Raw genomic sequence first — 144,179 nt, forward strand, 5'->3', positions numbered from 1 at the left:
CACGGACTTATAGGTGATTTAAAAAACAAACAAACCGTGAGCCCACTGCACGAGGAATCTGCTGAGCGTGCATGGCTCTTCAATTGGCACTTTATGTGAAAACTTTGTGTCTCTATAACCCTATTTCTCACAAGGAGGTTAAGTCATATCTTAAAGTTCTCAGTCACATGCTGTACTTTCGTAATAAGTTATTCTTGAAATATATTTTTTGTGTGTGATTCAGACCGACGACATACAAGAACAATTGTCGTTAACTACAATAACATTGAAGTGCTTTATTTATTTACGTAGGTTGCTGGCAGATCTTCCCTCTTATGGTCGGAGAGGAAGCCATCATGTTGAAATGCTTTAAGCTTCCAAATGAATTATTTATATATTTTGTCATGGAGACGCGCGTATGATTTTGGTATGTTCTTAAGAATCATAGCCAGTTGTCGAATCAGTTTTTGTCCACATATTGGCTAATAATTATAGAAAATTATTAATTATAGAAATCTGAAAGTCATGGACATCTCCATTTGCATACAAAAACATCTCGGTTGGGCTGGTAGTCAGGTCGCCATCTTATTTCTAAGCGCTCCATAGTTGATACCTTTAGCAGGCAGATCTTAACCGTCTCGGAAATAAACCAGAAGTTAGATGGAAACCGTCATATGAACGAGAAAGCCAGCTGCGTGAATCAAAGAAAATGTTTGAGACCGTAAAAATTGGTTTTATTGATTGGTTGGTTGATGTAATGATTTTGTTTTGATTTGGTTTGATTGGTCAATTTATTTACTCATCGATTGAATGGATAGATCAATTGAGTCAATGATTTATTAATTGAACGCCATAAATCAAGATTTTTCCACTTATACCGTGGCGGCCAATTTTGTGGCTGGAGGAAAACGGAGTGTTTGGAGGAAAACCAGAGACCTTTGGCAAGTTACTGAAGGGACTATCCCACATGTGGGGTACAAACATGCACGCTATAAATTGCTTTAAGACAAGTTGCTTTCAGCCAAACATATGATCAGGGAGAAGAACAGTTAGATCAGCTATATTGCCACAAAGGCTCCTACAGGAACAAAGAAAAAATGAGAATACACTTACTTAGAAGTTACACAAACAATTTTCACAGTGTGGGAAAATGACACGAAATTGACTATATTTGTGTGTTTATTAATTCATTGATCGGTGTCTATTTTGTTTATTTATTTCATTGGTACTTTACGCCGCACTGAAGAATATGATATTATTCACCTGGGGGAAACCCACAGATATCTTCAGGTTGTTGGCAGACCTTCCAACGTACGATCGCAGAGGAAGCCCGCTTGAGCTTTTTTTTCTTATTAAAACATGAACTGATACGTGCATTGAGGCCTGTATGCAACTCTCTAGCACACATTAATTTATTATTTCAAGCAGACGATAGGTCAAGGTTATATTCTGTTCAGTTCCAAGTCTACAACCCATCACATTTATTTATGTTGATGGTTATTGAGAAGTTTAAGTCCCTTATATACCTGTATGTACGTATAGAGACCTAATATGTAAATATATATCTAATTTTTGTCTGTTATATGTACATTAGGTCCACTGTATTGGAAAATACAAGAAACACAATCAGTTGCGACAAGGGAGGTAACTGAGTGTTTAGGTAGCGTATTTACGTTTACGATGTTAACCAGAGATCCAGTAGTTCCCCTTGATTTTTAGAACTGAGTCGAATTTTCATCTCCTGTTACGTCGTACATTTAATAATGTCTCTGATTTATCTGATTGGTAATTTGCAGTTTTCAGGTTTTACGTGTATGGCGAGGAAAAATCGCAAAATTATGCAGCAGGCTTCACCAGATAGAAAGAGAAATGTTCTCTTCTCAGCTTATAGTGTCATTTTTTAAAAAGCTTTCTTCTCCTTATAAATAGAATCTGTGAGGCGAGTGGGTCAAGTTGAACATATGTATTAATATAAATTCTGAAGTCAAGCTGGTCAATATGTATAGAATGAATAACTGGCCACAATAGAGCTAGTGCCATGTACTTAGGGTTATATTACGGATATGTTAGGTATTTGGTGACGGGGGTCTCTGTAATTAAAGACATAATACAGTAAGCTGGGAAATTAGATTCATCGGGCCTGAGTTTATTACAGTTTATGCATAGGCATCTTAAAATACAACTACAAGTGTAACTACAAACTGGCATGCAATACGACATCAACCACACGTGTAAATACAAACTGGCATGCAATACGACATCAACCACACGTGTAAATACAAACTGGCATGCAATACGACAGTAACTACACGTGTAAATTAAAACTGGCATGCAATACGACAGCAATTAAACGTGTAAATAATTCGATTTAAATTAAATTAAATATTCGAAAGGAAAACTGTAGAACTGAAATGGAATTTGAATCAACATATGAATTGAACAATGGTTTTTGTACGCTATTGTTTCTGTGGAAATTTGGAGTAATGCACATAACGCAGAAGGTCTACATGGGGAACCGTGCATATATTAACCGTTCTGTTCTTGCTTACCAACATCGGCTAATAATATGACAGACTTGTGGATAATTTGTGTTACCATGGCGACAGATTGATACAATATCAAAATAGAATCACTGGCGTGCAATACGACAGCAAGTACACGTGTAAATACAAAGTGCCATGCAATACGACATCAACCACACGTGTAAATACAAACTGGCATGCAATACGACAGTAACTACACGTGTAAATTAAAACTGGCATGCAATACGACAGCAATTACGGTCATCCAAATAAATGTACATAAATGGAATAAACGGTACACATTTGTATTTTGAGAGTAGTCCCGTTTTGACACCCACCACTTCTGTTTTGACGCCTTTATCCACCACGTGGTAAAGCGCGTTTTCTGTACACCTTGAAAGCTAAGCGACGACTTCCACCAGTGATTATTGGCAACCAGCATAGTGAACATATGATGTTCTCAGTGTGGTTGTTGTGACGAGATGACAAGGGAGAGAATCCCTTTAGTAAACCTGGAATACCCAACCCAGTTTCTTCCCTTTATCAGTGGTTACCTAATGTCCTTGTTCCTTAACACCCAGGAAAACGACTGGGCAGACGTACATGTAGGTAATGTTAGCCAGTCTCTATTAGGGATATGTCTACGGCTGGTAAAGCAGAGTACTGACGTAATGAATTAGTGTTAGTGTGGAATAGGGGAGTAGCAGATACCGTGTGTTAAGGTTACTCTAGTTATACTGTTTTGTATAACATCCAAGGGAGGCATTCGTGGCTCAGTTGGTTAGCGTACTAGTGCAGAGTAATGACCCAGAAGTCTCTCACTAATGCGGTCGCTGTGATATCAAGTCCAGCTCATGGTAGCCTCCTCTCTCCGGCCGTACGTGGGAAGTTCTGGCAACAACCTGCGGATGGTCGTGGGCACTGCCCGGTTTCCTCCCACCACAATGCTGGCCGCCGTCGTATAGGTGAAATATTCTTCATTACGACGTAAAACACCAATCAAATAAATAAATAAATATAACATCCAACACATTTTGTGTTCAGTTCTTTCAACACCAGACCTTCCGTTAATTCAACACAAGATAGAGTTGTAGAAATATGATACAAGACCTTTGTTGGAAAGAACACAATTTGTGTTCATGCAACACAAGTTTTTCTTTTGTGTGTATCAAAAGCGTTTCACTGCATAACTAATTAATCCCGTCCTCTAAGTATTAATTACAGAAATACTGTTGCTGAATTCGCGCACAATCCTACGTCGAGCTCCTCAGTTTGAGGCTTGCAACAGTTTCATTCACAAACGACTCCATGTCCCAGTACGAGTAATTGTTTCATGGCGGTCCCATGTAAACCTCCAGACTTCACCGGCCATACATTTACACACGCTCACAAGCCGTCCTTCAAATTAAAATAACCCACTGATGACGAAGACTGAAGAGCGTCCGCCTCGAAGTTGGTAGTCGTTTAGATCAAGCCCATTACCGGTCATACCCAAAGACTTTAAAAGTGATGTATACTTGGTGCTTCTCCAGTTGGTGCTCAGCACTCAGAGGTTATATCATGCAAGGAAACACCACTGACTGACCTGGTGTCAGTACACTGTGACTTGGTGGGCGTGTCATCAAATTCTTCTTATTCTTATGGTAAATCGTGTTATACATTTGAGTATAATGTGCCGTCTAGTAGGCTCGCCCGTGGCTTGGGCAGAATCTGTGAATAACTGTGCGCCTTTTTTTCTGATGTCCGGCCCTTGCGTATGGATAATAGTCTTAGGTATAACACATTTCCGAACCACTAGTCTTAACTGTGAAAACATTACTGCACTTCATTTTTTGCGACACATGTTTACCTTACCTGCACTGTTTACGTGTACAGTTAATGAACCTAGCGATGGCTTACTACGTCATTTAGGCGTGCGTAGGGAAATTACCCAGGACAAGCAGGTCTTATGGTAAAACCACAAACTGACAGAAAACAGCTATAACATCATCAAAATAAAACCAGACCCCATTTTAAAGCTATTCACGTTGCTAACCATATTTCTCACTTTCATTTTTTTACTACATCTAAATTCGCTGGAGAAGGACTTTAAGTAATCCTGCGTGGAGGACAAGTGCGCATGCTCGCTGTCTACATAAGGATGAGTGCTTGGACGGTGAAATCATACATTTGCTTTCTTTTAAAAACGCTAACTCTGTGTACGAAGGATCTGACATCTCCCTTTTTCCATTGTCGCATAAGAACTTCAAAACCTGACCAGAGAATAACGTACTACGACATACATGTCTAACACATTTTTATCACACGTTGTTGTTAGCATAAATACACTCAACCCCTCCGCTCAGCAATTCAAGGTGACATGTGTTGAACGCACTCCGCCAGACACATGCGTGCCGATGTGAAGCTTAGCGAAGCTGCAGCAAGATTTATGAATGATTTTAACAGGAACATAGCCGAGTCACAAACATGCCGAGACGCCGAGACAATCTGAACTTTTGTGTCTTCCATGTCGGCAGGAAACTCGGCAATATGTTTTAGTCAACAATTTTCTGGGATTTATGTACTTGCGCATGCGATCTTTTCGCAGAACTGATAATTCACGATGAATTATGACGGTCATAGAATGCGGATAAACATGCTATCACTACATTTACTGATTCTGTGATCTGTGATGTAACAGTGATGCGATATCATATTTACAGAAAATGTTTGCAAAAAATGAACTGTAATCATCTGTTTCTTATAAACTCTCGCCTATATTCTGGTATCTGTAAAATTAGTCGTACTCACTAAGAAAATTGCCTTTTGTCAGCATGCCATTGGTTTGTGAATAGTTATGATGTCACTTGAGGCAATGTGTTCTTGGTGTCGAAACCAAACGTATAGAGTTTAACATAATGAATAAGAAAATGTGTAGAGCTTATGGGGTTACGTGTCACTGAGAGAAGTAACATTTTGATAGTGAATTGCAACTGGTTTTGTAGTGCTGAATATAGGCGACAATTTAATAAATTATAGGTACAAGCAACATATTAAATGAAGTGTGAGGGAACAATTCAGGTAGTCAATGTGTGGAACTAGACACTAAAAGGGTTAACTTCCATAGAACTTCGTTAGGTCGATTCCGAGTGTTTTGTTGGTAAATAACATTGTATAGTTTAAGAAGGAAGCGCAAATCCTTAACGAAAATACTCAATTTTCTCTTGCACTCAAGCCCACCATTAAGTGAATGGTTCATGTTAAATTATATACGAGAATTGTATTTTATACTATACATTTATATAAAAAAATCGACCAGTAATTGTTTTAACCGACGCACCGACGAACAAGCTGATCGACATGCAGAAGAATTCGTAGAGCAGCTTTTTGTCGCAGCTAAACTGTTTGAAACACTTTTGTGGAAGTGGAATTATTGATGGTTTATTTATATATTAATAAGGATCAGTGAATTAGTGTATAAAATCTGATGTTCGGAACATCTAAGCTGTCATCAATCTTTGGCCTTGTCAAAAGTAATGTTACTCCTCACAGGTAGTGTATACACTGGCAAAAACTCAAACGTGTTAAATGTAACAGGAAGTCTGTTATCTGAGTAATGATATGCAAGATTATTCTGTTAAATATAACACACGTATTCTATTAATTCCACGTAAATATTGTATTACAATAACACGGTATTATGTAGAATATGACAGAATATTATGTTATAATAACAGAATACATTCTAGCACCACTCAGACAACAGACTTTCTGTTAAACCCAACAGATTATTGTGAGTACAACGTAACATCAGTCCATGTTTATCGACTGCAAATTGACACTGCTGAAGATTGCCAACGGTAGACAAATTTATGTTCGGTGTCACGGTAATTGATAAATGGGGATATTCACTCACTAGTCAGCCGTATTTAGCATCAAGGTTTCCAGGTTGGATTCTTGTATTTTCTTCAGGGAATAGTTGCTGATTTCCTGTCAACCTCTAGTTACTACTATATATTCACTGTTAATGGTGGGGAAGGTATTAAGGAATCTGAGAAGGCTCAGCTTTGTTTTCCAGGGTCAATAATTGTTTTATATAACATAGGAGTGACTGGTCTTGTAAGATCTGAGAAGGTTCAGCTTTGTTTTGTATTGTTAATAAGTATTCTATGTAACATAGGAGTTACTGGTATTGCGGGATGTGAGAAAGCTCAGCTTTGTTTTCCAGTGTAAATAATTGTTTTATATAACATAGGAGTGATTGGTATTGTGAGATCTGAGAAGGTTCAGCTTTGTTTTCCAGTGTTAATACTTGTTTTATATAACACAGGAGTGATTGGTATTGCGGGATCTGAGAAGGTTCAGCTTTGTTTTCCAGTGTAATTAATTGTTTTATATAACATAGGAGTGATTGGTATTACGGGATCTGAGAAGGCTCAGCTTTGTTTTCCAGTGTAAATAATTGTTTTATATAACATAGGAGTGATTGGTATTGCGGGATCTGAGAAAGCTCAGCTTTGTTTTCTAGTGTCAATAATTGTTTTATATAACACAGAAGTGATTGGTATTACGGGAAATGAAAAGGCTCAGCTTTGTTTTCCAGTGTAAATAATTGTTTTATATAACGCAGGAGTGATTGGTATTGCGGGATCTGAGAAAGCTCAGCTTTGTTTTCTAGTGTCAATAATTGTTTTATACAACACAGAAGTGATTGGTATTACGGGATCTGAGAAGGTTCAGCTTTGTTTTCCACTGTTGATAATTGTTTTATATAACATAGGAGTGATTGGTATTGCGTGATCTGAGAAAGCTCAGCTTTGTTTTCCAGTGTAAATAATTGTTTTATATAACGCAGGAGTGATTGGTATTACGGGATCTGAGAAGGTTCAGCTTTGTTTTCCAGTGTCAATAATTGTTTTATATAACGCTGGAGTGATTGGTATTGCGGCGTCTGAGAAAGCTCATCTTTGTTTTCCAGTGTAAATAATTGTTTTATATAACACAGAAGTAATTGGTATTACGGGATCTGAGAAGGTTCAGCTTTGTTTTCCAGTGTAAATAATTGTTTTATATAACACAGGAGTGATTGGTATTGCGGGATCTAAGAATGCTCAGCTTTGTTTTCCAATGTAAATAATTGTTTTATATAACGCAGGAGTGATTGGTATTGCGGGATCTGAGAAGGTTCAGCTTTGTTTTCCAGTGTCAATAATTATTTTATATAACACAGAAGTGATTGGTATTACGGGATCTGAGAAGGCTCAGCTTTGTTTTCCAGTGTAAATAATTGTTTTATATAACATAGAAGTGATTGGTATTACGGGATCTGAGAAGGTTCAGCTTTGTTTTCCAGTGTAGATAATTGTTTTATATAACGCAGGAGTGATTGGTATTGCAAGATCTGAGAAGGTTCAGCTTTGTTTTCCAGTGTAAATAATTGTTTTATATAACGCAGGAGTGATTGGTATTGCGGGATCTGAGAAGGCCCTGCTTTGTTTTCCAGTGTAAATAATTGTTTTATATAACATAGGAGTGATTGGTATTGCGGGATCTGAGAAGGCACAGCTTTGTTTTCCAGTGTAAATAATTGTTTTATATAACATAGGAGTGATTGGTATTGCGGGATCTGAGAATATCAGGTTTGTTTTCCAGTGTCAATAATTGTTTTATATAACACAGAAGTGATTGGTATTACGGGATCTGAGAAGGCTCAGCTTTGTTTTCCAGTGTAAATAATTGTTTTATATAACGCAGGAGTGATTGGTATTGCGGGATCTTAGAAGGTTCAGCTTTGTTTTCCAGTGTAAATAATTGTTTTATATAACATAGGAGTGATTGGTATTGCGGGATCTGAGAAGGTTCAGCTTTGTTTTCCAGTGTAAATAATTGTTTTATATAACATAGGAGTGATTGGTATTGCGTTATCTGAGAAGGCCCAGCTTTGTTTTCCAGTGTAAATAATTGTTTTATATAACATAGGAGTGATTGGTATTGCGGGATCTGAGAAGGTTCAGCTTTGTTTTCCAGTGTAAATAATTGTTTTATATAACGCAGGAGTGATTGGTATTGCGGGATCTTAGAAGGCTCAGCTTTGTTTTCCAGTGTAAATAATTGTTTTATATAACATAGGAGTAATTGGTATTGCTGGATCTGAGAAGGTTCAGCTTTGTTTTCCAGTGTAAATAATTGTTTTATATAACATAGGAGTGATTGGTATTGCGTTATCTGAGAAGGCCCAGCTTTGTTTTCCAGTGTAAATAATTGTTTTATATAACATAGGAGTGATTGGTATTGCGGGATCTGAGAAGGCTCAGGTTTGTTTTCCAGTGTAAATAATTGTTTTATATAAGGCAGGAGTGATTGGTATTGCGGGATCTGAGAAGGCTCAGGTTTGTTTTCCAGTGTAAATAATTGTTTTATATAACGCAGGAGTGATTGGTATTGCGGGATCTGAGAAGGTTCAGCTTTGTTTTCCAGTGTTAATACTTGTTTTATATAACATAGGAGTGACTGGTATTGCGGGATCTGAGAATATCAACTTTGTTTTCCAGTGTAAATAATTGTTTTATATAACATAGGAGTGATTGGTATTGTGGGATCTGAGAAGGTTCAGCTTTGTTTTCCAGTGTTAATAATTTTTTTATATAACGCAGGAGTGATTGGTATTGCGGGATCTGAGAAGGTTCAGCTTTGATTTGCAGTGTAAATAATTGCTTTATATAACATAGGAGTGATTGGTATTGCGGGATCTGAGAATATCAGGTTTGTTTTCCAGTGTTAATAATTGTTTTATATAACGCAGGAGTGATTGGTATTGCGAGATCTGAGAAGTCTCAGCTTTGTTTTTTCAGTGTAAATAATTGTTTTATATAAGGCAGGAGTGATTGGTATTACGGGATCTGAGAAGGCTCAGCTTTGTTTTCCAGTGTAAATAATGGTTTTATATAACATAGGAGTGATTGGTATTGCGGGATCTGAGAAGGTTCAGCTTTGTTTTCCAGTGTAAATAATTGTTTTATATAACGCAGGAGTGATTGGTATTACGGGATCTGAGAAGGTTCAGCTTTGTTTTCCAGTGTAAATAATTGTTTTATATAACGCAGGAGTGATTGGTATTGTGGGATCTGAGAATATCAGCTTTGTTTTCCAGTGTAAATAATTGTTTTGTATAACATAGGAGTGATTGGTATTGCGGGATCTGCGAAGATTCAGCTTCGTTTTCCAGTGTAAATAATTGTTTTATAAAACCCAGGAGTGATTGGTATTGCGGGATCTGAGAAGGCTTAAGTTTGTCTTCCAGTGTAAATAATTGTTTAATATAACGCAGGAGTGATTGGTATTGTGAGATCTGAGAAGGTTCAGCTTTGTTTTCCAGTGTTAATACTTGTTTTATATAACATAGGAGTGATTGGTATTACGGGATCTGAGAAGGTTCAGCTTTGTTTTCCAGTGTAAATAATTGTTTTATATAACATAGGAGTGATTGGTTTTGTGGGATCTGAGAAAGCTCAGCTTAGTTTTCCAGTGTTAATAATTGTTTTATGTAACACAAAAGTGATTGGGATTGCGGGATCTGAGAAATATCAGGTTTGTTTTACAGTGTAAATAATTGTTTTATATAACGCAGGAGTGATTGGTATTGCGAGATTTGAGAAGTCTCAGCTTTGTTTTTTCAGTGTAAATAATTGCTTTATATAAGGCAGGAGTGATTGGTATTGCGGGATCTGAGAAGGCTCAGCTTTGTTTTCCAGTGTAATTAATTGTTTTATATAACACAGGAGTGATTGGTATTGCGGGATCTGAGAAGGCTCAGCTTTGTTTTCCAGTGTAAATAATTGTTTTATATAACGCAGGAGTGATTGGTATTGCGGGATCTGAGAATATCAGCTTTGTTTTCCAGTGTAAATAATTGTTTTATATAACGCAGGAGTGATTGTTATTGCGGGATCTGCGAAGATTCAGCTTCGTTTTCCAGTGTAAATATTTGTTTTATATAACGCAGGAGTGATTGGTATTGCGGGATCTGAGAAGGCTCAAGTTTGTCTTCCAGTGTAAATAATTGTTTAATATAACGCTGGAGTGATTGGTATTGTGAGATCTGAGAAGGTTCAGCTTTGTTTTCGAGTGTTAATACTTGTTTTATTTAACATAGGAGTGATTGGTATTACGGGATCTGAGAAGGTTCAGCTTTGTTTTCCAGTGTCAATAATTGTTTTATATAACATGGGAGTGATTGGTATTGCGGGATCTGAGAAGGTTCAGCTTTGTTTTCCAGTGTTAATAATTGTTTTATACAACGCAGGAGTGATTGGTTTTGCGGGATCTGAGAAAGCTCAGCTTAGTTTTCCAGTGTTAATAATTGTTTTATGTAACACAAAAGTGATTGGTATTACGATATCTGAGAAGGTTCAGCTTTGTTTCCCAGTGTAAATAATTGTTTTATATAACATAGGACTGATTAGTATTGCGGGATCTGAGAAGGTTCAGCTTTGTTTTCCAGTGTTAATAATTGTTTTTAATAACATAGGAGTGATTGGGATTGCGGGATCTGAGAAATATCAGGTTTGTTTTACAGTGTTAATATTTGTTGTATATAACGCAGGAGTGATTGGTATTGCGGGATCTGAGAAGGTTCAGCTTTGTTTTCCAATGTTAATAATTGTTTTATATAAGGCAGGAGTGATTGGTATTGCGGGATCTAAGAATGCTCAGCTTTGTTTTCCAGTGTAAATAATTGTTTTATATAACGCAGGAGTGATTGGTATTGCGTTATCTGAGAAGGTTCAGCTTTGGTTTCCAGTGTTAATAATTGTTTTATATAACATAGGAGTTATTGGTATTGCGGGATCTGAGAAGTCTCAGCTTTGTTTTTCAGTGTAAATAATTGTTTAATATAACGCAGGAGTGATTGGTATTGCGTGATCTGAGAAGGTTTAAATTTGTTTTCCAGTGTAAATAATTGTTTTATATAACGCACGAGTGATTGGTATTGCGGGATCTGAGAAGGTTCAGCTTTGTTTTCCAGTGTTAATAATTGTTTTATACAACGCAGGAGTGATTTTTTTTGCGGGATCTGAGAAAGCTCAGCTTAGTTTTCCAGTGTTAATAATTGTTTTATGTAACACAAAAGTGATTGGTATTACGATATCTGAGAAGGTTCAGCTTTGTTTCCCAGTGTAAATAATTGTTTTATATAACATAGGACTGATTAGTATTGCGGGATCTGAGAAGGTTCAGCTTTGTTTTCCAGTGTTAATAATTGTTTTTAATAACATAGGAGTGATTGGGATTGCGGGATCTGAGAAATATCAGGTTTGTTTTACAGTGTTAATATTTGTTGTATATAACGCAGGAGTGATTGGTATTGCGGGATCTAAGAATGCTCAGCTTTGTTTTCCAGTGTAAATAATTGTTTTATATAACGCAGGAGTGATTGGTATTGCGTTATCTGAGAAGGTTCAGCTTTGGTTTCCAGTGTTAATAATTGTTTTATATAACATAGGAGTTATTGGTATTGCGGGATCTGAGAAGTCTCAGCTTTGTTTTTCAGTGTAAATAATTGTTTAATATAACGCAGGAGTGATTGGTATTGCGTGATCTGAGAAGGTTTAAATTTGTTTTCCAGTGTAAATAATTGTTTTATATAACGCACGAGTGATTGGTATTGCGGGATCTGAGAAGGTTCAGCTTTGTTTTCCAGTGTTAATAATTGTTTTATATAACATAGGAGTGATTGGTATTGCGGGATCTGAGAAAGCTTAGCTTTGTTTTCCAGTGTAAATAATTGTTTTATATAACGCAGGAGTGATTGGTATTGCGGGATCTGAGAAGGCTCAAATTTGTTTTCCAGTGTAAATAATTGTTTTATATAACACAGGAGTGATTGGTATTGTGGGATCTGAGAAGGCTCAGCTTTTTTTCCTGTGTTAATACTTGTTTTATATAACACAGGAGTGATTGGTATGGCGGGATCTGAGAAGGTTCAGCTTTGTTTTCCAGTGTAATTAATTGTTTTATATAACATAGGAGTGATTGGTATTGCGGGATCTGAGAAGGTTCAGCTTTGTTTTCCAGTGTTAATAATTGTTTTATATAACGCACGAGTGATTGGTATTGCGGGATCTGAGAAGGTTCAGCTTTGTTTTCCAGTGTAAATAATTGTTTTATATAACGCTGGAGTTATTGGTATTGCGGGATCTGAGAAGGCTCAGCTTTGTTTTACAGTGTAATTAATTGTTTTATATAACATAGGCGTGAATGGTATTGTGAGATCTGAGAAGGTTCAGCTTTGTTTTCCAGTGTAAATAATTGTTTTATATAACATGGGCGTGATTGGTATTGTGGGATCTGAGAAGTCTCAGCTTTGATTTCCAGTGTAAATATTTGTTTTATATAACGCAGGAGTGATTGGTATTGCGGGATCTAAGAAGTCTCAGATTTGCTTTCCAGTGTTAATTATTGTTTTATATAACACAGGAGTGATTGGTATTGCGGTATCTTAGAAGGCTCAGCTTTGTTTCTCGTGCTAATAATTTTTTTTCATGTAACATAGGAGTGATTGGTATTGCGGAATCTGAGAATGATTTGAATGATTGATGATTGGTATCGCAGAGAATGAGAACGCTCAGCTTTGCTTTCAAGTGTTAATAATTGTTTTGCATAACATAGGAGTGATTAGTATTGCGGGATCTGAGAAGGTTCAGCTTTGTTTTCCAGTGTAAATAATGGTTTTATATAACGCAGGAGTGATTGGTATTGCGGGATCTGAGAAGGTTCAGCTTTGTTTTCCAGTGTAAATAATTGTTTTATATAACGCAGGAGTGATTGGGATTGCGGGATCTGAAAAGGTTCAGATTTGTTTTCCAGTGTAAATAATTGTTTTATATAACATAGGAGTGATTGGTTTTGCGGGATCTGAGAAGATTCAGCTCTGTTTTCCAGTGCTAGTAATTGTTTTATATAACATAGGAGGGATTGGTATTGCGGGATCTGAGAAGGCTCAGCTCTGTTTTCCAGTGCTAGTAATTGTTTTATATAACATAGGAGGGATTGGTATTGCGGGATCTGAGAAGGCTCAGCTCTGTTTTCCAGTGCTAGTAATTGTTTTATATAACATAGGAGTGATTGGTATTGCCGGATCTGAGAAGGCTCAGCTTTGTTTTCCAGTGCTAATAATTTTTTTTCGTGTAACATAAAAGTGATTGGTATTGCGGAATCTGAGAATGATTTGAATGATGGATGTTTGGTATCGCGGAGTATGAGAACGCTCAGCTTTGCTTTCCAGTGTTAATAATTGTTTTATATAACATAGGAGGGATTGGTATTGCGGGATCTGAGAAGGCTCAGCTTTGTTTTGAAGTGTTAATATTTTTATTGTATAAAACAGGAGTTTTTGGTATTTTGGGATCTGGAAAGTCCCAGCTTTGCTTTCCAGTGTAAATAATTGTATAATATAACGTAGGAGTGATTTGTCTTCTGAGATCCGAGAAGTCTCAGGTTTGTTTTCCAGTGTTAATACTTGTTTATATAGCGTAGGACTGATAGCCGTCAGTGAGAAGTGCTCGGCGCTCTCATTCCGTCCCCTATCGTACACCTGTTCTTAACCATTATTTCTTCTTAAATAATTGCATTCCAAACTAAAAAATGAACTTTTCTTCTGTATTGAATCGTAGGTTACGACCTTAAGCATTGTGAACGAATGCGAGACAAAGTCGATGAAAACTAAACGCTGTTTTATTTAGTTTTGAAGGGTCTTGCCAGGGTGAATGAAGTACATGCAATGATTGTGAATATCATCTTCAGACTGGAGAGTTGCTGAGAAGAATTGTCATTTGGATCGATTGTCTTTTTCTTTGATGTAAAGTGATGTTTATCAACAATGACACCCATTCGGACATGGACGTTTATTGAGCTCAAACTCTAGCCAGAAATTCAGAGGCGAACGGTGAGTGAGTGCTGAACTGGATGCTTTTAGCCATGCCCTCCATGTTAAAATAATCTTAATTCTAGAAAAAAATATCCGCAAAAAATTTAGTTATTTATTTGACTGGTGTTGGAATTTTTCAGTTATACCATGCTGACCAGCATTAAGGTGGTTGGAGGAGGAGCATAGCCCGGGGGAAGCCAACGGCCGTCCGCAGGTGGTTAGAAGATCATCCAGCGTACCACCGGAGAGGAAGCGGGCGGGAGTTGGACTTGACCTCATAAGTTGTCTTATAAGACAAAAAATGACCACAAGCAAAGAAAACAACTGACAATGAATTGGCAGTTTAAATAACCCTTATGGAATTAAGGGTTATTTTAAAAATAAATTAATACTTTGAAATAGTAGTTGATTCCAGCGCCAATGTGGAAAAAAATAAACAAAGCACATGTGATGAGACAGATGGGGCAATCTCACTCTTGATGTACGCTAATATTATCCTTCTCATAGACATACATGTGAAAACAAACTAATCAAACAGAGAAAATGTGTGAATATATCTAGCTATTAATGTCATTAACAGTGGTGAGCTGGAATACCAAATCTGTTAAATTGAGCGACACCTTTTTGCCCTTAATATCGAATTACACGTTGTTTGGTCGAACTAAAATCGTCATTGTTCTCTCACTGCACACATTTTTGTGTTTTAACGACCGTTAAAACGTCTAATTAAATTTGTTTTGAAGCAGGATGTTATTAGCCGCTGTATCTGACTTTGTGCCTAGATGATAACCTTCCATACGACCTTAAATGTTTGCTCTCCCATTTGCTGGCTGTTTTTTGGCATGCGGTTTTCGCGGATCAATGGCATATCTGAGATTCTGACGATTTTCAGGATGCATGCATTAGATGTTGAGTTTATCTATCAGCCAGCCAGTTGGGTTTAGAAGTCAGAGTTGATTTTGCGAGGGCTAAGCTGGACGCAGCGCTGGCAGTCACACTCCTTATACAAATCAGGTCTCCTCTGTGCCAGGGCTTCAGACGGCATTTACTCACGACAGTGTTCACTCGCTCTACATCTTGTCATTGTGAGTAGAATAAGACTAAGGCCTACATCGGACGAGAATTACAATATCTTCGTATCTATACTGGATCTGGTTTTGGAGATTAACCTGATAGAGGCGCGCACTATCTAGCAAGCTGTACATTTCTCTGGAGGGAACTTTTTCATCTCTATTAAATTTCTTACTTTGACATTGTAAGTGGACCTCTAAGTGGATGATGACTTCATCACCGCACTGTTATGTGGCGGTGTGCTGTGTTTAGGGCAAGGTGAATTGGTCAGCCTCCTTTGTTGAAAGACACTGACGAGCTGTAAGCGAGCCCACAAGCAGCAGTTTGACTCAGGCCAGCCTGGGGGAGGGCTAATATTTGCGATATTACTAACTCGTCCACCCTCATCAAGCTCTCTGGTTATAGGCCTACGTTCAACAATTAGATTTGCACCCCAGGCTTATTGAACTGCCTTCGTTTCAGGTGCAAATCTGAGTCTTGATTGCAAGTCTAAACTTGGAGATAAGAACAAGGTGATACGGACACAATGTAATGGGGAAATTCATACAGACATAACCGGTCGTAAGTTCAGTTTTGGTGGGGTTTTCACGACAGAAGTTAGCAGACATACGTGTTCTGCTTTTAATCATACATCTCACTGACAGGAAGTGCTGTACATTCCATCGCGTTAAAGATGATCAGCAGAATGGGGATTTGTGCAAAATTAATAGCTGCATCTTTACTGTTTATGGCTTCTCAAGCAAACGGACTTGGTTGGTTTTTCCCAGTGCCAAATAACTACTCGACCACACCTGAACCGTTTCGCCCATACCCAGTGTTACGGCCATTTGTGGGTTTACCTGCCGCTTCAGTTACCTCCAAACCGAGGGGATCCCGTCCCAAGAAAACACGTAAGTACTCAGTGCACATCCGTTCAAATTAAACCCTCTCTGACATTAACCTCATGAGCCACGCATGTACAGGTGATGTCGTATTGTTAACGGGTCCAAGCATATAAACCATAAATAACTATATTATGTAAAACCAGGATCGTTGAATTATGAAACAAAAGTAATATGGGTGATATACAAAGGATACACCTGCGTAATATTTTTATAAAATTAATTGTTTAAAATTGTTTTAATTGTTTCTACCATCGTAGAAATCCACCTCTTATGTGTTTTGTCAACATGTCATAAATTTGACTAATATGGCTGAGTTAAAAGGCGTCACAAAAATTCTCGGTGACAAGGGATATCTTTGTAGCTTTGTAACATAATCTCATTTTCATGACTCATCCAGATATCCCAAGAAATTGATTACATGTGCTTTAAGGCGAGGGATTTTTGCCCAATATTGACGTTTTAGACTCAAATATAAATCATAACGATTGTTACGAACCTCGTCTTTAAACATTGTATTATGTGTTTCTTTGTTTTATCTTATGTAAGGCCTATCGCTGATCTGGGAGTTAAACAAGCCAGTTGTTTCTCATCTTTCATCCCGATAGTGGTACTCTTACACACTTAACATGTCATCTACATTTGTTATAATGTAGCTCTCCTCCTAGGATTATGGACCTCTTTTAGATGCGTTTAAATTATATCCTTCTGTCGGCGTTTGGCCAATCAGATGACTTTCACACTGCAATATATTCGATAATGGGGTCTGTGTTCTCTAAATAAAGCCCCTGTCTAGTAAAACAATCTGTCAGTGTTACAGAATATTTCAGCAAGCTTTCAGCTGCTGAGGTTGTTGACTCATGACTGTGGTCTGTGGATGTAGTCACTGTCTAATAGAACAATCTATCAGTGTTACAGAATATTTCAGCAAGCTTTCAGCTGCTGAGGTTGTTGACTCATGACTGTGGTCTGTGGATGTAGTCACTGTCTAATAGAACAATCTATCAGTGTTACAGAATATTTCAGCAAGCTTTCAGCTGCTGAGGTTGATGACTCATGACTGTGGTCTGTGGATATAGTCGCTGTCTAATAGAACAATCTGTCTGTGTTACAGAATATTTCAGCAAGCTTTCAGCTGCTGAGGTTGATGACTCATGACTGTGGTCTGTGGATGTAGTCAATGTCTAATAGAACAATCTGTCTGTGTTACAGAATATTTCAGCAAGCTTTCAGCTGCTGAGGTTGATGACTCATGACTGTGGTCTGTGGATGTAGTCACTGTCTAATAGAACAATCTGTCTGTGTTACAGAATATTTCAGCTGCTGAGGTTGATGACTCATGACTGTGGTCTGTGGATGTAGTCACTGTCTAATAGAACAATCTGTCTGTGTTACAGAATATTTCAGCAAGCTTTCAGCTGCTGAGGTTGATGACTCATGACTGTGGTCTGTGGATGTAGTCACTGTCTAATAGAACAATCTGTCAGTGTTACAGAATATTTCAGCTGTTGAGGTTGTTGACTCATGACTGTGGTCTGTGGATGTAGTCACTGTCTAATAGAACAATTTGTCAGTGTTACAGAATAATTCAGCAAGCTTTCAGCTGCTGATGTTGTTGGCTTATGACTGTGGTCTGTGGATATAGTCACTGTCTAATAGAGCAATCTGTCAGTGTTACACAATCATTAAGTAAGCTTTCAATATTCTACAAGTGTTCAACAATTATTCCACAGGTGTGCCGCAATCAGTTTATGGGATTGCCTAGTGGCTGCCGTTTTCTTGAACTCACCATGGCCGCATTAGGAAGAGGCTCATGAGTTACTGTGCTGCACTGGCATGATAACCACCTCAGCCACCGAGGCCCCCTTTTCTTTATATTTAAGTTCACCTTTTCGAGTTCGAGAATGAATGGAGTTGGCAAAAATATAGAATTGGCTGCACTGGTCCAGACGTTTAATATATCGTTTCACAGCTATGTTGCTTGTCAGTTGCTTTCTAAAGCAGGTGGTTCTCGCCGGGTTTTCGGGTCCACTCCCACCTGCGTCATACAAAATCAGTTAAAAACATATTATAACACCTTGACTGCTCAAAGTAGAGAACATATTGGCAACGCTCAGCATTTACTGTTGAAAGCCTATCTCTTAATTTAGTGAGATAGAGGCGCATATGACAAAAACTGGCCTTGTATATTGACCTTGACAAATGTGATCAAACAAAATATTATTCCAAGTGAAAAAAAGACAAATTCGCAAGTGTTTGATTTATTATTTGCTTGAAATTCTTACGCTGTCCTTAAGAAACGTCTAACAAACCTGCAGGCGTAAAGCTGTATCTGAACGAGTGAGAGTATGGTGCAAGCCCTTTAAGACCAGACACTAATCAAATCTTATATATTAATATATATTTTAATTTATTTCGGTGATAAATAGTCTTGAAATTGACAGACCCTGTATGTTAAACGTCTTGATGCATTTGGACATACGACACTTATTCATTATTGTACCTATATTGTAAACTTTTTAAGCCACATTTTAATAATACAAAACACATATAGCATGTGTTGTCTTCGTGAAGTTAGGCAGTGTCTTGCTTATGGAGTTCCTTGATTTAAGTAAGACTTTCCAAAGTTGCAATGGAGACAAAAGACTTTCTTTTTCAGTCATTGCGAGATAACATGAACTTAATTTCTTCTAAATGTAATTCACAGCCTCACAGATACGCGAGGTAGAAAATGTATAAGACATTGTTTCCGAAACTGTTCCACAGATTGACAGTTCAAGACTGACAGGTAAAACTTGGACGGCTTGCAGAAAGTACTGTATTTAATAAGTTTGAAAGGAAACGTATTGTTTGTTTAGGTGTTGATACGGAACTCATAAGGACATAACAAAAGCGGGAAAGCAGCGTAGTCGCCATTTCGTAAATCGTATAGGCCTACCATTGGTCCTCGCTTCCCTTGTTGACATGATAACATCCTGGAAAGAATACTATGTTAAATATAGATGGGGAAGTAAAGCCCTCCAAAGAAAACTCCAAAATCTATTTTATCGCCAAATCGCAAATAATTCAATGTGCATAGCATTAACATCAGGGTAGTCAAGAAAAATTGCTAGGAAACGTACGTATGTATGGCCTACGTATACATGTATATAGGATCTTTTCGTTGAATGTTTTGACATTTTTTTCCTTCGTTTCATTCTCTTTTATAATTTGTCTCCCTAGCCTTCCGACCCATTACCATCTTTCATAATGCTCAGCTGTGTATGTTACATGCAGCTCTTGCCGAATAACCTTTGGATTCCCTTCAACACAGTTGTATATAACTAGCTAAAACTTTTACTTGTTTGCAAAGTAAAACGTATGTGCTGGAGGTCCATTTATATTACTGTCGAACGCCTCTTGCTAACTTTCTCTTTGCACCGCACAGTAGGCCTCGGTATAATCATGCCCTATGTAGGCACGCGTTCCAACGCTTGCTTACATCGACACGTGATAACTTTTCTGAGGTGAATTACCTAACTGTAACATAGAACTGAAAAAAAGTGCATTCTCCATATCAAACAAAGCCCTACCAACAATGTATATGCATATTTAAATGGAGATATTTTAAATTTTTATGCCCAGTTCCAAAAATTGCCTCCCCGTTATGTTTTAGGATTTTCATGATATTCATTTGTATTATCAGAGCCCAAGCTTATTGAATAACCTTTGTAGCAATCTGCTTGTTCGTTGTCCATACATTTTACAAAGGTAACCTAGTGTTGAATAATCTGGATCATAAAGTAAACGACATATCCACCTAGTCCATGCCGTATATAGCGGAAGCACAAGAGGATGTCCTTTTCCGGTAGGAAATCCACAAGAACTGAACCGTTCACTGCCTTCCGAATAGCGGCTGTGGTGTATTGGTGCCGAGAGTTTAGTGGTTTGTAGTAAGGAAATCGGGGACAGCTTTACACGTGACCCCCAAGGTGAAGTTTTTCGTTATGGTTATACTGGAGGAGAAAACAAAAAATAGGAAACAAAAAAAATAGTTATATAGGAGGCCATAGGAAACTGTATAGAAATATCTGTTCATTCGAGTTTGTTTTCTACCGTGGACATTTAAATTCCTAGAGTAAGAGGTGGGTTTTATGGGTCATATCATCCTGGGGTGGGTCTCCGCCGCCGAGTGGCTGTAGCGGGCTGGTGGAGCACAATGACTCAAGAGCCTCTGACCAACGCGGTCGCCTGAGGTTCAAGTCCAGCTCATGCTGGCTTCCTTCCTAGGAAGGTCTGCCAGCTACCTGCTAATGGTCGTGAGTTTGGCTTTGCCCTGTTTCACATCATAACATACATAATTCTAAGCTATCCTTGAGCCCGGTGGAAAAAAAAAATAAACGACCATTAGCAGAATGCAGTATCTCGAATTTATGCGAGATGTAACTTTGACAGACATAACAAGAGGCATTTAAACCTAGATTTTCATGTCAAGGTGACTTCCATCCAGCTCTTCCAAGGGTAATTATACTGGTCTATTGTTTAAACTAGGAAAAAATTGGTATTCCTTATTGGTGAGCCATCTTAATTCGTGAATGTGTTCATCTAGCTTACATCCCAGGAGCCGGATGGCTTTTCTGAGCAGGCAGACGACGTTTAAGCAAACAGAGACCGAGATAAAAAATTGTATTTGCATAAGTTTCTATTTTAGATCTAGAACAATCGTCAAACGGACTCGAGGTCAAATGAAATGTTGCGGGTTTAGATGTGATATTCTCTTGTTGGTGGTTTATTTCCATAAGGCCCTCTGACCTCACTTCTGGTGAAAGTTACATATACCCAAGGCGGTCTTTGTCTGTTCAGCCTTGAAAAACAGTGCCATATAGATTTCACAATGACTACAAACAGAAGCTCGGTTAAAGCGGATGGGAGGATCTTGTTTTTGGCTTCAACACCCCGGGCGTTAAGGTCCTGTAAGTGGGTTTACTAACTTCCACGATCGACGAGGAAAATATCCGTTCATCTGGTTCAAATCTGGTTTACCCAAAATCCCTCAGTTTTTTTTGTCCGGATAAAAGCTTGTAAATTGACATAGATAAATGTTAGGCATACTCTAAATCCCTTTGGCACAATAAATATTTGACAAAGAAAATATACTGTGCAATTATTACACGGGTTGGAAAGTTCTAGAGGGTTTCGTTGCCATCGTTGATATGTTTGATATGTTATGCATTCCTGACAACAACAACAAGAAAAAACAATCTCGACACTTTATTTGCATTTTGATTTAAAACCCAAATGTTTCTTTCTGTGATGGAAACTAGCATTCTTTTTTATGAAGCGTCAACAGGAACTATTATTGTGTCTTTGTTGATCGAGAATTTGTAAGGAAAACGTTTATATTTTGAGTTAGTGTATTCGGTACAGTAAGACAACGCGCGAGAAATCATTGTAGCCACAAGTAGGCAAGTGCCACTGGACAATTACTTTATATTTATCTCAGAAAGAGATTTAAATCACGCTTGTCTTATCAATATCTATAGTTAACCATCGAAAGCACTTACCACCCTGGCCAGGACGATTTAATGTGTCAAATTTAGCGTCAACAAAAAGCCCAAATGAATTTGTCATACACAAGAAGATATACTTATAGCCTTTCTTGTAAGGCAATTATTGTGGGTTTGGTACACATGTAGGCTGGTTCTGTATTAACACCATGCTGGTTTTGGACCACAACAATATTGCTATAGTTTCGTATGCTTGTGTTCCGGCTTTGGACCAGAACAATATTGCTATAGTTTGGCATACATGTATTCCGACTTTGGATAATAACGATATTACTATAGTTTGGCATACATGTATCCCGGCTTTAGGCAATAACAATATTGCTATAGTCTTGAATACATGTATTCCAGCTTTGGGCAACAACAATATAGCTGTTGTTTGGCATATATTTATTCCGGCCTTGGACAACAATAATACTGCTATTGTCTGGCATACGTGTATTCCGGCTTTGGGCAACAACAATATTACCATAGTTTTGCTGTACATGTATTCCGGCTTTGGACCACAACAATATTGCAATAGTTTGACACACATGTGTTCCGGCCTTGGACAACAACAATATTGCTATAGTTTGGCATACATGTATTCCGGCCTTGGTCAACAACAATATTGCTATAGTTTGGCATACATGTATTCCAGCTTTGGACCACAACAATATTGCTAACGTTTGGCATACATGTATTCCGGTCTTGGACAACAACAATATTGCCATAGTTTGGCATACATGTATTCCGGTTTTAGACAACAACAATATTGCTATAGTTTGGCATACATGTATTCCGGTTTTAGACAACAACAGTATTGCTATGGTTTGGCATACATGTATTCCGGCCTTGGACAACAACAATATTGCTATAGTTTGGCATACATGTGTTCCGGCCTTGAACCACAACAATATTGCTATAGTTTGGCATACATGTATTCCGGCCTTTCACAACAACAGTATTGCTATAGTTTGGCATACATATATGCCGCTTTTAGACAACTACAATATTGCTATAGTTTGTTATACATGTATTCCGGTTTTAAGCAACAACAATATTGCTATAGTTTGGCATACATGTATTCCAGCCTTGGACAACAACAATATTGCTATAGGTTGGCATACATGTATTCCGGCTTTGGACAAGAACACTATTGCTATTGCTATTATTACCACGGGGGCCATATTAATAATTTGGGATATATATATTCTTGTCTTGGGCAACATTTTTTGGGGTATTATAAATAGTTGTAGGTACATAAATGCTAGTTTTGGACAACAACGGATGTCATCTTGCTTTCGACAAGGTTTGATTTAATTTGATTGGTGTTTTACGCCGTACTCAAGAATATTTCACTTATACGACGGCGGCCAGCATTATGGTGGGTGTAAACCGGGCATCCTCAGGTTGCTGACAGACCTTTCCACTTACGGCCGACTTTCGACAAGGTAACTGTACTGCACCCTGTATCATCGTTAATAATAATAATAATAATAACAACAACAACAACAATAATAATAATCTCCTTAATGTCAAACGAGTTAATAATCTTAGAGGAGTTTTGCCAAAAATTAGCAGTATTTGAGGTATCGCCTTATACAGTCTTTAATTTTTTTAAACTACAACAAGTATGGAATTAAGCTTAAAAGTAATAAATATATTACTGAATAATTATAATATACTTTTTGTATTATTTTCTCATGTACATACATGCTAGTTTTGGACAACAACGGTTGATGCATTAAAATAGTTATATGTAGTCGTAAGCTGGTTTAGGACATTCCTAATGTATGCATTTAACAAAGACCTGAGGTTTGTTCAGCCTGGGAAATGGGTCAGGCTACAGAACGTGATAGGGTTGTGTGTGAAAACGTTCCATTGTGTATATCGATGGGAGTACTTTATGTAGGCCTCTGTTAAAAACTGGTGGTTGTTGACGTATGTCAAAACCAGGGAAAACGTTCTCCTATGTGCAGTTTGTGTGCAATCAGTTCTGATTACTTGTACAACATTTGTTCACCCTGTAAGAGTTTATAACGTGTGCTTTTCAAACTCAAGCTTGGCCTTATTGTCGTTAAGGTGTAAGACAGTGAACAACACCTATGGAGGTATACACCTTTAATTTAGGTGTAAGTTTAAGTGTGGGACTTTAACGGACAGTGGAAATCTTGATGCACCCACTTGTTTGAACTAAAGGATACATTTTAAGGAAACAATAGTAAACTCTAAATTAAATAACAATTTTCTTCTCAGTCACGCAATTTGAATAGACCCCGTGTCGGGTCAGTTTCTGAGGATGGTATAATGTACTATATTGCTAGTTTAAACCTGTGTGTAAGCATGCTAGCGATCTTTGTTGATATCTGGGTAGGGTGTCCAGTCATTCATTCCAGGAAAAGCCTGGTATAAGACATCGAAGCTGGTTGCGCACGAATGAATTATATGCAGAACTTCAGAATATCTAGAAAATTATCTATGAATTCATCTATAATTTTTGAGCAAATTAATGTCGAACAGGTCAAAGGTTGATAATCAAGAAAGGAAGTTTTCAGGAAATACGTCTGTTTTATTACTGATAAGGTCGATCCGTGCACAACTCACCGAAATGACCGTTTTTCAGTCACAAGGCGGGGCCTCCGTGAGCTGGTGGTTAGCTTTCTAGAGCAGAACAATGACCCATGCAGGAGCTTATCACCAATGTGGTCACCCGATTTTGGCTGTCGTCGTATCAGTGAAATAGTCTTGAGTTCGGCTCACCAGTCAAATAAAAAGTAAATAAATAATCAATCAAAAGGACACATGAGGTGTTGGTTCATTCATCATACATACATACATTACCCGCAGTCACTTTCATATAAGTGAGAATTTCTTGATTATGGCGTTCATAGCCAAATTTATTACTGTTTCTGCAATAAACGAAGATGCTGTTTCACGTTTTTTGTTTGACATCACCATGGCCTGACGTTAAAAGGATGGATACACGGGATGTGGGTCGAGAAATATGCCCATACCCGTTGTCTAACTTCAACACGTTTTATTATGTACATAAAAATGAAATAGTTAAGTTGTGACTGTGTCTTATGCTGAGATAAAACGGAACACCAAGGGCAGATGAAAACCAGCTATTTGTTTCAGCAGACTAGTCACGGCTAAAGCCCGATTTAACAATACAATCTCTAGGTATTGACAAACTTTTTTGTATGTATTTGCTCATACGCAACTTTACCTTATCAAACGTTCAAATATGTCCACAGTCGTACATTCCCTATAGGGCCTCTTATTGAACACCGGCTAAGGATAAATATGTCACCTGTAGTTTGGATAAATACTCCCGGCTTTGTAAAGTTTGTATAGATATCTTCAGCTGAGCTGTGCCTTGTTTGAATAAAACACACTGAGCAATAGATGCTTTTTGTGGGTTATATGAGGGTGCATACTTGTGATAAATGGCGATAAGCTCGATTATTAAGTATGAGATAAAAAAAGACAACACCAAACCAAATGTGTGCCCGCATTGATAAGGTATCCCAATATGGAAGTTTAAAAAGAACATTTTTTTTAATTTTGTGATTTTGCTCAATTGAGATATCGCAGTTCAAAGTAAGTAAAATCACGTAAATTGGGACAATCGGAAGCGTCGTCACGTTATCAGTTTTGATCAGTGAGGCGCGAGTTATTTCTATAACCCGAGGAAACAGTTATTTCTGCTTACATCACCCGAATACTGTTTGCCTTTTAATCATAAGTTTTTGGGGTACGAGTGACGCGACATCGTGTTTCCGGTTGCTCTAACATGGCGCATCCCATGGTCTCGTAAGAATTCTTAATGAGAAGTTCATTTAGACAGTTAGCACGCACGAGAGATAAACAATTTCTGTGGCCATTGAAGTCTTTCAACCGATCTTTCTATATAACTCCGGCTCTATTATTTGCTGTCTTTTCTTTAACTGTTCACGCAGTATATTTGTAGCTATATGTGCATACATACATTTATACACTCTATGCCTTTTGTAGTATAATTTATTGGCACACTTCATATATTTGTAGTAATATAAATCTGAAAAATCTGACTATGATTTATAATCATATTTCTGCACACCTTACAATTGTAGCCATTTTGTACATACTATTATATATATATATATATATATTTCTAGTCAAATGTATTTCTAGTCAAATCTCAGCAAAACCTCCGAATAGTAGACAAGTACGATTTTAGCTGCAATTATACAAATCCTGTCTTTGTAGAACATTTGTATACACCGTACAATTATAGCCACATTTATACAAAGCCTGTCTTTGTAGACACATTTGTATACACCGTACGATTTTATCCACATTTGTACACATAATGTTTAGCTTTGGCTTTCAGCATGTGTTTATGTATAAGACAAGGACACTCCAACTATTTTCATTGTCAGGCGACAAATGAGGTATTTATCGCACTATTTATGAACAGCTTGGTGCTTTTGGACTTGGTAATGCCTGCAGGAGAAATCCTTAATATCCTCACTTAATAATGTCTTGTCCTTAGTCAACATCACTGAATCTATTTTTTTTTTTTGCTGAAATTTGTAGGAGCATCAAAGTACGACTACGAGGAACTGTTGGATAAGTCGATCATGTTTTACGAGGCACAGCGGTCAGGGCGCCTTCCTCCAGGTCGCCGTGTAAAGTGGCGGAGGGACTCCGCCTTGAGAGACCGGGGTTTGTTTGGAGAGGACTTAACAGGGGGCTGGTACGACGGTACGTTAGCCTCAGTTCTCATATCACTTCACGCTTTGATCAGGATGTTGTAATGCTCATAGTCTGTTTGCTAAGGATATGATGTAACACAAATAAAAGTAAACAAGCAATTTTATTGCTATTTCAAACAGATTGAACAGTCTAACATTCATTGAATTCCATGAATTCCACAGTCTGCCTATTCAATTTATAAACACTGGTAAGCATTATGTGGTGATTTGTGTTATCAGAACAATGATTTTCCATAAAACGCTTTCATTCCATATTCATTCCCACGTCGAATGTGTTTTTTGAGAAATTGTTGAATGTTTTTGGAATATCAGTTTTAATTTACTGTAATCTAAAATCGACAGCATGTCTTCATACCCAAGTGTCATCTGTTTTTGGCTTTTAGCTGGCGACCACGTTAAATTTGGTCTTCCGATGGCGTCGGCTACAACCGTCCTCCTCTGGGGTTTCATCGACTACTTCGAAAGTTACAAAGACTCTGGGTTGGAAGATGCCATGTATGATTGTGTGAAATGGCCTTTGAATTACTTTATGAAGGCTCATACAAAAAAGTTCGAGTTTTATGCTCAGGTAAAACATCATTTGTTTTATGCGGTTATATATTAATCTAATAAATGGGAACTTTGTGATATATGGAGATATGCCAGATTACCATGTCTTTGCCTCTGTTGTTGATATTCCAAGATAATAAAAATGGGATCTCCCTGGTTCGCGTTGTCGCAGCACCCGATCAGCTGCAGATCACGGAGGTTGCAAGTTCGAATCCGGCGTTCGGCAGGTCAAGAGTTGACGAAGGTCGATGGTGAAAGTTACCTATTGACTACCGCCTGTACAAGGGAAACCTTCTTGTGTATGACTTTAAACAATGATCAAATAGAGTTATGCACTACTCTTGCTTTAAATGTTTGAAAACTGTTAACATTTCGCTTGCTGTTCCAGGTTGGAGATCCCAAAGTGGACCACACAGTATGGTGTCGTCCGGAAGACATGAAAATGTCCAGACCGGCCTACAGGGTGACAAAAACGTCCCCAGGAAGTGATGTGGCCGGAGAAACTGCGGCTGCGCTCGCTGCTGGAGCGATCGCTTTCAACAAAACAGGCATGGACTTTTGTGAATTATCCAAGACGTTATTTGTACATTTTACAATTTGTGCAAGTTGCAGAGGTTAACATCGTGATTTGTCTGATTGATACAATTCACGATGTTCCGCTCAACAACATTCAATAATTGTATAATGTATAATGCAACATGCAATAGTTGCTTTGTTTAGAAAGATGACAAGTTATGATCTTAGATGTGATACCGGGCGATTTACTCTCTGCTTCTGTATGAAACCCACAGAATGTACCTATGAAATTGACTGAAGCAGACGACGTGCAAAATGAATAACGAGGGGACACAACTCAGTAGGCGCCCACAATTAAATGTGATGTAGCACGGTTTTGCGTGGTACATTGCAGTTGTCACTCAACATGAATTGGTAAATTCCACGTGACGTGGCTTTATCCAGTGAGTGGAAGAGAAACATACATGAGGTATGATAAAACAAATTATTTCTCTCAGATTTGGAATATGCATATTGAGTGACATGCGCTGTGGGGTTACGAAATTACGAGTATTTTTGTGTTTTCTGTTTCATTATCAGCACCAAAATCAAATCTTACCAATGAAGTCATTTGCCTGAAATAAGAAGCTGCTAGTTACTGAAAATATTATATCACACATGCAGGCCATCTGCTCAAAGTAATGCATTTCCTTGGCATATATCTTGTTGTTATTAGATACTGTAACGATGAGAGGAGCACAGTGTGTATGCCGTAGACGATTATTTCCTGCGTGATATAGGAATATTTAAATCATTTGATATATTAAGCATCTATGGCTGAGACGATAGCTTGAGAATAATGGGCTATAAATTCCTAGGTACACTTTCCCACAAACTACATGTACCTCTTCCCTGTAACTAGAACATTTACCTAAAGCCAGTGCCAAATCTGCCCAATATGTTCAGACAGTTGACAACGTATCTCCACAGTGACCCGATCAGCATACATGTACACGAAAGCTTCCTTAGTCTTGACATTCTGGCACCAATCCAACATTATTGATCGTAGCTGGGTAACCAAAAGAAGCAAACTTTTGCCTTTTTTATATTGAACTAAGGCTGTAGGAAACTAGAAGCATTCCGATCCCCGGTCGATTATGTTGTAAACGCTTCAGGGCAAGTGAAGTGGGATACGTCTCACTAAGATCCTTGCATTCCTCATACATTCTTGTCTTTGCCACAACTTCCCTTTGTCTGGTGAGTGCAGTTAAATCGCTAGCGCAACACAGCCATGGGACATTTGTCCTTACCTCACCACGTTGAGTGCCACACGTGCGACGCCATCCAGGCAAAAGTATGACTTCGTGGAAAAAACCTTGTTTACTGTTGGCTGATGTAAACACACTCCCATGCACACTGCTTTGCTTTTACATAGGCCCCAAAGTGGGAAGAGTATGTGTAATATCCACTGGACACAAAATTCTTAAATTGTGGAAAAAATCCAAATCACAAACAAAGAACAAAAAGAACAAATAATAATAAAAGAATACTAAGGTGATTTGGAGTCCGTGGGCTTAGACATTATCAGTTTTAAGAAGAACGAAAAAATGACAATATAGACGATGTAGTTCTGCACGTTTCACTAAAATTGTGACTCAATACTTTGTTAAAATCGGTAGATGAAGCTCTTGTTTTGAGCCAGTAAATGTCGGGAGATTTGACCACTGGCTGACCAGTCGCGGTGGGTTCATATCGCACCTGGCCGGGCTGGTTAATAAACCATACACGTCTCTCTATAGAATATGAGACAGTATTAACGTATATGCATTCTTTGTATTTTACACCTTATTCAAAGTCATAACACCTGTACAAAAAACCTTGATATACGGGTGAAATACTAGTAATCAAAACTCGTCAAGGCTGAGAAGAAAAGAAAAAATGAGGCAAGGGTCATCATGACCAAGGAAAGCTGTATACAAAACACGGATTTTTTGTCGAAAAAAGTACAGGTATATATTCAGATTAGATATTTTGGCATATATATTGAGATACCAGTATTTTTTTACCGCAATCAAAAATTTTGTGAAATCTATTTATATACATACATGCTAATAAGTATGAGGCAGTCAAAATATAAAACATAAAGCTCTATGTGCTATGACACTAGTTGATAGGAAAACGAGTTTGTGCTCAAAAATGCCTTCACGTCTGGAGAATCCATCTTTGAAATAAATGTAAGTTTTGAAAGAAAATAAGAAATGACAATTTTGAGATAATTTTTCCCGTTTTGAAATAAAAAAATGTCGAGATTTACCATAACAGCGAGGACTATTTTTTGTTCCAAAAAATGTAGCAATGTTTGAACAAAAGGGAGCTCTTTTTCAAAACTTGCTAATTTTAGTTTTTCAGCTTACGTCAGAAATGATTTTCAAAACTAACACTTTATGTAAAAAATAATATCTACACAATATACCAAAAATATTTTCTCATATACAAGCTCAACATTTAGGTGTGCTTTTATCTCTATAATCCTCTTGATACACATATTATTAGTGTACATATTATTAGATACTGTCTTCCACGATAATCCCGATTATTCTTACCATATTCCTTCTTTTTTGTAACTTGTAAACCACGTTTTCCCAACGATAAAGGTCTACATATTGCTTATGGATGGTAATGTATGCTCTAGTAAGCGCGAAAGCACCAGTAAATGCAGACTATCATTGCTAAACTCCCTCCCTCCAGGTTGTATTCCGTGATGGCAATGATTTTTGTTTCAGGAAAGACCTAGTGCTTATATAAAGTCTGGCTGTCGCGAAACCTCTACCTGTCGCGAAACCTCTACAGTAACTTTACAACACAACGCTTCAGTATTAGTTTGATCCTTTCACTCATTCATTCCATCGTCCCATCGCTTAGCGCTAACTTGCCATCGCGTCGTTCCTTCGTCGGGCGGTGGATTGATAGAACGATTGGTACGATGATGGCCTTAGTCGGCTTCCATTTGAAAACATAAAAAATTGTTTTCATACTTTTATTTTTGTGTGTTTTTATCTTTTCTCAGACAAGTTTTACTCCAAGAAGTTGCTGCGTCATGCCATCGATTTATTTGAGTTTGCTGACCGATACCGGGGTAAATACAGCGACCACATACCAGCTTCCGACTCATATCCGTAAGTTCTTGTTTAAATGAACTCGTTTATTTTATGCACACAGAATGATTACGTACTGAATGTATTTTTATTTCACTGGTAACTTTGGCTGGTACTAAGACAGTTCAACTTTTATCAGTAAGAGACTGTGGGTCCCATCCTTGTTCATTTTATATGCATATCCTCTGTTAATGTATTACTACTTGTAATATATCATACGTTACAAAGGAATCAAAACATGAACTTTCGTTTGTGTTTTTGGGTTTAGTTTCTGAACCAAATTCTACAAAACTGGTTGCTAATAGTATCCATTCGTTTTGCGTATTCCAATCTCCCTTTTATAGAAATCTTTCATGCTCACATCCCAAATCTTGAATTCCAAAGGTTGTTTTTATTTGCTTTATACAAAAGATGAACCACTACCTATTTATCACATGGGAAGCTTACAAAGATATATGGAAGCCGGAAAATGACATCTCGCTCCGCGCCTCGCAAGATGTCCTCATCCGTTTTCCATAAAGAGGCTATTTTCTTGAAGAAAGTTAAGACGCCAACTGTAGTTGGGGTTTGTTAATATAAAGCGCGTCTAATGTTTGCTCTACATTTAACCTGTAGGTCGTCCGATTATAAAGACGAGCTTGTCTGGGCTGCTGTCTGGCTCTACAAAGCCACGGGTAACAGGGATTATTTGGAATATGCTGAGAAAAACTACCGAGAAGGACCTGCGTGGGCCTTTTGCTGGGATGAGAAATGGGCCGGAGCTCAGGTGGGTCTTGCCTCAAACGATACAATATCTCACCAATGGCCCAAATCAACTCTAGTTAGAAACCCGCCTTGAGTACGGCGTAAAACACCAATTAAAAAAATATAAGTATATGATGATCGGAAGAAAAATACGTGGTTTGGGATTCAACGTATTTCCTGACCCAACGAGGTGGTGTGTTTGAATCAAGTCAGGTATAAGGTCATATGTGACGAAAAGCACGCTTGCCGAATGCCTGTATGGGAAAACCCATTAGGCATACTTTAAATCAGACATATTTTAAATCAGGTGACGGTACAAGTTTTAATAGCAATTCGTTACTTCCTATCTGAGCTAGTCTGCGTTTACTCCGGACAAAGCTGGACAGAGCATCAACACACTGCACTGGTCAGATCTATACTGTAAAGGAAGTTGCCTCTGTGGGGTTGTTGGTCGTTCAAGCAGGTGCATGCGGACAGCAGTGCAGACCTCCGACCTCTTTTTCCGCTGACCAGTGGTCAAACGTCGAAAAAATAAGCCCTGTTGTATTCCGCTTTCTGCCACAAATATTTATCAACGTGCTAAAGTAAGCTTGTCCAAGATTAATTGGCCTCGGTTTTGCACGAAAGTGCACGAAAAGAACGCGCAGAAGATTATCCAAGTAATAGGGACAATGGGGTGTGTAGGATGTTTGAATAATGAGGTATCAACATTTGACACGTGTGCCTCAGTTAAGGACTGGGAGGCTAAAAAGCCGGAGGCTGGCATTTAATTCCATAAAAGTAATTTAAATCCAAGTTCGAAACTTAGAAATACTTTGGGTCCTACTTTGCCAGATATCTAAGAAAAATTCAGTTGATTTTATCAACTCTGTTAATATCTTTCACCGTGCTTAAAACTTCGTTTGTTTGGAAAAAATCCAAAATAAACCCGAACACACAAAAATGGATTTATTACATAATCAAGAATTGTTTTGTGGACATTCATTTGATAAATATTTATATTGTTAATTAACTCAAAACAATTAAACTTTTATATTTGGCATCTTTGCTTGACACTGTTAGCCTGAAGCATGATGATGTAGCATGGTGTGGAGTTGTTGTGAAATTTGGGGGTCAACGGCGTTGTTACTGTCTGCATATTGGTTTTTTACAAACTAAATATGATCGTAATGAGGATTTACACAAGAATATAGTTATATTTGTTAAGAATGAGGTTATGTTCCCGCAATATTTGACCTTCCACGCATTATAGAATTTTTAGTCCACTTCTAGAATGTGGTGAGTAGAATGAATATTGTATCTTAGGACCAGCAAATAGCTGTGTGGGTAAACATCAGGAAGCTTACATAGCTTGTGTACAAGAGAAAGTGTTATGCAAGCTAAGTCAGACACGTTTCTCATGTATAAGTTACACAGAAACCAGGCAATCCGACTCGCAGCTTTTGGCGTCCACAGCAACTTTTTGTCAGCCTGTGATATGTTACACATTTGTCTGAAATACATCACCTGGGTACGAATACGGGAATGGATTCACACGCGGGATAAACACGTCTGCTGTTAAATATGTCAATATACTCGTAACTATTTCACCAGGTAATAGAAATATAATTCCAGCTGGAAAGCAAGCTGCAAAAAAAAAAGAAAAAATGGTAAGCAGCTCTCAAAATATCACAGGTCTTCCATCTTCTCTCTCGTTCCTGTTCTCATGTCAGAAGGAGAAATCGTTAGCATACCTGGCTTTACATGATATTAAAGCTGTTTTTTGAAATTTTTATACCACCGCTTAAATTTGGATTTATAACCAAAATGTATTTATTTCCGTAGCGTAATTGCTTAAGTTTGCACAAATCTCGTTTTTCCTGGCTTAGATTTTTCTGTGTATTAAATTCGGACCAAGTTTATTTTTCTTTAAGCTGTATGCAGAAGAGTTATGTTATGTAATCATTGGGAAAGCAGTGCAGTTTTGCTCAGAAGACATTTATAACGTGCTTGTGGAATCAGTCTATGCGCGTTTTATAAAATACAGCTTACATTCACTGAATTCCTCCTACAGTAAAGTTACGATATAACGTTGGAGAGAATAATTCGACTTAATTAATAATGCCACTTACTATTTTTAGTTCAGGACAAAAGTAAGTGTATGCTAAAAGCTAAAGTATGGATGTAGTGCTCGTTAGTTCAAGTTATCTTCACTTTTCCGTATTACAAGTTAACTATATATGTCATTTTAGATCATGCTCTACAAACTCACCCGGAAAAGAAGATATCGCACGGACATTATCAGGACATTACAAGCCTGGCAGCCGGGAGGATCAGTGAAGTACACGCCCAAAGGCCTGGCTATACGATATGAATGGGGACCGTTAAGATACTCAGGTCAGTTCCGGGAGTTCGCTCAGCTTTTGGATGAGGTGAAAGAGTTTAGCAAATAAATGAAGTAATGCGATTTTATCTTGGCGTTCTTTCATTGTGTACACGAGTGTTTTTGCTAACACCACCGCTACCATTGATTGTCTGTTACTCGATATCATCTGGAGATTTGCATTCATGTAAAGGAAAGACACTGTCAGACAGTAAAATTTGGAAACGGATTGGTGTCCGTAGAATAGGAAAGAAATTTCAGATTTACAAGGGAAATGTTTACGGTGGGAATTATGTATTTCCATCTTTTAAACCATTTGCATACTTGTATTCACAAATTAAAATATAGTCAATATATGTGTAAAATATTTGACCATTTTTGACAAATCATCCAGTATTTACCTGTGCCGCTTCATTGTTTTTTGCATAATACTTAACTCTGTTAATCGAGTGTTTCTGAAATCGTGTAGCTATTTGTTTATGTAACTATTTATTTTGTTGGTGTTTTACCCCGTACTCAAGAATATTTCACTTATACGACGGCCAGCATTATGGCCAGAGCCCGGAGAAACCTACGACTATTCGCAGTTTGCTGCAAGACAACGTAAGCGTCCCGGTATTTGTTTGCAGGCTGGTGTACTATATGATCTTAGTTATTTGCTCCTGTTTCCACTGCCTATTATATATTTAATATATTTTCAATATTTCAGCAAACATGGCTTTCATTGCCTTAGAGGCCGCAGACTTGGGCATATTTAGATGGTGGTACCGGAAATGGGCAACAAGACAGATTCACTATGCTCTTGGGGACACTGGAAGGAGCTTTGTTGTTGGTTACGGTGAGAACCCCCCTCAGAGGCCTCATCATGCTGCCAGGTAACAATGTGTAAAACCGTCTTGCATGCTTCTGAAACAACGTTATAAACGTTACATTGTATCATCTTGTTAATTCAACACCGAACGTGCACTCATATGCTACATGAACAATTCATGAGCACGGCATTGAAAGATACATGGAAACCTGGAACACTGAAGCGAAAAGTATGGTTTAAGGGATAATGGTGTAAGTCCCTTCCTGTTGGTCCCCAGCAGAGTTTTGACGGCTATCACCTTTGACGTCACGACTGCAAATTGCTTGCGATGGCCTCAGGAAAACTGTAAATTGTAAAGTCATTCCTTAAATACCTCCCAAGAAGAAACTTAAGAGGCAAGCTTTCATTTGTATATTTATAAGTGAGGACATATGCTGAACTGCATGGTGAAAGAAAAAAAACCCCAAAATTTCATCTATTCTTTAAATAACAAGGGAATAAATATATCATATGGTAAGGAGATGTTCACATGATGACGTGTCGCTTTTCAGTCAAGATACAGGGTGTTGTATTTAGCGTTATGTACCAAACTGCAGTTTTAACAAGCAAGTTTCAGGGTGCTAACTGAGATAGAGCACGTCAGATCGTAAGCAACGAAACATAACCCCAAGCTGAATCTTAAGCAAGACACGTCTCTTCCGCAAACATTTTGTATTGTTGGACTGAAATGATGTGACATGTAGACTAGAGTTCGTCAACACCTGCAACGCCTTAGCGCAGAATTTCCGTATGAAGATATACGCATGTATCCATCATTCACGACAAATGATTTGTTAATTATATTACCGTCACCCTGTAATCTGTATCATTATACATGTTCATCAGACAGTGATTCATGATTTCCATGATCAACACAAGGTCACATGATATTCCACAAAACATGATGTACAACGATCTCGCTCCCACGCAGTGCAACCTCACGCTCACAAAGTAATATCTCGTGCTCACGAGGCACTAGCCAATGATCGTTTTTGAATATCACTTTTCTCGAGCTGCCAATTCCTGATAGCCAATCATTCAACACGCACTGTCATTACAATATTGAATATAAATGACCGGAAAACCCATTGTACTTGAGTTATCTTCTTATGTACACTCACAACGGAATTAGCAGTCGTTATGAGAAATTTTGTCGATGACTTTTTATTTATTCCCTTAAAGGGATATACCCACTTATTCAGCTTAAAGAGTATCATGAATTGCAATAAACTACGTCAAAATTTAAAATATCAGTCAAAATAAAACCTTGACTAAAACAAAATATCCGATGGCGCTGCTCCTGTATTAAAACGATATGATATACAAATTCTGTTAAACTAATGTTGAACTTAGCTAAAAGCTTGGAAAGCTTATTGTTCTCGTACGGATTCTTCTTCCTCTTCTTTGTTTTTTCTTGCTCACCGGTTTTTGTAACTGCATGAAAACCGTAACCGCTACACAGATAGCGATTCTAGGTCTTAGAGGATATGTATGGGAAAACTGTTTGGCACTGTTTTGAACTTTTTGTGCGTGATGTACTTTTGCTGTGTGTAAAGACAGATTTGGAAGCCGTAAAACTGCACGCAGTTCTTGTTTAATTAATTGGTGTATTCAAGAATATTTCACTTATACGACGGAGGCCAGCGTCATGGCGAGGAAGAAACCGGGAATAGCTCAGGGGAAACTTGCAACCATCCGCAAGTTGCTGTAAGACCTTCCCTTCCAAACACACGTACGACTAGAGAGAAAAATAATGGCTTCAAAATACAAGTGTGTAAGCACTGACAATGCTCAAATGTTTCACGTAGACAATAGCGTCTTACTTAAATCTCTATTTCTATCTTCACAAGCTCGTGCAGACCGTTTCCGTGGCCATGTACCTGGGACGACTACCTTAATGAAGGACCCAATCCTATTATCCTATACGGCGCGTTAGTGGGTGGTCCAGATATCAATGACCGTTACACAGATAATAGGACGGATTATCTACACAACGAAGTCACTTGTGACTACAACGCTGGGTTTCAGTCCAGTATAGCAGGTAAGAGGAAGGAAGATAAGATATGTAAAGATCAAACACTATACTTACACGTCATATTCTCAAACTTTATTTCTTGAAAAGAATGGGAAGTGAGAATGAAATCCATCGACATCAACGAGATTGGCATTATTTCCATTCCAAATACCGTTTTCGCACGTTTTCATTGGAACAGATATGCCATTTTGTCCTTGTATTTAATACTGATATAAACTGAAAAGCGCTTTGTTATTTACAATAATCACAGACATAGAAATTATAGTCTAAAACTAACGAATAGCTAAAAATTAATCAATAACTCGGCTTCTAACTTCCCATTCAACTTTCAGTAATTCGTTAACTGTTGTTTCTATGTCTTTCGTCGTTGTAAATAACAGATCGTTTTTCAGTTTGTATCAGTATTGAATACATGGACAAAATGGTATCTCTGGCAATTCTATTCCAATGAAAAGATACGAAACGGTATTTGTATTGGAAATAATGCCGACCTTGTAGATGCCGAGATGCAAATAGTCATACTTATGCTTAGATCTAAGGGAGATAACTTTTATCACTTCGCATTAAGCTCATATTCTCTACCTGGATATACTAGGAGTAGGGTTTCATACTGGTGCCTGGGTGAGATTTTCCACATGTGCTTTCCACGAGGCGATACAATTGATACATATAGATCTTCAATATGTTCTCAAGGGGCCTCCATGGCCGAGGTGATTAGCGTGCCAGCGCGGCACAATGGCCCTGGAGCCTCTCATCAATGCGTGGCTGTGAGACCAAGTCCAGCACATGCTCGCTTCCTCTCTGGCCATATGTGGGAAGGGTTTGCAGCAGCCTGCGGATACCATTGGGCCTCCCCCGTGCTCTGTCTGGTTTCCTCGCACATAATGCTGGCCGCCGTATATGTGAAATATTCTTGAGTATGGCGTAAAACGCCAATTAATCAAATAAATAAATAAACAAATCAATAGATCTTGAGCTATGGTATTGTTGATCATTTTGTTTCATTTTTCAGTTCTCCGTAATATATACAAAAAGGACTATTCATGAAATCTACAGAGTGTCCAAGGCGATCGCCATTGGGTGTGTGACGTCATTCACGACATCGGGTTGTTCCTGTAGAATATCACATGACCTCAAATGACGTTCAACTATAAAGATTTTAAGCCCTCTCATGGATTTACGGTCACAGCTGATTTGACAAAATACTTTTTTAGTTTCACACTTTGTGGATAAATGTCTCCTTATCACACTGCTCAGAGTGTGTGGGCATATCGAAGTGTGATATCACAAACTCAAGTCATCCGTTGAAGGCCAACAAGTTTGTCTCCTGACGTTTGGGATGAAAAAAAAGGTATGTGACAGGCGGTAAACATGTGTGGGTTTGAATGAATTATACATAAGGAAACGTACAAGAGAGCAGCTCTTGTCATCAGGATATACCCGCCCGTAATACGTGTAACATACATTTATAAGAATTACATGTACGAGTTTAATCAGACACATGGATGACTGATGAGATACGTGGAAAATCCGTGTGTTTGACTATATATGTAGGAGCTGGATGATTTATATGGATAATTTGAACCATTCGTGTGTTTGACTATATATGTAGGAGCTGGATGATTTACATGGATAATTTGAACCATCCGTGTGTTTGACTATATATGTAGGAGCTGGCTGATTTACATGGATAATTTGAACCATCCGTGTGTTTGACTATATATGTAGGAGCTGGATGATTTACATGGATAATTTGAACCATTCGTGTGTTTGACTATATATGTAGGAGCTGGATGATTTACATGGATAATTTGAACCAGGCACATTTTTGAGATGAATCAAATACTTGCTTAGGTTGGATCAGGTATGTGTATTATTTGGATCAAGCACTTAGATAACTTCCATCAGGTAGGTGGGCGAAATTGATCAGAAGCTTGGACGGCTGGGTTCAAGTTTTTGGAACTGAAACTGAAAGAATGCAAGTAGAGGAGTTGGATCAGGAACCTGAATGAATGGGATCTGTCGCATGCTGCACTTGGATCAGGCAAGTCGATGAACTGTATCTGATGCACGGTTGACATGGGCCAGGCACTGCGACGAATTGTATCTAGCGCAAGGTTGACATGGGCCAGACACGTCGATGAATTGTATCTGACGCACGGTTGACATAGGTTAGGCGCTTTGACGAATTGTATCTGGCGCACTATCAACATGGACCAGGCACTTCGACGAATTGTTTGTGGCGCATGGTTGACTTGAATAAGGCACTTTTATGTGGTGAAGCAGGATTGCAGAAGATTGTAAAATGTGAAATCGATCATCAACATCAAGATGATACTTTATTGCATGGTCAACCACTGGTCAGCCGTGCACTTGACTTGGGCCAGATACAGGCAGTGGACGGCATGGACCAGTAATATATCGATGACTTGGATCAGCCACGAGGATGACTTGGATCATATGGTCTCAGGTACAGATATATAGAACACTTATGTAGAGACGAATGGGGTGAATTCTTCAATCGCATCAGGTATAGGATACTTCCGAGAGACAAATCAGGCCATTCCTAGAATCCGATCAGGTACAGGAAAACCCACGTAAATTCTCGAAACTGATCAGGTATGCGGATAGGTCTATCTGTCTTTAATGATACGTCAGATGAAGATCGCGTTCCCCCAAAAAACTCACATTGTAAGTCATTTATCGTAAATGAAGAATAATCATTATACGTGTATTTTTTTTCTAAAACCCTTGACAAAACTGTATCCCTAATAACGTCACTAAGTACTAAATGTAACCCGTTTATCTACGAGAATAATTATTATCTCGCTCATTGTTTAGAATAAGGGTCTTTTAGCACAATATTTACATCATATGGGTGTATGCACAGTCATTCCGCTTTTTTGTAAGTTGCTGGACCACTTTTACTTTCTTTCATTATTGCAAAATACCCAAAGCTGCGCATGTCGACTAGGACAATACTTCTTGCAAGCTGGCTTATACAATTAACGCTGGCTTTAACATTTCAAGTCCGTTCTCTCTGTGCCAAAATGGAAGATCGTTGGCTGGATTTAGGACACAAGAAGGCAGAGAGTACGAGGACAAGAGATTTCATGATATATCCCACATCAAACAAAATACTTCGCTTTTCACTGAACAGCAGCGGACACATGGGGGATATGTGCTTCCATGTTTCCCGCAGCCGACGTATCCCTTTGTTTGGTTGTGAAAATAATGATCACGTCTTTTGTGGCCAATAACATACCATGGCCGTGTACCAAGCACCTTAGAGTAATTCACACCAGATGTGAGTAATTCACACCAGATGTGAGCCATTGTAGACCGCTATCGCTAAATGAGCCTACTGATGTGATAATTTCTGTTAAAAATAATAACATGTTGTACGCATTAAACTGATCTTATTGGTGTAAAATTGACTGAGTGATAATCTCGAAGCCTGCAACAGGAAGGAACACTCAATCATGGCGCATAACCAAGGTAGATATAGCGCCAATTGGATGTTGCCCAAGGAAGGATAACTCAGTTGTGTAATCCAATGGACAGTATCAGTGAGTATTCACTTGCGAGATTACGTGCCTTAATACGTGATCATACGTTACCGAGACAAGTCTCGTGTATAGATGGGCGCCATCAGCGCAGAGATTTCCCCGAAAATTTCGGGATAATTGTTGGCAGAGGAGTATCAGATATTTAGTAAGTATTTTTAGATTCCTTGAGTCTATATTTCTACTAATTGCATAAAATCAAGCACCTACCTGTATCTGAATTGATCAAAAACATCCAAAATAAAAATGAACTATTTACTCACGTATTAGCTAATGAATATTAAGTTGTTCAACATGGCAGTGTCCACGAAAGGCAGCATGAAAAGCACGAAGAAGTAATCGCGTATGCCAAGGGACGGGGTGGCGTTTCTGTACAGTTAAAGGCAAAACAGATCACCGCTCTTCGTGCGGCATATGAGAAAAAAGGCTTGTATATCAGCTTATGCCTTGGGTCGAGAACACAGTGAAGAACCTACGTTAACTCTTGTTGCAAAACCTAGTGGTAAGTCTGTAAGTATATTTAAATTGCTGTGGTTCAGCTTGAGCACGAACGGAGATGATAACAATACCCACGAACGCCTCTAAATAGCGCACTGCTCAACATTTCGGTACGTTCGCCATCACGAGCAGTTGTGTAGATATAAAGGCCAAAGTAGTCATCTAAGATCAGGTAACGTAATGCGCGCGCCTCGCTTTCGACGTCGCTGTTGTAAAAAGAATGGCGCTCAAGTATCTTAGAGATGTAATCTCAACGGAGGCATTTGGTACATTTCTATTTCAGAATGTGAGTAATCCCTGAGTTATCTTCCCCTAGACAACATCCAGATGGCGCTAAGCGTATCTTGGTAATAGGCTATAAGTTAACATCGTTTCCAATTACATGACGTACATACTGACTTTCAGTTTTAACGGGAACCAGATTGTTGCTTTCAGCGAACGAAATGGAATGAAAATGAAATTAACAATATATGAACTGAGGCCACGGTGAGTTGTCTTATACTGTAATGTGGCAAAGTAAATAACAGCTGACTAGTGTCTACTTTAGATTTTATATATTGTCCTCTTTTTACTTGAGAAGGCACGCTGGAGAGAAGATGGAACACAAAAATGTTCCCTATTGTGATATCCACAATTTCAGCATTACTACCTCTTATCTCCTCCTTCCAGTTCCTTATTAAATATGCAGACTGCCAATCGATGGGACAGGAATAAACATATATGTATATCTATGTATCTAGTTCATCGAGTGTATACTATCATTTTTCATGTACAGCTTTCGTCCTAGTTGAAATATTTTGTTTTATGTGTACACAAGAGATATTTTGGGACCATCTTATATTTGGCATGTTTGATGAACAAGTATATTTCTTATTCGAACACGCCCCAAGTTTTGCATATACGGCTCGGATACCGCACGGGGAGCAGATAGCCCCCCGCACCGTGCAGAGCAGAAAATTCCCCGCACGGTGCAGAGCAGAAAGCTCCCCGCACAGTGCAGAGCAGGGAGCTCCCTGCACGGTGCGGAGCAGAAAGTTCCCCGCAAAGTGCAGAGCCGAAAGCTCCCGCACAGTGCAGATCAGAAAGTTCTCGGCAAAGTGTAGAGCAGAAAGCTCCCCGCACATTGCAGAGCAGAAAGCTTCCCGTGGATGCTGTGAAGGATCGTAAGGTTCCTGTCTCTTTTGTACCGTGCGGTCACTGGCCGTGGGGTTCCGATTAATAAAATTGCAACTTTGTCGTAGCAGGGCCTGGTGACCGTTTTTTTTTTAAATCTTTCTAGAGAATACCCCGCAGTACAGAACCGTTCAGTATTGTGAAGTTACAACTTTGTTGTGTAGAACGTGGCGTATTCAGAATCACGAACACGAATAAGGCGTAATTACGATCACAAAATTGAAACCATACGCAAATCAGAGGTATACTTCCTCGTCTCTATAAGTGGTATGGGATTCGTAAAATCAGGTAAAAAAAAAAAGAAAAAAAAACAAAAAAAAAAACATTTTTTTTGTGTTTGTGATTAAATTTGCAAATCCTCTATATGCAAATGATTTATCTAATCTATATTTGTCTTATTGATCCGTGTGCATCACACATACATACATACATATCCATATTCAGTAGCCTTCATTTGCTTTTTCTGTTATCAACGCTGTAAATAAACCTTTTGGATCTATTTATAAAATGTCTCCGCCTTGCTTATTTTTATATGCCATCCAACCCATGACCATAAAGCCCTTAGTGTGACTCAATACAAGAACATGTATACGATTCTTAGAGTGTCTCAATCCAAGACTATATAAGGGACAACCTGCGGATAGTCCTGGTTTTTTTTTCCGCAAACCGCTGTATAAGTGAAATATTCCTCAATGCGGCTCATAGCGTGACTCACTCCTAGATCATATATGAGAGTCCTAGCGTGACTCATTACAAAATCATACATGAGAATTCTAGGGTGACTCCTAGATCATGCAAGAGGTTACTAATATGAATCAAGACCATGCATGGAACTCCCAGTGCGACTCAATCCACATTCATACTCCTGGCTCCCAGTGTGACTCAATCCAAGTTCACACTTCGGGTTCATACTACGGGCTCCCAGTGTGACTTAATCCAAGTTCATACTCCGGGCTCCCAGTGTGACTTAATCCAAGATCATACTCCGGGCTCCTAATGTGACTCAACCCAAGTTCATACTACGGGCTCCCAGTGTGACTCAATCCAAGTTCATACTCCGGACTCCCAGTGTGACTCAATCCAAGTTCATACTCCGGGCTCCCAGTGTGACTTAATCCAAGGTCATACTCCGGGCTCCTAATGTGACTCAATCCAAGTTCATACTCCGGGCTCCCAGTGTGACTCAATTCAAGTTCATACTCCGGACTCCCAGTGTGACTTAATCCAAGGTCATACTCCGGGCTCCTGATGTGACTCAATCCAAATGCATACTCCGGGCTCCCAGAGTGACTCAATCCAAGTTCATACCCCAGGCTCTTAGTGTGACTCATTTCAAGTTCATACTCCGGGCTCCCAGTGTAACTTAATCCGCATTCATACTCCGGGCTCCCAGGGTGACTGAAATTTAAGTTCATACTCCGGGCTCCCAGGGTGACTGAAACTTAAGTTCATACTCCGGGCTATCAGTGTGACTCAATCCAGGTTGATAATCTGGGCTCCCAGTGTGACTCAATCCAAGTTCATACTCCGGACTCCCAGTGTGACTCAATCCAAGTTTATACTCCGGGCTATCAGTGTGACTCAATCCAAGTTCATACTCCAGGCTCCCATTGTGACTCAATTCAAGATCATATTTTGGGCGCCAAGTGGGACTCAGTCCAAGATCATACCTGGGACTCCTAGTGTGAATCTATCCAAGATCACACAGGGGCACCGCGCTGAAGAAAATATTCCACTTATACCATTCACTTTTGTAGGTGAAATAATCTTAAAGGTGGAGAAAACATAAAAAATGACATAAAGTTCAGATGAAAGAGTGCGAAAAGTTATGCCTAAATGTGGTCTTAAAAGACACTTAAAAATAATCTTTGTATGGTGAGTATTTGGGGCCACCTTTTGGTATTTATAATCTGTTTAATAATGTCATAAATGAGGATGTAACACAGGTATAATAAATATGTTTGCACTAGAATTTGTTCTTTTCAGCTAACAAATGTATTAAACCTCAATTTGGATCATGTTTATATTTTAATATGTTCATAAATATAATCATAATTTAGGTTAATTGCGTATCTTTTGATATAAACAACAAATTTACATTCAAATAAATTTCTTAGACAAGCATCACATCCTTATTTAGAACATTATTATGCAACAACTATAAATACCAAAAGGTGGTCCCAAATACCCACAATACAAAAATATTTTCAAATACCCTTTTCTCTTGAAAAAAAAAAATTCAAAAAACTATTAAAGATCATATTTGCAAATAAGTTATTGGAGTTTTACGCTATACTCAAGGATATTTAACTTATACGACGGCGGGCAGCATCATGGCAGGAGCAAGCCGGACAGAGCCCGAAGGAAACCCACGACCATTCACGTCTTGCTGTCGAGCGTTTATATTCACAAAAGTCAAATGAACATGCATTGAAAGATATAATATACAAATTACTCGTCCAAGACCGAGATTTAAGTTATTTATTTATTTGATTGATGTTTTACACCGTTCTCAATAATGTTTCACTTATACTACGGCGGCCAGCATTATGGTGGGAGGAAACCGGGCAGAGCCCGGGGGAAACCCACCACCATACACAGGTTAATGTCAGACCTTCCCACGTAGGTCTGGAGCCGAGATTCAAGCTACGACGCGTGAATCTAACGATTGTGAAAGACACAAGCCGCTCTTCACATCAGTTACTAAATTCTGTTGGGATTCATATCAGATGAGTGTGTCAAGCACATCTGACAACAGATTTCTTCGCCACTTGGACTCCATCACACAGAATAACGCTACACAGCGGAGTAAGATCGTTCTCCATATAGTTATGCATTGAATAATTACACTAAACAAGTTGCATACCGATTTTGCTGTGCCAGGAGGAGATAAACCTCAATTCTCAGAAGAACCTAACCAGCAGTACAGTTATCTCCCCTTTTCATGCATTCCGTTTTTAACGTTTAAAAACTGTCGTCTGTCTCACCGAGGTAGTGGTAAACGTCTTGACACATGCATTAAATGCATTGGAAATGGTTATAATATTTGGACATATTGTTTCCAATGCAGCAACATGAAAAAAACTGCATACACGAAGCTTAAAAATCCACGTGGTGTTGCATAAAAGCTGTTGAGTACGAGAAACAATTTTAATGTTTGAGGCTTGTTTCATATTTCTTAATAACACTATAAGGATGTTTGGTATTTCCTGAGACGAGTGTTCCACAACAAATTCTTGTCGACCTTGTCCAATTTGCGATCCTTTAGTGATCTTTCCTGACGTACATGACTCAAATTGTTCGAAGATGTGTGGGATGAATCTCCAAACACCAGCTGGTTAGCAGCTGACTGCAGGACGCGTCTGATGACCTCAAATAGCACCTGGGTAAAGGTGTTCACGTCTAGTCATCTCAGTAGCACGCGTAGGTGTCACAATTGTTTTTCATTTCAAAGAAAACGGCCATTTTAGACAAAAACACCAGAGCCCAGTTATTCAAAAGTGTATCAGCTAATGTTGGTATTAAGTCATATTTTATATTTAAAATTAAAATTTTAGCCAAACTCATCAGCCAAAGGAGTTCTCCAAAGTGAAAGTATAACATCAGCAGGTTTCGTTCATATTTAAGGTCATAGTAAAGTGCACAAATTGTCCAGCCCTCTCATTTTGAGAGGTGTCTGAAACAGAGAAATAAAGAGAACCAATCCCTATTTATCTACACCTTTAGTCACCTTATCCATGATAAACATGAAATATATCAACATTGGGGTGAAAACTCAACATTTGAATGCAATTATTTACCGTGTCGATGTAAAATTGTTAACCACCATACAGCCTCTCTCTCAACAGTTAGGTATTAAAAAAATCCGCTCAAACATTTATTTGAATGTTAATATGTGTCATAGGCGAGCTTTTTTTAAAAATCAAAACAAAACATCATGTGCTCGTCTAAACGCCATTTTCTTACAAAATGACATGGCCGCCAAAAGCACAATCCTAAACTATCACAGTCACAACTGCTATATAATAGCATATGATCTAATTTACCTGAAAATGCATGCGTGTATTGCAACCACAGACTCATTGCAGCAATTCCAGGAGAACTGTCAAGACGATCACCTCAAGTAATTGTGTTTTACTGTCTTATAAAATCAAACGACGTTTAGCCCTGGTTTCATTTTCAGAACTGATGGAAATCACTCCGCACTGTTTTCGGATGTGTTCACGTCATTTGCAAATTATTATTTGATGTTACGTTTTATAAAGGCGTTCATAAATGTGTGAGAATAATTTCGTGTAAATTAGTGACACGAACATTTAGCCCATTATTACGATTATACTTGCATAAGTGGGCTAAGAAAAAATCGCGCGGGAAATGCCGGTCATGCGGCCACACTTTGACAGGAGTACGTGAATGGTGACAAAGCTATGCAGTATGAAGACGTGAGGCGATTTTTAATGGCAAGTTTCGTCTAAGACATATTCTACTTATACACTGCATCATTTATCACTAAAAATACAGAAATCGAGCGTTTAGTAAATGAGTACGAAATAGTTTTATAGTTGAGGATTCATCGACATTTCAAGTTGAATGTTGTCTGCTAACGGGCGATGCTAAAATTTAAGTTTTACTTTAAAATGTGTCTTGAGTAACTTATGTTCAGTCGTTTTTGTTCTTTTGTCGTCGGTCAAGTATCATTCTGTCTCTAAGTGACTATCCCAAGTTTCTTATCGCCTTTTATTTCATTTATCAGCTATTTTTGTTCATTTTCAGGACAGGTTATAATTTCAAATACACCCAAAATTGTCTTCAGCAAGTAGTGCATTTAATGGCGGATATGTGGCTGATATACCCTGGCTTTTGAAAGTCTGACTGACGTATTTCAGGGGAATAAATTTAAAAACTAGCTCGCCTATCGACAGATTAGTAATCAAAGAAATTTTTGAGGTGATTTCTCACTTGTTAACTGTTGAGACGATGACTGTGTGGTGGCTGGTAATTTTATATCTACATAGTAGGTAATTGCATTCAAATGATACTTTTTCACAACAGAGAACAAACGTTTCACGTTTCTAGTAGATATTAAAAGCAACTAGTGGTGTAGGTAGATAGAGATTGGTTCCTTTCAATTCTTTGTTTTAGATACCTCTCAAAATGGGAGAGCTGGAAAAATTGTGCACTTAACTATAGCCTTAATATAATGTTACACAATTTTTTTAAGGTTAAGTAAAAAATTAGGTACAAGATTTCGCTTAAAGTTAAATCTGGTATTAAGTCTGAAACAAGTCAAAACTGGCCACTGTTTTATTTTTGACGCACAACTGCTGATGTTAGTTTTACCCATGACATCTAAGCATTAATTTCTTTGTTTGCTTTGCTGTTTGTGTGGTCTGTCTGGTCTCATTTGTATCGTGGAAAATGTTGAAGGATGTTTTTATTGCTGACATCTGTTTGGTTTTTCCTGATTTGCATTCCTTGCCAACAGAATCCTAACGTGGAATCCTTTCCAATTCTCTACTGTAGCTTACTAACACTGCCTCCATTCGGCAGTGATACTTAAGTGGCGGCAGCACATTGGTGGCATGGACTCGCCCTGCCACAAGAAGACACGGTACGTTTACACATATTTAATGACTCCTCGGTGTCATGTGACTTTGAGTACCGGTACGACGTAAAACCCCAAACATGCATACATACATAGGCCGACATATATACTGACTTTGAAATGATCCAGCCAGATCAAACGAGGCGTGTGTAAGATCGCTAACTGGCGGGATACCAACCTGTCCATCGAGCTCGGACTCTACACTTGAGAAATATCCGCTATGACCTCGCTCAGCATTTCCATGTGATAAAGCAGAAGTGTCTGCGACAATGATCGTGTGTTCGAGTGCGATGCAAATATAGAGCTCGTTTAAATAAATGACCTTTCACTCAAGTAATATTTTACCATTAAATGAATAAGCGGCAAATCGTGACACAGGATGGTAAAGTAATCCAAGCTTGCTTAGTACGCTGAAACAAAGCAAAACAAGCATGCATTTATCCCCATGCATAAACAGAGCTGTGCATTAAAGGCAATATTTACCTATCTTTTTGTTTCATCGGTGAATAAATCTGTTTCTCGGTGGTGAAGTGTGGCCACCTGATAACACAAACACCGTAAGTTTTGTTATGTGACACATCATCTCACGGTCACACAACATTCACAGATGTGCAGTTCTCCAAATAACCGTTACAGGTTCAATTATGCAATACTTTTCAGACAACTGCATTATATCGTTGGTATAAAATACATTTTCAAGAAAACAAAAAAGGGAAAAGAACCACAGATCCGCGCAATGGCAACATGGGTCCAAGACACACCATTACTCTCTTGAATTACTCATGCATTTGCCAACAAATCATCCTGACGGAAGAACTGAATAGAGGACTTCAAATATGTATACTCTTATACACGATCATCTTATGCGACGATACAACGTTTCAATGCCTTTTTAGCCCTGCTATTAGTAGTGCAAATGTTTCCTGTAGGCTATAACTGTTAAACCTTGCTCTTGAGACCACTTTCTTAATTACTTGTTTATAAGAAGTGAAAACTCTCGAATCTGTTATGCTGGAAAGAGAAGCGTGTTGCATATAGCCCCTAAAACAGCAAATTTCTGGCGAAAAACTGCAAGGTTCGAAAGACAAAAATACAATCAAGCCATGTAATTGTCACGGAATCGCCATCGTGTGAACCCACATTGCATAATTAGATCTGTGGTTTACTAGAAAAAAAACATAAGAATCATAATATAATCAACATAAACTTTAAACATTTGCTTCGTTTGAGAGTCAGCATTATTTTAAGATTTTCTGTTTTCACAAAACAATGGATAGGACACCAACCTAGGCCATTTATTTTACAGCAAAATCACTAATTCCAGTTGACGTGAATGAGAAAATGTTTATTGAAGGTGTTGATATCTAATCTAATTTCCACCTTGACACGCGTACAGGGTTATGAATGAAAACATACTTATTTCTCTTACTATCAGTTACTTACCAAAATAGGTAAGCCATTCATACGTAAGACATTCACCCTAATTCCAACTATAGCAGATAAACAATATCTGACATTCTCGCAAGTTTGATCTACTTCTGGTTATCAGCCAGCCGACAGATGTCCTTAAATGCAGATGCGTGTTTAATTTCTCAAGACACAAGATAATTATCGAGATAAGGCTATAGTCTATTTCGCATTTTCCGAAAGTTTTGTAAAAAAAATGGTAGGCACTGACGGCATTCACATGTATATATATATAGCAAGGATATTGTTAGACAATTTATGCTGAAAAAGATTGTAAAGGCTTTCAACGTTTCTATATGCAAAGTAATAAGAGATTTCCTTGCTGAAGGGAGAGGCTTGTGGTAGGAGTTTTTAGTTACATCTTTGTTCATATAATTAAGAATTATTATACTGTATTGTTGGCAAATTGATTTGAGCATATACCGATTATAATGAAAAAATCAATGCGTTTCACACAGACTTCTGCTTAAAAATTATTGTTCTGATTATGCTTCAAATAATCGGTGTACTTACTCTAAATTCTGTCCTGGATTGTTTTAATGTTGATCCACTGCTGTGGGGGGAAAAGTTGTATGGTTGTATGTTCAGTTTTTCTCCAGTTATAATGAGTATTGATAATTAGTATTGCATTTAATAATAGTTTGATTAAAATCAAAAATACTTGTTTTATACCCCGCATCAAATTTGCTACACAAATTTCACCATGATTTCCGAGTAAATTCCTCTAGTGCCTGCAGTGGCTACTTTATTTTAGCACATTTCTGCATTAAACACTTCTAAAACACTTCATACCCAATAAAGTAAACACAAAGAAAAATGCATTCACAAGTGCAACCAGGGTGTGCACGGTGTTATGGAAAATTTCGTTTCAAATAACAGCAATGATGCACACAGTTTTCCCAGAAATGCCAGCAAATTTCACGTTTTCAATTTAACAATTTTGTAACAAATTGTATACTTTATATAGGTTTTACCAAGTCATTCACAGGGTTGACAAAACTGAGCAAAACGTTTTCAGAGACTCAATTAAAATTCTTAATTTCTTAACTAATGTTCTTATTTTGTTTAATAAGTGAGAAAGTCTTATAGTCATACAATAAGTCACACAATACTTTGTCGAGACCGGTATCTGAAGACTGCAAGGAATTTCCTTGCTCTGTATTTATTTATTTAACAGAATATTTCTCTGGCTCTATTATTTGGTTAACAGTAAATGAGGATGACAGTGCTTCTATTCGTGGCCGTCTCCTCGCTGGCGGGAGTATGCCTCGGTGCCACACCATTATCGGCCGTCGATGATTTTGGAGGAAAATTCCAGGGGCACTTCAAGATCCCCATCAAGGAATCCGTCGACGGCTGGGAAGTGACAATGACGTTCTCAGCTGCTGTCACAGGCCTCACGGTACAGAGTCTCCGTAATAAGTTGAAATTATGAAATAAGTTGACCAGGCAGTTTTCAGTATTCGAAATCCTTTTGAAATCGTTGTCTTTACGTCGACGTCTTGTTTTTATTTTTCTTTCCGCGTATTCATATCTGAAAATGTGGCTGTAAGTGTAGGTATAATGTTCCTTCTACTGGGCCTATTACCCCCTTCCGCTGCAACGATTTCTAAGCTTTCCTTTAAACAGAAATGGCAAAGGAAACCGTATAAAACCAAGATATTCTATCAAGATATGCTAAAACTGAATTTTGATGAAAGGCTGATGAGTTAAATTCCTGCGTTGGTCATATCGGTGCATGAGTTATGGAGTTTTCAGATGTCAACTGTATGAAAAAGTACACCTCAAACACATTATCAACAGCCAACAAACAAATTTTCCCGGAGGGAGTACAGAATTAGACTTATGTTGTTTTACACAGGAGCAAATTTTAAATATATGTACACATATCAGCTTGTACGCGTAGTTCAAAAAAATCCCCGAGGCCCGACCCCTGCTTTCCCAAACCGATTTTAGGCTCAGTTGATTGTAACTACCATGGTGACACATGTTAAATACATATGTTGTTATGGTAGTTACAGTAAACTTAGTCTACGATCGGTTTGCGCAAAAGGCCCCTTGTCCTTTCACATTCTTTAATATTGTATGTTAAATGTGATGACATCACAGCATTGCGAGTAGATCTAGACCAGTGACTTCTTATAAATTGCAAGTAACATTTTTTTTACATAATTCTGTTCTAGCTATGATACTAGGGGGCTACTTTTTAATCATTTACATAAGCATTTAGGATAAAATCCGAACTGAGGTAAAATGACGTATTTCCGTTATGTGTTACAATTTGCCAATTACCTCTTGGTCGTCGCTGCTCTGGTTTTACTCTATGTGATATAAGTCGTATTTATATCAAAACGTTTTGGTCACAACTAGACAACTGCATCTTACCAGTCTCGGTTGTCATTCAGGCTGAGCAGGAAATCAGTGTTTCATTTTTCCAGGAATGGATGGGTGACACCGTGGTGGTCAAGGACAGCGGTAGAGTATGGGTTATCGTTAACAAAGAGCATACGGGTATCTTAAAGTCTGGAAATACTCTGGACATTACGGTGCAGGCTAGTTACTCTGGCACCAAAGCTCCCACGGGATCTGCTGTTCTGAGGAACCTAGGCAAAGATACTCAGACGGTCCCCCCTCACCACCACTGTAAGTAAACAAGGCAAAGATACTCTTCATCATCATTGTAAATCCACTAGGCAAAGATACTCTTCATCATCATTGTAAATCCACTAACCAAAGATACTCTTCACCATCATTGTAAATCCACTAACCAAAGATACTCTTCACCATCATTGTAAATCCACTAACCAAAGATACTCTTCACCATCATTGTAAATCCACTAGGCAAAGATACTCTTCACAATCATTGTAAATCCACTAACCAAAGATACTCTTCACCATCATTGTAAGTCCACTATGCAAAGATACTCTTCATCATCATTGTAAATCCACTAACCAAAGATACTCTTCATCATCATTGTAAATCCACTAACCAAAGATACTCTTCACCCTCAGTGTAAATCCACTAACCAAAGATACTCTTCACCATCATTGTAAATCCACTAGGCAAAGATACTCTTCACAATCATTGTAAATCCACTAACCAAAGATACTCTTCACCCTCAGTGTAAGTCCACTATGCAAAGATACTCTTCATCATCATTGTAAATCCACTAACCAAAGATACTCTTCATCATCATTGTAAATCCACTAGGCAAAGATACTCCTCATCATCAATGTAGGTCCACTAAGCAAAGATACTCCTCATCATCAATGTAAGTCCACTAGGCAAAGATACTCCTCATCATCAATGTAGGTCCACTAAGCAAAGATACTCCTCATCATCAATGTAGGTCCACTAGGCAAAGATACTCCTCATCATCAATGTAGGTCCACTAAGCAAAGATACTCCTCATCATCAATGTAGGTCCACTAAGCAAAGATACTCCTCATCATCAATGTAGGTCCACTAAGCAAAGATACTCCTCATCATCAATGTAGGTCCACTAGGCAAAAATACTCCTCATCATCAATGTAGGTCCACTAAGCAAAGATACTCCTCATCATCAATGTAGGTCCACTAAGCAAAGATACTCTTCATCATCAATGTAGGTCCACTAAGCAAAAATACTCCTCATCATCAATGTAGGTCCACTAGGCAAAGATACTCCTCATCATCAATGTAGGTCCACTAACCAAAGATATTCCTCATCATCAATATAGGTCCACTAAGCAAAGATATTCCTCACCCTCAGTGTAAGTCCACTAACCAAAGATATTCCTCACCTTCAGTGTAAGTCCACTAACCAAAGATATTCCTCACCTTCAGTGTAGGTCCACTAAGCAAAGATACTCCTCATCATCAATGTAGGTCCACTAGGCAAAGATACTCCTCATCATCAATGTAGGTCCACTAAGCAAAGATACTCCTCATCATCAATGTAGGTCCACTAAGCAAAGATACTCTTCATCATCAATGTAGGTCCACTAAGCAAAGATACTCCTCATCATCAATGTAGGTCCACTAGGCAAAGATACTCCTCATCATCAATGTAGGTCCACTAAGCAAAGATACTCCTCATCATCAATGTAGGTCCACTAAGCAAAGATACTCCTCATCATCAATGTAGGTCCACTAAGCAAAGATACTCCTCATCATCAATGTAGGTCCACTAAGCAAAGATACTCCTCATCATCAATGTAGGTCCACTAAGCAAAGATACTCCTCATCATCAATGTGGGTCCACTAAGCAAAGATACTCCTCATCATCAATGTAGGTCCACTAAGCAAAGATATTCCTCATCATCAATGTAGGTCCACTAGGCAAAAATACTCCTCATCATCAATGTAGGTCCACTAAGCAAAGATACTCCTCATCATCAATGTAGGTCCACTAAGCAAAGATACTCCTCATCATCAATGTAGGTCCACTAAGCAAAGATACTCCTCATCATCAATGTAGGTCCACTAACCAAAGATACTCCTCATCATCAATGTAGGTCCACTAAGCAAAGATACTCCTCATCATCAATGTAGGTCCACTAAGCAAAGATACTCCTCATCATCAATGTAGGTCCACTAAGCAAAAATACTCCTCATCATCAATGTAGGTCCACTAAGCAAAGATACTCCTCATCATCAATGTAGGTCCACTAGGCAAAAATACTCCTCATCATCAATGTAGGTCCACTAGGCAAAAATACTCCTCATCATCAATGTAGGTCCACTAAGCAAAGATACTCCTCATCATCAATGTAGGTCCACTAGGCAAAGATACTCCTCATCATCAATGTAGGTCCACTAGGCAAAAATACTCCTCATCATCAATGTAGGTCCACTAAGCAAAGATACTCCTCATCATCAATGTAGGTCCACTAACCAAAGATACTCCTCATCATCAATGTAGGTCCACTAAGCAAAAATACTCCTCATCATCAATGTAGGTCCACTAAGCAAAGATACTCCTCATCATCAATGTAGGTCCACTAGGCAAAAATACTCCTCATCATCAATGTAGGTCCACTAGGCCAATTAGAAGAGATACTCCTCACCATCACTGTAAGCCCACTAGGCAAAGATATTTCTCATCATTACTGTAAGTCCGTTGGGCAATTATGCTCCTCACCATCACTGGAAGCCATCTAGGTAATAAATACTCCTCGCCATCACTGACAAACAACTAGACAAAGACACGCCTCACCATCAGGTGACAGTTCACTAGGCAAAGATATTTCTCACAATTACTGAAAGTCCGTTGGCCAATTATATTCCTCACCATCACTGTAAGTCATCTAGGTCAAAGACACTCCTCACCATTAGTGAGAGTCCACTAGGCAAAGACTAGGCAAAGACTCAGTCGGTGCCCCGACACCATTACAAGGTCACGTGTAACATTTGATCACAGCTTGTAATTGTGAGCATGGACTGTAGTAAAACCAAAAATATCACACTGCTAATATATAATTAACTGGACTTTTTCAACCCACGTATCTGACCGCCATGGTGTAAGTGAAGTAATGCTTACAACAATGAATTACATAAAATTAATTACTCTGGTTTGTTGTTTTTATGCATGTCATGGACTAAAATGAAGTCACAACTTAATTACCAATTTACGCGTTGGATTTTGCTGAAGCAAATATATATGACGTTACTACACATTTAGATTCTTTATAATGGAGAATAGAGCGAACTATTAATTTGTTGAGACAAATTCAACGTTTATTTTGAGAACAAAACACTTTGTCTTTCGTAGCGTCTGGTAAATACGATTATGACGATGTCCTATACAAATCCCTGCTGTTCTACGAAGCCCAAAGATCGGGCAAATTACCGTCAACGAACCACATCCCCTGGCGCCATGATTCGGCTACTCACGATCGAGGTTCTAAGGGAGAGGACTTAACTGGAGGCTGGTATGATGGTATGTGCAGATACATTAAAAATATTTTAGTAGTAAAATATTAGACTACAGGTTAAGGTTAAAGCGTAAATATTCAATATTTGAAAGTTTTATCAATTCTGACCACTTCTGTGGTCAGAATTTATGGATAGGTTACAGCGCCCGCCTCGGAGTCGGAGACATAGGGTGAAATCCAGATAAGGTCATACCATAAACGATCAAAGTGATACTTGTTGCTGCCGAACTTGGCGTTCAGCACTGAGAAGCTATAGAAAAGAAACATGGAAAGATTGGTTTGCCTGTGTGGGTATAATGTGACAGGGGGTGGTGTCATGTCTGGTGTCTTCGACATGACACTTCAGTGGCAGCAGCACTTTGGCGCCATGCTACAAGAAGGCAGTGTACATACACACACCTGAAGACTCCTCATCGTCATACGACTGAAAAATTGTTCAGTGCGACGCAAAAGCCCAGGCATACATACATTTATGAATCCTCAATACAAGACTAAGCTTAGATTCTTAGCCTACTTAGAAGAAACAGTTTCAATTAATATTGAATTAATTTCCACCATAAGACTAACAAAAAATAAAACAGTTGATAGATGAATGCAGTCATGATTTGTTACCAATATTGCCAATTATCTTTCTGAGTAACTGTAGCCGATAATAATATAAAATTGTTGCAGTCGTGAACAATCCTGTGTGAACAGAGGCTTTTTCTAGATTAATTGAACTATAGAAAACGATAATTTCAAATGGAAAACATAACCCGTCTAAGTCGGTTAAAGCGCTAGCGCAGCGTAATGACCCAGGAGTCTCTCACCAATGCGGTCGCTGTGAGTTCAAGTCCAGCTCATGCTGGCGGCCGTACGTGAGAAGGTCTGCCAGCAACCTGCGGATGGTCGTGGGTTTCCCCCGGGCTCTGCCCGGTTTCCACCCACCATAATGCTGGCCGCCGTCGTATAAGTGAAATATTCTTGAGTACGGCGTAAAACACCAATCAAAAAAAAAAAAAAAAAAAAAAAAAAAAAAAATCTTCTCTAATGCTTTTTTGTTTTTGCATCGTTGAGCTTGTAAAGCAAGAGGTAGATCCCAACGCTACAGGATAAAAGCAGGGAATAAAGTGTCTTTACAATAAAGTGTCTTTACACAGCTGTGATCCGACTTGTTTAAGCGGGAAATGTTCTACATTGTGCAGCACTGCCTAATTGTTCATTTCACTGCTGCTGGGGCCGAGTCGGTGGCCTATTGGTTAGAGCGTCCGCCTCGAAGTCGCTAGACACGGGATCAGACAAGGGTCGAGTCATTACAAAGACTTTAAAAAGGTTACTTGTTGCTGCCTCTCTTGGCGCTCACTACTGAGAGGTTAAAGCAAGGATACAGGACTGGTTGTCCCCGTGTCTAATATAATATATAATATATAATAATGTGAACAGTTGGGGTGTCATGTCTTGTGTCTTCGGCTTGACACTTCAGAGGCGGCAGCACTTTGACGACATGAACTCGCCCTGTCATAAGAAGATAGAGTATATGTACACACGTCTCCTCGTCGTCATATGATTGAAAAAGTTGTATAACGTAAAACCTAACGTGAAACCCCAAGCATACATCTATACATACTACTGCTGCACGATATTTAACCTGGACGAAAACGGTTGTCAGCACGAAACGTCGTAGGACGAATACCGTAGAGTGATCTTACTCTCCAATGGCTGATTGCAGCTACATTTGGCGAAGTTGCACTCCAAATTTAAAGATACCATGCAGAGACCAGTTCGTGAGGTAATTATTACGGTGTCTGTCTCCGCTTCTAGCTGGCGATCACGTGAAATTTGGTCTACCAATGGCGTACTCCGTTACAATTTTGGCATGGGGATTGATCCAATGGGGAGATGCCTATAAAAGCGCCGGCCTGACTAGTGCTATGTATGATTGCATCCGCTGGCCTTTGGACTACCTACTGAAAGCACATACTGGCCCCACGGAACTTTACGTTCAGGTGCGCCAACAGTCATTATTCTTTTTGTTTAATATTTTGTAAACCTTTCGATTGGTCCTTTATCTTTACTACCATAAACGGCGAGCATGTAGAAAATAAAAAAACAGCACCGTCAATTCTTTTCAAGTCATGGAAATATGGCTGATCACGTGTTAAATAATACAAAATATGAGTTGTGTCTTCGTTCGCAGCAAGTAATATTTATGTAGAACTGGTATTTGATTTTCATTATCATATAAACATATTTACTCTCACGTAAATAAAAATACATAGTTTGATAAGAATTTCATTGAGCCAAGCCCTTAATTAGGAACTTGAAAGGTTTTTAAAAGTTGAAGTTTCTCGAAAGGTTGGTGACGGCGGCAAAGATCATGCTTACTGGGGACGGCCAGAAAACATGACCATGGAAAGACCAGCATTCAAAGTGACTGCAAGTAGTCCCGGAAGTGACGTTGTCGGAGAAACCGCGGCAGCTTTTGCAGCCAGCTCGATTGCGTTCCGTCGTGTAGGTAAGTGACTAATTAGGACAAAACTGTCTCTGACAAAGATTCCGTTAATCAGTTTATATGCCTTGTGATAAATTACCAAGTATGAAGTGGTAAATTATCCTTCAAAAAAGCGGTGTCTATAACAAGGACTAACTAACGAAGAAAACGATTCGTGGCAAACAACAGAGGATATCATTTTAATACAATGAGAATTAATTGATTAAATTTAAAAAAAAGGAATGATAAATCTCATTAAATCAACGGTATAATTTACAAGGTCGTTAATGCTATCTATTTTGGATTCCTTGATAAGTTTACAAAATCGAAATTTACACAAGATATAAAATATACACAACAAAAATGTTTTGTAGACGCAACGTATTCCGCCAAACTTTTACAACACGCCAAGCAGCTGTACGAGTTTGCGGACAAACACAGAGAGATTTACAGCATAAGTGTACAGGCTGCAGCCGCTTACTACAGGTGAGCAAACACAGGGAGATATGCAGCATACATGTGAAAGCCGCGGTGGCTTACAACAGGTGAACAAACACAGAAAGATATACGGCATAAATGTGCAGGCCGCGGCCCCTTACTACAGGTGAGCAAACACAGAAAGATATAAAGCATAAATGTGCAGGCCGTGGAGCTTAGGACAGGTGAGCAAACACAGAAAGATATACAGCATAGATGTGCAGGCCGTGGCACTTAGGACAGGTGAGCAAACACAGGGAGATGTAAAGCACAGATGTGCAGGCCCCGGCCGCTTATTACAGGTGTGCAAACACACGGAGATATACAGCGTACATGTGAAGGTCGTGGTCAGCTGTACGAGTTTGGGGACAAACACAGAGCGATTTACAGCATAAGTGTACAGGCTGCAGCCGCTTACTACAGGTGAGCAAACACAGGGAGATATGCAGCATACATGTGAAAGCCGTGTCGCTTACTGCAGGTGAACAAACACAGGAAGATATACAGCATAAATGTGCAGGCCGTTGCGCTTAGGACAGGTGGGCAAACACAGAAAGATATACAACATAAATGTGCAGGCCCTGGCGCTTAGTACAGGTGAGCAAATACAGGGAGATGTACAGCATACATGTGAAGGACGCAGTCGCTTACTACAGGTGAACAAACACAGAAAGATATACAGCATAGATGTGCAGGCCCCGGCCGCTTATTACAGGTAAGCAAACACACGGAGATATACAGCGTACATGTGAAGGTCGTGGTCATTTACTACAGGTGAGCGAGCACAGAGAGATATACAGCATAGGTCTACAAGCCAAGGCTGCTTACTACAGGTGAGCAAACACAGAGATATACACAGCATAAGTTTGCAGGCCATGGTCGCTTACTACAGGTGAGCAAACGCTATTGAACTTCAAAGCACCAGCCATTCACCTGTGGTCAAACAGTCCGCTTGGCCCAGATGGCAGCTTTTGAAACATTTCTACTTTATCACAATATTTTCTGATATTATAACATCCCACAACAACCTAAAAGCACGCAGAAAAGGATTCTATGTCAATATCAATAGAACGGTTTGTTAGATGTCAGGCAATCTGGCTTTTTTAATCTCACCGATGTAGCTATTTCAAGATGTAGCTCTGTGTCTTGTTAAATAACTTCAACAATATTGTATCATGGCGTACAATTGCTGCATAATCTCTCAAGAAATAATTCAATGGAAAGTTGACAGAATAGAGATTAAAACCAGAGTAGAGACGACAGCGTGTTAAATGGCAAATGGTCATACGTAACCGGTGAAACACGGCCTCTGGTCAGGTTAGCTCGATTAGAGTTTTTGTCTAACTGTGAAAGAGTAGCGAATTACTCACCCCATATAATGCTCATAATGAGCTCTCTTTTTTCAGGATGTCGAATTAGTTGCCCTTCGTTAGTCACGAAACACTACAATGTACTTTCTTACCCGAAGTTACGATAATATTTGTAACAAATTGTATTTGCTCTCGTTTCGGCATTAACCATAATTCTTTCAAATGAGCTAGTAGAACATCTCCAGAATTGAGCTTTACAGGCCTAAAAGTGTCGTATTTGATCAATCTTATGTTTTATCAACGTAACTTTTAATCCATGTGACAGTTCATCCACCTACCGTTTCGGTGGCCTAATGGTTAGATCGTTTGCTTCGACGTCGTGAGACTCCGGTCTCAAACGCGGGTCGAATCCTACCAAAGGCTTTAAAAATGGTACTTGCTGCTGCCTCGTTGGAGCCTAGAACTGAAAGGTTATAGCAAGGAAACATGACTGATAGCCCAGTGTCAGTAAAATGTGTCTGGGATCTACCTCGTGACACTTTAGTGGCGGCAGCACTTTGGCGGCATGGACTCGCCCTAACATAAGAAGACGCGGTATATGTGCATACACATAATGACTCCTGGTCGTCTTATGAAAGAAAAGATGTTAGGTCCGATGTAAAACCCCAAGACTACATAAATATACATTTTATCCACTCAGATCTATGGGCTACAAGGACGAGTTGGGGTGGTCTGCTGCCTGGTTATATCAAGCTACTGGTGACCAAAAGTACCTGACAGCCGCGGAATCGTACCATAGTGATTTATCCGGCTTTGCGTGGGGTCTGTCATGGGATGACAAGCAGGCGGGATATCAGGTAAAAAGTGCAAGAAACATGTTACAAGCATGGCTGATCAGAGGTGGATGAAGCTGTGTAAGGAGTTACATGATGATATGTAAATGAAACAGGATTATCTACATGCGATTTTAATCGCTTTAATATTGTTATTTATGATGTGGCAAGGTCAAAATATTAACAGTGTAAGTTTGTGGGTAAGTTATTAAACAACACATTTCAGCTAAAATAACAAAAAGGAACAAACAAAAGGACCCTTTGCAGCTAGATGGGAAATAGTCGATTACCAACCTGTTCATAGTGAAAGATCGTGTACGAAATGACGCAAGGGCTTCCTCGTTGTGCGGTTGAAGTTGTGATGTAACAAATGCTGCCGATGAAATAGGCCAAGCTAAAATATTCCTTGCTAACCATCGGCCTACTTTATCCCGTTAAATGTATTGGACAATATTCCCCTTTTCTCAGTGTAACTGTGCTATATTGTGTTAGCTGACACAAATAACGTTGGGCTTTTACTGGAAGGATAGTGTATATAGTTTGTATAGATTTACAATGATATATTTTAACTTATCTAACATATTGCTTGACATTATTTGAAAAAATATAAAAGAAGAATTTCTTGTCTGGTTCAAATTATTCCCCCTCCATTACCCCACTTTCTTAAGCACTGACTAAAAAGTCTGCTATAACAGGAATCGAAGTCGTTATCTTAAACGACGCAACTGTTTTCGACACAAAGGAACGCATGTTACCACTAGACCATTGCAGACAATTCGTTAAGAGTCTTTTGACCGTACTTTCGTCTTTTGATAAAACAAAAAGTATAAATCGCATCACTCCAAGATTTCACTCCACGTTCTTCAGTAATTGTACTTCATATCCAAGTAAGATTTACTCCTAGTTTTACTAAAATTACTCCTCACTGCTGCACCGAAGAGGGGCGATTTCCTATCCAGTTGCAAGGAGTGCTTTAATGATTAAAATTTTGACTTAAGTCTAAGATGTCTTCGAGATCCTGGAGCAACTTCTTTTCCTTAACAATTTTTTAATAGTAGTATTAGTTATGATGAGAGGATGATTACAACAGCCTGAAAGATATTAACCTGTATTCTACAAGATTCAGGAAAGATTCAGTATGCAGTAAATAACATTTTTGGATTTTAAGGTAATTACTAATACAAATGTCAAGCAAATCGTCAGTGACACCAAAAGTAATCGATGACATTTACCCTCATATTTTATTTTCCTTATCATTTTTATTTATAGTGGCAAAGGCCCCAAAAGACTTACTAGACTATTGGGCTATATCCGTCAGCGTTTTACTTCAGTAGCAAGATAATGTCAGAGAATGATTTTAGAGAGCGTAAGTGTCACTTCAAATGTGGCATTAGTAGTGTTGAAAGTTCAGAGTTTCTAATTGCTTCACGGAAGATCCACTTCTGATGGAACTGTAACATGTGGCATTGTAAACCATTCGTTATGGTTGCGTTATAATGCAGAGATTGTGGATGCGTTATAATACAGAGGTTGTGGATGCGTTATAAACCACTCATTGTGGTTCACAAATATGCTCTCCATAGTAATACAAATATGTATTATTTGCGAAGATTTTGATGTATAACGCCACCAAGAAAGCTACGTACAAGGACGACATCTTGGCGACTTTCAAGTACTGGATGCCTGGTGGGACCATTCCATACTCGCCAAAGGGCATGGCGTTCAGACTTCAGTGGGGCCCACTCAGGTATTCCTGTAAGTATGTCACGAGTTCATATATGCGAAATATTCCGTATCGCGTACAGACTTCGATGGGGATCTCCTCGACACTGTCGTAATCCATACACATGGTAGCTGTATGATTAAAACGACTCTGATCAGTTTTTCTATAAACTTCTGTATTAGGCTAAAATTCAAGGCATCGTGACAGCAACATGCGTCGTCATACTAGTAGTACTCGAGGCACCCTTCTTCGGACATAGTTTGACTATAAATGCTCTCCTTTCGGCCCCGAGGCCGAGGGGTTTAACGTCATACTTCATATTTTTTTAATGCCATAACGACGACGTGTATGAATGTATGTGTGCGTGTCTGTAAGTGTGTGTGAGAGAATATGTATGTATGTATGTCACCCCACCCGGTTACATCATAGTGACATCGGACCAACCGTTTCCTTGCTCTGTAACATCTGAATGCTGAGCTAATAGCGAGACAGCAACAAATACAATTTTTAAAGTCTTTGGTCCCCGATATGGTCTTACAACGTACTAACATTCGTGCGCCCAAGCAGGTGTACAAAATTTTAGTGTAACGATGCTAATTATTGTAGCTAAAGATAAGAAGTAGAAGTACGAATATGCGCTATTTTCTTTCCAGCAAACATGGCGTTCATTGCACTGATGGCGGCTGACTTAGGCGTGAACCCTGCAGAGTACCGCAAGTGGGCCAAGGGTCAAATCCACTACGCACTTGGAGATTCCGGGCGCAGTTACGTGGTCGGATTCGGAAATAATTACCCTAAACGTCCCCATCACCGTGCCAGGTATATATATATATATATATATCTATAGACTGCCACAGCTATTATTTGAGATACAATATATTTGCATACTTAATCAGCGAGGTAGACTTTCATAAGGAATAATATTTATTTAATTATTTAATTAGGCCTAATTATTTGAAGAAACATCTGGACAGGAAGTCAGCATGGGCTGGAGTTGAACTTATAGCGACTGCATTGGTGAGAGTCACCTGAGTCATTGTGCTGCTCTGACACACTCAACACCAGGCCTCGGAGGCTTCCTAGGGAATAATACAATAGATCAAAAAATATTAAAAAATAAAAACTAAGAAGAAATGAATAATAAAACAAGAAATAAATCAAACGGTAATGAAATAAATGCAGAGTATGTTGGGGTTTTTTTCCTCCAGTTCACGCCCGTCCCTGCCGGCCCCTTGCGGGTGGAACGATCAACGTCAATCAGGCCCCAACCCGCACGTGCTTTATGGAGCACTAGTCGGGGGTCCGGGTAAGAGCGACGAATACAACGACTCGAGAGAAGACTATATCCATAACGAGGTGGCCTGTGATTATAACGCTGGCTTCCAATCCGCCATTGCAGGTACATCTGGACCCAGTCGTTCAAAAGTGTATTAGCAGTTAAGCTCGGCATTAACATTAATCCGGACTTATTCGCGCTTTAGTTTTGTTTTCATGGCAACACTGGTATTAAAATTTAAATCTTTCTTAACTTTACTACACTTACATGAAAAATATATATACTTATGTGACATTTGATGTATGTGTATATTTATATGGTGAAGAAACGAAATGAAATTAAAATTAAATGAAAAATCAGCCCCGTATATTATGGTGTGTGAAGAAACTTTTATACTGGTCAAAACATGAGTGTATGTTAAATCAGACGCGTAAATTACACCTGGAGATTTTGCTACACATACATATACAACAACTAGGGAATTATCTTCATGTTTGGCTCATTGATGCATGGCTGTTTAATTCCCCTTACATGACGTTGGCTAGGTGGAGAAGAAACTTAACTCTTGGCTGATGTGTATTAACATATATTATCAACGTGTCTGCCACATTTTCACATTTCTGCACTCATCTGGCCACCTTCATGTGGGTGAATTATTTTTTGAGAGAGGTGTTAAATTCCAATGAAGTAAATAAATAAATGAAGTTTGCGCACGAGTGTAACAGGATATTAAGCACACGAGCTTGGATAGGTTTGTGTAGAATCCCACAACACTAATTCATACAGGTATTCGTTATGCCGTGTTGTTTGTGTGTGTGTAAACAATGTTAAAACGATGATTAATGATAATGATTTTACAGGCAGTAAAGCAAGGTACTCATCTCATTACTTTCTGTTTCAGGTTTAAAATTGGCAAAGTAAACCCAACCCCTACCTTCAAATCTCAAGTTCTGTGTAATAAAATGTTGTTGATGACGAGAGAATAAAACGAATTGTTAACATCTTGTCTTTCTTTGCTTTTGTTTCATTTTTGATAGGAGAAAACTGTGAATTCTGCTTTCAAGAACTTGCTCTCTTAGTCACTGTTTAATGAGATTTGAACTTAATATGTCCAATGAACACTGACAGTGAATTGAATCTTCGTTCAAGGTGTCCATCAGTATGATTTTAAGTAGAAAAAATCACATCTGAAGTAAACAGGAAATGTCGTCACAACATACATTCGTATATCGATCGTTAATCAGAATTGACGTACCAGGTCAACAATCACAAGGCCAGTTTTCAAAACGAGGCTCAATTCAAACGAATCAAGAAAGTGCATAAAGTAAGTCACAAGGACGGAGTCATGTGACGAAATGAGGTCAATTGAGTGCAGTGATGCCTGAAAGAAGTATGCAGTGTTCCAGGGGTGTAATTTTAATCAGCATCAAAAAATCAAAATCATGTTCAGTTTCCATGAAAAATGCGCATCTAAGATGCGCTTTCCCACTGTTTATATATCCAGGTAGCGATTTGGTCGAAGACGATGCATATAATGCGTTTGTCTGGAGTCAGCAGGATTACCAGCAGTATGGCATCACGTGGAGAAAATACCAGGATACTGGGTGTAGTGAGTTTGGCCAGAATGCAAGTCCTACAAACCTCCTAATGTTGACGACACCGCAAATATAATCGGACTTCAACGGCTGGAGAATTGGTCGCTTTTAGGTATCCCTATATATAAGTGTTTTGAACGTTCATTCAGAATAAGGTGTACAGTTCGAATGTTCTAAAGCCTTTCCATACACAAATGCAAATATATAATACACAATGATTATACTATTTCTTGAACAAAACTCGTAAAGAATAATCAAATAATCTATATTAAGATAGCGCGTGCCCTATATCATGGTTTTCTTTAACTTTGTCTTTATTCTGGTTTTACGACGTGCCGAAGAATATTTCGTGCTGATAATCAACCTTAGAATTGTCAGAGATTATGGACGCTCTGTCCATATTTACTTCCAAGAGAATTATACGTGGTTCTAAAGGCTCAATCCTCTCACGCCCTTTTATTTAATGGTAACCGGCCAATTATGAAGCATTTTTGCAATATTCTTGATTCAGAAGGTTTGCTGTAAGCTTGTTTGTTAGCAAAAACTGTCCATTTCCAAAATGCAACCCACCATAATGAATACTAGTAAGCCGAACACCATGGTTGCTAACAACAACTCCGTGGAGCTCCTAGTCGCAGCTAACAATCTGTGCAGGCTACTGAAAGGGAGGTAATCTGACCCAAGGATCACAAAGCGATCTTAGGCTTAAGTCAAAATTCCACAACGCTTTAAAATTGCTACTCTGATGTAACAAGGTGCAAATATTTCTTGACTTTCTAAATTCTGGACAAGTTATTGTACAATAAGTTTCAGCTAAACTACTAGAACGGAACATACCAAATCTGATGATAAAAATTTTGAGCCCGGGAATGGGCGCTACAGACCTGGTTGCTTCATCTCAACAAATATTCGAGCAGCATGCCGGGGCCCTATAGATCATGTGTCAGTTTTTTAGTTACATTTAAATACATTGCAAAATCGTTCCTTCTCATACGAATGAACTGTAACTCCTTTACTCATTTATTTGATTGGTGTTTTACCCCGCACTCAAGGAGAATTTCAGTACAGATGACGTACATAGACCTGTCGGAGTCTTGGAAACTTAAAAAAGAAAGAAATGCAATGTAACAATAAAAACACAACGTACACATTTCAGACAATACACGTCCACAATGCCTTAGAAAACAGACGTAAATTTTAACGATATCTACTACGGAATAAAACGTGATGCATCTCTGTCCACTGTAAGAATTATTTACAATGTATTTATTGCTTAAGGATTGACCGCTTAATGTCATTACGGCGGGTAATCTACATATTTTCTGCCCAAGACCGGTTTTGAATCCGCGTATGTACCATTGACATGGAAACACTAGAAGACTGAGACATGGAAAAACTATTTACTACTAGACTATTTGGCTCAGTCCCGCGTAAGACTTAATTACGAGGTGTACATGACACACTGCGTAATTGTTAACCTTAGCCAGTGTCACAACCCTTAAGCATATATACATTTAGGTCATTGTCTTTATTTCACAGGTGTATACTGATAAATAGAAACAGCATTTGAGAAATTTCTGTGCTGGATAAGTTGTTACTTTAGCCTTTCCAGTTTAGCGGTAAAGAAATGGGGCTAATTACGCCAAGCTAAACATTATCAAAATACAAAACAGAAGCCAGGCCAAACTCGTCCAGGGGTACTGTCTTTGCTCAAGGTTAATGGAAAGATTACTAAAATTGTATTGAACACATTTTTTAGATATCGGCACATTCGTAAAGTGCAAGTACCTGACCAGTTGTATAATTCTATTCTAAACCAGGTCTATGATTGAAATCCCTGAATAGAGCAGACAAAAAGTCTTCACGTCACACCAAGAACGTAAAAGATCTCCATGATAACATTGATACAGGATCAATGTCTCTGCTGTGTTAAATGTGTTCATACAAATATCTCCATAACTGACAGTATTTATTTATTTACTTGATCGGTATTTTTTTCCCGTACTCAAAAATATTTCACTTATACGATGGCATGGTGGAACAAACGACCATCCGCTGGTTGCAGGCAGACCTTCCCACGTACGACTGGAGAGGAAACCAGCAAGAGCTGGTCTTGAACTCACGGTGATCATAACAGACTAAAAGGTGAGGAACTGTACTATACGTGGTCTATTGTGATATGGACTGAACAGCTCATGGCACCGATGTATTGTAGTATTAGACACGTGAAAATCCTCTATACCGGTGTATGTTATTCTCAGGTAACTATTTAGAATGATATCATTCACCTACATACCGCCAACTGAATACTGTCACAACTAGGTATGTTTTAACGTTACTGGAGAAACTTAGTTCTGCATGTCTCATTACATCAAAATTTCGTTGTTTAACAACGGTAGTCATTATGTAAAGCATAAATACATATTACTCATGAGAAGAATGAAGTCGAGTTTTCTTGAATGGATCCTGTTATAACACTAAGACTAAAATCACGTGTTCAATACGTGGCGCCTATGATATCTGTTATTTTGGCGAAGCCCACATATTCCGATACCCTACTTCTTTTTGAGAAATAACATGTGTTCGAGGACAATTTAAGAGTTTGATTAAGGGCATACTGACACTTTGGTGGTGACAGCGCTTAAGGATAAGCAGGTATGTACAGGAATATTTTGACGTTGTGTTTGACTTTAGACACACAACCATTCTCCATTGGGATAGATTTCATCACGCAATTGCGAATAGGGCCAGAGACGGATGGATCATAGTTTTCTTGTACTACTGCGTTAACAGTTTGTCCACTAACACTCGTCGCAAAAAACAGGAATAGACCACAGGCTACACAGCTACGGCCCTATTTTAGACGAGAAAGGTTTCCAGTTCAACCCTAAATAAACTACTCTTGCTAAACCACTTTGGCTAGGGAAACTAATGGTTCATAATCATGACATATTTGAAATAATAGACCTCATACAAATGGCACTGCAATTTTCTCCAAAGAGATTCACATCTTCACTGGTATTTAAAATATACACTGCTTTCCAATATTTTGAAGTCTATATAGTCGAGTTTGTTACAATATTTTTAAATTATTGTGACTATCAGTGAAGTATTTTGTATCATGTGTTGACCTAATCAGCAGTCTCATTAATTAAAATTGCTCATCTTTCAGGCAGTTACATTTTCTTATATCGCATGCACACCAATTTTGATGGAGGCTCAATTAACCTACTAGACGGCAAAAAGAGTTTTCCTTTTCGATTGCCTTTGCGGCAGGCACTGATGACGTCACTGTAAATATATGGATACTTTCCAGACCAACTGGAATTCGTCTAAAGTATTCCTTCCACATGGTTGTTTTCAGAATGCTGTACCCAGCCGTCATCCTCGTGGCTCTGGCCTCCTCCGTCAGGAGCGCGGATAAAATCACCGTGGTGAATTCGTGGCCGGGAGGGTTTCAGGGTTCCTTCTGTGTGCACGCTAATCATGCCTATCATGGATGGAAAGCCCATATGGTGTTCGCCAGCGCAGTGGACTCGATCCAGGTAAAGTATGGAAGATATTTGCCTGTAAAACGTTTCTTCAAATCACTGATATGGATTGCGGTGGTGGGGTTTGGGTGAGGGGGCGGGGCGATAACAGTAATCTTCCATCTTTACCTCCGTAAAGGTATGACCCAACAATTTTTATTGGCTAATATAATCAGAACCACTGGTACAGCTGCTTTGTCTTCACAAAATATATTGTCGGGCGAATGCAACATATTTATCTTGACCTATCCGAAAAAAACAAACAGCAATATGAAACGTCGGCTTCTGAATGAGCGTTCTAGTCGACTCGATTTCGTCCGCCATATTACAACTGAAAACACCACTTTGTCGACCCTTGTCTGTTCACGAATTTATACAAGTGTTTCCAACTGGTCTGCCAAATTAGCGAGGACGCATGTCGTTCTTGGATTCGTTGCTTACGACACTTTTTTTAGTGCAATTAGTGACGCTCAACTGCGATTGGGGCTGTCGCTATTTGATATTTTACGACGACTTACGGATGATCGTGGGTTTCCGCTGGGCTCTGCCCAATCTGCTCCAAACATAATGCTGGACGCCGTCGTATAAGTGAAATATTCTTCAGTACGACGTAAAACACCAGTCAAATAAATAAATTATATCTTACGATCCGTTTTACGGTGATTTGCAACATTAAAAAGAAAGACATCAACAGACTGCGTTATGGCAATTTCTGATAAGATCAACACATCACGATCATTGAGGTCATACCTTTGACAGGAGAGTAGGGGGCGTGGTCGGCTGGTTAAGAGGCCAAGACACACATGCTATAAGTTCATTCCTAGCCTCGGGCAGGGGTCTTGGTGACATTAAATTGCCTAACACTCTTGTTAGTGTAACGTTCGCTGAAGGCCACTTGTCTTCCACCAATGTAGTGTGCATGCCTGTACGTCACCAGAGAAAAAGCTTGTCACTGGGTGATAGACCCTCCGCACTTTGTTTAAAATGTTAAAATTCTTGCGTATAACGTTAAACAACAAATAAATAAAAAATACCGTGGAAGATCAGTAATTTCAGAATAGAATTTTGATATGTTGGGTGGGGGGGGGGGGGGATTTTAGATTTGTGATTAGACAGTTCACTACTTAATTGGCTTAAGTCATACATGTATGCCTTAATAAGCTCAGAGGAGATTCAGGCCGTACGTGAGGAGGAACGACGATATATTTAATACATGTACTTATCTCAATTTTTTAGACTGGCCAAGCCAATGTGGTATCATCAAATAGTGCAAAAACAGAGTACATCATATCGTCCAAAGACTGGGATGCAGAAATCGCCAGTGGAGAATGTATGAAAATAGACTTCACGGCGAATGTCGCGGCCGGAGGAAGCGCTCCGAAGGGAACGGTCTTCCTAGAGGGGAGTTCTGGATCTTCAGGAAGTGTGACAAGCGGTCAAGGAAATCATGGAAGCCACGTCACACCCACAAATCCAGTAGCACATGGGCATGGAAGTTAGTGTTTATCATAGAGCGTTTTAATGCATAACAGTAAAGAAAAAATAAACGTTGCTTAAGAAAAAAATACTCTAACTTTCAACATGTCCATGTGTAGACCTTGTGTTGTTTCGTGTCATTGACTAAAGGTAACCTTGTCAGCGAGTATGACATAGCTACATATAGGCGACTAGCTAAAAGAACAGACTATAGAATGACGGTACAGGTAAGTACTCCACAGACGTGTAGGTTTTACTTGCACAGAAGGACAAAATCGAGCATCTTAGCACACACATTCAAATAGTAATATTTTACGGTAATTACATAAGATGTTATTAAACTTTAATACATTTAATGATTTATTAACACGCCTCAGTTGCAGTATTTGGTAACACGCTTATCATTACTCATTACTGACAGCAAAACACGAGAAGTACGACTACGGCGAGGTTCTGGGGAAATCTATCTTGTTCTACGAAGCGCAAAGATCTGGTAAACTTCCGGCAAACAACAGGGTAAAATGGCGAGGTGACTCCGCACTGAAGGATGGTTCCGATGTAGGCCACGATCTCACGGGAGGATGGTATGATGGTATGTAGACATATGAAGTCACTTAACACACATAGGCTGCTAAATTTCATCACTCTAAATACATATACATGTATTTGCATATCTATGAATGTATTCACCGAACGGATCTTGAAACAAAGTATGTCGAGCAAAAATATGGATGTGACGTCATTGATACCATCTCGGTCACTATAGATGGGCATAGAACCTGATATTTTAAAACCATTTTACTTGGCTGGAAAAATTCTAAGAAATTAAAAACTAATGTGCTGAACACTGTTTAACGGTCTTTAACCTGTTGTATAGTTCATTTTAGTACTTTCTTTCCCTTTAAACAATAAACAAATAAATGTAACATGAGGAGAAAAATTGTGAACTTATTCAGAGGAATTTCACATATCAAGATATGCCTTGGAAGGGGATTAACACAAAATCCAAGATTCATGACGAGAAAGAAAAATGCCCGCTGTTCTTTGTAAACCACCTTAATTTTAATTTATTCGCAATTAATTAAGTTATGTATGTAGCAAAATCTACAAATCTACATTTTTACAGTCCATATAAATTAAATACTTTGGGTTAATTTATCTATTGATCGTGTCAAATTTATGTTTCATTGTGAAGAATATCTTTTTATAATCAATTAACAACCATTTGCTTTTGCAGCTGGAGATCATGTCAAATTCGGTTTACCAATGGCTGCAACAACAACATTACTGCTGTGGAGTTTGATTCAGTGGCCTGACGCGTACACAGCCGCCAAACAGCTGGACCACATGTACGACTGTGTGAAATGGCCTCTGGACTATTTTATCAAGTGTCACACAGGCCCAACCGAATTTTATGCTCAGGTAACATGAACTTATAGAAGATAAAATTAGCTCTAAAATGTATTTTTAATGCAAGGCAACTTTCTTTCTTTGTGTCATATTGCAATACTGACTTACACAGAAATTACAACGTCGCATGTATTGCTCAAATTCTGAAGAAAGCCCTGGCGTCACTTAGAGTTATCTACTTACTCTCTACTTTAGGTTGGCGACGGACATCCCGATCATTCGTACTGGGGGAGACCTGAAGACATGACCATGAAACGTCCAGCTTACAAAGTCACGGCACAGAAACCAGGAAGTGACGTGGTTGGGGAAACAGCTGCCGCAATGGCTGCCGGTTATATAGCTTTTAAAAAGAGGGGTGAGATTTCTCAGAAGAATTCTATCAATAAATTACTTCCTTTGTCTAAGACTGAAATATTATTCCTTACAAGAAGGCTTTACAAGAACAATCTTATTATTTGAGTGCAATAAAACTGAGAATTTTCTGAAGATGTGGTCCATAGTACATTCTGCATTCTCCCCATAGATAAAAGTGTAAAACTCAACGTGAAGGAAGGTTTGTATATTTCTGTGCCATATATCGTCACCTTAGACCTGTCGCTGTGATATGCCATCATTTGCACACAGATCCCGCTTATGCCACAAAACTGCTTACTCATGCCAAGCAGCTGTACGAATTCGCGTCCAAACACAAAGGGCAGTACACACAGGCTATCCCAGGAGCTGCAGAGTTCTACGCGTAAGTAGTCATAACGATCGAATATTCGTTCCCTAGTAAAACTTCCTATGTTTTGTTTCTTAGACATCAAGATACAGGTAGAGCGGATGTCATTTCTAACACTCATATTTGCCCCTGGGATTTCAAATCTTGCTCATTCGAAAAGTGTGACTGCATATAAATATAAGTCTCACGATTGCTGAGTGCCAAGCTAGGTAACAACAAATACCATTTTTAGACTTTGGTATAACCTGAATCGGTTTTGATCCGGGTCTTCAGACTTCCAGGGGACATTAGACCACAGAAGCCGGTTACTACACAAAGTGCTATTTATCTTAATCTCAAATACGTGCGCAAATTAATAATCGTCACTGATTAGCAAGGACACTGATTTCGTTGACAAATGCTAGCAAGTCATTTCTTGAAAGTTTACTTTTCTATATTTCTGCTTTGACGAAATACGATTGCGTAATGGACGCAAGTTCGCTGTTTTTTTCCAGATCTGGTGGGTACATGGACGAGTTGACATGGGCAGGGGCTTGGCTGTACAAGGCAACGGGGCAGCAGAAATACCTGGACGAAGCTCAGGCTAACTACCGCCATGGCGTCATGGGTCCAGGCTGGGCTCTCTCATGGGACAGTAAACAAGCCTGCGCTCAGGTGACAATGATTTTATTTTAATATCATACTTATTGCAACCGATTCCAGTTGTAATGCAACCTATTTAAGGGACATTCAATGAGATTTGTACTCTTTGATATAGTAAAAAAAACATACTTCTGTATCTATATATGATTACAATTAATGAGTGACATTTATCAATAACGTGGCTCACACGCCCAATCCGTTACTATACACACTCCCCGATTTTTCTGCGCCAAATATTATATTATCGGACTATTGCAGTTTGAATCAGCTATATATTGTATAGTTACATAGTTCTTTTAAAATGAACCAGAAAGCTGCTGTAGGTGTATGTAGTTATGCTGAAGTGAACCTAAAACTTATTCGGTGAGCGAAAATAATATCTCGTCAAACTCCGGAACACATTTGGGAAATATCGAAAACAGGGCGATGAACAACAACATGTACTAGTCGTGTACAGTCAGGGAGATCTAATACAACAGGTGGCAAATGCATTTTGATGCAGTCGTTTGGCATTTAACACAACTGGACGTACTATAACATTGCTATAATGTTATTGCTTCAGTACAGATGGAGTGAGTGAGTGAGTGCTTGGGGCTTAACGTCGTACTCAACAATTTTTCAGTCGTATCACGACGAAGGAATCATTAGGGTGCATGTTCAGTACAGATGGATACTAGTGAGGTGCTTCTGACGCTCATAGCTAACCGTTTTGTGTTTTGTTCATCGTTTAGATGCTCTTGTATGAACTCACAAAGGGTCCTGACTACAAACGTGACATCACGATGTTCTTGAACGCCTGGCTACCCGGGGGTCAAGTCCAATATACCCCAAAGGGTCTAGCCTACAGAGATAAGTGGGGCCCTAACAGATACGCCGGTAAGTGCTCCCCACTAAATTTTGTTCGCAGGATCTGCTTACCAAAGATACTGTTTTAGCACAGATGCTTATTGCATATTTTGCACGAAACCTAGTATTTATTTGTTGCTTGTCTTAGTGGATTATACCAGTACGTTCGTCCATACCACATTGGAAGATGTTCATACCAGTCAAGTTCATCGCACGTATGAGAAATTGTGCAAACAGGTTCCTGTTCGATTGTGTCTCAACTTTTATTTCTTATACGGATTACATGGCGCAACTGAAAAGTAAGAATGTGCTGCATCAAATTACGTGTAAAACTGGGTGAAATTTTATGCAGCAAAATATCCGTAGTGTAGATGTTATCCATTGTTCAACCAGGTATATTTCTTGTGCTGAAGGAGTTGTGTCCCTTCCATTGCTGGCTGTGTGTATTATGTAGCTGAGAAATGTACTGCAGTTTATTTATTTGATCGGTGTAAAACGCCGCACAAGGGTGGTTCACTTATACGACGGCGTAATCCAACTGACTCATGTTTTTAAAGGACTGGGTTATTTTGCCATGCTGTCTTCTGTTGTTTTTTTGTCTTTTTTTTTGAAAATGTTATTTTCCATTCGAACATCTGTAGAATTACGTTTGTCTATTGGTTAAGTGGCTTAAAGTTGCGTAAGTCAGTCTAATCAGATAAATGGGGCCTTTAAATGCCACAAACTACTCATTCGTAAACAATTTTTTTTGTTCTATAGCAAATTCTGCTCTAATCGCGTTAATGGCAGCCGAAAATGGACTCAATGTCGACAAGTACCGCGCATGGGCAGAAAAGGAGATCAATTACATCCTAGGGGACACGGGGCACAGTTTTGTTGTCGGATTCGGGAAGAAGCCACCCCAAAGGCCGCATCATCGATCAAGGTATTGCGACAGGCGAAGGGTTATTATGTCTTGGCTTAAAATCCGATATAATTTATTGATTTATATATTTGATTTATTTAATCGGTGTTTTACGCCGTACTTAAGTATATTTTACTTATACGACGTTGGTCAGCATTATGGTGCGAGGAAACCGAGCATGCACTGAGGATGGCCATTGGCCATCCGCAGGGGGGTATAATTAAATGGCATTATAATGTCAAGCAGGCGTATTTATTTTAATAGTTAAACACACACTTATGAATTCTGTTATTTTCTCAGATGTACATACATGTGACCAATCTAAAACGTCTTCTTTTACTTTGCTTTCAAGCATAAAATATGACCAGAACTGTCTGGAGAAGATATGAGTAGCGTTGTAGTTGTAGTATACGAAACGAAAACGGTGGTAACTGAAAACGGAGAAAAAAACTGAGTAACACAAAGGAAAATGATTTGCAAACTCTGGTACCTTTCTCTTTCCCATAGTTCCTGTCCAAATCGCCCTGCGCCTTGTGGATGGGACAACTTTAACAGCCCAGATCCTGACCCTCAGATATTATATGGCGCCATGGTAGGAGGCCCAGATACTAACGATGTTTACAAAGATGATCGTAAAGATTACGTGAAGAACGAAGTGGCATGTGATTATAATTCTGGGTTCCAAGCTTCAGTCGCGGGTAAGTTTTGCCGATTTCTTTCTTGCAAACAACATTTTTCATTGAAGGAAGCCTGTTTTTATGCGTTTAACGATCCGTGTCCACAACCAATAATGTTATTCTTTCGTACAACTTAGAACAAAAGCAAATAATTTTGCGACAATGGTGCTTTTTGGGTCTATATGGCTGTAAATCAAATTTTTTGAACGAAAATTTATTTTGTGCGTGAAAAAGTATAAGATAAAAATTCATTTTTTACCCTCTTGATTTTCAGGTTTGAAGCATTTAGCCCTCATTGGTGAGCTACCCGCAACTTATTAACATACTTTTTAAAGCTGATTTTAAATTCATTGTAACCATTCTTTAATTATTAATAAATGTTATAAAACAGGACTTGTCTTTTCTGTCTTATGATATAATACTTGAATAATACTTGAATGATTTATTTATTTCTTTGATATTCGTTTTACCCCGCACTCATGAATATTTTCACTTATACTACGGCGGACAGCATTGTCGTGTGAGGAAACTGGACAGATCACGGGGAAAACCGCCGAAGGTTGCAAACTTGATTGAAGTAACTGAAAAAAACGTGTAAACTGACAAGATGCCAGATTTCTCCTGTAATACGTGTGACCAATTGCCAGCCATCACCCTGCTTTGGTTTTATTCTGTCTCTGTAGTCTATTTTATGCAATGCAAAAGTAGGAAAAGCCATATATGAAGATACATTAAACACGTAGATCATTCACTGTTGTCTGTTTGAATGACATGTTTGAAATGGCAAGTTTAGTATGAGTTTTATAGCAAGTACTAGACAAGGCTACATGAAACGTTAACAAGCAAATCACCTCCATGAGACTTATTTCTTTTACTTCCAAACAATTGCCATGGTAGTTCTCCCCAAAAAGACAGTATTTCAAAATATCACGCTAAGCATTACAAAACATTTAAAAAGGTTCTTAATTGATACAAGCCGGCAAAAAAAACCAAACAAAACACACCATCACTCTAAAAAGTTGAAGAAAATTCATCCATACGTATGATTGTCCATATGGATAAATGCTGGAATAATTCTCACATATCACCGTCTGTGATGGTTGGAGAGAATTTGATGGAATCATGAAAATATATCATCATAGTAAATACACATAGGGGCCTCCGTGGCCGATGGGGGTTAGCACGCCAGCGCCGCGCAATGACCCGGGAACCTCCCACCATTGCGGTCGCTGTGAGTTCAAGTTCACCTTGAAAGCCCCGGTTTCCTCCGACCAATATACATAAATGCATATAAGCAGCGTTTGTAACACGTGGCCCTCGTTGGGATATATAACCTGTGCTGAAGTAGAGCCAATGTCAAATGAAACCTAGTTTGCGCTTTAAGAGTTACCATTTCCGACGTCATGCGTTGAGAGCCTGATATCTCGATAAGAGAACTTCCAGTTCATAACTGATAGCTCGAATGCCATCATCGTCCCAGTTGTTCGTGAAATTTAACAGCTGGGTGCAAAACTAATCTGTCTGCTGTACACATTTAGGATAAAGCTCTTGGACTTTGGGTAAGCCTTAATAAACTTGCCTTGTAGGGACTATACAACATGTACTTGATGTACAAGATGAATACATATATCAATTTGTCTGGTTTGAAGCTGTACCCAAGAGTATTTCACAGCTATTGGGGCTGTCACCCTGAGCGTTGGCAGGAACTTGACAAGACGCCGAAGGAAATGACTATTTACGCCAAGAGCTTGTGAAACCAGCTGGCGATTGAGACCGATCGACTATACGGAAATGAGGTAGTGAGAGAACCCTATAATTGATGAAGTCAGTAGTAACATGCATGACTGACACTTTCCGAACAACGACAGCGAAAACATGCTACAGAAAATTTCCAACAAGGCAAGGTTTTGGTAAGAAACGTGGTGGAATCTCAGTCTGTTGTATATACATACCCGTGCTTGATGTAAAGGCGAAGTGGAAGCAGTCAGAGATATATTCTTGGTTTGCCTAGTCAGGGAATAGGGTGGCGTGTAGGAAAATCCAATCAGAACATTAGAGAAACAAAAGAATTCTCACTTTGGTCAACAAATTGACTTCCACAGCATCTTATCTGGCTAGTTTAATGTCAGGTGTCAATATCTGTGTTCAACAATTTTATTTGACGGACAGCATGCTGTATTTGACGGACTGCATACTGGATTTTACAGGCAACATACTGTATTTGACCTACAGCATGCTGTACTTGGCGGACAGCATGCTGTATTTGACGGACAGCATGCTGTATTTGGCGGACAGCATGCTGTATTTGCCGAAATACGCCAACATATTTATACACAAGAAAAAAGTTTACACTTCTCGCACGATGGTCTGAATGGAAGGAAACGGTATTTTTGTGCAAAAACATAAAATGGGAAACTATTACTTAACAATGTGCAAACAGGGTAATATTTATATACAAGCGAAGGCTCTAACGAAATGATGGCGGGAAAACATTGCAACTCTTGATACTGTCCCCGTCAGGATGCTGTACCCAGCCGTCATCCTCGTGGCTCTGGTCTCCTCCGCTAGGGGCGTGGATAAAATCGCCGTGGTGAATTCGTGGCCGGGAGGGTTCCAGGGTTCCTTCTGTGTGCACGCTAATCATGCCTATCATGGATGGAAAGCTCTCGTCATTTTTTCCAGCGCCGTAGAAAATATCGAGGTAAGTAATATTTAATATTTATATTTAATTGATCAACGTTTTATGAAGAATTCCAGAGTATATTTCACTTATATCACGACTGCCACGTTTTGTGGGATAACCACTCATAATTTCATACATCTGCACTTGCCAAGCTCTGCACTTGGCTGACAGTTGAAACGGGAATGATCTAAAACTGTGCCTTGTGCAAGAAAATGTGTCCACAGCCATGAATGTCATTTTTGGTTGAAATGTGCACTTTTTCGGGATCTTAAAAAGCAATATTTTTATTTTTAAAAAGCAATTTTTATTTGAACATTCTGGGAACATCCACCTGAGGCATCATGTACTGAATTGTTGAAACCTACTGACAGCCTACAACTGCTTAGACGTATATCTCATCATGTATTCAAACTCATTAATTTGCATAATCGTGTTAATTAGGACGGGTAGTTTCTCCCAGAGATTCAAAATTTGTATTTCATATGTACATGTATCATGGTGTACCAAACACACCTATCCGCCAAAGAAGTATTTTAAGTTATATTGCAATGTATGTTCATGGGCCATGTGGGCCTTCGACAATAAAGTTCATTCATCGGGCCGCAGTCGTGCCAGCAGAGACGGACGTCGAACACTTGGATTTTAGAAAGAAATGAACGGTGGAGACAAAAGCTTGGGTATGCATGGATCTACTTCATCCAATATCCCACCCCCCTTTTTCGTTGAGCCAATGAGTGGGACATCCGGTTGACCTACCTATAACATTACTGATTATAATTGGTCAAATGCATATTGCTGATTGGCAGTTCAGAAAAGTCTATTACCAGGAACATGTATCTTGGTTACTTGTTATTGGGCACAAATGAAGACCACACCAAAACTACCTCAGTGACGGATTTGACCAATTCACTCAGACAAAGGCAATCTATGGTGGCCTGTCGGACTACGTGTATCTGTAATGCAATAGTTATCAAGAGCGTTAAACTTTTAGCATGAAACATACCTTGACAATATTTAAAGAAAAAAAGCAAACAAACAAAAAACACACACACAAAAACAAAAAACAAAAAGGGAAGTAAAGCCATTGACAGCCAGAATTGGACTCACTACCCTGCATTAGACTGTACGTTTCATTCAGACGCCGTTACACGATTGCTTCCTGTGAACACAATCAAACTGGCATATACGCTTTATGCCTCATCTGTTGTGTCTATCCGACATCTTTCAAAATCTATGCTTAGATTTGATGTTTTGTATCCATGGCTAGAGTACATGTGCCTATAAGCAAATAATAAAGAGGACTGGGCAATATTGCCACATAGGCATGCATACGCTAGTGGTTCACTGTAAAATGCACTGTTATAGGATACCTGGAAACGTACTATGAAACAAAAAGAATGGTTTTAATGGAAATGAAGAAAGATATGCCAAAAAATTGGGGAAAATTCATTTTGAGGCACATTTTGTATTTGTGATAGCCTCTGTATTTTCAACATATTTCCCGTCAGTGGTGGGAAATATTCGGAACTGACGTCATTGATGAAATTACTCGGAGCGCGGGACCAGCTTAGCGCGCAAGATTCGGGCTCTCCCGCCTCCTCTCCCCGTATTCAAAATTGTTTTGACAGCTATCACCGTTGATACAACTGACCGTTGGAATCTTTGGGAAACTGCACTTTAAAGACGTTTTAAGGGTTTTAAGAAGAAAATTGAGAAGCTTTTTCTGTACATAAGCCACATCATATACGCAGCATTAAGAAATAAGAACCAAACGTTGCATGTATTCTCTAAGTAAAAATACGTCACATAGATTTTTGAAAAAACTGAAGATATTTCTGCCAGGCTCACTGTCTCTACGCCTAGAGGTTTCCATTATGGCAAAACGATAATTCAAGAAGTTATTGTCTTACTGGATTGAATTTTGGACATATCGTAGAGAAAATGGTATTGGATACAGAAGGTGGCATGGTACATTCAAATTAGCAAATACGTTCAATGGCTGTGGGGAATGATTTAACTGTATCTTCAATATATATCACTCAATTAGTTAAAAGACATGCAGTCCGTTTGAAGAGTTTAGCAACTAGGTGGTATTCTTTAATAATCGTCTTTTCTCAGACCAATGGTGCGGATATTTTGTCTTTGAACACCGACAAAACAGAATATGTATTGAGAGGAAAAGAACGTGATCCGAACATTGCGAGAGGACAGTGTGTAACGGTCAACTTTACCGCCACAATAGCACACGGCAGCACCCCAACAGGAACGGTAACATGGCTGGACAAGTTCGACTCTACAGCAAAAGAAACCCTTGAAGTTACTCAGTCTCAAGGCAAGGACGCACCAGCAGACGCCACCCCTCACGGGCACGGATGTAGGTAACTTTATTATCGGTGTTTAACATTTTAACTTCAACGTACCAAACCGATATTAATTACATACGTACAGCACTACTCTAGGCTGAAGGAGGAAATTAATGATCTGTATGCCGCTTGAAACTGAAAGTATGGTGTATACCCAATCATTACGACGCTTTTGGCCTCAGGCTGCTCTTGCAAAACGTCCTCAGTCATAAGCGCTTCACTACTTTCACATTAATATGTCATTATACCTATATCGGTGACCTTATTAATGAATCCCAAACTACACCACTCTCAAAGTAGATTCAGTTATTAATTAAAAAAAAACAACTGAAAAACATCTGAGACGGTGCTAACGAGATAGTAGATCAGGGACAGATACGCATGCTCAACAATCCGATTGATGAAGACAGTACAAGATTGGTTTATCATCACTATATATGTCGGTTTGACCGCAGCAACCTGCGGATGGTCGTGCGTTTCCCTGGGGCTCTGCCCGGTTTCCACCCACCATAATGCTGGCCGCCGTCGTATAAGTGAAATATTCTTGAGTACGGCGTAAAACACCAATCAAATAAATAAATAAATACTGTAGCAAACGTCCAAACTAACTCAATACTATACTTTTTACAGCAACCCATGAAAAGTACGATTATGGTGATGTTTTGGGAAAGTCCATTCTATTTTACGAAGCGCAAAGATCTGGCAAACTTCCACCAAATAACAGAGTTTCTTGGCGAGGTGACTCCGCACTGAAAGACGGCTCTGACGTAGGTCATGACCTTACAGGAGGATGGTATGATGGTATGTGAACAGCCACTCAGTCGTTATAGTCAAGGCCCTGTTGACACCCACTACTGATAGTATACATAAAATATGTCATACAACGAAGACCATGATTTTATGAGAAATGATAAAAGACATGCCAACCCCCACAAAAATGAGAATTTTTGTTTTCATTTTGAGGCATGTTTTATATTTCTTTTTAAGCCCTCTGTTTTAGGCATAATTCCCGGCAACCATCGGAAATATTCAGAAACGACCTCATCGATGAAGGTATCGGGAACGCGGGACCTGTTTAGCTCTCCCAATTCGGGCTCTCCCCACAACAAAGTAGTTTTCAGAGGTATCACCGTTGACCTAATTTCCAGACTGATCGCCGAGGCTTTAAGAAAACTTTAGTTTAAAGCCATAGTAAAGTGCACAGGCTTTCCAGTTCCCCAATTTAAAGGGGGGAAGGGGGGGGGCGGTGCGGGGCTGAAAAAGCAGAAAAATAAAAGGAATCAGCCCCCATTTACCTTCACCACAAGTTGCCTTATCCACTATGAACATGAAATATATCAACACCGGGTGAAAAAGTATCAATCAGTGCAATTACCTACCTTGTAGATATACCTTGTAGTCGCTAGCCACCTTTTCAGCAGTTATCGAGAAAAAAATTAACCTCAAAAATTTCTTTGAATACTAATCTGTGCAATGGGCGAACTACTTTTTTAATTTACGACACAGGGTTTACGTCAGTCAGACTTTCAAAAGCCAGCCTCTCATCAATGCAGCCAGTGTGAGTTCAAGTCCAGTTCATTCTGGCTTTCTCTCCGGCCGTACGTGAGAAGGTCTTCCAGCAACCTGCGGATGATCGTGTGTTTCCCCCGGGCTCTGCCGGGTTTCCTCAAACCATAATCCTGGCCGCTGTTGTACTGTCGAAATATTCTTGAGTACGGCGTAAAAACAATCACACAAATAAAATAAAAATAAATAAATAAATAAATACATTTACGTGTCGTTCAAAATCTAACTAATATTATTTCTAGCTGGCGATTTCGTTAAATTCGGCTTACCTATGGCTTCAACAACAACATTACTGCTGTGGAGTTTGATTCAGTGGCCTGACGCGTACAAGGCCGCCAAACAGCTGGACCACATGTATGACTGCGTGAAATGGCCGCTGGACTACTTTATCAAGTGCCACACCGGTCCTAACGAATTCTACGTCCAGGTACATGTGGGATCTTATTATTCACATTGATTGTTGTATTGGTCAGAGTGAAATATGTGACTCATGTGTCTGGGGCCTTCATTGTGACATTTTAGTGAAGCAGCATTCCATTGTGTTGTTATAGCTACCCCTGCTACAGGATGAATAGCGCCGTTAAATATCTTAAAATACCTTTGGAAATGACATTAAAACGAAAATAAAGACGCTCAACAAGGTGGGAAAGAATTGTTAAAACATGAAATAAGGTTCATCTGCCTAACACCTTAGAATTATGAGTAAAATTACTCTCATTTATTCTTTTTTTTTAAACATTCTTTTAACAAAGTTTAATGCATTCAAATGTTTGAGTTCTATCGTGGGTTTGTGGTCCATATATAACCGGGTTTGGGGTACTCGGACGTCACAAGAAATCGCTTCCACTCTAAAGACAGCTTAGAATAGATTACTTTAATAATGTTCCCAAAAAGCCACCTGTGAATATAAACATAAAATTCTTTAAAATTCAAATTAACATTCAAATGCATTTTAATTCCAGTTTTACAATGTCTAAAAATTTTAGTATAAGTACAGAGGAATCCGGGTAGTCACTTTCATATTCATTCTCCTAGGTTGGAGATGGGTACATAGACCACGATTATTGGGGACGGCCGGAACAGATGACAATGAAGAGACCCTCGTTTAAGGTCGACGCGCATCATCCCGGAAGTGACGTAGCGGGAGAGACAGCTGCCGCTATGGCAGCTGGCTATATTGCTTTTAAACAAAGAGGTGAAAATTACAGTTTACAAAAAAGAAAGGCTGCTTTATTTTACATGTGTAGGATTGTGAAAACTTTTTTGTTACTATCTGAGTCACCATACCAAAAAAGTGAAACCATCATCAATAGTAATTAACAATAAATGTGGATTAAAACTCTCACCTAATGAGTTATTAATACACTGCCTTAGAACAAAATACACCATCGTATAAGTGAACTATTCTTGAATACGGCGTAAAATACCAATCAAATAAATAAATAAATAGAAAAGAATGAAGACAGGCGGTCGTCGTATCAGCTCAAGGCCACAAGCTGTGGTTTTTGGTATTTGCGGTAAGAAGCACTGGTATGTTAGAGAGAATTGCTAATATTTTCAGATTCCCACTATGCTGGGACTTTGTTGGCCCACGCCAGGCAGCTCTACAAGTTCGCAACAACATACAAAGGGAAGTATTCCACGTCTGTTCCCAAAGTCGTAGAGTTTTACGAGTAAGCACTTTCATCCTGACTTCTTAGAGGTGAAACACTAAAGACTTTCAGTTGAAAGTTACAAGCTGACCTTGTAACTTCAATTAACTAAAGCTTATACTTTTGTTGACTACGGTGTAAGACTCCAGTCAAATTAATAATTAAATTTTCATTCTGAATTTAAAGTCCGTTAAAATTTATTTCAGAGAAAAAGAGGGCCGGTGTTTATTTATTTGATTAGCGTTTTTCGCCGTGGTCAAGAATATTTCACTTATACGACGGCGGCTAACATTGTGATGAGAGGAAACCGGGCAGAGCCCGGGGAAACACACGGCCATCAACAGGTTGCTGACAGACTTCCCCACGAACGACCGGAGAGGAAGCCAGCATGTGGTAGACCTGAACTCACAGCGACCGCCTTAGTGGGGGGCTCCTGGCTTCTTGCGCCGTGCTGGCGGGCTAACGCCCTCGGCCACGGAGGCCCCTTGTCAGTGTTTACGCCCACTGCAATAATTTATACTGGTAATACACAAAGTCGTATCTATGTTAAGGGACTGAGTTAAGAAACATCAGTATAGGTTCATGGTATTAGATCACTATTGTCAATATTACATATGTGTTACCAGTGAAGATGAGCTTTAATAGGAGCCAAGAGTAATCATATGTAAAAGTCACTATGGAGATGCTTGCCTTCAAACTGTGTCGTAAGTTGTGTAAATAGAAGTTTCTGTTTTAAACCCTTTAAAAGCAATATGATTGTATGACATATTTAACAGGGGTTATGCATGCATTTTAATAGCACTACTTATGTTATTTTTTATGTAATTTTTATGAATTTTCCTGTAATAATACAACTTTAATAATGCACTTTTAATAATTATTGCTGCACATGGTAAAATGGGATTGTTGTTCCAGGCATATACAAGACTACATTAAAGCAGAGAAATTATCCTGAGAAGGACGTTATAAAAGCAACATCCTTTTTAACGATAACCTTACCTTTAGTATTCTTCTTGCCAGATCGGACGGTTACATAGACGAGTTAACGTGGGCCGGCGCATGGCTGTACAAGGCCACGGGGGAGCAGAAATACTTGGACGAAGCCCAGGCCAATTACAGACTTGGGGCCTCCGGACCGGCTTGGGCCTTAGACTGGGACAGCAAGGAAGCGGGGGCTCAGGTAGTAAATTACTGACGAACTTTCTATCGTGTAACATAGATGACAGTGAAGTGATCTTAAACAATACCAGACTGCGCACCGCGAACGTTGTCGATCGCTTATTGTTACCAAATCCATCTAGTAATTAAGACATCCATACAAGCTCAATATTTTCGTCAATAATATTTCGGTAAATATTATTGAAAACCAATTTTGGTTGCCCACACAAGCTCATTATCACTGAATCAAGTTTTAGTCTTAAACCAAACGTCACCATTGACGGATCGATCGATTCAGCCATTGCCATAGCAGTTTCAAGTGTAAAGAAAGGGCTGTCTACTTTAAGAACATTGACAAAACGAGCCAGGAGATTATAAAAATTATTATAAAAACTATTTTGGTCTCTATTACTGAAATCTTCCGATTTGATCATTCATATAGGCAGGGTAGCTCACGGTATGGTTCAGTCAACTCGAAAAGGAAAGCTCTTTGTTCTTTCTTTGGGTAATGCATGAGGCGTTCACATTGCGGAAAATGTAATATTACGCAATACTATTGTAGACATCTACACACGTTCAATTATACTGATGACTCATCAATAAAACTCTACTGAGATTTGATCCCTTAAATAATACACACACCAATATTTGAGCTTCAATACAGAAGCTCAATATTATTGTCAATATTCAGTATTGACAATACCATTCAGGTACATATTGAGTGTGTATGGGCCGCTAAACACACTTTTTCACAATACTTTTTTCAATACACGTTGCCAATACAACATTTTTATGTACATCTTTTACGCCAGCTGCTCCTGTACGAGATAACCAAGGACACCGCATACAAAAATGACATCACTCATTTTCTGAGGAATTGGATGCCAGGTGGGAATGTGCCTTATACCCCTAAGGGCCTGGCTTACCGGGACAAGTGGGGACCAAACGCCTACGCAGGTTAGGCAAAAGTTTGTAGTATTGTATGCTATTAAAATTACTCAAACTTGCGGATTTTGTTCGGAATGTCCCCTTTAACAACATCTCATACTGGCTTCGTCTCCGGTCATACGTGGAAATGTCAACAGCACCATGCAGATGGCCGTTGGTTTGTCATGGGGCTCTGTCCGGTTTCCTCCCATGCAACCAAAATGCATTCGTCGTATAAATAAAGTATTCTTGATTACAGTGTAAAAAAACCCCAAAAGGCCAAACAAATAAATATATAAATTTTACCAGCATCATTGTGGTGTCCATATCGACAAGAACACATGTGATGCAATGCATTTTTGTCTCTAATTAACCTTAATTCTGATGGTCTTAAGCAACGTGCGGATGGTCGCGGCTTTCCTCTGAGGGCTATGCCCAATTTGTTCCCACAATAATGCTGAGCGTCGTCGTATAAGTGAAATACTCTTGAATATGATATAAAACACCAATGTAATAAATTTATTTATTTATCTGCTTGGTGTTTTACGCCGTACGCAAGAATATTTCACTTATACGACGGTGGCCAGCATTATGGTAGGTGGAAACCGGGCAGAGCCCCGGGGAAACCCACGACCATCCGCAGGTTGCTGTAAACCTTTCCACGTACGGCCGGAGAGGAAGCCAGCATGAGCTGGACTTGAACTCACAGCCACCGCATTGGTGAGAGGCTCCTGGGTCATAACGCTGCGCTAGCGCGCTAACCAACTGAGCCACGGAGCCCCCTCCCCCCCCCCCCCTTGTCAAATAAATAAACTTAATGCTGATTTGTTCCCAAATCTGGAAATTCGATCATTACTCATCCGTGGAACATATGCTACCTTTCAAATGCAACTTAAAACTGTCATCCCTTGTAAGCAGGCATGCTGTCTTCATGTGAAAATGTGATGGTACTGCGATAAAGGTAACGAAATCCTTGTAAAATCTGGGAAACACAAAAAAATCTGTGTGTGAAACACAAAATCCTACCACTCAGCACAAAATTATTTCATTTTTCTATTTCACTCAATAGCTAACGCTGCCCTTGTCGCTCTAATGGCGGCAGAAAATGGTCTCAATGTCGACAAGTACCGCGCATGGGCAGAGAAGCAGATCAACTACATTCTTGGAGACGCTGGCCACAGTTTCGTAGTTGGCTTTGGAAATAATCCCCCGGTGAGGCCTCACCATGCGGCCAGGTAGGATCAGCATGAGGATGAGCAATGTTTGTCAACCAGAACAGACGACCATGATTTATATAAACTTGTACATTTAACATTTTCACTAATAGGCCCATAGCTAATATTTCATAAGTAGATCAATGCTAATTGCATATAAATATAAACTGGAACAAATTAATGACCACTTGGATTTTTAACTCCCTCCACCTTATAGACTGTAGACACCCATAGCAGGAAGATTATTTTATTTCTATAACCCTCCTCAAACGTTCAAAACGGTGTCTTAAATGTTATAAATGTGTCATTGTCAAAGTTGGTATGTGTGAATGTTACACTGATGCAGGTTACTTCAATACAGTCGCATTTATTTATTTATTTGATTGGTGTTTTACGCCGTTCTCAAAAATATTTCACTTATAAGACAGCAGGCAGCATTCTTGTTCTTGTTTAGAATCAATTGTTTCCACTGGTGAGTGTGTGACGGCAACAAGCTATTTGTGCTAAATAACTATGCCAGGCTCTTTCAGTGCTGCTTAATGTGGATGTTAAAGTGTTGATATAACATTTTATTAAATAACTTCAATCACTTTCTGCCCGCATGAAACGTTTGGAGAGGGTTATAGCGCTTCTTTTCCCTACACCCCTATGCAGTTCCTGCCCAAATCGCCCTGCAAACTGTGATTGGGACAGCTTTGATAGTCACGGGCCAAATCCCCAGATTCTGTTCGGGGCGGTGGTAGGTGGTCCGGACAAACACGACGTGTACAAAGACGACCGAAAGGATTACGTCAAGAACGAAGTGGCTTGTGATTACAACTCAGGATTTCAGGCTTCAGTCGCAGGTAAACAGGCTTAATAAAATTTTATAATTTTAAATGTTTTTCACCCCTAAACCCCACTGTTCTTGCGTGAAACAAATATCCTTCAACATATCGCGTAAGACACCGATTGAATGTATAAAGTCTACATTTAGAAATTAATGTATTAAGTATAACTTTGATGCACGATAAAAAGAATATTTCATACCCATCAAATTCTTATGACTCGCATAAATTTTCAGATGTGTATGAACATATATTTGTTTTCTCCAGGTTTAAAGCACTTGGCGCTGATTGGCGAGCTCCCTCGTGAATACTAATAGTGCAATATGGTGCTGAAAGACAAATGTGTGCGTATCTGGACAAACAAAGCCAAGCACTAGAATCTGTAATAAAGTACGAGCAATTCTATATGCGTCTTGTCTCAACATTTTATATAATGGTCTGTATCTGATATTGTGTTATATTTGTAGGTAGAGATAAGTTACACACGTGCTAAGAAGGGTTTTTGGGGATACAAGTTCTGGGTACAGCTCAGCGTTAAAGATTTTACACCCGGTGTTAAATCCCCATATACCCTTCTGAACCCTCAAATAAAAAGTCATTCTTGCATACTAGTTTTTAAAGCTGAACTTACAAAATCATGCAAGCCATGTCAGCTGGGTGCTGATCCTCAAAGGGGACTTAGACTTATGTCCGTTTTAAATCATAACGTTTACAACGTCACTGTTTCTCAAAACAAATTTACGCAAATATTTCGACAAATGTGGCTAAACAAACGCCACAATAAGCACTTGTCAAAAAGGATGCCCGTTTCAGTAGCCTTTACAGAAAATGGACGAGACAAGTATTCCAGTGCGAAACCGCCTTTCGTCGAAGTCTATGTTGTTGTCTCTGCGTCAGTGAGTGTACATTTTTTATCCTTTCTCAATGAACAGTTCCAGTTCTTGTTCAAAACTAGGTCGTTGATAGGTCGTAGAAGTTTTGAGAGATTTAAGACGTGCTTCGAGAATATAAATTATGTAATCCCCGATGTAATTTGCACTGACGTGGCCTAAAGCCCTGGCATGTGTACATCGATATTGTATCCAGTTTCATAAGCCAATGACAATGAAAAATGACGAATGATGTGTAGGGGTAAACATCATGCGCTCATCCCGGTTTTAACGGGGCAGAGCGAAAAAGTAAGCAACGGTTCTTTCCTGCTCCTCCTGGGCTACTTTCACAAAACTTCGTAGGTCATATTTCTCGTAACTTTTTCGCAAAAGACGTCATCTGGGTTATGGTGCCATAAGGCGACGCCATTTACGATAAAAGTTTCGAAAAATTGATTTACGAAGTTTTGTGAAAGCGGCCCCTCAGCTCTAACGTCATAGGGCAACAGGAACGATTCTTTTGTGCTCCTCTCAGTGTTAACGTCACATGACAACAAAGTCAGCAGCGGTTCTTTTGTGTTCCTCTCTGAATGTGCCTTCGTTCATGACTGGGATTATACCACCCACGTTAAATAAAGTTTGATTATTATTATTATCATCATCATTATTATTATCATTAGACTTCCTCTCCAGTCGCACGTCGGGAGATCTGCAAACAACCTGCGGATGGCCCTGGGTTTCCCCCGTGCCCCAATTTCCTCCCATCATAATTCTAGCAGTCATCGTATAAGTAAAATAATCTTGAAGACGACTTAAAACTCCAATGAAATAAATAAATAAATAATTTATTTAATGCTTACTGAATTTGAAGAAATATCTACATGTTCTCTCAGTTCGTCCGATGAAAGCCCAATCGAATTCTTGCTTCTCTTGCCTTAAAAAGTGATGTCTCCGACCGCACATTTACGTGGAAAGATCTGTTAGCATTCCCATGAGGGTCGTGGGTTTTCCCCGGACCACCCTCGTATAATTGAAATATTCATGAGTACGGCGTAAAACACCAATCAAATAAATAAATAAATAAACAAATAAACAAACAAACAAACAAATAAATAAATTATAACTCATGTTGTCTCATAATCTGCTTGGTGAGCTCAAATGACTACATGAAAATGGGCTTGCTAGGTGCCATAGAGCCTCCAAGTGAACAAAGCTCTAACAGAGATAAAGTGAGAAAAGTTCGGATTTCACCAGTTACGATTTATATCTCAACTAACAACCGTGATAAATCTAAATCTTTAAAATTCCTCACTGCTGTAAATTATTTCTTAAATTACATCGGTTTATGTCATACTGACCCCAGCAATCGATAATCTGACGAGAAACTGATATAAGCTGGACGGTTTGTGATGAGGAGCAATGTGTTCAACTAATGTCTGATTTTCATCAATCCATTCAGAATGACCTGGCTTTCTTCACATACGCCATAAATTACTGACGTAAATGATTAAACGTTAGCACGGGAACGATAGTTACATGGTACAGGAACAGGATCCAAGCCCATTTTCTATAGGCTAACATTCTAACCGCTAGGTGTGATGTTAAGCATAACATATAGCCTGGTGACATGGGACAGACAAACTTGTCTGTATTCAATGCTATCAGGAAGAACTGTTTAGCACGAAATTCGGATGAGATTTCAAATCAGATGTTCGAAAGCACTATATACATGTTGCACAACTAGACGTTGTTCAGTGGCCAATGGCAACTGTTTCTAGAAGGCTTATGTAACAGCCATCGTTTGAGGTTAAAGTTAGATGGTCAGAATAGACACCGAAACCAAAGGCGACAACCGATTTTATACAACGTTTTCATTGTTTGGCAAGAATCAATTCGTTTAAAGGAATCGTTATAATTTCGAACAAGTTTTTTAATTGTCGAAATGTTGAAACACTGTTATCCACTTGCAACACATGTATATGTAGGCTTGTAAAACTATATATTTCACTAAGTTTTAAAATTCATATACGAATAGTTTATTGACCTGTTCATGTAAACAGATAGAGCACATGCTTCTATGTCTATTTCTTTGTGACCAACCCCTATAGCACAGTTTTGTAGAGCGTCCGCTTCGGGAGCGGTAGATCCAGGGTCAATATTGGAAAGTTGTAACTTCCTCGCTTGACGTTCAGCATGAAGGGGGTACAGGTTGACCCGTATGAGTATAATGGTTCGGGCGGGGCAGCTTACTTTCCTTCGGTAAGGCGTCTAAGTGAAGCAGCACTAGATAAAAAGCGGTGGAAATCCGTCCGTCAACAGAGAGGCATATTACATGCACTCTAAGAATTCCTTCGTCGTCGTAACATTTTTATGACTGAAAAATTGCTGAGTGCGACGTTACTCACTCACTCTATTTCTTTGTAGGGGTCGAAGTGATATATGTCTATTCGTGATACTGATGTGGTTTTATATGAAGCTCTTATTGTACTGGTGTTGTTCCATGAATTAAGCGTGGGTTGCGCATGTGACCGGGGGCGTGTCTTTGCACAGGAGAGAGGTGTAACAAGAGTAGATTTCTTGTGCTTACATGTATATTAGAGTGAGTGAGTGAGTGCTTGGGGTTTAACGTCGTACTCAACAATTTTTCAGTCATATGACGACGAAGGAATCCTTAGGGTGCATGCACGTGTAATGTGCCTCCTTGTTGCAGGATGGATTTCCACCGCTCTTTTATTTAGTGCTGCTTCACTGAGACGACTTACCGAAGGCAAGTAAGCCGCCCCGCCCGAGCCATTATACTGATACGGGTCAACCAGTCGTTGCACTACCCCCTTCATGCTGAACGCCAAACGAGGAAGTTACAACTTCCTCTTTTAAAGTCTTAGGTGTGACTAGATCAAGGACTGATCCTGGATCTACCGGTCCCGAAGCGGACGCTCTACCAACTGTGCTATCCGGGCCGGTTACATGTATATTAGAAGTCGGGGCCTCGGTAGCAAGGTGTCCGTTCTACAGATGTGTAGCAAAATTGCGTTAAGCTCATTTATCATGGCGACGTATCTCTTGGTTATATGTTGTAATAGAAGTTACGCCAGGCGCAGTTTTCGGCTGTTTTGTAGAACGGGCTTCTGGTAATTAGAGCGCAAGCCTGGCACAATGACCCAAACGCATCTCCCCTGAGCACCTCCCACCTGCATGGTCTGGTTTCCTCCTACAGCAATGCCTGCCGCTGTCGAAAAAGTGAAATATTCTTGAGGACGGCGTTAAACAATAATAAATCAGTCAAATAAATAAATAAATATATGAGCGGAAGCTAGGGATACATGTAACTTCCCCATTGTTCTTTGTTAATGGAATTTGTGAGGTTAGCACATCACTTTAACACCCGGTAATCTCACTTGAACAATTGTGGACATATAGACTCCAAAGCAGAGCCGGTATGTACGTAGGGCGAATCGCGCGGGGCAATCAATGGAGCCAGTGTGTATTGCTTGGTGTATTATTCCTACCGCAGTGCATCCTCCACCAGACATCAGTGTGATATTCAAACTCACTGGGTTCAATACATAAAATAAGGCATTACTGTATAATGTGATTTAGTTTATTCTGAGAATTGCCATTCCCTTATTCCTGGTAGGAAAATTGGTATGCATGCAACGAAGTGTAACAATTCAGAGTGTATGTATTCTGAGAATTAGCTTATACCACGGTGTAGCGGTACTCTGTGGTGTTAAAGTGAGAATCTTTCGCTAGATGTCATTGACACACCGTAGAATCGGAATCACAATGGCTCAGGAGGCTTAAACGTTGGAATCCATCTCTCTCTGCTTCGAATGCGGCTTTAAATTGGGAGGCTGGTGAACTACATATACCTGGCGAAGGGCAATGTGTGGTTTATTCCTTTCATTTCGATTTCTTCCACCCATAAACCAGACCGCCGTCATATAAGTGGCACATTTTTGACTATGGAATTAAACATCATGCAATCACTTACGCATTACTAAAAATAAAAAGTTGTTCCATCGATATACCACAGTTTTGTTTGACAGCTTTAAACACACCAACTTTGGTAAACTCTCACAGTTATACCTGGGATAAATTATACTTCCCTTGTTCCGCTTGTATGCATCCGGGCAATTAAGAAGGGGCCTCCGTGGCTCAGTTGCTTAGCGCGCTAGCGCAGCGTAATGATCCAGAAGTGGTCCCTGTGAACTCAAGTCCAGCTCGTGCTGGCTTTCTCTCTGGCCGTAAGTGGGAAGGTCTACCAGCAACCTGTGAATGGTTTCCCCTATGCTCTGTCCGTTTTTTTCGAACCATAATGCTGGCCGCCGTCGTATAAGTGAAATATTCTTGAGTACGGCGTAAAACATCAATGAAATAAATAACTGAATTGTGAAGAACCTTTCAGTATACTGGTAGCTGAGACACAGTGTTATATACAGTGAGGCTATATTACAGAGGCTATATCGGAGAGTTTTGGCAAAAAATCCATATTCTGTAATCAAATCATCCATCTTTAAGAAAAGCTCAAAACAATGCATTGAGTAAATATCAGACCCGTGTACAGTAAAATGATACTAGTTTATAAAGTTATATAATGCGATGTGGTGTGTAAATTTTGAGAACTGTTTTACCGACCTTGAACACTAACACGTGCACAGGCCAGACTGGCATTTTGTGAAAGGTAATCATTTGGACTATTCTAATTTGAGCATCGAGTACTTGCCAAATATATATTCTTTTTAAAACCATTCGTAAACGGAAATCGCCATGCACATTCACATTGAAGCGTAGGTCTGCTATATGTATCATTTTGGTTTACAAACCAAATACATGGGTTGGAAGTAATTTCAAAATCACTATACCGATTAACGTTGAAATGCAAAAATACCATTGTTATTCATCAGTATTATCCAAAACCCGTAATACTGTTTTGGATATACTTTATACAATTGACTTAAGTATATCTACTCAACAATGTACACATAACAAACGGTTTGACGCTGACATTAATATAAAGTGTTGTTCGAGGTCCTGTACTTTAGTTAAGTTTCTTGAAATAAATTATATTGGTTTATATATATTGGATTGCTATCTCGGAATGAAGTTTATCTATCCGGCGAATTACTTGGTTGGGGCATCCGTGGCCGAAGGCTTAGTGTACCAGTGCGGCGCAATGGGCCAGGAGCCTCTCACCAATGCGGTTGCTCTGAGTTCAAGTCCAGTTCATGCTGGCCTCCTCTACGGCCGTGCGTGGGAAAGTCTCCCAGTAACCTACGGATGATCGTGGGTTTCCCCAGGCTGTGTCTGGTGCCCTCCTACCATAATGCTGATCGCCGATGTATAAGTGAAATATTCTTGAGTACATCGTAAAACACTTATCAAATAAATATTTATTTGAGTGCGGAATGAAATATTTCCGCTGAATGACTTGTATTTATGCAATAGGGAAGACTAATTCCATGCGTGACGTGTTCCAAATCCCAAAGTCATGCCATGTGGCATACGGCGGGGCACCCTCGACTTATTTTACCCGCAACACCACAACATTACCTTACTGGGCGTGGGCAATGAGTATATTTAAGTATAATCACCTTGTCCAACGGAACAGCACCCGAAATACACAATTAAACTACCGGCACTAAAACATTTTCATCAACAACATTTAGCCTCTAATGAGCAACAAATCAGCTTCAGCTTTCAATGTATTTTATACTTAAGATAACTATTGTTAATAGCTGCTGTCGAACAGACTGGACTAGAGGGCGGGAAATTCTAAATACTTTCCGATAATGTTTCTTAAAGCTTCGCTCCAGACCAGAAATATATGTGTATGTACTGTAAAGAAATGTCGTTTTGACACGCTGACACATGTGCAAATCACAGATCCATCAGATTACATGCTCTGAGTACAAATTTTACAGAGCTGTTAGACAATGGTGCTTGTAAAACAACCTAGAGCATGCCATGTTGCTCTCTCTCACTTTGCAAGTGTTCTTAAAAATGTCAGCATTGGTTGTACCTGGCATGAGATATATTTAAAGACACAAATACAGCCAACAACAGTCGTGAATGCATTATGTGGCTATAGAATACATACTTAGTTTGAACGAGTATTAGTTATTATATATTAGCCAACCAATATAATATATGCTTGAGGTTTTGTGTCGGACAATTCATATGACGACGAGGCGTCATTAGGTATACGTATGTATCTTGTGGCAGCACGAATTTACGCGGCCTAAGTGCTGCCGCGACTGAAGCACCATGCTGAGGACACCAGATATGACACCCCACCCAGTTACATTATATACTGACACCGGACCAACCAGTCTTGTTCTAACCTCTCAGTGCTGTGCGTCAAGCAAGGCACTAACCAGTACCATTTTTTTTTACTCCTTGCTGCATTGTATGACTCGACCGGGTTGTCTTTGAATGTCTCGTGTCGTGCACACGTGTATTCTTAATATTCCATTAGAATGAAACACAATAGGTTTGGGGTTAAAGTCTATTCCAGGAACTGTATAAGCTGCCTCGTGAATGTATAGCCATACGGTTGTATTATGTGAGCGGCCTGCCAAAAGGGAATCAGAAATCACTCGGTCATATATCCATTACGTTCTATTCCGTGTGCACACACATGTGCGCCTTATCTAATCACTCATCTGATGAGATTCGGAAACAGACTCCTGAAATAACCACGGCTCTAGTTTCTTCAGTAAATTGCCAATCTTTTTCTTTATTATCATTTATCAGCCACAGGGAATCTCCATGAGATAACATTACATATGTTTCCTTGACCGTAAATTCAGCAAGTCCACAACAGAACTGAGGTATATGACAGAGAAAAATCATGAAAAACTGTACACACATCCTAACAAACATTTATATTTATTTATTTATTCGATTGGTGTTTTACGCCGTACTCAAGAATATTTCACTTATACGACGGCGGCCAGCATTATGGTGGGAGGAAACCGGACACAGCCCGGGGGAAACCCACGACCATCCGCATGTTGCTACAGGCCTTCCCACGTACGACCGGAGAGGAAGCCAGCATAAGCTGGGCTTGAACTCACAGCGACCGCATTGGTGAGAGACTCCTGGGTCATTACGCTGCGCTAGCGTTTTAACTGACTGAGGCCCCCAAACATTTATAGAACTTGTGTTTAAAATGACATGTGCATAATTATGGATTTTTAAAATTATTTATTAGTCAGATAAGATTTAGAATATGAAAGGCTTTAGCAACGTTGTCAATTTGGATTCGTTTTATCTAGCGTTTTGGAATTATCAATTATTACCTGCTTGATACTCACTTCATATGAATTCATATCACCAATTGTAACAAAGTACTGATGATGAATATTTACATAGCTCTTGTGATATTGATGATGTAGTACCTATTTTACTGATAATGTAGCGTCAGTCCTGTTAGTCATGTGAAATAGCATCTGTTATACTGTTATTGTTGCCAGCATGTGTCACGTTGGTAATGTAGTGTCTGTCTAACTGATACGATAGCATCAGTCATGCTTGTGATATATTATCGTCTGTTACACTGTTATTGTAGCCAGCATGTGTCACGTTGGTAATGTGGTGAGTGTCTTATTGATACTGTAGCATCAGTCATGCTTGTGATATAGCTACACTGTTATTGTAGCCAGCATGTGTCACGTTGGTAATATGGTGAGTGTCTTACTGATACTGTAGCATCAGTCATGCTTATGATATAGCGTCTGTTATTCTGTTATTGTAGCCGGTGTCACGTTGATGAAGCAGTCTAAGTCGTTCTGATGGTGTACTATCTGTCACACCAATCATGTAACATATTACACTAAGTCTTATGACCGGCTGCCTCCGTGGTCTCACCAGAGCGAATTCAAGTGAATTCAAGTCCAGCGTATGCTGGCTTCCTTCCCGGTCGTACGTATGAAGGTCTGACAGCAACCTGAAGCTGGTCGTGGATTTCGCCTGGGCTCTGCCTGGTTTCCTCCCACCATATTGCTGACAGTCGCAATACATGTATCATAAGTGTAATAAAACACCAATGAAATAAATAAATCATAATAATCAACTGCCAAACTCACTGTATAGATTCTATAATACTAATAATATTCATGTAGCATCTGTCATACTAATAATACTGATATTATAGGATCTTTTATGCTAATATCATAGCGTCTTTCATACGAATATCATAGCGTCTTTCTTACTAATATCATAGCGTCTTTCATACTAATATCATAGTCCTCTGTCATACTAATATCATACTCTCTGTTATACCAATATTATAGTCTCTGTCATACTAGTTTGACAGCCTCTGTCATAGTATTAACGTAGCCGCAGTAAGTCTGAAGTTTGTACACCTGCACTTTGCATGTACATATACATGTTATATGGTATTTGAAACGTGCTTAATGAGACAGCGGCGTGTTTAATGAATGATAAGAGATCTGGTAGAATGCTTCTCTGTGTCAATAAATAAATCGGGTTATGTTCTTCTTATAATACATGACAAAACTTGTTGTCTTGGTCAATAAAAGGAATATCTTGCATGGTTATTCCAAATGCTACAAAGCACTACAGCATGCAGAGAAAAAGCAAGAGGAGTTCTGTAAGTTTAGCATGAGAATTTGTTAATATATATATGGTAATAACGCAAGGTAGTTACCGTGAAGTAGAATGGGTACTATTTTCCAATGATACCGTGAATACATATGTGTGTAATATCAGATGAGTCAAATGCCGTAAATACAATCCGTAACATTTTAAACGCTGACAGGCCTTTTCGTCATACACAATATCTTGTTACAAAGCAAGACAAGATATAAAAGTATCATAGTTACGCCTTTACTGCACCTGTTATATTAAAACCGTGATATCTTAGCTCCGAGTTAAGTGGGAAAAGATAAATACGTACAAAGGGCATGGTCCTGCATCTTAAAGGCTGTCGTTGTAAATAATAATTAATGGCTGATATCTCTGTCAAAATTTTAGGAAACTTTGAATGGAAGCGCTTGATTGTAAAGGTCTGATTTAGATTCAGCAGCAATGTTTTACGACGTAGATCGAAACTGTTGCTGTTATTACATATATGCTTCCCTGTATGCCACTATGGACGAGATATGTATACATCATATGCAAGACTTTCTGGGATATTGCCATCCATAAATCAAAATTAAAGATAGCTCTCTTGTCATGCCATCGACGCGAGAGCAAGCTCCAGTCGTTTTTATAAATACCTGCATACAAACGAATCTAGATAGAAGGTGACATCTGATTGAGCAGCAGTCTCCTTTACTTCCAGTGTATTGGTTTATTTTTCTTTCACTGCCTTGTTTATACACGGATTTTGTAGTGTCATGCGATATAGCGTTTGGCGAATGTAAAGGAGTAGGCTTTTTTGAAGTTGATTACTTTTCAACATTAACACTCAACATTGTAGTACTGTTCACATTTGAATATTTAGCCTCCGTGGCCTTATGGTTAGCGTGCCAGCGCAACTCAATAACCTAGCAGCCTCTCACTAATGCGGTCACTGTGAGTTCAAGTCCGCTCATGCTGGCTTACTCTAGGGTCGTAAATGGAAGGGCCTGCGACCAACCTGGGGATGGTCCGGCCTTTGTGCTGGCCGCCGTCATATATGTGAAATATTCCTAAAACACCAATCAAATAAATAAATTCGTGAATAGGTAAATGTTGGCTAATAGGGGAGGGCAATTAGTATCCAGTGAGATCTGGCTTGGCGCCAAAAGAACACAGCTAGATATTCGTATACCAACATACCGTCAGCCAACATTTGGGTAAATATTTACAAGAACTTGCAATTTCCAAACCAACGTTTAACACGAACCACCCAAAAATCTCAAAGAATATAAAGTACACAATTGGAACGAATTCATACAAAGAGAAGCATTTAACAGTTTTTAATGATGGTGGAAACACGCAAGAAATATTGTATGCGAATATTATTACATCAGTATCCGAATCGTGTTTCATGTTATTTTAAAAGTTGTCGATACCTATATGCTGTTGATGTTCCGTGCCGATGAATTTCACGCATCAGGGTTGATGTCTTCTAAACTGCTATCGAATGTTTTGCCAGCGACAGAATTAGTAGAATGTGAGGTCGATGGCACGCTTATGTTTACCTCCTCTACCACTACTTTGTAATAATAGTATTTGCCGATAAAAAATATATCAATGGCACTTTGTCCGTCAGGACGCCAACATATTTCTGATGGAGTTTTCAAGGACGTCTTGCACATTTGTTTTTTCACAAGAATTTGAACTGTGGAATTGGTTTTCATCTTAAGTTAATATTCGCTATAGGTTTAGCCAATCACCACGACCACATGCTTCATCCTAGCGGCGTTTTCACAACTGCTTCCAGTACTACCATATGCATGTGAATCAGTCTATTTCATTTCTTTATAATTATGATTTTCTGTGTTTCCTGTGTTTTTTGTATTTGTAATTTTGCAACATAACTTGTAGACAAACTGCATGTTATGGCAATTTTACAGACGACTTCTAAAAGGAAAGAGCGTTTGAAACGAAGTAAACACCGTTAGAAAGGCAGTTAAAACCTATTTCTCGGAACACCTTTGCTTACATGTATGTATTTTTCTCTGCAATCGGAATGTAATTTGAGTTTCATGGACTATATGGCTAATGCATGTCATCAAAGACGCCGCACAGACCTTTTTCTATCCATAAAACTAGAACTTGATGTCCAATTCTATGTTTTATTCACAGGCACACATTGCATGAGTAAAGGTCAATCTGTATTTTATTCCGACCTGAACATAAAGGTGTGGCTAAAGTATTGATTTTTTCATTGATGACATACATCATCAAATATGGTCAATAAAACCCACTTTACATTGTGAACATTTGACAGCAATTAATTCGGTGAAAAATAATCTAAAACAGGAAGTAAAGGACATCTTCCTTTTGACACTCTCTTCATTGGCAATGTTTTTATGACAGTCATTTTTATGACTTAATTATATTATAATAACACATAATTTTCGCACAAATGAGTTCTAAACTACTACTAAAGACATACCCAAAGCTTCAAAAGGGGCGGGCACTGGCCGCATGGCTAACATCTCAATGTTTGTCAATTGCTCAGACACAAGAGTAACTCTAGACAAATACATCAAAAGACAAATAGATAAAGTGACGTCAAATACATTGCTGTCAACATCATCGCATTCTGTTTCTGCTTCAGCCAATGTGCTATTATAGTGTGTTTAACCTTTATGGTATCGATAAATAGTGGTATTTATCGATATCGCTAATTCATTAATTGATATCGCTTATGCAGTTTTTGAAATCGATAAATCTTTTATCGATATAGATGAATAGCACTGTTTATCGATATCGATAAATACCACTAGTAATCGATATTGATAAATCATTTTTCGATTAAATGTTAATTTGGCATCTCTTACATATAATGATCCTCGTATCCTTTCCACAGTATTCAGACTTCTCCCTCTGTAATGAAACTTACTGCCTAGTACGGATTGCTGTCCTAACAGTTCACAGAGTTCAACCTGCTTAACTGTTAGTTAAAAATCACAGGTGGCATATTTCTCAGAACCGCGTTTTATTTTTATTACAAATGATACTTCAAAATAATACAGTTCTACATTCTACATTTTTGACTGAAAGTTCGGAAATTGTCGTGCTTCTTAATATCTTGTGTTTACGATGATTTAAAACTTTGGTGCGGCATTCTGCCAAACCGTAGCCCATAGCTGTGTGCATCTCTGGAACCAGGTTGGAAGTGGCAACTCATATCAACCAGTTAGTGAGATTAATGGGACATCGCAGTCTAAGGTCTTGTTTTCTCACTTCTTATCTTCAGTGCCCGTATGTGACTTGTAGTTTTCAAAATCTGCCCCCTTGTCATTTCTTCGTCAACGAAAATCAGTCTGTGATTGGAAATTTGCTTGTGTCACTTTGCTTTTGTCGGCCTCGGACAAGTTTAATGAGAAACTGTAAAAGAAAAAGTGATTTAATAGATTTCTTTGCTGACTTTCCAGAAATAGATGCAAATTTAAACTTTCAATAGACGCTAATTGTTTTCTGTTGTGAATTCTGTTGTCATTTTAACAGAATAATTTATACATTAACAGGTAATCCGTCTAACATTTAGCCAGTCTTCAGACCAAATGCCAACTAATCTTCTGGCATGCAGCGTAATTCAATCAATAAATAGCACCTCTTAAAGGAAATTGGCCCGTTAGAAGCTGAAGTAGATTGCAAATCTTTTGTGATGTTAACAGCTCCATTCAGTTTTTGTCGCGGAATTGGCACTTACAGTGTAAATAACAATCTGCATTTTTTTCTTAAGCACAAGGGGCAGTGGTTGCTGATGGCGCAACTTTTATTGCTTTAATCTGTTTTATATTAGCTTATCCGCCGTGTTGTATAGGACAAAATTTTTTTTCTCTATTGATGTAAAAGACAGTTTAAAAGTTTTATCCCAACTAACAATTTAGAATAACTGTAATGGGAAGAAATCAAAACAAAGCCCCCAAAAAGTGATCAAATGTCAGACGCGAGTGTACAAGACTTCAACATGCGTTTACAATTTTTTATATGGTTAAACGAAAAATAACGTTCGAAACCGATGTACAATTTATTACCTCAACAAAATTCGTATAATCGTTTATAAGTCGTTAACCATGATAGCGGTTCTAGATTATTAATCCAAAGAACAGTTTCCAATATATGCGCTTAAATTCTAAGATAAAGTCATGTTAAAGGGAATCATCCAAAAGCAGAAAGACGCAAGGAATTTTAAGTGCATAAATTTAATCGTGTCCACAAGCTCGCTTCCTCTCAGGACGTGCGTGGGCAGGCCTGCAGCAACCTGCGGATGTTCGTGGGTGTCCCCCGGGCACTGCTTGATTTTCTCCCAAAATAATGTTTGCCGACCTGATATAAATGAAATAATCATGTCCGATGCAGGTTTATACACTGACGTTAACCAAAACTACAAAGTATCTCTGTTGCCTTTAAATTCAACTGCTCATATATCCAACATGGTGATTTTAATCGACATGATGCAAAAGTACAGAACGAACCCAAATAACTTACCACCAATAATTAGCCATGAATTCTTCCAGTCATGGCAAACCTTTAAGATCAAATCATAATACATCATTCAGATCTATACATGTTAAAAGATGTCTGAGGTGAATATTGCCGAGGTATATGAAATTACGATGAAACAAAGAGCCAGGGCCTAAAAAGAATGGTGAGCATACTTATTAGTTATACAGCCTTAAAGAACACAGAATAAAGGCTTTTGACAGAAAATCCTCGAGGAACTAGTTTCTCATTTATTGTCACTCAAAGGGTCCGAGAAAACAGCTTAATATTCAAACGATGGTTTTGAGCCAGAGCTTTGTGTATACCCACCCTGAAACCATAGCTTTTCTTGTTTTAATGGATGCATCTGCTGAATGGTCCTTAAAACCAAGTATTTCAAGCAAAACAAAAAATATGGATGCGACGTCACTGATGACCTTCTGGGTCACAACACACCACCGAAATCGTAAACGTTTGTCTGTGTCCAGACTCGGTTGAAAAACCATTTTACTCGCTTGGAAAAATTTAAGAAAAACACATCGGACTATCTCCTAGACAGTGTTATTGGTCTTTTATCTGATATATACATTATTTTTGTGTCTTTTAGCCTTTAAATCAGGACAGAAAGATCACCAAATTGGACTCTCTCCATAGAGTTCATATGTTTATCAATTAAGTTATTATGGATAACAATTTACCTTTCTGCTTTATTGCCTTTTATGACAGATCTTTTCGTTAGTTCGTTTGCACAAATACTCCAATTTTGCAACACACGTTAAATTTTACGCTTTGAAACAAACATGCGTGCTGTTTAGTATGGTTGCCATGATACTGCTACTTCCTGGAACAGACAGGCAGATAAATAGATGTCTAATGCATCAGAATTCCAGGCAACTGCCTTGATAAGGCCACCGCAGTTGTTTGCATAACACACATCGTACTTCTCGCTGTCTGGACACGAACAAACGTGTACCATTCCGATAATCTTACTGATGAGTATCAATTATCATTGTACACAGTTTGTCAGTCATATCACGATTCTGTCTTAATATCTTCAAAATGACAAGAATTATTGAATGGTTTCTATTTTGTTGTCATTTAAAATCATCATACATTTATCGTATGTATGTGGACGCTTTACGGCATCATGGAAAGGAATTTCGAAATTGGAATAAATAATGCGACGTCTATCATAATTTGTTTACAGTTAAGGGAGATCCGCAACGACTTTATTTTCATACTGAATCTTCCCAACACAATATTTATGCTGTTTTAGTCTGTAAACTTCAATTAAAAATATTATGTTCACTAGTTCCGTTTAAAAATTCATTAAAGTTGGACCGTCGGCCTATATTGTCGACAGCCCAGCCTTGCCGGGTGGTGTCATGCCATGAAGACCTGCCGGTATTAAGCCCTGCACAGCGTTTACAAATCCAAGCATTACTCACGCTTTTCCAGAAGCCATGGTATGAATTCGTCCATAAACATCCCAACGTGTACAGCTCTTAATTATAGCAATCTGAAAGTCATACAGTTAAGCAATCATACACTAAATATTAGTAAAAATAACGGAGTTGTATTGGATCGTTGAAAAGCACGTACAACACATACATGTATATAGGGGCCTCCGTGGCTCAGTTGGTTAGCGCGCTAGCACAGCGTCATGACCAAGGAGTCTCTCACCAATGCGGTCGTTGTTCAAGTACAGCTCATGCTGGCTTCCTCTCCGGCCGTACGTTGGAAGGTCTGTCGGATGGTCATGGGTTTCCCACGGGATGGTCATGGGTTTTGCCCGGTCTCCTCCCACCATAATGCTGGCCGCCGTCGTGTAAGTGAAATATTCTTGAGTACGGCGTAAAACACCAATCAAATGAAAAAATAAATAAATAAATACAAGTATATATGATATGATGTCCGATTTTCGCTCCATGGAATCTGAGACGGTTTCGCAGTCCACAGAATATAATTTTGTAAAGACAAGAAAAACAATACCGGCTGTGGCACAATGAATCATCTATTCCGGTCAGCGTATTGCGAGTGGCAGTGATGGGAACACTTTGTCGCTCAACACAGGTGAAAGTAGCATTCGAGCTAATGTTTTATGTTTTCATAAAAGTATCACCTGCACAGATAAATAAAACTTGAATTATATTGAATGGAAACAGCTACTGTAACTCATAGAAATGCCAATTTAAATTTTGCCTGGGTTCCCTAAACGAGCATCAGGGTACGGCATGCAGCGCTTCCTCACGTGCCCACTGTGGCCTGCAGACAAAACTGAGTTTTGGCCGTCCTGCAGTCTCGTGGTCGTTGTAGGGCAGAGATTTGAGGCTCTCTACAGTTAGTCACCGCCAGCTGTTTCAAACAAGCAAGTAACTTATCAGCTTCTGCATTCCTGGAGTGAAAGCCTAGACTTTTGTTTTTCATTTGACTTTATTGTTGGATGTACTGCTCGTCCGACATTTTCGTGGATAAATTAGCAAGTCTCATGCGACTACGATCTGGTCCGTAATCAAAGGCAGGGTGTTTTTATGAGATCTGGTCGATATTTTCTCAATCTGTGACATTTTTGGGCAATGTATGTAACTTTACAGTATACTGCATTGTATTACTACAGTCATAAGCCATACATGGGCATGGAATAATCTCGAAATGTATGTAACTTTACAGTATACTGCATTGTATTACTACAATCATAAGCCATATATGGGCATGGAATAATCTCGAATAATGGTATAGCGTTTGTCTACTGTGGTCTGTGCTGTACACAACGAGAAGCTCCAAACGTTTGTCGGGTATGTATCGCCGTCACAATGCCCAGGGTAGATCAATCGTACTGGGGTTTATTTTCTGATGTTTGATCAACAAATTCCACTGATTTTCTTCCTGTTACGACGCTTTAAATGATCGGAATAGATTTAGAGGACATCAGACTGTCTGTCTGCAGTTTGGCAGGCTCAGAGCTGAGGATCTGTAAGAGTTACGTCTATCTCACCAGTTTTTATTAAGTCTTAGTGTTTTAACACTCTTCAAAGGTGTTCCTATTCCAGCTCCATTAAAATTATTACATTTATTTTAACTCTGTTCCAGATGTTGGTTTAAGATGTTGGTTAACCAACTTTTAATGGATTTTGAATGGGAACTCTTTGGCGAGTGATAAAACATTAATGGTATTTTAAAGTGCAGTCTCGCCTTGTGATTTTTACAGTGCTAAATGTTACACTTTAGTTTTAAGAGTGTAAAATAAAACCGGAACATTTTTTTGTCTGGCAACAACAACATCGTTTCTGTCAGAACACAACAGTATATAATGAGGCCCACTTAGGACCAACACTGACAGTCAAGGAATCGCTCGGTTTTATTGAAAGAGCTTAAATTACTCTAATACATTATATTCATTTGCGCTGTTACTGTGAAAACCTCTAAGCTCGGTCATTAAGAAATTATCTCCACCTGGGCTGTTTATACCAGCATTCCAGCAATTTGCGCTCTCATTATTTTCAGTCTTAGAAAAAGTTATACGAAAATGTAGTTTATTAACTCCGTCGTGCGAATCCATCGATGCATTGTTGCAAAAATGTAAATTTCATTATCTATGATCTATTCATAATCCTAGCATCAAAAAACCTTGATTACTGTTTTATCAGTGAATGTAATGCAGACAAATGTTTTAAGTGTATGGTGAGTTTAATGAGTTGATAATATACTTTGTCAATGACGTCATAACGATTTGTTCCGGGCCATAAAATAGTAACACATTGAATGTTAGATCGACAGTTTCATACACAGGCACACATTACCTGAATACAATTTACAAGAAATTTATTCATAAATGAACATAAATGTGCAGAAAACATTGTATACGGTCAATGGCGACACATTTGTGTGATATTAAAGTGTACAACTTAACGGTAACCACATTTGGAAAACAAGATAAGCATGGAACCTGGAGTAATTTATAACTTGACATTAGTTCTTTGCGCAAGAAAACCACCCTAAGCATATATGGGATGGTTACATAACGTATAGTTGCCTTTTGTGAAGATACTACGTAACTCTGTCGTAGCTGAACACTTGTCGAGGTATCCAATCGTACCTCAACCGCTGAGCTGTCTGATCCAGCGTCTTAAGACATAATTCGTAAACTCAAACATAACTTCAGTTAAAATGTTTGTCCCCAGGGAGATTAAAAAGTTGGAAACTGATTATTCACCGAAGAACAATGTATCAAGCACAATTTGAGTTCTTCCCTGTTCTTAGTTTGTCTTGATAAGTTAAGTTGCTTGATAAAATGTCATCTCATGCGTTGACAGGGGCCCCTATTCTTTTCATTGGAGCAAATAGATTTTCTGTTTATGAAACTGTTCGGATCCGACTGTTGATCATTGGCAAATGCACTTCCAATATAATCTACTCATCATGCACTTTGTCGCAAATGACACAGGAAGTCCATACAGAAGAGTTCGTATTGGCTCTTGCTGCCTGCATTAGTAGAGTGGATTTTGGTCAGCTTATCGGTTCAAGTGTTATGAAACAAACTCGACAGAGTAACCACCAATAACGATAACTGCATAAGTCATCACTTATATTGTAGCCATCTGCATGGAATTCTGCTTGTGCATAATCAGACCATTTCTGTCCCCTCATTTCTTCGTTAACACGAGCAATTTGGATAAAACGCAATTGGCAGGATTCCCTGGATGATAGCAATGACCGATGTTGATGCCCCTCTCTTGGCCATTTTAAACATCTTTATTCCTCCCATTAGCTAAAGTGTTTTAAAAAATGATGCGGGTACTAAATCAAAACTGAATATGACAACGTATTTCACGCGAGAATCCTGATAGCTGCTTAATTGTGGAGGTAGACCCAACATCCATTTGCTGTGTTTTTAGCTTCTTCTGTCGGAAACTCCTTGACCAGTGAAGTCCTGTGGTCAAATCTGGCTCTTGTTGATTGGGCTGCGGGTTTACGTCACGATGTTACGTTAAATTCTTCCAAATAGGCCTTTTCGACCTGTCAATCAAGAACATGCATTTGACCAATCATGAGCATTATCATATACTTATGGCCGTTACCAAACTGATACAGAGGCATCCTATATTTTTCCGTATAGGATGGTTCGTATATGCATTTTCTGAAAACAGAGACTACTTTCAACGTTTACATTCAAGTGCCCTCTGCCGGAAAAGCCCTGAACTAACATCAAAATTTGGTGTGACCAAACTTCAAAAAACAACAACATTAAATTGTAAATTAAATACATTTAATGGTCTTGGTTTTAATACACCAAGAAACGACACGCCTGTTCCCTACAGCTTGGGCGAAATTATGTAACTTTCAAGACCAAAACTGCCCAAACTTTGTCCGCGGCTACCAAATTAACTTGTTCTACACATCAAGCATGGTTACCAACGCGACGTCGCGACATTTATTAAAGCTCACTCAAAATATGACTGACCTTCTTGGTGAAAATCTTTAACTTTGTCCCGTGAGCAAACTAAACACAAGGTCGGGCAGATAAATATTCACATACACTCGATGATCTGATCTCGTGTCACTCAGGGTTGAATAAATTTGTCACATGAATCCAAAATTTAGGCCTACCGTTCACATGGAGTCGGCATCTTTCATCTTCCCATCTTCTGAATGTAAACAGTAAAAATAGCACATATATTCGGCGCTTACACACTCACGACAGTCGTGAGTGGTTTCATCACTAATTTCTACTGGTACGCTATGATCAATTTTCACAACTCGTTTTGAAAATTTTCAGTGGAGTCACCGAAGCTACAGCTACAATCGACCGCACGAGAATGATATTTTCAATAAACGCAGACTTTATATCACTGTTGTAGAATCAAACTACTTAACTTTGCTGAAATAACCCACGTCTCTCTCAGGTGACTGAGCGTGAGGGATTCCCGTAGCGTAGGGATTTGACCGCATTTCGTGAAGTGGCGATCTTGTAATAGTCTAAGCTGGTGAATGTAGCTCCCACGACTGTTATGCAATTCACTGGCCACAAAAATGTTGCAACTATAAATAATTACGCTGTTTTTTTTCTCATGGTATGCAGGAAAAAATGAGCTACATCATTTCAAATGCACCAGTCACAAAACCTTCCGCTGCGAGCGTAACTCTTCTTCCCCAACCCTGTACATCCACAGAAATTGATGCAGCTGTCCCATCATCTTCTACAGTACAGAATGATCTGTTTGTTTCACAGAATTTCACACACAATGTAAACCATGCCACTAGAACATGTACAACTGCCGATATTTTCCAGGGTGCATCCTTCTCAAATTGCACGTTCCACCTCAATTTCTGCCACGGATCAGCTGCCCATTAACTTTGTTGACAAACTCTTTCAAGAACTCACAGAGACTTCAGCAAATTTAAAGAACTTTCAGTCATCCACATGTAAATAAATCACTTCTTCACTTCTAAAATTTGGTGGTTAACCTGATTTTTTCTAGCGCACTTTACAGCTGCTGTACTCAATTTAAAAATGCCACTTGTCAGGTTTGAGATGATGTTTATATAAACGTTACAGTTCTTGCATTCAGATAACATCTGTGTTTCGAAAAGCCAGCTATACTTACTTGATGTTGTATGAATAATATTTCCACGGTTTTTCGAGTCTTTGTTTTATTTTATTTTCTTTGTTTATTTTCATTTTTTTATCCAATCTTTGTGTCTTCTGCGGTGGTCAACTATTTTGAAATATGCTATATTTAAAACGAAATCCATGTGGGCGTAATAGTTTGTGAGCGTTATGACGGCCTTTGCACTACCTGACACTATACGCTAAACAAAGTAGTCTGAAGAAATATCTGGATTTTATGCCCCCCAAAGTAGTGTCAATAGAACGTATATGATAAACAGATTATCATTACACTGTGCAGATCTGCATCGTCGCATCTGCTCTCGTTCTCTGCGGTTTCATCGCCGTATCGGCCTCGCCCTGCGGGCTCGGTCGATACGGCGACGCAACCGCAGAGAACTCGAGCAGATACGACAATGCAGATCAGCACAGTGTGATGATAATCTCTATGTATTGTTGCAAATACATGTTGGCCTAGCTGATGTCCCGCACATTGGTTACAAATGTTCAATCTTTCTATGACGTCATGACGTCATAATTCCTTTGACCGATAATGTAATGAAAAATAACGTTGTCAAGAGAAGGGGCGAAACGACATCGGATGTGCCCCTCCATTTCCTTAAACAATAGTTTTAATCGAACTCATATTAGTGAAACATTTCTGAGCATAAGGCATTTAACACAAATCAAATAACATAAAGTGACAATTTTGTATCGGTACGATAGCAGCAAGACCGTTTGATTGTACATCCACTGCTTAATCAGTATTTGCAGTGGTAAGCCAGTATATCAGTCAGTTGACAACCATTTCATGTTTGGATTGTGTTGTGTTGCAAATATATACACGGTTAGGAAATACATATTTAGTAGGAAATTTCGCATTTTTGGAATTGGTATAAAATTGTTATTGATATATGCATATTTATGTTTTCGTAATACAATTAATAAACCCAGTCAGACTTATAGAGTTCTTTAGTGAAAGCTGCCGGATACATATAGGAGACAACATGCCGCGGCTTGGATGGCGATAAGGTCATTCACCATGACCGAAACAAAACAAATAAAGTACACCGAAATCTGTACAAAGCGCACGTTGTTTACTGTTGTGGATCGATTTAACACCACAGCGTGGAGAAAACATTAGTGATTCCAATACAAACAATAGTCGTTAACAACGATGCATATGAAATATTCCTTGTCACCAAAATGAGTTGATTCAATCCTACCACTAAACAGTTAGCACATGGAATGAGGTGGTCGTCTTCAAATCCGTGGCATTATGGTCTTTGGCATCCTAAGTAGGTTTAGAAAGCAAACCCATTGTTGTTCTTGATGTACCGCCAGCCACATTCAATCAAAATCGCCATAGAAAAACCATATTTTCTAACTAATGGCACCGAACGTATTTAGTTGTTCAATAAATATAACTCCGATAATGGCTGCTTTTTATATAAGAAAATTATTTGGATGTAAAACATCTTTTTGCAATGGTAAATTAAAACACGAGGTCAGTTTCTTTCACAACAACAATCTGGATTTCTCCATCAACAGAGTTAAACACATTCTCTGGCGTATAAATAACTGTGCTTTGGCATGTCGCCTCTTTACAGCTCTTGAGGCTTGTGGTAAAGCCTCATAAAGGTGTTGTAAAGGTGTCGTAAAGGTGTCGTAAAGCGGATAGAGGAGCCCATTCAATTACACTGTAGCTCCAGTGGTACAGTAAATTCTAGCCCAAAGGTATTGACTACTGGAGAAAGCATTGTACACACGCCAAAGTGTATGGCGAAGGGGAGTCATCCGAATCAACTTCGCAAAAACTTTGTCTTCCTAATTCCATTTCCAAACTTCATCAATTTTTGACTTGATCAAACAAATCGGAATGCATTTTACACATGTATATTGTTATGTAAAAGAACAAACAACGTGGAGAATAAAACCAGAGTAGTGACGACAGTGTGATAATTGGCAAATAGTCACACGTATCACCAGTGAAATTCGGCCTCATGTCAATTTACTACGGCCAGGGTTTTATTCTGAGTTCTCATGTAAGTGCCTAAAAAACTAACAACGTACAAGAAATGCCCTCTAGCACCATGACTTAAGCAGAATTAGTCATAAAAATGCTGTGTTGTTAGTTGCAATTTATTAAACGTCACTTTTCTAGAATTAATCAAAAGACTGTGGTATCATCATATTTCATATAGATCAATTGCACCCCAAGGATTAAATGTTACTGGAGGTTACTTACTAAAATTCTGGCAACTTATTTTCATAAAGGGCGATGAAATTATTTGCCCTAAGACCTCGAGGATTTCTACACCCAAAAGAATTCGATTGCCATCATATCACTGAGGACCATAAAAATGCTGACCAAACTTTTTATAAGGCTTCCGTTAATAATTTAGAGCAGGTTCGTGTTTCTAAAGATTTCGTGTTTCTCACCGATTTCTTAAGGCTAAGAAATGCTCTTCTATGTGAATATTCGTTTCAAGCATTTTGTCAAAACACCAATGCGTATTAAACGTATGAAACATGATTCAAAAAAGATTTTCAGCGTTTGGAAGGTAATAAAAATATAATTACCTCACGCAGCATAACTAATAAGCTAATGGAAACAAGGTTTTAGAGAGCTTCCTATGGGGATTGTTCTTCAGAATTTTAGCATACAAAAAGAAATAGCTAGCGAAAATCATATTGCCTTTTTCCCCCTAGGCCAAAACCTACAATCGACCATTTAGTATTAATGAGCTTAAAACTGTACTTTAAGTGGCACATGGCACTGCGTGGCACACTGAAGTGGCACACGGCACTACTTGTGAGATTGATCAGGCTTACAATCTCGTGATCTCGTGGTCGTGATTTGTTTGCCACAAATTATTTTGCATAATTTTTGATTTGTCTATTTTTACCATCACTGCAGTGAGCCAATCACTCTGGGCAGAGTATACAGACAATTGTCACATAACACTATCCCTGTTTGCGCACATCTATAGTTCATCTAATATACTGAGATGTCGATCCATTTATCATCATCCTTAATTGCCGTATTCACGTTATGAATTGATCAATAATGATTACAGTCGATTTTTGTTAGTGGGAAAAGGCCTTCGATACCACGTAGAAATAGTGTACATGTACTTCGAAGACTCTTTCAATAGAGGGCATTAAATATCGACTACTATTACTCTTCTAGAGAAGTTTATGTCCTTTTACGCTATGCTTGGGATGGACAAGGCAGAAATTGTTCTACGCAGTTGTTAAGCAATAAAACCTTGAGTTTAAGGATCTTTGCATGCTGATATTTTTTTATATGACGCTACTAACGTGAACCACACATAAAACAGATGGACGTTTTTGTCAGTGACGTCAAAACATGAGTAGGTGGAAACAAGGTGGAGTTTCAAGGTCTAATACCTATAACAGGAAACTTCATCTTGGTCCAAAGCGTATATGCAATTTATGATGAAGCGGTCAGTATTGTTGGTGAAGCATACTTTGTCGCTTAAATTTAATGTTAAATTTTCGGGCATAATCCTCAATAAATGTTTTGTAATTAATCAATGATCTTCGATTCTTTCGGTCTATATTGAACTTTGGATCATACATTTTTTGCTGCACTGCGATGAAATGGCATTTTAAATGATAGATACCGCAATGAAATGGTATTTTTAAATGATGTGCACCGCGGTCAAATTATATTTTTAAATGATGAACACTGCAGTGAAATGGTATTTTTAAATGACACCGCAGTGATCTGCTGTTTTTAAAAGATGTACTGCAATGAAATGGTATTTTGAAATTATGAACATTGCTGGTTTCTTGTTAGGGACCAAAAGACATCGTTCAGAATAAGGAGATACTAAGATTTGTTGTGTCGAAACCAAGGTCAACAATGCCTGTTATAAACGTATATATGTTACAGTTAATCTCTGGAAGCAGCCTTTTGACGTCATGCCCAAAAATTCATGCATTTCATATAAGCCTGAAGTCTATGACTAGCAGGCATATGAAATGACTGAAAAATAATCCCGTTTTAGTACACAAGATGTCCGGTTTTACAATAAACCAAGCATTTTTGTGACAGGTTAATATTTCAGGCTAAATCTCTTTATATCCAACTAGTAGCTTGGAAATAAAGCTTCAGTTAAAAGCTACAATCAGATTTGAGAGTCACGCGTTGTAAAGGGTTCAAGGAAACCAGCCCCCTTTCAGAGTTATGTCAGCTTGTATTAAGCCATTTAGTATACCACAGAACAGGGTCATTTGAAGCCACAGACAGGTTTCGATGAAGCCATTCACATTTGTGTGAGCTTAATATCAGAGGATTAGGGAGTCACCTATATTATGTCACCCCCGAGGCTATTAAATTTACCGACAGTTTTTGATTTATTCAGCTCTGTATAGATGATTACAAATATGTGTAATTATTAAATAGGTATATCATATGAGGGAAAATTTGAAACATAATGCCTGTAAAAAAGGTCTTATCTGTAAAGAAGACTAGTTTATATGGCTTCTCAAATTGAACCCCTTTTCTTGCAGAGAAAACTGTGATATATAGTGTCTCGCTTTAAAGCCATGTAGAAGCCTCTGTGGTCTGGTGATTAGCAAGCTATAGCAGCACAATGGCCCAGGAGCCGTTCACCAATGCGATTGTGTGAGTTCAAATCCAGTCCATTCTGGCTTTCTATTCTGTGGTAAGTGGAAAAATCTTACAGCAACCTACTAACGGTCGTGAGTTTCCCCCGGGCTCTGCCCGCTTTCGTACAAGTGAAATATTATTGAGTTCGGTGTAAAACACCAATCAAATATATAAACAAACAAATTGAAGCCTTGTGACAATAGTGAATTTTATCTTAAAAGAATTTCTTGTTGCCGTGTAGCAGTTACAGCGCAGTGGCAGTAGTATCATTCACCGAGAATATGTTGATAATTGACGATTAAAGAAGATGGCTTATTTCCAAAAGGTACATTTTCTTTGAATGGTAGAGTGTCATACTTTACAGATTATCACCTGTCCAAAGTAGACATGATTGACAGTCTCTGTGTAGACTATTTTGGTAGAATAGCAAATCTCTGAATGCCTGGCCACAGAAAATTAATTAACTTTCTACGCAGAAAACGTATATCTGCTCAGAGTGGAGGGGTGATAAGGTATTTGGTAAGGCCAACATTTCCAGAAATTATATATTGAAAGTGTATTTTACACATATTTCCAGTGATCTCTTATTGTTTTAAAATAGAAACAGGTGACTCATATCATCTTCAGGGAAAGTGTAAGAGCGAGATCACCAACTGTAACACGACGGTCTAAATGGATTTATCCTTACTTCCTTTAGCAGATTATTATCCCTTTGATGTCTTGGCGGGGTTTATCACTCTTTAAGGTGATACTTTTTCCAAAATTGTTTCCAAGAAAGCCTATTACCGCACACGAATCCGAGATGTCTGGGAACAGTTCGATGCTTCTAAACTTCAAAGAGCCTTTGATAAAAATTACCACAAATTTTAATTGGAAAACCAGATTTGCCAGCGTCTGCTAATTTCTTTCTGGTTGTTATAGCCCTTTGAAAGAATAAATAATAATGATATACAGTGCATAATACAAGAGTTGTGTCCCCTTATATAAGAAAGCTGTGCCTTGTTCACTAGGCGCACTATTTGGCTAATTACAAAAAATTGTGTCACTAAGTATTAAGTAATAGGCACAAAGTTATTAACTTAGTCCAAAAATTCGGCCACATCTATCCATGAGTGTGCTTAATCTATAAGTTTCCTAACAGTGAAAACAATGTGACGATTTATTAAAACACAATACTAAGTTTAGCCAAACTAATCTGAATGTCTGCATTTACATAAATTAGTCTTAACCTGTTCGCTTAATGCTCTGAAAAGAATTAATAGAAAAACACAGGACGCAAAAGTGCAAACATAGATGTACGTTCTATGTAAGTGGTTTGAGTTAAATTGAAAAGAAACCAGATTTCACTGGCTACGTGTGCGAACCATTTACCAAATATTCTACTGTCTTCACTGCTCTGGGTTAACGCTCAGTGCTGTTGCCTTTTTCTGTTGTGAGTGAGTGAGGGAGTGCTTGGGGTTTAACGTCGTACTTAACAATTTTTCAGTCATATGACGACGAAGGAATCCTTAGAGTGCAAGAAGGGTTTCCACCCCTCTTTTATCTAGTGCTGCTTCAACACGGCGCCTTACCGGAGGTAAGTAAGCCAACCCGCCCGAGCCATTATGCTGATGCAGGTCAACCAGTCGTTGCACTATCAACTTCTTGCTTACAACTTCCTCTTTTAAGGTCTTAGATGTGACTCGATCCAGGATCGACCCTGAATCTACCGCTCCCGATGCGGACGCTCTAACAACTGTGCTACAGGGGCCGGTCCTTTTCTGTTGTATTACTGCATAAGCCAGGATGCTGCTGATGGGCTTATCATTTCCAAAGCCCGCTCATATTTTCATTGTTATCATGTGATTGTATATTACATGTGATAATAATACAACATTTTAAATCATTCAAGACCCATGATGTGAAATGAATTGCAATTAACATCACTGCATTTTTTTTACATAATTCTAATTAAGCCCATTAGTCCGACCATGATATAAGTGAAATTTTCTTCAGCACTGCGTAAAACACCAATCAATTAAAAGAAATAAATAACTTAAGCCCATTTATAAATTGCTACGTTACAGTTTAGAAGAATAAGATTGGCTAACATATTTGCCACAGTATATGGCACACGGCGGTCGCTATTCATGTTCTACTCTTTAAGGTGTTGTCTTCTCTTCTGTGAACCTCTGGGTAGATGACATTGATCGTAGCTTCAGCTGTACTGTTCAATACACAGAATGAGCTTAATAGCCTGTATAAGCCGGTTGTAGCCCCATAGCGTCAGATAATACTCTGCTGTTACGTTTCAGTGAATGTGATCTGTTTGCTGTAAGCCGCATTCGCATGCGCGATAGGAATTGTCGTATCGACTAATCGAATCAGAGAAATGGAATGAAAGCAGTACAAGTGTATTTCATAAGCCGCGTTCAGACGATGCGATTTATTCTAATGGCACTATTGCAGGGAAAATCGCATGTACCAATTTCATTCAACTAGTCGTATTCGACGTGTCGACTCAACTATCGCAGAATGGGAACTCAGATTAGCCAGTACAACTGTACAAACAGCGACGTACTAATATAATGTTCGTTATTCGGTCGATGTTTACAGCTTTCAAAGAAAGGTGTCAACAAATATGGCTATAATGTGCACTTGAACCACTGAACATTTGCCACTAGAAACTTTGTCATTTCACACACCACCGGAATTCTGCAGATTTCTCGGCATTGTTACACACGACAGAACCATTCGTTGACGGATATAATCTGTTCGTCTGTTGGACAGTCCCTAAGTTGCCGGGACGATCAAATTTTTTACAAATTTTTTGACAGGGTGGTTAACTAAAGGCGACATCGACCCTTTGCTGGATGTCGGAGCAGTTGGACGATTTGACACCTGTCACTGGTGGATGCAGTGAATGAAACACTCCAAATACGCCTTTGTCTTGTTGGCATGTATACGGACATACATTGCATATCTTTGGAGTAGACAATCCATTTTAGGGTTTGTGTGACATATTAACTACTAATTGTTTTGACACTTACTGTCAAGCGCCACGGTGACACATCGACAAACATACAAAACAGAGCATCTAGTAAAGTTTTTTATCTATCTCCTTTTTGTCCAACAAAAATGTCAAGAGGGCATCTCGACCGAGATGAAATGTCACCTGGTGTCAAGGAAATAAGTTGATTTGGGAACATTTTGCAATAGCGCTTTTTCTTTTGGCACAGATGGTGATCAGCGTCTAGTACTTTAAGTATTTCACAAATCCCTTGGTATACCTGTCAGCGTATCTTCATCTTGAAGAGAAAATCTGTAGGTTGCTGTCGGCATGTTGACGGGAAACTGAGAAGCCTAGAATGAGACTGATTCGAATGTGTTGTTGATGACTCGGTGCACATCATCTTCATAATGCTCTCTGCATGCGCATTTACGTTCCATAAGTCTTTTTGTTGGTTGAAATATTTATGTGAAAATAACATTTTAATATGCCGCCATTTTTAGCCAAAGTTACACGGTGTGGAAGTCAAAACGTCAGGAACCATAAATTCATCTGTCACTAGAATACGCAATATTTTTGAGGAGTACATTCCAACGATTTTGCAGTTCGCTAGGCCGTAGTGACATAAAGTGGTCGACAGCCCTGTTGTGGCCGTTTGTGTAGTTTAAAGTTCATTGTATCTAAGCGTGGAAACACTGGGACATTCGCATACCACCCCTCAACTAAGATGGGCGTTCCAGGTTAATAATCGCAAGGCCAATTCCCAAAACGACGTTTAACTCAAACTACCAAAGAACTAAGAAAGCATATAAGTATATAGACCATTTGTCTTCCATCAATATGGTGTACACATTAGATGTGAAATTTCGTTAGTAAACTGCAGAAGGTGGATGATTTACCATTTCCACCCATAAATCCTACCGACGACGTTCATAAGTGAAAAAGTGAAATGAGTATGAGTAAACTACAATCAAGTAAATAAATAAAAGTTTTATTCAACTGAATGTACATACATGTAGATGACCATGTTGCAGTTGATGAGTTCTCCGTGTCCTGCTCCTCATTGTTTGGGATGATAGCTCAAGTCCATTGTTTTCTGTGTTGACCTTGTGGGCATAAGGCATTTGCCGTACATTGGAGTTTCACTCAATGTGACAATCGTACCGTACTGCAAGGGGAAATCGGAGCCCGAAAGAGACCAAAAATCATAGCCTATTGCCACGAGTCTCTACACATGTAGCATGAAACCGGACATTTGTAGTGTAAAACTGGAAGAAACAACAAAGTGAACATTCTCTACATATTTGTGAAATGCTTTTTCATCAGACAGATATGGTGCAAACTGAGATCAGGCTTTCCCCAGATTTGTATCTACGAGTGGCTTTATTATTTCGCTGCACGAAAGTCAGCCATCTGTTCTCATTACAACAGAATACCAAATGCTACCAAACGCCCGTTGAGGGATCCAACATCGATTTGTGACCACATGAAGGTTTTTCTCCAGAGAGGAAATGTGACACACCACATGCGGAATAACATTATTTACGATTTACGAAGTGCAGCTCTGGTTACTAGCGCTTTTAACCATGTGTTGTTCTTCAGTACAAGTATAACGTCTTGAAATACAAAAGACAGGCAGTGGTGGTAGAGGAATTGAAAAGGAACATCTCGATCTATGACAGAGGTATACAGTGGTACCTCATCCCATCGATAGTACATTGAAATCCGAAAGATCATGTGAAATTTGATGTATCAATATACTTCTATGTAAATGTGTTTAATATGTTGTAGAAAACGAATTAAATTCCTTTCTTTATTTGTCGGCGTTATAAAGGGCTAATATATGTAACATTCACCTCTTTGGAGATTACTGGGTCTACCCGAATCATATTTTAGTTGAAGCATCATGTTAAAACATGGCATTGTAAACTCTTTTTACAACAGGCAATTATCAGAACAGATATGACCCAGGAGCCTCTCATCAATGCGGTCGCTGTGAGTTCAAGTCCAGCTCATACTGGCTTCCTCTCCGGTCGTAAGTGGGAAGGTCTTCCAGCAACCTGCGGATGGTGGTGAGTTTCCCCCGGGCTCTGCCCGGTTTCCTGACACCATAATGCTGGCCGCCCTCGTATAAGTGAAATATTCTTGTGTACGGCGTAAAACACTAATCAAATAAATGAATAAATAAATCAGTACAGAAAAAGAACAAACATCTTTAAAGGAGAAGAAAATGATGCCAAACTCACGCAAAACAGCGCGAAAATTTATTTGAAAATACGGTCTTTTATAGTTCTTTCTATGTTTTCTTTCAGGAGAAAGGGTGTGTAAAAATATTTTTGTATGGTGGGTATTTACGACCATCTCTTGGTATATATCGTCTTTGCATTATAATGTTGTAAATAAGGATATGATACATGTCAAATAATTATATTTTAATTTAAAAAGATTAAATTCTACCATAAAAGTATAAATATTAAATATGTGTTTACATCTTCAATTAGAACATTATCATGCAGAGGGAGTATATACCTTGGTTTGGTAATAAATATACACCATACAAAAATCCTTTTCAAAGGTCTTTTTCTCATTAAATAAAAATGGAAGAAAAATAGTTGAGACCATATTCATAATTATCCTTTTAAACTGTTTTATCTGATCGTCATGTATTTGTTACGCCTTCTCCAGATTTAGCAATCTACAGTGGACAAAACCATCTTTACTTTCAACACTGAGGTTTAAATACAAATATTAGTACAAATGACACGCAAGACTTGCGTGACTAATACTGGTTAATACAATTTCATTTGATTTGATTTTGGATTTGATTTGATTAGTGGTTTACGCAGTACTCAAGAATATTTCACTTTCACTCGGAAACCGGGCAATGCCGCGGAAATCCACGACCATCCTCAAGGTTGTTGACAGACCTACCCGGATACGACCGGAGAGGAAACCAGCATGGGCTGGACTTGAACTCATAGCGAGTGCATTAGTGAGAGGCGCCAGCGTCATTGCACTACATATATCTGTAACCTTTCTTGCTAATAGGTAATGATATTCAAACTTTGATGCGGCAGAAACATTGTCGATGTGGCGTCAAGTCACAATCATTCATTTAAACATTTGACACGAAGTATTTGCTGACATTTACTGCCAAGCTTAGCAGGAGGTTTGTGAAGCAAGCGCATTGCTGCCATTGGTGTAATGCCAAGTATATTTAATAAAAATCACTCCAGAGAAGCCAAATTTTCTAACTAATTGCTCACATGGAATTTAGAGGCTCGAAAACTACAGCGACAACAACTGTTTCATTCCAAGCAGTTGTTTAGATATCAATATCTTTTCGCGATGGCAAAGTAAAAAATGATGACAGCTCTTTTTATATGGCAACATCGTGGAATCCTCCGTCAACAGAGTTTAAAAACCTTTCGAGTATCATAAAAAACATGTTAGTCTGGCATTAGAACAATTTACAACTCTTGGCGCCTGAGGTAAAACCTCGTAAAAACTAATAAAATGGTCTGAAAGGGCTATTCAATTACAGCGCAGCTCCAGTGGTACAGCCAAATGTATCATAGAGATGATGGCCGTCAACATGTGTTCTATGGATTCACATTTTTATTGTGCATACGACAGTTTCGAATCTACAAAACGACAGCAATTTTGGACGTTTTTATTCCAAAAATCAACCAACCATTAATGTCAAGAAGAAAATTCGTTATACCATTTCCTGGTGGTATGGTGTGGGGAACCACAGGAATTGTTTACAAATGTAACAGCAAATTTGCTGAAAGAAGTGTATACTGAGAGTGTGCACTGCAATGTTTTTGCAAAATAATCAGGTAAATCCACAAAAATGTACAAATCCATAAAAACCGTTATTGTGAGAAAGAAATACCACTACAAGAGTTTATTTAAAATGTAAAATAAATGTAATTCCCGGCCTGTTTTAAACCCATGGCGGTTGATAGAGGTTTCCACAATGTACACGTATCACGAGATTTCAGATTACAGTGTGCTGGAAGTCTATCTATAACCATTCGTGTCGCGATAAGGTTGACGCTATAAACGTTGATACCATCATTTATAAATGAGGGATAAGCCCATCCTCCCGTGACATATATCACAGCGTTAATTCTTGAAGAAATGCAGATGGTAGTGGTTTTCCCCCGGGTTTCCTCCGGTTTCAATCCACCGTATTGCTGGCCGCCGTCGTGTAAGAGAAATATTCTTGAGTACGGCGTAAAGCACCAATCAAATATTCTTAAAGATATGCTTAAATTGAGGGCATCGGAAATCGGAAACCAGACATGACAAATATTTTATATCTGTCTAAGCTCTGAATTCACCAGAAATAAGCTGGATACAAAACTTGAATGGTATAATTTGGTTAGGTTCATCTGAATTACGGAATATGCCTAGTTTTATTTAATTCTTTTTTGGATTGGTGTTTTACGCCGTACTCAAAAATATTTCACTCATACGAAGGCCAGCATTATGATGGGCGGATACAGGGTAGAGCCCTGGGGAACCCACCACCATCCGCAGGTTGCTGTCAGACCTTCCCACATACGGCCCGAGAGGAAGCCAGCATGGCTGGACTTAAACTCACAGCAACCGCATTGGTGAGAGACTCCTGGGTCATTACGCTGGGCTAGGGCGCTAACCGACTGAGCCACAGAGTCCCTGAATATGCTTAGATAAATCTGTATTAATCTGTCTGTTCGATCGGATTTAAATCCTAATCTTTACTGAGAGCAATATGAACCCCTGAGATTTGTCGAGTTATACCTGAATTCATGAGGATATTTCAAGGTTTACAAGTTGGACATGGGAAGTTTTATCGGATTCTCAAGGTGCTCCCAAAGTGCTGACTATTGTGGTGAAATGTACATTTGCCTTTTTATTTACTTGTGTGCATACAGGCTGTAATACAGCTCTTCATAATGTCTATCCACGTTGGATGGTACAGCTCGAAAATTCTTGAGTAGTTTGCGATCGTCACACACCAGTCAAACAGATAAAAAATCCATAAGGGTATCAACGTTTCCGCATATATTAACAGAGATTGTGTATTTACGTCAGGCGTCAAAACCACTTCTGCAAAGAATCATTGTATTGAATTCAAGGGCAAAAGAAAAATTCTTCTGGACAACGTGTAGCTGTCGTCGGGTTATTGGAATAAGATGCAAGGTAGCTCTTGCATCTAACTGAAGTGTAGCTTTCTCCGGTTCTTTGAATAAAGTGTAACTCTTGCCGGCTCATTTGCATAAAATATATTTATCGCGGCGTCGTGTGAATATAACATAGCTCTCCTCGGATCGTTCGAGTAAAGATGTATTGTGGTCGGATCATTTGAATAAAATGTTGATCTCGCTGCTTTATTCAAATAAGAGTTTGTTCTCGTCGGTTCATTTAAATAAAGTGTAGCTGTAGTCAACAGCTACACACTGTTGCTCTGGCGCTTTTGGGATCGAACTACGACTATGAATTTGAATTCTATGCAACACTGGAAGCTGATGACTGCTTCAGCGTCTGCCATGGACCTACATATTACCAGTTTTACTGACTATTTACACATTATTGCTTAAATGTTCCCATGACAACTGGTGTTTAAAATGGTTTCTCAAATGTGCCTTGCAGTTGGAACACTTAGATCACCCCTCATGGTTTAGTGGTGATATACGAATATTGGACTTGACGCTTACATTCGGCAGTCGTGTTTGACCAAATAGCAAGATAAATTTCATTCTACCTTGACCCCTCTAGTGTTGATTATCGTGGTGCAGTCCTTTATACTGAGTAGAGCACTTAACATTAATTAAGAAAGTAAATAAGTAAATAAGTAAATTCTTTCCTTGATACCAGTCCATAAAAGATGATATTAGACAATTAAACGTGGAGAGCACGGTGACACGTCTTGGATGGGTGGGTGCTTATATCTTGTTGATTGATCGGGTTACGAGGAGATTAATGAAAAGAGGACTGACATTCGTATATGGATTTTAAAGTAAGGATCGTACACTAAGTTGGACAGATCCAACTAGTAAAGAAGGTATATCTTATTTAAACAAGAAATCCGCTTTAAAGAAAAACTGATTAAGTAGTCTGGAACACTGTCAAACGAAATAAGTTGGCCCAGAAGGAGTAATCCCAGTTGAGATGAAGCAGGTAGATATAGACTTATTTCGTTTGTAGTGAGATTGTATAGTTAATGTAACACAGATGTCATACAGGAAATGAACTTCAGTTTTATGTACAATATCCAATAGTTATCCCTTGAGGACAAATATATATAACCAATATTACACTGGGCACCAAAGCTGTTACAGAAGTTGTACTTTGTTTTAAAACCAAAATAGTTATGTAACACAAAACTCTGCCTCGTTTGTTGGCATGGCTTAAGATAGGCTGATAATTCCGCCAAATATTCTTATTGGCCTGAAATGGAATCTATAGATGTATTACTTAATACCTACAATATTACCCATTGTCTTTGGAAAAAACAGTCTTATTTATATTACTGGTAATCAGTCACTCCTAGGAAGTGATCAACACAAATAAATGTTTCTCACGGTGTAACGGGATATCGCCTTTGCCCGTGCGTCTGATTTTCCTCTTGGACATCTCCTCCTTTTGGGTGTGCATTTCCTTTTACCTGAAGCTGTTCAAACCATGGTTCTAGCTAGGAGACCTGTAAGTTGCGTTTATATATTGAAACATTTAAAGAGAGAAATGAGAATAAACCGCATCTGATGTAAATTGACAAAATGCCATGCACGGGTTACGTGTGCGCATTTAATAACTATCCCACTGTCGTCGCTGCATGCTCTGGCTTCACAATCTCCTTTGTAGTCTTTTTTACGTTGTTTACTAATATAGATCTGTTCATTTCAGTGTTTTATTTAGCGCCACGCTAATTGGCATATCGCTTGTATTTACAACGGCGATCACTTTTATAGGTGAGGGTGAGCGAATGGAACACATTTCGGGCCATTTTATGTGTCTGGTTCATAAATATTCAGCCACAGAACGATATTAAGATGGACTCTACATTGATGGAAACAATGTAACCTCAAAGACATTGTATGTACATGGAAGATCACCGACATAGCTGTTTGATCAGTTTCTACCATTCCTAGATGAATCCACTGAAAACTGTAATATCTGTGGGTGGGTTTTCTTAGTAGTGTTCAACATTCATGTTTTAGACATGATTGACAGCTACAAAGCGTTAATTGGAACTCTCTATGATTTGAGTCCCTTGGCTACGGAGATGGATAAATTGTGCTGCAATTACAAGTCGGTGATACCTAAGATTGATCCACGGAAAGCTATGTCAAATATAATGAAATGGCGAAAATTCTAAAGTTTGCAGCTTTATGTCAATTATGTCGTTTGCACAAGATAACTGACCAATACAGAGTCCGACTTATTTCAGGCCTTAACGAATACCTCGACATCGAGAGAACGAAATAATGATGCATTTACGTTTGTCAGTTATCTCGTAATCAAGTAAAAATTTAAATTGTTCATGTCATTTATTTAGGCGAATATCACATTACCACTAAGATCAGAATAATATTCGGCTTTTTTTTTCATTTGGAGTCAGGAATGTCTATTCATCGTCTTGAATAACATGCCCATGTTGGATGTATGAACATTTGGAATCAAATCGCATATGAAATAGGCGGTAATATTTTACCGACAACAACTTCGTTGCGTATTCTTTGAGTCCTTTTCTCATCACTTTAAACTGCTCTGTACATCATTGCAAGAGTTCGTGTTCATTTCGTGCTTTATATCCCTTTCGAGTTCTTCGCGGCACATGCTGAAATGGCATTTTAAAATTGGTTTTACGATTATTGACATTGAACATCCATTAGGCTTGTCTACAAACGTGTGTCATCACGCCCAGATTTAAAGCTACTAACAAGCCATTTTGAAGATCTTGATATTTTCTCATGGCATATTGGTCGGTAATTACTCTGACGTACTCTGTGAACGGAAAACTGAGACCTACTACTGAAACACACAAAAACACTGTAGTGATCCGAATAATTAAAGTCAAGCATCTTTCATCTTCTCCTTCGAGATAGCTGAGAGGCGTCCGATTTGACTGAGGGTAGGTATCGCCTGCTGTCACCGGCTGACGTTTTCTTCCCGCCACAGGGATGGGGGCTCTTGGTTTCATCACAGGCACTTTTGTTCACTAGAACATTTCGGGGTGGCTTTTTCTAGAACTTCATCAAGAAGAAGAGTCTGGTTCTATCAGACTTTGAAAATATCGTTTTCTTGAAAGAATTAATCGAAGTATCTGTCACCGTGGCTTGATCACGTTAACGAAGAATATAACTGCCAGAAATCCTGAGAGAACATTAGACTTAAGCGAATGCATGATGTCCATCAAATTGCATGGTATATGAATACAGCTATGTATGGATAAAGAGATTAAGTTTTGCCTATTTGGTCGCTGTGACGAGTTAACCCATCCCATGAAAGAAATACTGTTATTTCAGCGTCGCTTTTAGAAACTATTAACTTATAATAGGGTACTGTATTGGAGCATAGTTTCTGCCTAAACGTTTAAACATTGGCATATGTGGCAGACTGGCCTCTGGTTTTTTATTTCGAAAAAACATCTTTCAGTGTTGTGGGAGTTGTGCCCATTTATCTAGATGACATCTCTGAATCATCAACCCCTTGGCAAACTACTGGTAGCGGAGTGCCAGTGGATTTGACCCACACTGGAAGCTGTACCAACTACACTGCATTCTTGAGCAGTGGAAAGGTCTTCCTCTTCTTTATTAACGTTCAGTGAATAACGACAATGTTGACCACAGAAGCCAATTTATATATTTAGCCAAAGCGTTTTGCTCATATTATTTATAAGATGACAGCCTAACTGATTTCATGCAGTCTTTTCGGGAAGTACATGTTCGCAGAAAGCCAAACTATGGGTGTTTTGCATTTATTTCGTTTCCTGCATTTATATAATCAACACCTGAAAGGTGTAATGTTAGCCGAAGATTTATGTTTAATAGTCTATAATCATCAACGTTTAAAGACAAATATTACTTTTGTTTTACGCGTGACACGCGTGGCTAATACTGGTAAATAAAATTGCATCACTACCGATATTTGATTTGATTTTGATTTGATTTGATCAGTATTTTACGCCGAATTCCACTTATACGACGGCTGCCAGCTTCATGGGGAGAGGAAACCCAGCATACCTTCCCGAGAACAACCGTAGAGGAAACCAGCATGGGCTGAACTCACAGTGACCGCATTGGTGAGAGAAGCCTGGGTCATTGCGCTACATATATCTGTAACCTTTTTTGCTAACAGGGAATGGTATTCAAACTTTGGTGGCCATTATGCGGCCGAAATATTGTCGATGTGGCGTTAAGTCACAATCATTTATTCATTCATGGAAACATTTGGCACGAAGTATTTGCAGATATTTACTGTCAACCATAGCAGATTGTTTGTGAAGTAAGCTCAGTGCTGCCACTGGTCTACTGCCAAGTATATTCAATAAAAATCACTCCAGAGAAACCAAATTTTCTTACTAATTGCTCACATGGAATTTGGAGGCTCGATAAATACAGCGACCAGAACTGTCTGTCTGACGAATGCTTATTTTGTATGGCAACAGCCTGGATTTCTCCGTCAACAGAGTTTAAAAACCTTTCGAGTATCATAAAAAAACATGCTAGTCTGGCATGTGAACAATTTAGAACTCAAGGCGCCAGAGGTAAATTTTCGTGAAAAGGAATAAAATGGTCTGAAAGGACTATTCAATTATAGCGCAGCTCCAGTGGTACAGCCAAATGTATCATAGAGATAATGGCCGCCAACTTGTGTTCACATTTTTATTGTGCATACGACAGTTTTGAATCTACAAGGCGTCAGCAATTTTGGACATTTTCATTCCATAAATCAACCAACCATTAATGTCAAGAAGAAAATTCGTTATACCATTTCATGGTGATATGGTGTGGGGAACCACGGGAATTATTTACAAATGTAACAGCAAATTTGCTGAAAGAAGTATATACTGAGAGTGTGCACCGCAATGTTTCTGCAATAAAAGCAGGTAATGTAAATGTGCGAATAAAAAAAAACGTTATTGTGAGGAACAAATGACACTACTAGTGTTTTTTTGGTGTGTTGGACGTCTTTGAGAGGACCTTGTGTACTGCATGTTTCTAGTCATTATACCTACATATCCATCAATCACAATAGGTGTCACGATAAGTTTTACGCTATATAGTTAGTTAAAATGGTACATTTTTTTCGACAAATCGAACATACACGTAGATAATCATTTACATGTGATTACTTAATCTGGCTGTTTATAGAAAAGAAAAAAGTGCAAAAGTTTTAAGGGTCGGGAATGGAATGATAGGCTCCCAAGAGTATACGGAGACGGAAACCCATGTATGAATACCTCTTTGATGCCTTTGAGGAATGGTCAAAAGATAAGTGATATTACACCCAAAGCTTTTTAACATCAAGTGCATTATTCCTATCGAATCTGAGACGTCTGAGTGCAAGGCTACTACTCAGAAGCTTCAAAGAATATTTTATAAGCATTCGTATCAGAGATTACAACTGGAAGGAGGACTGAAAGAAATCGATGCGTCATCTCGTGTTTAATGAAAGGTTTCGGACTGACCTTTTAAATGGTGCGACTGGGAAACTATCGTGTAAAATAATGAATAGATGGGCCCTGCCATGTGATACATATATAAACTTATCTATAGGTATTTCATTCAAATCCATCATTTATAAATGAGGGATGACCCACCCTCCCATGACATATATCAAAGCATTAATTCTTGAAGAAATGCAGATGGTAGTGTGTTTCTGTCAGGCTCCCTCCGGTTTCAATCCACCGCATTGCTGGCCGAAGTCGTGTAAGAGAAATATTCTTGAGTACGGCGTAAAATACCAATCAAATATTTTGGTAGATATGCTTAAACTGAGGGCATCGGAAATTGGAAACCAGACATAACAAAGATTTTAAGCTCTGAATTCACCAGAAACAAACGTGATACAGAAATTGAATGTTATAATTTGGTTGGGTTCATTTGAAATACGGAATATACCTAGGTTTATTTAATTATTTTTTGGATTGGTGTTTTACGCCGTACTCAAGAATATTTCACTCATTACGGCCAGCATTATGGTGGGTGAAAACCTGGCACAGCCCGGGGGAAACCCACCACCATCCGCAGGCTGCTGTCAGACCTTCCCTAGTACGGCGGAAGAGGAAGCCAGCATGAGCTGGACTTGAACTCACATCAACCGCATTGGTGAGAGACTCCTGGGTCATTAAGCTGGGTTAGCGCGCTAACCGAGTGAGCCACGGAGGGCCTGAATATGCTTAGATAAATCTATATTAAACTGTCTGTTCGATCGGATTTAAATCCTAATCTTTACTGAGAGCAATATGAACCCCTGAGATTTGTCGAGTTTTACCTGAATCCATGAGGATATTTTAAAGTTTACAAGTTGGACATGGGAAGTTTTATCGGATTGTCAAGTTCCTCCTAAAGTGCTGACCATTTTGGTGAAATGTACATTTGCCTTTTTATTTACTTGTGTGCATACAGGTTGTAATACAGCTCTTCATAAAGTCGGTCGACGTTGGATGTTACAGCTCGGAAATTCTTGAGCACTTCGCGGTCGTTACACACCAGTCAAGCAGATAAAAAATCGATAATGGTATCAACGTTTCCGCATATATTAACAGAGATTGTGTATTTACGTCAGGCGTCATAACCGCTTGTGCACAGGGTCATTGTATTGAATTGAAGCGCAAAAGAAACATTCTTCTGAACAACGTGTAGCTGTCGTCGGCTTACTGGAATAAGATGCAAGGTAGTTCTTGCATTTAACTGAAGTGTAGCTTTCTCCGGTTCCTCGAATAAAGTGTAACTCTTGCCGACTCATTTGCATAAAATATATTTATCGCGTGTGAATATATTATAGCTCCCTTCGGATCGTAGGGATAAAGATGTATTGTTTCTGGTTCATTCGAATAAAGAATTAGTCTCGTCGGTCCATTTGAATGAAATGTTGATCTCGCTGCTTTATTCAAATAAGAGTTTGTTCTCGCCAGTTTATCTGAATAAGCTCTAGTCGACAGCTACACACTGTTGCTCTCGAGTTTTTCGGAATGGACTACGAATATGAATTTGAATTCGATGCAGCACTTGAAGCTGATGACTGCTTCAGCGTCTGCCAGTGTCGTACATATTGCCAGTTTTAATGGCTATTTACACGTTATTGCTTAAATATTCCCATGGGAACAAGTGTTTAAAATGGTTTTTTAAATGTGCCTTGCAGTTGGAACACTTGGAACACCCCTCATGGTTAAGTAGAGATATACGAACATCGGGCTTGACGCTTACATTCGGAGGTCGTATTTGACCAGATAGCAACTTGAATTACATTCTACCTTGACCCCTCTAGTGTTCATCATCGTGATGCAGTCCTTTATACTGAGTAAAGCACTAAACATTAATTAAGAAAGTGAATAAGTAAATAAAGAAATTCTTTGCTTGATACCAGTCCATAAAAGATGATATAACAAAATTAAACGTGGAGAGCTGGGTGACACGTCTTGGTTGGGTGGGTGCTTATATCTTGTTGATTGATCGGGTTACGAGGAGATGTAATGAAAAGAGGACTGACATTCGTGTATGGATTTTAAAGTAAGGATCGTACACTAAGTTGGACAGATCCAACTAGTAAGGAAGGTATATCTTATTTAAACAAGAAATCCGCTTTAAAGGAAAATTGATTAAGCTATCTGGAACCCTGTCAAACGAAATAAGTTGTCCCAGAAGGAGTAATCCCAGTTGAGATGAAGCAGGTAGACATAGACTTATTTCGTTTGAAGTGAGATTGTATAGTTAATGTAACACAGATGTCATACAGGAAATGAAGTTCAGTTTTATGTACAATATCCAACAGCTATCCCTTGAGGACAAATGTATCTAACAAATATATCACTGGGAACAAAGCTGTTACAGAAGTTGTACTTTGTTTTAAAACCAAAATAGTAATGTAACACAAAACTGACTTGTTTGTTAGCATGGCTTAAGATAGGCTGATAATTCCGCCAAATCTTATTATTGGTCTGAAATGGAATGTACAAATATACTGCTTAATGCCTATAATGTCTATTAATGTTATAATAATATAACCCGTGGTTTTGGGAAAAACAGTCTTATTTATATTACTGGTAAGGATTCACTCCTAGGAACTGAAAGGCAGCACAGACCACTGTTTCTCACGGTGTAACTTGATATCGCTCTGGCTCGTACGTCTTATTTTCCTCTTGGACATTTCCTCCTTTTGGGTGTGCAATTCTTTTTACCTAAAGTTGTTTAAACCTTGGTTCTAGCTAGGAGACCTGTAAGTTGCGTTTATATATTGAAACATTTAAAGAGAACAATAAGAATAAACAGCACCTGATGTAATTTGACAAAATGCCATGCACGGGTTATGTATGACCCGTTCAGTAACCGTCCCACTGTCGACGCTGAATGCTCTGGCTTTACATTCTATGTTGTAGTCCTTTTACGTTGTTTATTTATTTAGATATGTTCATTTTAGTGTTTTATTTAACGCCAAGCTAAATTCCATATCGCTTGTATATACGACGGAGATCAGCTTTATGGGTTGGCGAAACGGATGCATTCCTAGCTTTTTTATGTGTCTTATTCATATATATTTAGCCACAAAACCATATTAAGGTGGACGCCATATTGCTGGAAGCAAAATGACCTCGTTTTATTTATTTATTTGGTTGGTGTTTTAAGCCGTACTGAAGAATATTTCACTTATACGACGACGGCCAGCATTATAGTGTAAGGAAACCGGGCAGAACTCCGGGGAAATACACGACCATCCGCAGGTTGCTAAAAGACCTTCCCACGTACCAAAGTGACCTCAAAGAGATTGTATGTACAGGCAAGATCAGCTACACAGCTGTTTTCAACCACCCCTGGATGATTCTATTGAAAACTGTAACGTCTGTTGATGGGTTCTCTTAGTAGTGTTCAACACTCATGTCTTAGACATGATTGACAGCTACAAAACATATATTGGCACTCTCTATGATCTGAGATCCTTGACCATGGAGATGGATAAATTGTGTAGCATTTGCTAGTCGGTGATACCTCAGACTGATCCACGGAAAGCTATGTCAAATAAAATGAAAGAGTCAAAATTTTAATGTTTGCAGCTTTTTTTTCATTTATGCCGTTTGCACAAGATAATTGACCAATACAAGGTCAGACTTATTTCAGGCCTGTGACTTAGCGAGCATCATGAGATGGAGAGAACGACATAATGACACATTGATGTGGTCAATTATCTCGTGATCAGATAAAAATTAAGAAAAAAATTCAGATTAGATGTATTTTTTTGAAATCTAATTTAAATTGTTTATATCATGTAATTAGGCGAATATCACATTACCGCTGAAATCGGAATAATTGTCGCCGTTTTTGTCATTTGGAGTCAGGGATGAGAATGCATCGTCTTGAATAAAATCGCCATGAAGGATATATGAGCAGCTGGAATCAAATCGCATATGAAATACAAGGTAAAATTTTTCACTGACAACAACTTATTTTGCGTATTTTTCCGTCCTTTTTTCATCACTGAAAACTGTTCTACATATCATTGCAAGAGTTAGTGTTCATTTCGTGCTTTATATCCCTTTCGAGTTCTTCGCGGCACATGCTGAAAGGGCATTTTAAAATTGGTATTACGATTATTGACATTGAACGTCCATTATGATTATCTACAAACGTCTGTCCTCACGCCCAGATGTAAACCTCTTATATTCCTCCACCAACTTAGTAAGGATCAAATATATAACTAACAAGCCATTTTGATGGCCTCGATATTTTCTCATGACATATTGGTTGGTAATTACTCTGACATACTCTGTGAACGGAAAACTGAGACCTACTACTGAAACACACAAAGACTCTGTAGTGATCAAAGTATTCAAAGTCAAGTATCTTTCACCTTCTAGTTCGAGATATCTGACAGGCTTCCGATTTGACTGGAGGTAGGTATCGTCTGATGTTAACGGCTGACGTTTTCTCCCTGTCACAGTGATGGTGGCTCTTGGTTGCAATCAAGGCACTTTTGTTCACTAGGGTATTTTTGGGCGGCGCTATCTAGAACTTTGTCGGGAAGAAGAGTTTGGTTCTAGAAGACCTTGGAAATATCTTTTTCTTGAAAGAATTGATCGAAGTACCTGTCACCGCGGCTTGATCACGTTAACGATGACTACAACTCCCAGAAAGCCGGAGAGAACATTGGAATTCCTTTATACGCTGATCAGCGAATGCATGATGTCCATCAAATTGCATGGTATATGAATACAGCAATCTATGGATAAATAGATTGAGGTTTGGCGAATTGATCGCTGTCGCGAGTATAACCCATCTCATGAAAGGGATACTGATATTTGAGCGTTAATATTAGAAACTTTTAACTTATGATAGGGTACTGTATTGGAGCATTGTTTCTATCTAAACATTTTAAAAAGTTGGCATATGTATTTGTCCCTTAAACTGAATTTGATCAAAGAAAGTACTGCAATGTGTTGAGAAACCGGCCAAGTTGAATGTAAAAGTTTAGTTTCCAGCTTAAGGGCTGTTGTAGTAAACTCTGTCAAAAAAGATTTTTTTTTTGATTGTTGTTTTACGCCGTACTCAAGAATATTTCACCTATGCGACGGCGGCCAGCATTATGGTGGGTGGAAACCGGGCAGTGCCCGGGGGAAACCCACGACCATCCGCAGGTTGCTGGCAGACCTTCCCACGTACGGTCAAAAAAGAAACGCAACCCCTGTCCTCGGATATCAAAAATTCGTTCGAATAAAGTTATTGCTTCCAAACTAAATTTTAGCCAAATGTAATGAAATTATACACGTTTTTAATGAAGATTACCATCCAAACAACTGCCTTTTCTCTCCTAAGTGTATTTTATTGCTTATGACGTCACAACGCATGGACTGACCCTGTTGACGTTGCACACAGAACCATTCACATACAAATCATGTCAATGGCAGTTATAGTGTGGGGGTGTATAAAAGCCCATGTGCTTTCGTATTTTATTTATTCATTCGTCAACGAAAGGCAGTCGGTAAAATGCCGCGACTGAGTGCTGCCTACCGAAATATCGCCATTGGTCGTCTTCAAGCCGGAGAAAGTTTTGGTACTATTGCACAACACCTAAATGTTCACAAAACAACGATATCCCGACTTTGGAGCCGTTACAACAACTTTAATTCGACCAACGATCGTCCGAGAAGTGGAAGACCAAGAATCACGACCCCACTTCAAGATCGGTACATCCGGGTCCTTCACCTGCGTAATCGGCATGCCCTACCAACCGTGACTGCCACACAAATACCAGGTTTGAGGAGAGTGTCGGCTCAAACGATTAGGAACCGTCTGAAAGAAGCGGGTTTACGTGCCTGTAGACCAGTTGTTGGACCTGTACTACGCCCCTTACATCGACGCCTACGACTCAGGTGGTGCAACAACGTAAGGATATGGACTTCACAAAACTGGAGGCGCATCTGGTTTTCTGATGAATTCCGTTTTCTTTTGACACGTCACGACGGAAGACAGCGTGTGTATAGGAGACGTCATGAACGCTTTGCGCCCATCTGCGTCCGGCAGGTGGACAGATTTGGCGGAGGCAGTGTTATGGTTTTGGGGAGCCATCTCGTACAAACAGAAATCAGACTTGGTGATCGTTCCAGGGAACCTGACAGCCCAGCGTTACATCAACCACGTGTTACAGCCTCACCTTCTCCCGATTACTGACCGACAGACACAGCTTTTTCAACAGGACAACGCCAGGCCTCATACTGCACGTGCAACAATGAACTTTCTGCAGGATTCCAACGTCAATGTCTTGCCGTGGCCCTCTAAATCACCAGACCTCAACCCTATTGAACACCTGTGGGATACTCTGGATCGACACGTGCGTCAACGTCAGCCACCGCCACAGACGCTTTAACAGCTCGCCGTTGCGTTACAGGAGGAGTGGAGGGCCATTCCCCAGGAATCCGGCGTCTTATCCGTTCTTGTCCAAGGAGATGCCGTGCAGTGATTGCAGCTCGTGGTGGTCATACGAGATACTGAGGAAGACGCCCCCCTGGTGAGCAACTGGTGTCTGTGAGATGACTTTTGAAAAGACAGTTTTAAACATGACCATCTTGATTATTATTCTGCCAAATTTCTGACTTCTGTCTTCAATAAGAAAAAAGTTGTGCCGTCCTAAAACTAAATATTAAAATCTCTAAAATACGGGGGTTGCGTTTCTTTTTTGACAGAGTTTCTATATACAAGGCCTGCTTGTAATACTATTACAGCGCTGGTTGACGGATTAAAGGGTACATGTGAGGTACCGACTGGCCGCTGGTATTTTAATTCGAACAAACATCTTTCAGTGTTGTGGGATTTGTGGCTATTTATCTAGATGACATCTCCGAATCCTCAACACCATGGGAAACTTCTGGTAGCGGTGTTCATGGTCCAGTGGATTTGACCCACACTAGAAGCTGTACCACCTACACTGCTATCTTGAACAGTGGAAAGGTCTTCCTCCTCTTTTATAGCGCTCAATGAATAACGACAATGTCGACCACGGAAGCCAACTTATATGTTTAGCCAAAGTGTATTGCTCACATTATTTTTAAGATGATAGCCTAATTGATCTCATGCAGTTTTTGCGGGTAGTACGTGTTCTCAGAAAGCCAAACTATAGGTGTTTTGCGCTTATGGTGTAATGTTAGCCGAAGATTTATAGTTAACAGTAATCATATTACGTGTACTTTCTCAATTGCCCATGGTGGTGGTGGTGGGGGGTGGGGTGGTGGTGGGGGGGGACCAAAACACATCGACTACAGAAGACGAGGTCAGAAGCGCGAACTTCTGTAGCATAGGCCCTACTTATAAATGTTCAGTTCCTGCAAAATTTGAATTTCTATAAATAAGTCCTTCGATTTCGCCTGTGTGATTTCTTTAAAATATTTCTAACAAAGTTCCCAGTCAATATTTTAAATACCAAAATTTTCTTGACTTGTAGTAATCTTATTTGTACCCTTCGGACGGCAAACCAGGATACTTCGTCCTCAAAAATCCCTGCCTGTCATTAATGTGTCCGTATTTTCACCTAAAATACACGTTGTGTTCGAAGGCATGGAATTGCGTTGACACCACGAAGGCGTCTGTCTCGTTGGGACTCACACCTTCTCGATACTGGTGAGGAAAATTGCTTAAATGTTTCCGCACCGAGGAAAATAAACGCAACGTCTCCGTATAGGTTTCTTTTTTCACAGTAATTGGCTACAGATGGAGAAAGTCCAGAACACGTCTAATCCAATAGGCTGCCTGTACATTCCTGTTTTTATTTCTTGAATGCCATGGAGAAATAGAAAGTGAAGGGAGATAAATGATGTATTTACAGTGATAACTCGCTGCTAAGGTAATTGGAAAAAACTCACAGCGCCAAAAACAACGCTGAAAGAAAACAATTCTCACTTTGCGTCAACAGTTTGGTCATAAATAAACGACCAAACGGATTCATTTATAAGAATCTTGATAAAAATAAAGTGTGCATCACAAATGTGAAGGAAAAGTCATCAATAATGTGGCACTAACACATGGCTGTAAACGTCAAAAAGGTGTAAAGTGTGTTCTATTAAAAACAGGAAATCGTATTTCGAACTCGTGCGATGTGGTTTTCCTTGATGGATCTTGTCTCGTTTTAAAACATATATACTGATGTTAATGTAATAGCTTGTAAACGAAAAAAAAACAAGAAAAAAATATGTATGCACATGCTTCGATTTTTCTCATTTTACAGAAAACATTATAATAGCCAGAGATACATTTAGTGAATCGATGAAGCCATGGCACCGCACGTAATTATGTATATTAATCATACACGTCTTGGCGAAAGCATTATTTCAACAATACCAGTCATTAGCATTAAGTGAAAATGGAAATAACTAATTTGCATTTTAACCAATCTGATTGTGAATGACTAGTGAATGTACTATATTGCATCTCATGACTTTCTATCCTTTTTTTAATACTTCATTTAAGTAAGAGTACCAGGTGTAGAGTACCCTCTCTTGGTAAGGAAGTAACGTGCTTACGTGAAGCGTTTGTTCTCATTTATCAGTTCATCTCACTGATTAGTACGTGTAGGACATAAGTCTTTAATCTTCTATTCTTGTATAAACCAGAATTCTCCTGGTGGACTAAGCATCTTCTGCGTACGTGGCCCCCTTTGCATTTTTTTAGTGCCATTGCAAATTAAATGAGATGAACACAGCATTTTCAAATAATTCCTAATTTATGCTGCCCGGTGGGGGTTGGGGAGTGGGGTGGCGTGGGGTGTTGGGGTGGGCGGGGTGGGTTGTGTTGGATGACGTTGTTTGGGGTTTAATTTGCTACTGTTTAAGGATTTACATGATCAGCTGGCATAAAAAACCTAAACGAGGTACATAAACAAAATGCCGTTTTTCACCGGTTACGTGTGACAATTTGAAGGTATAACACTGACATTTCTACCCAAATATTTCGCACAGTGCACAAAGGAACAAGCTGTAACCTGAAACCATACATACAACCGATAACCAATACATTCTGCATCATTCTGCAGAGTGAAATTTCAAGACACCCGACAATCCTCATACGTATGCACCATTTTCTTAATAACTTAACACCCAACTACTGCTGGAACAGGGTGTGATAACGATGGACTTCACAAACTGCCCAGTCATGGAGAGTGACGATTTATGAAATGCACTTCAAAAGTCACTCATATTTTCAAAGGATGCGTTTGTATCCCACTTTAAGAAAAACATTCATTTCTATTTCTGCAATGTTGCATAACAGAGATATCGCCGTTCAGTTTATTCAAAATCGCGCGCACTGAGAAAATCAAAAACGCCTTTTTGTTATCAGTTTTATCACGTCAGTGGCGAGTTATTTGTATAACCCGAAAAGGCAGCTGTTTCGGCTAACGTCATTCAAACCCTATTTCTGCCTTTTAGCCATAAAAGGCTAAATGTTATTTATTGATGTTAGAACAAAAGAACAAAATGGCCGTGCTATTTTGGCCTGTTTCCACCCTTTTCCGAAATAGTTATTGATAAACTATTTGTTGCATTTTCTTTTACTTTTTTTCTGGTCGTTGTTTTCCTATTTGCATTCTGTTAGATGCGTGAATTTTCAGGAACTACAGTACTTATTGATCTCCCACGACTCGACATTACTGATGAGCAAGTCACACTCCATGTCACAGTGTTGAGTGTCAGAATAGTACAAGGGAAAGCGACCTTGCCGAAAAGGTACGTTCTGAATTACCCTCCCTTTTTACACGACAGCGATTATGATATAACGCGAGATCTAAAGAGACCTCGCCTAAAAATACATGTACTATCAGCCTTTGAGAGTCGAAGAAATGTCGAGAGGTCGATGTTTTTCAGCTTATGTGCTCGCCGAAGTTGTATTTAATTAGGACCAAGATTATAAAATTACCTCCGGATGAATTACAAAGCATAGATAACGTTTACTCTGGGCTTTCCAAATAAGTCCTCAAAATTAAAATTTGTCTTAAAGTTAGATCTTCACTTATCTTATGCCGCTTTAACTCCGAAACATGTGATTAGCCATTTTATGAGGCCCTACTTAACCACAGCTTACTCCTGAAACGCATATTTTAAACGTGGGAGTGGCATCAAGAGAGGTAATTTGGCGCTGCATTATTGACATTAATACCGTCGTCAGTTGAGGACATCCCAGTGTTCGTGTTGGTCGGGATGCTAGGATTTGAGCTGTAATCCTGTAATACTGGTCGCTTCAAATATTTAAACGCAGTACGTTTGCATTGTAATATCAGAACTGAGCGGCAAAGGTAGGAACCCATACATTTAAAACTTTTGACGGTGGAGAATCTGACGCAGCGTGTGATAACGATGGACTTCACAAACTGCCCAGTCATGGAGAGCGCTCATGCTTCATTGTGTAGGGCCGGTGTCAGGACCCACCACATCTCTTGTAGACTGAGGGCACTGGAGCCGTAAGAGCCGATTTTAACAACCGGCTCATGGAAGACAGCTGAGGTCCCATAGGCCTTAAGGATCGGTGTTAGAGGCCCCGAAGTGAAAAACGAAAACTCTTAACCTTTTTTCGTGAAAAACGAAAGCTCTTAAGAGCTGTGAGGCCGTAAGGGTCATTATCATCTACCTGTATAAGGGAGACAACGCTGATTGTTGAGGAGGCTGGTGTTGTATCAGAACAGGTTTTAGACATGTACACACAGTCTTGAACTCCTGACAGTTGAGGCCCTCAGGTCGTAAGAAATAAAATGCCTTCATAATTTTTCTTACTGCAAGCTGTATAGATAAATGTGTTTGATATCTTGTGATTTTTTTCTTGATTCATGGTTTTACCGAGTAACAATGTTCTACCAACGCAACAACTCTTTTACAGTCAGACTACATGAAACTCGAGAGATTCTTTACGTAATATGCCTAAATTTCAAATCACCTTCGTATAGTCTAGTCTGATGGTTCATACAATCCTCAGATCGTATGCCTGTACTGTGGCGGCTGTAGAGTGACATCGTTCAAGACAAGAATTGTGAAAGAATGCCTTCTAAAACAATTCATTTGATTAAGGAATGTACGAAAATCAAATCAATGTTTTTGCAACTATAGCAATGTTTTCTGTTTGATTCTACAAAGTTGTGTTGTGGACGAAAATGAGCCGCTATTTGCAAAAAAAAAGCTGTTAAAGATTAACACACAGAACAAATTGCCAGTATCAATTTCAATCAAGCTTGAACTTACAGGGCAAACTAAAGGCAGGGAAAATATTTTTAAAGCGCACACCCGCAATTCCTAACTTGAATACTCAATTCTACATAAATATCAATGGCACCTAAATGGCTTCTATTTTTCAATCTTGGTTTATAGCCACAGGGTCCCTTGAGGCAAAAATGCCATATTGGTGTTTTCAATAGTCCTTAGGGCGCCACAGAATATTAATTTCGCATGTTTACTGAGGCAAAAAACCAATATGATATCGTGCGCAAAGTGATCTTACTGATGACTAGAATATCGCGCTAGACAAATTAGACAACCCGTTGGGCTATATATACGGTGTACGATATTTAACACGATCTGTCTTTCGCTCTTGTAAATCTCTTCTAAAAAGTATATCCGTTTTGCTTTCATGAAGTTATACTGAATAATACATTGCATATTGGTACTTAACATTTGTGAATAACTGACCAAAGTATTGGATAAAAAGGTTCAATATATTGGTCTACCCATGGGTTCCTCAACACTGATTTTTTTTTTATTTGATTGGTGTTTTACGCCGTACTCATGAATATTTTACTTATACGATTGCGGCCTGCATTGTGGTGGGAGGAAAACAGGCACAAGCCGGGGGAAACCAACGACCGTCCGGAGGCTGCTGGCATGAACATCCCACCTTCGGCTTCGCAGAGGGCTTTTTTTTTATTTCTTCAAAGACGGATTGATTGTCATCAAGTGGAGTGGAGTTAACGTCGTACTTAAAAAATTTTCAGTCATATGACGAGGAAGGAATCCTTAGAGTGCATGTAATGTACTTCCTTGTTGCAGGACGGCTTTCCACCGCTCTTTTATCTAGTGCTGCTTCACTGAGACGCCTTACCGAAGGCAAATAAGCCGCCCCGCCCGAGCCATTACACTGATACGGGTCAACTAGTCGTTTGCAAAATATCCCCTTCATGCTGAATACCAAGCGAGGAAGTTACAACTTCCTCTTTCAAGGTCTCGACCCAGGATTGACCCTGAATCTACCGCTCACGAAGCGGCCGCTCTACCAACTGTGCTACCGGTATCAAAAAGACACCACTCCGTAAATTTGTGTCATACATGCCTACATCTTTTAAAAATAGAACTAGGATATGCATGTCTGAACAGTATAATACTCTCTTAGATGTATTTCTTTAGATGTTTATGAAGTATAACAAATCTTTTAATCTTTAATCAGAAAATGGTTTTCATTGAAATACTAAAGGTTTGCAAAAAGTTCATGCCGATCGCAATAATATATAAGCGATTTTGTACAGTGAGGAATACAACAATTAAAATATAAACACTGAGGTGTAGCTGAATCATTTAATTCGGATTATTGTTTTGAATGAAGTAAAATTCATAGGTACCTCAGAATCAGTTGTTATAGTAGGTTTAATTATATTGCCAGTTGTTTTCAAACATGACGACAGATAAGAATATGGTGGGTTTTCACATAGATATATATGTACACACATACAATAGATTTCTGATTGCTGGTAGACTGAAGTGCATTAGATAAGGTAATATCCACTTTCTCGCCACCCATTTCTATCGATAAGAGGCGGAAGAGAGGAAATGGAGGGCTCTTTGATAATTATTCAGCTTACGCATCTCACGGGTATAACGGAAGGTTTTCCATCATCTCCACATATACTTAAATGACAGATCACAAGATAACCTCAGCCAAACGTCGCGCAGGTTATCATTATAAACACGTGATTAGTATGGAAAGTATCGGCGAATTTACTCAGTGATAATACCGGTTCCTCTCCAAATGTAGGCCTACATGTTCAACCGGAAGTCCTACGCTGACTTGGCATGAGCAAAAAGCGCGGAAATTTAACCCACCCCGAAATATGCTTATATCTGGACTATGCCCCTTTTAAAGAGAAATTAACTAGTCAGATAGAAATAACCATTACTTAAGTGACGTCCGCATTTTGTTCTCGAATGACATGGACTTGACATATGACGTCGTTTTGTAAACAGAATTTACGATTAAAGTATCGCATGAACGTCATTACCTCTGACAGGGGGCTTCCGTGAATATCCGAGGTTTGTTCACGCGCTGGGACAACCGGATGTGCATCTACGGCAGCACATTATTGATAGGCAGGAAGCGGAAGTAAGTCTACAGGTCATGTTGCTCCGTGCCCTCGTCAAACTTTTTATTACAGGGTTTAATTTCTTTTGAATTTTAAAAAAGCTAACAAAGTATGCATGTCTCAAATTACACGACGGGAAGGTCTTGCAGCAGACTGCGGATGGTCGTGGGTTTCCACCGGGCCATGCCCGGTTTCCTCCCACCATAATGGAGGCCGCCGAAATATTCTTGAGTACGACGTAAAACACCAATCAAATAAATAAATAAATAAATCAATCAATCAATAAATAAATAAATTGCATGACTAAAAGTCAAACAGTTTTGATTAATTAACGCTAGTCGTGGGTATCCTTCTACGATAATGCTGACTAACGTACAACAGGTGAAATATTATTAAGTACGGCGTAGAACACCAATCAAGAAATAAATAGACAATGTAGCTAACTCTCTGTACGATTGCAAACAATCCTTTTCACTTGGCGGTTTGACCTGTTTTCAGCTCTCGAAATGTTCATGTGACTCTATCACTGAACAAGTGCTGGATGAACAGGTACTTTTTGTATAAATATATATGAACTTTTCATATATTCAATACAAATTTTCAAGCGATTACTTATTTGCTTCTGCTTTAGGTAGAGTAGATTTACTTGGGATCAAATCAAGACTGTCCTCTCTGGTTGTACGTAGGAAGATTTGTCAGCAATCTGCGGATTGTGGTCAATTCTCCAGGGCTCGAGCCGATCAAATCAAGCTTGACCAAGCCCTGAAGCTTTAACCGTGTGATGTTCTACTTCCACAGTTCTCTTTCCCGCGCAATGGGCTCGTACACAGATTGGATGGAAGTTGTATCGCGTCACACGGTATACCTCAGTGGACCTAAGAGTTGATGAAAGTTCGGAGAAAAACATTTCCGCCTATTTTGTCGTAACACCAAAAATTTAATACGTCACGAAAAAGTAAGAGGACAGTTTATAATAAGCTTTGATGTGAAAAACACTTCACTGTTTATACTTGATGCATAAGTTTTTACAAACCGTCAATGATTTGTTTGAAAAACAGACATACTTAACGATTATTCATAAACCTGGTTTCTTTTTATTTATATATCAGTAAGAAAATGGTGTTTTAGATGTGTTTCAAAATCGTCTTTACCAAAAAGCTGCAAACCTGCATTGTATCTGTTTTTTCCCCTACTAAATCGATAATGCCAGTATATGTACACCCTGTTGTTTATCAGCAGTTTTTGCGCACAAGTCGTGCAATTTTAATATGTTTGGCCTCAAAGAAACGATTTCACGGCAGCCACCCTGTGGTCTTGTAGAAAAAAAGTGGTGATAAAAACCTAAATACCTAAATATCGACACACATTTTCCTCGAGCAAGATAATACAGTGTTTGTATTCTTCCTTTATGATAAAAAAATAAAAAAATGTTTCCCTATGAAGTTTTTTTTATCTGTTATAAATAATAAAAAAGAGTATCTCTTCTATTATTGAAGATATAGCATTAATAAATAGCTTGCCGGTGTACTGATAAGCTTTAAAGTTCTTACGGCGAAAATATAGTTATGATTACAAATAAATAACAAGGCTTGTGGACAGCCAATAATGGCATTCTTATACCTGTAAAAGCAGTGCTGAGTTGCCGGAGGAAAAAAATCATGGAATCTTCCTCTACTTTCGTCGGTAAAATGATCGGAGCTTTTCAGGCAAAGGTATTAGCTTAATATGTGTAGGGATCTGTTCTGATACCTGTTTTTTTTATAGTGTGGATACGCCTATGCACAATTTAATAGGAATGGTCGACATAGATTCAGGATTAGATTTACAGCAAGGCAATATTTTGGGCATCATCTAAAATGAGGAACTGCTAACCAGGAATCATCAAACATGTAACCTTGAATGTGCGGTTTAAATGAACTAGATGTTTTATTTCCCTTAGTGACTCTAGTGTCCTGAAGTAAATCCATACCAGTTTTTTCCCTACTTGCTCCTATTACATTATGTTAGTTAATGCCGACAACTTTACGTTGGACCCATTCAGCCAGTTTTGCTGAGTCGCGGAAGGCAACGGAACCAATAAATCAAGACCAAGCATTTGGTTTTCTTTATTTCTTTCTTTCTTTATTTATTTATTTTATTGGTGTTTTACTTCGCATTCAAGAGTACTTAACTTATTCGACGGGAGAAAACTTATGATGGGAGAAAACCGGACAGAACCCGGGTGATACCAACGACCATCCGCAGGCTGCTGACAGACCTTCCCACGTACAAGGGGAGCATTTGGATTAAGTGGGCTTACTATAGTAGTAGGCTAAATAATCAAACGGTGTCCACGAAGAATTGTGATTCAGAGAATCCCAATGACGCTACATACACACAAAACATTCAAACAAACATCTCTGATTGCTAGTGAGTGCTATCTAGGCGGATTCAGCTGGATGTGACCGCTGATCCAACATTTATACAGAACTGGTCAGCTTAATGGTGAACAGTAGTCAAATATTAGCTCAGCTAATAGGGGCTGGATCCATCCAGTCAAGCCACTGTCCCAAAAACACATGGCAAACGATCATCATATTTTCCGCTATAAAATATTCAGGCCATACACGACCCTCACTTTGCTTCCTGCTGTTTTGCGCTGCTCGATTTAATTTGGCAGAATCAATATAATGTAGCTAAACTTGAATTGTTCACTAATGTTTAAAAAGTAAGAATATTTGCAAGAAGTGTCCAACACAGTGAGGCAAGTAAACAGTGTAGTTGAACTGCCGGGTTAGAAATTAGCCGTTTTCAAGGAAAGGCACAAATTTTCCAAAAAATGGGTCATCGATTTAGGAATGAGATATTTTGGTTCATGAAACAAGGTTGGTTAAGGTCACATTACAAACAAGACACGCCAGTGTGCTTTCTTGCCTCTTGTCACTAATCTTGATAGAACACAACCGAGTCTTGGTATTTTCCAAGAGCTTTAAAAAGCATTGACAAATTGCCAAAGGCTGCTTTATGAGATATTGGCTCTAAGAACCCAAACTGAGCCTGACTACTTTCTCTGTCAAGAGAGCCGCTGGATTGCGTTATGAAACAGCGACAGAGAATGTCGATTGGACGGTGTGCTGTTTACTTCACAGTGCTGATGAACTCCAGTAATGCATTCCTTGGCTGGAAAAACACGCCATAGGGTCATACTTCATGGTCAGCCGTGCTGCTACGGCTGTAGAGGTCATCAACGAACTACGAACTCCATTCCAGGATGGGATTTTATTGGATAAAAAAACCCCTCTCTTCTTGAACGTCATATATTTCTGAATATGATGCGAGATGCATGTGTACTGTATTTCTTGTACAGATTGTAAGCTAATACTTGACCCTGTTATCCGGTTAATGTAATTTACTTTTGGGGCCTTTGTTTATTAAACCTTTCTTGAAGACTGTCAAACATAATAACATTAAGTAATGTCATTAATGAGTGACATATTTCAGAGGAACCTTTTTTCACTGCCACCCTGTTATTTCTTATCTTATTAAACTGAAAGCATATTTATGATGGGATAAGACTGGCGGCGCATTTGCAACATGTGGTAGATAGATGTGACCAGTGACACACTGGTCATACTTAGATCAATCCGGATAACGATCTCAGGAAATCCGTTCTATCCTCCTGGGTCTGGCCTTTGTCCTTACCCCTAAAATGCAATAATAGCATTACTTTCACTTCTCAAGCCTTGATGCGTTCGACTGCTTCAGTTGTTTCAACATGAAAGAAACCCAAGTCTAGAATTTTGATGTGTGATGGATCATGAAAAACGTAGTATTTGGCATGCACCCAGATATACCCACCCTTTAAATTTGGTTTCTCAGAGATCTGGACGTCTGGAGTGGACTTGTGGAAGTCAGTAATACTGTGGGGCAATAGTAACTGTTTTGATGATGCAATAGTTTGTTTATAATGAAGGATACAATACTCATGCTGTTGGAAATACCGCTGCATATGTAGCTTGGTTTTTACCAAGTGAAGTATGTTTAAATATAACTTTTAATATGAATAAATATGAATATGAAATTTAATATGACTTTTAACCCAAACTGAAGTAAATTGAGCCCAACGCTTATCAGTTCTGTGTATTTATTTATTTGGTTTATTTATTTTGCCGTACTGAATAATATTTAACTTATACGACGACAGAATTATGATGAGTGCAAACCAGGCAGAACCCGGAGGAAACCCACGACCTTCCTCAGGTTGCTGCAGGCCTTCCCACGTACGGTTAGAGAGGAAGCCAGCATGTGCTGGACTTGAACTCACAGCGACCGCACTGGTGGGAGATTCCGTGCAAACCAGTTGCCAACTGCAACAGTACCGTCACTGCTTTGGTTTTACTGTTCGTGCTGCAGTCTTTTACATTACTCTCTTTTGCTTGTACCTATATTTGCTTTAACTTTAGCTGAAAACAGGGTTAACGACAGACACTCAAAGGACATTATCCTTTGCACTATAGTGATCCAGCCGCAATAACACGAAGTTTCAAACAGACATTAAAAACTCCACATGAAGATTTTCACACTGGAAATGTTTTAAATTAAATTCTAAGTTATG

General features: G+C 38.9%; 4 protein-coding genes across 4 annotated transcripts; all 4 read left to right on the plus strand.

Annotated features, from left to right (window-relative positions):
• The first annotated feature begins 16,162 nt into the window (after positions 1–16,162).
• On the plus strand, positions 16,163–42,116 carry LOC135475781 (endoglucanase A-like). Its single transcript, XM_064755721.1, has 10 exons — positions 16,163–16,367; positions 26,465–26,632; positions 27,027–27,211; positions 27,581–27,740; positions 30,755–30,863; positions 31,458–31,608; positions 33,818–33,962; positions 34,658–34,823; positions 36,649–36,839; positions 41,872–42,116. Exons 1-10 carry the CDS (start codon positions 16,163–16,165, stop codon positions 42,114–42,116), a joined length of 1,725 nt encoding a protein of 574 aa, XP_064611791.1.
• A 7,353-nt stretch (positions 42,117–49,469) lies between these two features.
• LOC135475782 (endoglucanase E-4-like) lies at positions 49,470–62,903 on the plus strand. Its single transcript, XM_064755722.1, has 11 exons — positions 49,470–49,483; positions 50,353–50,544; positions 51,581–51,785; positions 54,896–55,063; positions 56,859–57,043; positions 57,393–57,552; positions 57,903–58,014; positions 60,016–60,172; positions 61,759–61,903; positions 62,525–62,690; positions 62,816–62,903. The coding sequence occupies exons 2-11, from the start codon at positions 50,356–50,358 to the stop codon at positions 62,901–62,903; spliced, it is 1,575 nt and encodes a 524-aa protein (XP_064611792.1). The 5' UTR covers positions 49,470–49,483; positions 50,353–50,355.
• Positions 62,904–68,109: 5,206 nt separating this feature from the next.
• LOC135475955 (endoglucanase A-like) lies at positions 68,110–75,340 on the plus strand. Its single transcript, XM_064755932.1, has 11 exons — positions 68,110–68,287; positions 69,509–69,767; positions 70,170–70,340; positions 70,986–71,170; positions 71,354–71,513; positions 71,783–71,894; positions 72,374–72,533; positions 73,253–73,397; positions 74,127–74,292; positions 74,779–74,969; positions 75,223–75,340. The coding sequence occupies exons 1-11, from the start codon at positions 68,255–68,257 to the stop codon at positions 75,267–75,269; spliced, it is 1,629 nt and encodes a 542-aa protein (XP_064612002.1). The 5' UTR covers positions 68,110–68,254; the 3' UTR covers positions 75,270–75,340.
• Positions 75,341–76,436: 1,096 nt separating this feature from the next.
• LOC135475982 (endoglucanase E-4-like) lies at positions 76,437–87,742 on the plus strand. The gene is made up of 12 exons (XM_064755963.1): positions 76,437–76,507; positions 77,469–77,649; positions 79,750–80,005; positions 80,625–80,795; positions 81,803–81,987; positions 82,596–82,755; positions 83,122–83,233; positions 84,233–84,392; positions 85,183–85,327; positions 86,367–86,532; positions 87,166–87,356; positions 87,606–87,742. Exons 2-12 carry the CDS (start codon positions 77,470–77,472, stop codon positions 87,650–87,652), a joined length of 1,773 nt encoding a protein of 590 aa, XP_064612033.1. The 5' UTR covers positions 76,437–76,507; position 77,469; the 3' UTR covers positions 87,653–87,742.
• Positions 87,743–144,179: the final 56,437 nt, after the last annotated feature.

Source organism: Liolophura sinensis, chromosome 9 (genome assembly GCF_032854445.1).
Source record: "Liolophura sinensis isolate JHLJ2023 chromosome 9, CUHK_Ljap_v2, whole genome shotgun sequence".
Taxonomy (NCBI): domain Eukaryota; kingdom Metazoa; phylum Mollusca; class Polyplacophora; order Chitonida; family Chitonidae; genus Liolophura; species Liolophura sinensis.

Excerpts from the sequence above, each read along its gene's own strand:
- LOC135475781 (XM_064755721.1), top strand. The coding sequence starts at position 16,163 with ATGGGGATTTGTGCAAAATTAATAGCTGCATCTTTACTGTTTATGGCT. Across the intron at positions 33,963-34,657 it reads GGGACCGTTAAGATACTCAG|CAAACATGGCTTTCATTGCC; the intron begins GTCAGTTCCGGG and ends TCAATATTTCAG. Across the intron at positions 34,824-36,648 it reads AGGCCTCATCATGCTGCCAG|CTCGTGCAGACCGTTTCCGT; the intron begins GTAACAATGTGT and ends TATCTTCACAAG.
- LOC135475782 (XM_064755722.1), top strand. The coding sequence starts at position 50,356 with ATGAGGATGACAGTGCTTCTATTCGTGGCCGTCTCCTCGCTGGCGGGA. Across the intron at positions 55,064-56,858 it reads AACTGGAGGCTGGTATGATG|CTGGCGATCACGTGAAATTT; the intron begins GTATGTGCAGAT and ends CTCCGCTTCTAG. Across the intron at positions 58,015-60,015 it reads GCTGCAGCCGCTTACTACAG|ATCTATGGGCTACAAGGACG; the intron begins GTGAGCAAACAC and ends TTATCCACTCAG.
- LOC135475955 (XM_064755932.1), top strand. The coding sequence starts at position 68,255 with ATGGTGTTCGCCAGCGCAGTGGACTCGATCCAG. Across the intron at positions 72,534-73,252 it reads GTAAACAAGCCTGCGCTCAG|ATGCTCTTGTATGAACTCAC; the intron begins GTGACAATGATT and ends TTCATCGTTTAG. Across the intron at positions 73,398-74,126 it reads GGGCCCTAACAGATACGCCG|CAAATTCTGCTCTAATCGCG; the intron begins GTAAGTGCTCCC and ends TTTGTTCTATAG.
- LOC135475982 (XM_064755963.1), top strand. The coding sequence starts at position 77,470 with ATGCTGTACCCAGCCGTCATCCTCGTGGCTCTGGTCTCCTCCGCTAGG. Across the intron at positions 80,006-80,624 it reads CACCCCTCACGGGCACGGAT|CAACCCATGAAAAGTACGAT; the intron begins GTAGGTAACTTT and ends TACTTTTTACAG. Across the intron at positions 84,393-85,182 it reads GCAAGGAAGCGGGGGCTCAG|CTGCTCCTGTACGAGATAAC; the intron begins GTAGTAAATTAC and ends CTTTTACGCCAG.